At 46.2% G+C, this 121896-nt stretch overlaps 2 protein-coding genes across 4 annotated transcripts; both read right to left on the bottom strand.

The window, feature by feature from the left end:
- Positions 1 to 6799: 6799 nt before the first annotated feature.
- LOC147099710 (glycogen [starch] synthase, muscle-like) lies at positions 6800 to 75233 on the bottom strand. The gene is made up of 16 exons (XM_085969350.1): positions 75143 to 75233; positions 74561 to 74742; positions 59116 to 59307; positions 56728 to 56916; positions 52781 to 52925; positions 52053 to 52170; positions 50884 to 51004; positions 50102 to 50208; positions 32832 to 32891; positions 30233 to 30311; positions 22252 to 22365; positions 20870 to 20996; positions 13474 to 13569; positions 12919 to 13082; positions 12296 to 12376; positions 6800 to 7492 (listed from the first exon to the last, which is right to left on the bottom strand). Exons 1-16 carry the CDS (start codon positions 75231 to 75233, stop codon positions 6896 to 6898), a joined length of 2463 nt encoding a protein of 820 aa, XP_085825476.1. The 3' UTR covers positions 6800 to 6895.
- Positions 75234 to 80701: 5468 nt separating this feature from the next.
- On the bottom strand, positions 80702 to 84304 carry LOC147099709 (uroplakin-2-like). 3 transcript variants are annotated; one of them, XM_085969348.1, is made up of 5 exons: positions 84203 to 84304; positions 82275 to 82436; positions 81592 to 81745; positions 81238 to 81314; positions 80702 to 80936 (listed from the first exon to the last, which is right to left on the bottom strand). In XM_085969348.1, exons 1-5 carry the CDS (start codon positions 84276 to 84278, stop codon positions 80791 to 80793), a joined length of 615 nt encoding a protein of 204 aa, XP_085825474.1. In that variant the 5' UTR covers positions 84279 to 84304; the 3' UTR covers positions 80702 to 80790. The 3 variants fall into 3 exon arrangements, with proteins under 3 accessions (XP_085825474.1, XP_085825473.1, XP_085825475.1); XM_085969347.1 differs by having other exon boundaries at positions 80704 to 80936; positions 81592 to 81748; XM_085969349.1 differs by having other exon boundaries at positions 80704 to 80936; positions 81592 to 81748; positions 84138 to 84300.
- Between the last annotated feature and the right edge of the window lie 37592 nt (positions 84305 to 121896).

The following is a 121896-nucleotide window of genomic DNA, read 5'->3' as shown; positions in this document are numbered from 1 at the left end:
TTCTATGACACCGAATGGGAGAGTCTGGAAAGACAACAGAACCTACTGGCTCAAGCAGAGAGCGACCATAGAGCCATCGTGACCAATTACCGATCACATCTCCCTGATGATGTTCAGGGGTTAGAATATTTGCATGATCTAGAGATACAGCAGAAGGGCAAATCACGCTGCACTGAGGATTTTGTTCTGCAATTAGAGACGGAGCTAGTGCAGGCAAAGTTAAGAGAAGTTGAATCACAGGGTGCTCTTAAGGAGATGCAGAAACAAATCTTGGACATGGAAAAGAGAAACGCTTCTTTACCTGATGAGAATAATGTGGCCATGTTGCAAGAGGAGCTTATAGGGGCGAAACTGAAAGAAGCTAAGCAAAGGATGTTGGAACTTGAAACGCAGAACCAAATCAGCGGTAATCAGCTATGTCAAGCAGAGAAGGAGTGCAAGGGTCTACATGAGAAGGTGCAATATCTCTCAGCCCAAAATAAGGGACTACTCACTCAGTTAAATGAAAGTAAACGGGAAATGGCTGAGATGGACTGCAAGAATAAAGAAGAGTTGATGGCAGTGAGACTTCGAGAGGCAGATAGCATAGCAGCCTTGGCTGAACTCCAACAGGAAATTGCGAAAGAAACAAATGAAGAGGAATCTTCAGGAAGCCAGGATTTTATTCCAGTTCTTCTCTACGACTCCTTACAAGCAGAGTGCGAGAAGTTGAAAAAACAGTATGAACAGGCCCAGACTACAATTCTGGAGGGGGTTAACTCAGCAACCTCCAAAAAGCTAGTTTCGTTGGAAGTATATGAGCAACTAAAGGTTGAACATGAGCAAGAAGTCCAAAGGCTGCAGGAAATTCTTGAGGAGCTCAGGGCCAAGACAGACTCATCGGTAGAAGTTCCATACATAGATGAGGATGTAGAGGTGAAAGACATGGCAGAACTCATAAAAATATGGAAGGAAGCCCAAGACAAATATGAGGCGGCAATTACCGAGGTTGACCGACTTGAAGAACAGTTTCAACTGGGAATGGGCCCTGAACATGAGCTAGAGAGCATCGAGGCGCAACTTCTCCAAGCACTGGAAGCCAAAGTACAAGAGGAAGAGAAGATGAAAGCATTGGAGAAAATGATGGATGAAATGGAGGAGTACGCTGAATTACGTCCAGGGGAACAGGAGAATGGGGAAACAGCTACTTCAGTAGAAGGATTAAATAGCCTGATAACGAAATCCCTGAAGGAAGGGAAAGGATTGAACGCACAAATGAGGCCAGGAGGGAAGGAAAGGCAGACATCCGAGGAAGAGCAGGATGAATATGATTGCTTGAAGAAGGGTTTTGACCTGTTGAGTGACACCGAATGTTATGAGGATGTGGTCTGCCCAAATTGTGATGGGAACTCCCAAAGTGCTGAAATCCTGAGGAAGCACTTAAGGTCTAAGGAACATAGAGAGTTGGTGGCGCTACAGATGGCAGCCGGGAAAAGAGCTCGGAGAGTTTCAAAAAGGCAGAAAAGAAAAAGAAGCAGAAAATAATAACTGTTTAAAATATTATTACTTCTACTACCTCAGTCCGAACACTACGAAAGGTGCTAAATTTGTAAAAAAAAATCCAGGGACATTATCAAGACAGCCAGTGGGTTGTATAAGTCCGCACTGCTGGTTCAACAGGACGAAAGTACAAGCTGTTAAAAAAAAAGGCTATGGAGGATGCTGTCTGGAACGAATTAATACCAGAGACTGAATTTATGAACTGTTCCCACAGAGACTGAACCTGTAAACTGATTCCACTGAGAGTATGTTTGTAAACTGTTATATGACGTTGACTCCATCGAGAGTATATCTGCAAACTGTTTATATAAAGTTGAAGATTGTATGTTTAACGGGATTCTGTAAGTAATAAGCTAGGAAGGGAGGAGTGTTGTGTATGTAACCGTTTACCTTTAAGGGAACTATAGAATGTAACCGTTCGCCTTTAAGAGCACTACTTTAGGGTGGCAGTATCTATTGGCTCATGTATACTGTAATACCGATAGTGACCACACCAGTATATAAGGGTTGTGATACGTTAACTAGGGCAGAATCGCCCGAGCCTCTGAATAGTAAAGACGTGTTTTATTTTGTTAACAGTGGAGTCTGTGATTATTTATAATACAACCCACAGACTTAACAGAAAGGAGGTGGTGTGGCAGTATTGGTCAAAGAGAATGTTACAGTGCTGGAGAGAGAGGATGTCCTGGAGGGGTCAAGGACAGAATCTATTTGGTTAGAGTTAAGAAATAATATAGGTGCCATTGCACTACTAGGTGTATTCTACAGACCACCAACTAGTGGGAAGGATATGGAAGAGAACATTTGCAGAGAGGTGCAAGAACTATAGAGTAGTGATAATGGGGGACTTCAACTATCCTAATATAGACTGGGATAGTCATAGTGTAAAGGGCAGAGAGGGGGAAGAATCTGCTGGATCTGGTTCTGGGGAATGAGGTGGGTCAAGTGGAGCAAGTGTCAGCAGGGTAACATTTAGGGAATAGTAATCATAGTATCACAAGGTTTAGATTAGCTATGGAAAAGGACAAGGAGCAATCTAGAGTAAAAATAATTATTTGGAGGCAGGTCAATTTCAGTGGGTTGAGAATGGATCTGGCCCGGGTAAATTGGAATCAAAGATTGGCAGGCAAAACTGTAACCAACAATGGGCTGCCTTTAAAGAGGAGATGGTTTGGGTACAGTCGAGGTACATTCCCACAAAGGGGAAAGGTACGGCAACCAAATTCAGAGCTCCCTGGATGATGAAAGAGATAGAGAGTAAGATGAAGCAGAAAAAGAGCGTGTATGACAGATTGAGAATACAAGGTGAGAATCAGGCTGAATATAGAAAGTTCAGAGGGGAAGTGAAAAAGAAAATAAGAGGGGCAAAGAGAGAGTATGAGAAATGGGTAGTAAGAGGAGGGATGGGGCCAATTAGGGACCAAAAAGGAGACCTATGCATGGAAGCAGAGAGTGTGGCTGAGGTACTAAATGAATACTTTGCATCTGTCTTTACCAAGGAAGAAGATGCTGGCAGTCATAGTGAAAGAGAGGTAGTGGAGATACTGGATGGGATAAAAATTGATAAAGAGGAGGTACTAGAAAGGCTGGCTGTACTTAAAGTAGATAAGTCACCAGGAGTGGATGGGATGCATCCTAGGATGTTAAGAGAAGTGAAGGTGGAAATTGCAGAGGTACTGGCCATAATCTTCCAACCTTCCTTAGATACAGGAATGGTGCCAGAGGACTGGAGAATTGCAAATGCTAAACCCTTGTTCAAAAAAGGGTGCAAGAATAAACCCAGCAACTACAGGCCAGTCAGTTTAACCTCGGTAGTGGGGAAGCTTTTAGAAACAATAATCAGGGACAAAATTAACAATCACTTGGACAAGTATGGATTAATTAAGGAAAGCCAGCATGGATTTGTTAAAGGCAAATCATGTTTAACGAACTTGATTGAGTTCTTTGATGAGGTAACAGAGAGGGTTGATGTGGTGTACATGGACTTCCAAAAGGTGTTTGATAAAGTGCCACAAAATAGGCTTGCCAGAAAAGTTGAAGCCCATGGAATAAAAGGGACAGTGGCAGCATGGATACAAAATTGGCTAAGTGACAGGAAACAGAGAGTAGTGGTGAACGGTTGTTTTTCGGACTGGAGGAAGGTACACAGTGGTGTTCCCCAGGGGTCGGTACTAGGACCACTGCTTTTCTTGATATATATTAATGACTTGGACTTGGTGTACAGGGCACAATTTCAAAATTTGCATATGACACAAAACTTGGAAATATAGTGAACAGTGAGGAGGATAATGATGGACCTGGGGGTATACCTGCACAAATCATTGAAGGTGGCAGGGCAGGTTGAGAAAGCGGTTAAAAAGCATATGGGATCCTGGGCTTAATAAATAGAGGCTCTGGCTGCTATTTTCTCGATCAATGCGGCTTGGGAGCGGGTCAAGTGGCTTCCCGTACTGCCCCCAACTACATCTGGCCCGCAGACATGATTTTATGTCAATTGGCCTTGTTAAGCTCGTCCTGTGGGCTTGCTGGCCAATTAAGATGAAGCCAGTCAGATGATGATGCGTCATCTGCCGGTTTTCTTAAAGGGACCACGCAAAAAAAATGTTGACAGCTGATTTCTCAGTGTTTGACAGCATTGAGGTGCTGCAAACACTGACAATCACTGTACAAAGGTGAGCTCTTGCACCCAGGCTCTTCAGTGACTCCTTCTTAGGCTAGAACAGATGGCAGCTGCAGCTGAGGTACAGAAGCGATCTGTCACTAGTGAGAGAGGTTCCCCCAATGAGATGGGGCTAGACATAAAATTCCAAACTTATTACCTACAGAAAAGTCTAAATGCATTAAAAATGAATTTCCCAACATTTTCTTACCTCTGAAACTCACCAGTGCACCATTGGATCCTTCACACCACTTCTGCAGCTGTCAACAATGCAGCAACATTACAGCAGACTCACAACATGCCACACTTACCTGGCATGGTGTCCGGACGTCGGGAAGCCCAAAGTAGAAGTGTCAAAATTGAAAAAGAGCCTGTTAAATGCCTGTTAACAACCTTCAGCAGGCAATTAAGTGCCTATAATCCTCTTCCCACCGCTAGGTGTCGGGCCCATGCGCAAATCGGGGACCCGATACTTGGGAAGATTGATTGGAGGCGGGTTGACAGCAGGTTTCCTGCCTGCTGTCAATCTTTGCGATTTTGTCGGAGGTCCCACCTCCAAACCCACCCCCTGAACGCCGGCAAAATTCCGGCCATAGAGTACAAAAGCAAGGAAGTTATGATGAACCTTTATAAAACACTGGTTCGGTCTCAACTGGAATACTGTGTCCAATTCTGGGCACCGCACTTTAGGAAGGATGTGAAGGCCTTAGAGAGGGTGCAGAAAAGATTTACAAGAATTATTCCAGGTATGAGGGACTTCAGTTATGTAGACAGACTAGAGGAGCTGGGGTTATTCTCATTTGAGCAGAGAAGGTTGAGAGGCAATTTGATAAAGGTGTTCAAAATCATGAGGGGTCTGGACAGAGTAGATAGAGAGAAACTGTTCCCATTGGTGGAAGGGTCGAGAACCAGAGGACACAGATTTAAGGCGATTGGCAAAAGAACCAAAGGCGACAGAGGAAAAACTTTTTTACGCAACAAGTGGTTAAGATTTGGAATGCACTGCCTGAAAGGGTGGTGGAGACAGATTCAATCGTGGCTTTCAAAAGGGAATTGGCTAAGTACCTGAAGGAAAAAAATTTGCAGGGCTACAGGGAAAGGGCAAGGGAGTGGGACTCGCCCAAGTGCTCTTGCAGAGAGCCGGCACAGGCTCAATGGGCCGAATGACCTCCTTCTGTGCTGTAACCATTCTATGATTCCAAGTCTTTCTTGCTTTTAAAAAAAATCTTTGAACACTTTTGTTTTAGTTATAAAAACTGTTTGACAGTCAAGAATCATCCAATCAGATATTGAAGAGTCTATTCACTTTCCAATTGGCCGTGGGAAGGCGGAGCACCACAAGGATGGATGTGTTTGGCAACCAACCAGCAGTGTGGGGGCAGGGCGGTTGGAGGCAGGAGATCATATGATGAATCCTCCAGGAATATGTCCAACCCGAGTTGGCAACTCCAGTCCACAGATTGAGCCACCTCCGGGGTTGGTGTCTGCTCTGAATACATTGGGCTTCTACTGATCCATGGAGCATTTAATGCAGCACTGCCGTCACCTCATCACTCCCAAACAAATATCCACCGCTTCCTATTCCAACCAATTTCTTATCCATCCCAGGTTTTTCCTTGAACTAAAACCACTTTAAACTTAAGTAGCAGCCATTAATTCAGAACTTTGACGAAGGTTTATGGAGTCTGGTTAACCGCAATGCAAGACATTTTCCCTGCTGGGATCAGGATTGGATTAGTACGATTTTCCTCTCACTCACTAAGTATGAATATTTGAAAAGCCTCAAGTGCATTTTGGGATTCAACACTCAGGCTGCTGATACATGGCTGGATGGATAGACTACATTGCTCTGATTCAAGATGCAACAATCGTTCAAAACTAAACTAAACACAAAAAAATCAGGCCTATCTTATTTCCAATTTAAAATCAAAAGGGCAAAAATAAGAAAACCTGTGGTCAGAGACAGAGTTTTTACAGCAACACTGACCAAGCTCTGGGAGCTAATTCTGCAATGATCAAAACACCATCACAAAGGATATGATCTCAAGATTTCCATAAATTATTTAGTTGATTTTTGTTCAATTGAATTTTTTGTCTTCTGTATATTGTTTGTCACTGTAGTTTCTCTCTTGTATTTTACTATCTCATTAAATTATAACAGCAACAGGAACAGGGCAAAGGATAACTGCTGTTAAGTTTTTGAAATCATGCTCAGTTAAAGCCTCACAATGGATTTGTCACATTTAGGCCAGTGTACATTTACCCCTAAATCAACAGGATCAATGTAGAGCTCCCTCTACACCAACAGGCCCAAGGAGACCCCCACCCCCCAAATCAACAACGTCAACTTAAGAGTTCTCCTACATGACAAGGCAAATGTAGAACTCCAACACTAACAGGCCCAAATAGAGATCCCCTACATCAGTGGGCCAATGTCGAACTCCCCCAACACCAACAGGGTTAAGATATAGCTGCTGCTACATGAAGTGGCCAATATAGAGCGCGTCATACATTAATTGGGCCAATATAATGTTTCCTCTACATCAGCACGGTTAATATGCATCAACTGTCAAAGGACACATTGTTGCACCAGTGAGCAGGGCTGTTTATTGAACATTTCTATCCTTTCTCTCGCTCCCTGTTTGAGTTACCTTCTGATAGGTGAAAGGTTAAAGGAATCGAGTCCACTGCACTATCCTAATGAGTAGATTTCCTGGAATTTTCATTGTAATTGCTAGGCAAACTAGTATCACTGGGATTGGTAGGCTTGCTGGAACTGCTTGAGATGCTGGGATTGGTAGGCTTGCTGGCAGCGCTGGGATTACTAGGCTTGCTGGGACTACTCGAGATGCTGGGATTGGCAGGCTTGCTGGAATCACTGGGGTTACTAGACTTGCTGGGATTGGCAGGCTTGCTGGGACTGCTTGAGATGCTGGGATTGGTAGGATTGCTGGGATTGGTAGGCTTGCTGGGACTGCTTGAGATGCTGGGATTGGCAAGATTGTTGGCATCGCTGGGATTACTAGGCTTGCTGGGATTGGTAGGCATGCTGGGACTAGTCGGTGTGGTGTGATTACTGGTGCTGAAATTGTTAGATGCTAAAATGTCTTTAAAATTTTTGGTCTGTTCGAGGACCAGATCCATCATGGAACTCGGTTTGATATTCATACGATCTTTCTCAGCCTCCTCTTCCTCATTGTAACGATCATCATCAAGGATGCTTTGACGAGGGCTAGAGTGGACAGAGAGGGTTGGCGAAGATGGGAATGATGTGGGCCGTGGATAGTGGAAACTCTGAAACAATGAATAACAAAGATTATTGACCACACTGTCCAGCTTCTGCTCCAAAGGGATCAACAGGATCAACTTTAGAGAAGTTTCAACATCAGGACCCCTTTAAAACACAAAGAAAATTATTTAAATGTTTTTCACATTGAAAAGAAATGGAGGATCCTTTTAATATTCTGAACATTTCAACTATGTGTTAATTCAGCTCCATTGCTCAGTCACTTCTCCAAATTAATTCACTTAATCAGGTCATCGACACTCATTATTTAAAAAAAGGTTAAAAAATCAAACTGAACCTATTCAGATTGCTTCATAGTGTGGAGCTAGCTGATGTCAGCCAGGGCAGAAACAGGCAACAAATGGCCTCACCACCCAGAGATAGAGAGTGGGAAAAATACCAAGGTTCCTGATCCTAATCACTATTCAATGACCCCTGGATGTGCCGGTGCCTGTACAGAATGGGAATCGGCAGTAATTAACCTCACGGTTTAATAGTTTGCTGCCATTCACTGTTGAAGTCCTTTACCATGGCATCAGGAAGGCAACACACCATGTGGGACTCACATTGGCGGTTTCAGAAACACCAGCCTATCCCCCTGACTACTGAATCTCCTACGACCACTGCATTCCTACACTTCACTCTGCAGTCCTATGTCCCAAGGCGCTGCACTCCTTCGAGGTGTCGTCACCCTCATTCAATACTGGAAACTGGTTAGTGAGTGCCACACTCATAAGAACATAAGAAGCAGGAGTAGGCCATACAGCCCCTCGGGCCTGCTCCGCCATTCAATAGGATCATGGCTGATCCAAATCTAGACTCACGTCCACTTCCCTGCCCTCTCCCCGTAACCCCTAATTCCCTTATCTGCTAGGAAACTGTCTATCTCCATTTTAAATGTATTTAATGTTGCAGCTTCCACAGCTCCCTGAGGTAGCAAATTCCATAGATTTACTACCCTCTGAGTGAAGAAGTTTCTCCTCATCTCAGTTTTGAAAGGGCAGCCCCTTATTCTTAGATTATGCCCCCTAGTTCTAGTCTCACCCATCAGTGGAAACATCTTCACCGCATCCACCCGATCAAGCCCCCTCACAATCTTATATGTTTCGATAAGATCGCCTCTCATTCTTCTGAACTCCAATGAGTAAAGTCCCAACCTACTCAACCTTTCCTCATACGTCAACCCCCTCATCTCCGGAATCAACCGAGTGAACCTTCTCTGAACCGCCTCGAGAGCAAGTATATCTTTTCTTAAATATGGAAACCAAAACTGCACGCAGTATTCCAGGTGTGGCCTCACCAGTACCCTGTATAACTGCAGCAAGACTTCCCTGTTTTTATACTCCATCCCCCTTGCAATAAAAGCCAAGATTCCATTGGCCTTCCTGATCACCTGCTGCACCTGCATACTAACTTTTTGTGTTTCATGCACCAGGACCCCCAGATCCCTTTGTACTGTAGCACTTTGCAGTTTCTCTCCATTTAGATAATAACTTGCTCTTTGATTTTTTCTGCCAAAGTGCATAACCTCACACTTTCCAACATTATATTGCATCTGCCAAATCTCTGCCCACTCACTTAGCCTGTCTATGTCCTTTTGCAGGTTTTTTATGTCCTCCTCACTCACTGCTTTCCCTCCCATCTTTGTATCGTCGGCAAACTTGGATATGTTGCACTCGGTCCCTTCCTCCAAATCGTTAATATAGATTGTAAAGAGTTGGGGTCCCAGCACTGACCCCTGCGGAACACCACTAGTTACTGATTGCCAGCCCGAGAACGAACCATTTATCCCAACTCTTTGTTTTCTGTTAGATAGCCAATCTTCCACCCATGCCAGTATATTACCCCCAATCCCGTGATTTCTTATCTTGATCAGTAATCTTTTGTGTGGAACCTTGTCAAATGCCTTTTGGAAGTCCAAATACACTACATCCACTGGTTCCCCTTTATCCACCCTGTATGTTACATCCTCAAAGAATTCGAGCAAATTTGTCAAACATGACTTCCCCTTCATAAAACCATGCTGACTCTGTCCAATTAAATTATGTTTATCCAAATGCTCTGTTACTGTTTCCTTAATAATGGACTCCAACATTTTGCCAACCACAGATGTTAGGCTAACTGGTCTATAGTTTCCAGCTTTTTGTCTACTTCCCTTCTTAAATAAGGGTGTTACATTAGCAGTTTTCCAATCTGCCGGGACCTTTCCTGAGTCCAGGGAGTTCTGGAAAATAATCACCAATGCATCCACAATCCCTACCGCCACTTCTCTCAAGACCCTAGGATGTAGGCCATCAGGTCCGGGGGATTTATCCGCCTTAAGTCCCATTATTTTACTGAGTACCATCTCCTTAATGATTTTAATCGTGTTTAGCTCCTCCCCCCCCCCATTGCCCCCTGTTTGTCCAGTGTTGGGATATTTTTAGTGTCCTCTACTGTAAAGACTGATACAAAATATTTGTTCAGCGTCTTTGCCATCTCCATGTTCCCCACCACTAGTTTCCTGGTCCCATCCTCTAAGGGACCAATGTTCACTTTAGCCACCCTTTTACTTTTTATATAGCTGTAGAAACTCTTGCTATCTGTTTTTATATTTTTTGCTAGTTTACTTTTATAATCTATCTTCCCTTTCTTAATTAATCTTTTAGTTATTGTTTGCTGGCTTTTAAATGCTTCCCAATCTTCTATCCTCCCACTAGATTTGGCTACTTTATATGCCCTTGTTTTCCGTCGGATACTATCCTTTATTACTTTACTAAGCCATGATGGCTGTCTTTTCTTTTATTCCCCTTTTTCCTCAGTGGAATATATTTATCTTGAAAGATGTGAAATATCTCCTTGAATGTAGACCACTGCTCTTGTACCGTCTTACACTTTAATCTGTTTTCCCAGTCCACTTTAGTCAATTCTACTCTCATACCTTCATAGTCTCCTTTATTTAAGCTCAGTATGCTGGTTTGAGATCCAACTCTCTCATCCTCAAACTGAATTTGGAATTCAACCATATTATGGTCACTCATTCCAAGGGGATCCTTTACTAGGACATTTTTTATTAATCCTGTCTCATTACACAGGACCAGATCTAAGATTGCCTGCCCCCTGGTTGGTTCAGTTACATACTGCCCAAGGAACCCGTCCCTAATACACTCTATGAACTCTTCCTCAAGGCTGCCATGCCCAATTTGATTAGTCCAGTCAATATGAAAGTTAAAATCCCCCATGATTATAGCTGTTCCCTTATTACAAGCCCCAACTATTTCCTGATTTATACTCCGACCAACAGAGTTGCAACTGTTAGGAGGCCTATAGACTACGCCCACTAGTGACTTTTTCCCCTTATTATTCCTTATCTCCACCCAAACTATTTCACTATCCTGATCCTTTGACCCAATATCATTTCTGACTATTGCAGTGATTCCATCCTTGATTAACATAGCAACCCCACCTCCCATTCCTTCCTGTCTGTCCTTCCTAATTGTCAAATACCCTTGTATGTTTAGTTCCCAGTCATGATTCTCTTGCAGCCATGTTTCCGTAATGGCCACCAGATCATACCCATGTGCAGTTATTTGTACCGTCAACTCGTCAATTTTGTTACGAATGCTGCGTGCATTCAGATAAAGAACTTTCAAATATGTTTTCTGACAATTTATTCCTGCTTTTACCCCTTTTACTACTTTACCTTTATCATTATACATTCTGTCCCTTCCTGACACACTCTGGTTTTTAATTCCCCCACTGCTACCTTGCTCTATTGCCTTCTCCGCTGTCATTTTTATTTTTCGCTCTCTTAAAACCTCCCCCCCACTAATTAGTTTAAAGCCCTCTCTACAGCCCTAGTTATTCGATTCGCCAGGACTCTAGTCCCAGCACTGGCCAAGTGAAGTCCGTCCCAACGGAACAGCTCTCTCCTGTCCCAGTACTGATGCCAGTGTCCCAGGAAGCAAAACCCATTTCTCCCACACCACTCCTGGAGGATTCCTGCACTGGAGCACGAATTGCAGGCAACGGGTCTCAGTTGCCCCTCGATTCTATTTAGAATTGTCTTATGTTATTTATATATTTTACCTTAATACCCCTTTAACTCTTAAATAAACACAATGACCAAGAGTCTCCACTTTGGGCACAATTGGTGATCCAGGTGCAAATTGCACTCGTTTTGAGAAATGTTTTTTCTCTCTCAAGTTTCCACTGAAATTCATTTGCCAAAAGTAAAATCTGCCATGAACCAGTGCAATCGGGTAGCATTTTAGAACATAATTCTTTTTTTAAATTTGCATTAAAAATATATTTAAGTGGTAAACTGGTGCAGTTTTATTAATACAGCTAAAAATGAGTTTATGACAAAAAATAAGCATTTTTAATCGAGTGTCTAGTCTACCTGTGAGTAACCCGATTTTAAATAACTGAAAATGACTAAGAAACTATGCAGAACCATTTACTAGTTACATTGGTTACAGTAATCAGTATCTGATGGCCAGAAGCCGTGAGTTCCAGGGAATCTCAAGCAGTGAGTTTCAACCTGGGATTGTTTACAAGTAGGAGGCAAATCCTAAAATTGTGCCTTAAGATCAGACCCTGGTAACGATTTACAAATCGCAGCAGCTCCAATTCTAGTTTTGGGGCGGTTTTTATGTTGTCTGTGTAAGTGTTGTCTATCAGTGTGGAGGCACAAGCTGTAGTGGTGGCTTCTGTCCTTACGAACATTAGCACATTCAGTACAGGCACTGTCTGCCAGCTGTCGCTGTGAGGGGCAGACATTTCCCAGGAAATGTCCCTTCAATGTTTGTGCATTTTTATTCCATACTTACAGTGGAAGTTTTTGCTACATCAAGGTTGAAGCTACTGGGAAAGGCTTTGGCAAGGGCCAGGAGTCTGGCACGGGTGTAGTACTGAAAGAGAGAAAGGCGACAATTTAATCAACAATGTAACCTGTAGATTAAGACAGGGAGATAGGAGTTAATACAACGACCAACAGAGCCAAATAATGTCCCCAAAACACAGCTAGATGCACCCAAAAATGCAACCCTTCTCATCAATTTTTCTCAGTTAGGGTCCGAACACCCCACCACCCACACCAATCTATTATCCGTCAAAGTCTCCCATCCAGATCATTAATAAAGATGAACAGCAATGGATCTAACACTGATCCCTGTGGGACTCCTCTAGTGACTGGCCCCAATGCAGAACCACTACATTAATAACAACCTTCTGTCAATGACGATGCAACCAATTCCTTATCCAACCCAAAGTCAGCCCACTAATCCTGCAGGGTTAAGTAACCTCCTGTGTGGCACCTTGTTAAAGACATGAAGAATGGCCACTTAGTGAGATTCCATCGGGCACCTGTGAAACTGAACCCCAGTGAGAGTCTGCATCGTTGGGGAAGAGAGGAATTCTTTCTAAAAGCTCTACAATATTGTATGGTTCTTACCCGGCCAAGGTAACGCCAGTCCAGCAAACCAGAGAGTCGTTCCGTGCGATTTCTCTGAATTATCCGTTGCCGTCGCGACTGTTGACAGAAGCTGTAGAGGAACGAGGTTAACTGATTGCAGCATTCATCCAGGCTCTTAAAGCGGCGATCCAGAATATAGATCCCTGTCAGAATAGTGTCAGTATTTTTAGGTTCATATGCTTCCCTCAGAAAGGTGAGATCGGTTTAAGGGCGTTTCCGGGTATCAGGCTGAGCAGGTGCCTCTTGGATTCTATGAACAACATCACTGAACTAGTGCCTATTTACGACAATGCCAAGACTTAACCATCTAATGGAGTAGCATTTTTCTCTCGCTGTTGTTCCCAATTAGATTAGTTTGGTTGGACTAGCTGTCCAGACAGCAAGAATCAACACAACCGTGACAATCTAATTCGATGGGGTAATGAGAGCGAGAAGAAGAACTAGAAACATCAGACTAGGAGTGCAGGGTGGGCCTGAATACTGACAGGGACACACAGAGCTAAGGACATCATAGCATTGATTACAGAAGCTCACCGTATGCAGAAGGATCTGTGATGTGTTGCTCCATAAAGCAGCCAAAGCCGGAGAGATTGGTGGAAACGCTGGGAATTCCCATCACTGTGCATTCCGCTAGGAGAGAAAGGACTACTCAGAAACAGAAATAAAACCATATAAACATTAAAAATCTCCCTAAAAAACCCAACAACCAATGATTCTTGCACTGAAAGTAGAACATCACCAACTCACAGACTCTCTGCGACACTAGGGTTCCCGCTTACTAGGCACGAGAATGGCAGAAACACACTGCAACGTTGAGAGGCAGCGTGCAGTTCTGCACTTGCCGCGGTCACACATGGCACTCACACAACTGGCAGTAGCTGGGTGCCCAGTGGCAATGGTGAAGAGCTCAAAGAGAAGCTCATTGGCTCTTAACCATGGCACCAGAGAGACCAAGAATTTCCCCAAGTTCAATTCCCAGTCTGTGCTGATCTGAATATTAGGAGCTGTACAATTGACCTCAATGTTCATGGCTTAGGGTTCCAATTCCTGATCCCTAACCATGGAATACCTGCTGTGAGGTGCAAGTGTGGACAGCGGGTGAGGATAGGATAAAACTGATCACATCGCCGGCTAATACACAAACCTGGATTCTCTGATCAGGCACAAGCTGGATGAATATGTGGTGGAGCGCGACTCATGCCAACTGAAATCAGGAGTGTTGAACCGCTATAATCTCTGGGGTCAGCCTCTAAGATATTGTGCGTGAGCTCTAGGGATTAGAAACACGCCAATTGGGAGATTGCTGGCTGGGGCAGGAAATTGAGCATGGTTGTGGCATTTAAAAGGTCTGCAGCAGTTTAAAGGGCCAGGCAGCACCCAAACAAGTTATTTATCAAAATGTCCAAGCTCAAAAACAAATCTGCAAACCCCACTGCTTCTTACATTCAGCTGTTGAGGTTTTGCTTCACATGGCCAGGCAGGGCAAAGGACTGGGTCAGTCTGGAACAGTGCAACACAGACCCGAAGCAGAGCTGCTCAAAGGCAGTGGAAGGAGCTATCCTTGGGCAGTGTGTGCAACACCGCACACAAGGCCATGCAGTGCTAGGATAAGTTTAATAACCTTACCAGGTCAAGCAAGGCAAGAGAAGCCTGTTATACTTTGCAAGAATGTACTGTACTTACAATTTTCACCACTCACACTTTTTAAAAGTACTTGATGTGCTTTCCATCAGTAAGGTAGCACAGTGCCCTTTGCACCCCAGCCTTCACCTAGCAATGTTCATTCACTCAGCCTCACATGCGGTTATCATGGGTGGCATGCTAACGAATGTTAGGGTAACAAAGGGTGATTTGGCCCTTTTTGATATGAAGAGATCTGCAACAGGGTGTTGTCCCAAATCTCCACATCCTGAGGAGAGAGGTCACAGAGTCTGTCGGAGACAGGAAGATGGAGAAAACATAGAAGATAGGAGCAGGAGTAGGCCATTCGGCCCCTCGAGCCTGCTCCGCCATTTAATGAGATCATGGCTGATCATCCAAATTCAGTACCCTGTCCCTGTTTTCTCCCCATATCCCTTGATCCTTTTAGCCTTAAGAAATATATCTAATTCCTTCTTGAATATATTTAATGAATTGGCCTTAACTGCCTTTTGTGGTAGAGAATGCCACAGGTTCACCACTCTTTGGGTGAAGAAATTCCTCCTCATCTCTGTCCTAAATGGCTTACCCCTTATCTTTAGACTGTGACCCCTGGTTCTGGACTCCCTCGCCATCGGGAACATCCTTCCTGCATCTAGTCCTGTTAGAATTTTATAAGTTTCAATGAGATTCCCCTCTCATTCTTTTAAACGCCAGCGAATATAAGCCCAATCGACCCAATCTCTCCTCATACGTCATTCCTGCCATCCCAGGCATCAGTCTGGTGAATCTTCACTGCACTCCCTCCATGGCAAGAACATCCTTCCTCAGATAAGGCGACCAAAACTGCACACAATACTCAAGGTGCGGTCTCACCAAGGCCCTGTACAACTGCAGCAAAACATCCTTGTTCCTGTACTCAAATCCTCTCGCTATGAAGGCCAACATACCATTTGCCTTCTTAACCGCCTGCTGCACCAGCAACTGGTGCACAAGGACACCGAGGTCTCATTGCACTTCCCCTTCTCCCAATCTATTGCCATTTGGATAATAATCTGCCTTCCTGTTTTTGCCACCAAAGTGGATAACCTCGCATTTATCCACATTATACTGCATCTGCCATGCATCTGCCCAATCACCCAACCTGTCCAAATCATACTGGAGTTTCTCGGCATCCTCCTCACAGCACACACGCCCACCCAGCTTTGTGTCGTCTGCAAACTTGGAAATATTACATCTAGTTCCCTCGTCTAGATCATTAATATATATTGTGAATAGCTGGGGTCCTAGCACCGATCCCTGCGGTACCCCACTAGTCACTGCTCGCCACACGGAAAAGACCCGTTTATTCCAACTCTTTGCTTCCTGTCTGCCAACCAGTTCTCTATCCAAGTCAGTACCTTACCCCCAATCCCATGTGCTTTAACTTTACACGCTAATCTCTTCTGCAGGACCTTAACAAAAGCCTTCTGAAAGTCCAAATACACCACATCCACTGGTTCTCCCTTATCTATTCTACCAGTTACATCCTCAAAAATTTCCAGTAGATTAATCAAGCACGATTTACCTTTTGTAAATCCATGTTGACTTTGTCCGATCCTGTCACTGTTTTCCAAGTGCTCTGCTATTACATCTTTTATAATGGACTCTAGCATTTTCCCCACTACCGATGTCAGGTTTACCGGTCTATAATTCCCCATTTTCTCTCTACCACCTTTTTTGAATAGTGCGGTTACATTAGCTACCCTCCAATCCATGGGAACTGTTCCAGAGTCTATAGAATTTTGGAAGATGACCAGCAATGCATCTACTATTTCTAGGGCCACTTCCTTAAGTACCCTAGGATGTAGATTATCAGGCCCTGGGGATTTATCGACCATCAATCCCGTCAATTTCCCTAACACCATTTCCCCACAAATACTGATTTCATTCAATTCCTCCCTCTCATTAGACCTATGTTCCCCGACATCTCTGGGAGGTTATTTGTGTCCTCCTTTGTGAAGACAGAACCAAATGATGTATTTAATTGTGGAGAGAAATTTGAGTTGACGTTTCGGGCTTGAAGAAGGGTCAAACCCGAAACGTCAACTCAAATTTCTCTCCACGGATGTTGCCTGACTTGCTGAGTTTTTCCAGCATTTTCTGTTGTTATTTCGGATTTCCAACATCTGCAGTATTTTGCTATCGTACCGATGTATTTAATTGGTTAGCCATTTCTTTGTTCCCCATTATAAATTCCCCCGATTCTGACTGCAAGGCACCTATGCTTGACTTCACCAATCTTTTTCTCTTCACATATCTATAGAAGCTTTTACAGTCAGTTTTTATGTTCCCTGCAAGATTACTCTCATACTCTATTTTCCCCCTCTTAATTAATCCCTTTGTCCTCCTTTGCTGAATCCTAAACTGCTCCCAATCCTCAGGTTTGCTGCTTTTTCTGGCCAATTTATATGTCCTCTCCTTGGATCTTATGCTATCCCTAATTTCCCTTGTTAGCCACGGTTGAGTCACCTTTTTTGTTTTATTTTTATGCCAAGCAGGGATGAACAAATTCTGTAGTTCAGAATGTTTCAGCTGTGGGCTTGTGATGAAATTTTACTTCTCTCCCTATTGTATTCTGAACCCTATCACTGAAACTTGTTACAATACTGTCGTGACACTTCTACTCACAGTGAAATGTGAGCTGCACTCTTCACGGCTTAAACCTAGATTTTCTGCCATCTGTACATGGATTTAGTGGCATAACTAGGACAGGAAATGGGTGTGGGACATTCTGACTCGCTCTTTCCTGTGGCTGTTTGATTTTCTGCAGGCAATGCCAATCCACTTCTAGACTTAAAAATATAAATGAAGGTATAATGACGTCACATCAAGTATCACATTTTCTGTGATTACACATTCATTTGTGCCTGACACAAGGCCTGTCCATATAAAACAGGGACTTTCCTTTGGTGTGGTGCAATAGTTAAGAAAGAAGTGCCATCAAATCATCACAGTATAGTATTTAGCTGTCAAATGTGGGATTTGGGAATGAGTTTTATTTAAATGTCTTTTTTTTTAAATAAAGTTAATTCACACAGGTTTAAAAGGAACTCATAGTCTCATAGAATGATACAGCACAGAAGGAGGCCATTTGGCCCATCGTGCCTGTGCTGACTCTTTGAAAGGGCTCTCCAATTAGTCCCACTCCCCTGCTCTTTCCCCATAGCCCTGCAAATTTTCCCCTTCGAGTATTTATCCAATTCCCTTTTGAAAGTTACTATTGAATCTGCTTCCACCGCCCTTTCAGGCAGCGCATTCCAGATCACAACAACTTGCTGCGTAAAAAATCCTCTCCTCATGTCCTCTCTGCTTCTTTTTCCATTAATCTTAAATCTGTGTCCTCTGGTTACCGACCCTCCTGCCACTGGAAACAGTTTCTCCTTATTTACTTTATCAAAACCCTTCATGATTTTGAACAGCTCTATTAAATCTCCCTTGGGGTGGAGATCGCCTTTATAGAAGGTAAGTACTGTAGAAAATATAGGGACAGAGTGATCTCCTGGAAGAATTTCGATCGCCTAGATGGGTCAGAGAGGAATTTCCCAGATTTTTTTCTCCCAAATTGGCCATTGGGTCTTTATCTGGTTTTTCGCCTCTCCCGGGAGATCACATGGGTTCGGGTGGATGCAGAGTGATAGAAGATTTGAGGTTAGGATCAGATCAGCCATGATCTTATTGAATGGTGGAGCAGGCTCGAGGGGCCGATTGGCCTACTCCTGCTCCTATTTCTTATGTTCTTATGTTCTTAATCTTCTTTGCTCTAAGGAGAACAACACCAGCTTCTCCAGTCTCGCCACGTAACTCAACTGGCTGCAGTTGGACATTGATGCTAGACACTCGAGTTTGTGAAATGTCACAGCTAACGCGATACAATGAGGGTCTACTGTCTCACCCCAGGTCCATCAGTCAGATGGACCCAATTCATATGGAGAGCAGCAGATGTTTTTTTAAATCTACACTCCAAAGGGGGTGGCGGGGGGGGGGGGGGGGCGGGGGGGGGGGGGGGGAAGGAAAGCGACTGGTTATATTGATAAGCCTCCTGGCAAATGAGTGAGAGAGCCCTCCCCCTGCTGGAACACACAGAGATAAAGAACAAGGGAACACGCAGCACTCAGGTCTTCAACAATGCAGTAAGACACAGTCCTTGGGCTGGAGACAGATGCCAAGGTGGAAACATTGAGGTTTTGCAGCTACAAATTTCCTAGAACGAAAAGTAGGTAAAAACAAGTCAGTTGCTTCAGCAAGGGCATGTGATTTACTATCTTTCAAGGAGAGATCTGAGATTGAGTTAAGTAAACGGAATTTTCTTTGACTGTTACTCTGTATGATCAGTTGTTGTCTGTGAAATAAATAAAACTTAACAATTCTTATGTAACTTCATCCCACCAAGTGTTCAGTCCACCGCTGAAAAGATTGGAAGAGTGAGGCAAGGGCACGTGAAAGACAATATCCATTTTGGATCAGAAGAGGACCTATTCTTGCGTCTCTGGGTTATGCTATCAGATAGTTAGATATTGGGCATTTTGGACATGTTCTCGAACCCAAGACCCTCGCACCGCTGATGGGAGTGATCAAAACCAGCTCACCTTAAAGAATATGCAAAGCAAACCTAAAACTGGCAAAAGCTGATTTTTCAGCTGTATGACTTTAAAAAAATTATATTTTTGCCACATTGCTCCTGCTGCCTGGCTCACCTCTTTTTCAAGCTCTTACTAGCCCACACTTGGCCTAAGGCATTCCCCGAAGTGATACCTTGGACCTGCCTGCCAGGCCTGCATCATCGCACTGCCCGTGGTCACCACACAATCTCTTTGCCACCGGCTGCTTTGGGTCAGGTTGTAACATTTCTGAGCTGATTATCAGATGGAGCGGGCGGATGACTAATGCTTTGTTTTCTTGAGCAAGTCAGTTCATCGAGCTCTCTGTGGATGCTCAGCATCAGCAGGTCACAGCTGTGGTTGGCTTCTCCAAATTCCAAGAGGCCACATCAATCTGTGACTTACACTAACAGAACAGGTACCACTCCGTCAATGTGTAGCTGGTCTGTGACCACCAACACCTCATCGTGGATGTGAATGCTCAGTTCCTGGGAGCTGCCATGACTCTTTTATATTAAAACAGTCCAGGGTGTCGCCACTGCTGCATAATGACAACTCAGTGGCCAGCTCGATCGGGAGTCATTGAGGCTTGGCTGATGACACCTGTACAATTCCCCAAAATACAAACCTCGGCCTCATCAGCTGGAGGAAGACTTCCAATTTACTTTGTAAAATTAGCTCTCCACCTCTCCTGAAGGTGTCCTACATGAAATTCTGCCTTCGTTCTCTTTCCTTGTTCTGCCTGGCCCTTTAAGCAGCTGCAACCCTTCAACCCATGGACAGCCTGAGATTTCTCACCCTGTGCAAACTGATAATTGATGGCACTATTCCCATTGGATCCCTCTACCGTTGTTGCACTTGCACACAGACTCTTGATGGGATTTTGCACACAAGTTGCGGTCAGGAAGACATCCAAATAGCACAGCACCCTCTACAGGGCATCTGGGACCTGTGTGAACAGGGCAAGCAACTGTGCATCTCCTTAACCAACCAATCAGATTGAAGAGTCGTTAATGAGCAGCATAGAGTCTGAACCAGGAAGTGTCAGTTGGAATCTGAATTCAATATCAAATCAGATACAGAAAGCAAAATAAAGAGAAGGAAAGAAAGACTGGATTGAGAGAGAGAGAGACAATCTCCAACAATAATTAAAAGCTGAAAGAATGAGACTCCACACTTGTAAAAGTTAATTTTCAGTTCCAGAGAGGTTGTTTGGCAATAATTAAGACTTACCACACCATTAAAAGCATACTTAGACCTGAATGGTCTAACTTTCTGTGGTGAGTTTAATCCTACGCCATCAGTACAGGAACTTCACGCCTGGAGCCAGATGGCAAAATGCCGTTTTTGGGAAGATTTTGGAGGAGCAGCACATCCCGGACAGCAACTTCCGGATTTCCGCGTTTAACTGCATGTGCACTCGCTGGAAGTTGCTATCCGATTTGTGCAGAAATAACAGTGAGCGCTGATAGCCTGACCATTACTTTACTCAAAATCTGACCCATTATTTCTGTAAACGTGCTGGCTCCTGCAGTTGTAGCAGAGAGCAGCTCGCTCAGCAAGGTTTGTGCCACTCAGTCGTTCCTCAGCAACGTCTCCTCTGCCCAATTACAAGTCCAGTTAAAGTGCCAAGTGTGTTTCACTGCACTCACCTGGTGTATAACCCCATGGCTCATAGTACGAAGGAAACACCCCCAAGTGACAGCCACGTACAAACTCTTCGTAGTCGAGTGGAAGCAGTGGGCTGGTGGAAGACAGGAATTCTGGATGGAAGATCACCTTAACATGAGAAAAATGGTTATTTTTGCATCTTCCAGACTCAAAACAAATGCCTGTGCACATGTACGGAATATGGAGGAAATGGCTGGAGGGCCAGAGTACAACTGCGGAGTGGTGCACAACACATCAGAATGACCTATCCAGACAGGATCAGAGAAATGTTGGGATACTCTACAATGCAACAATGCCAGAAGCAAAGTGACAACTTAACAGAATGACGTTGAGCAGAATTCAGCCAGAATCTCAGGTGAAAGCATTAAAGGGTTGGATAGATATTAATGGTCTCTCACTGTCTGCTATGCAGCCTAACATCCCACACAAATTTTACAATTATATTGGAAAATGTTTCTGTCCAAGGGCTGACTGATCCTTCCCAATTTCAAGGCAAGTGTTGAGTTGCTGCTCATCATGGCCATAGGGAGTAAAAGGATATGTTGCCCATATCTTGCTACCTGGACCCTAGGGTTCTGGGAAGGAATGCATTAAGCTTCAAGTTTGATGGGGAAAATAAACATGATTTTTCACTGTACATTTTTATAAGATATATGTACACCAGAAATGACCAACATACAGAAAGGATCTAGTGCGCAGGCTCTGGGGGGGAAGAACCATGATGGGTGTAAGTGGCAAGATAAGGATGTGGGACAGGCAGCTTCTCCATCCTTATGTAAATATCACAATATTTTGCCAGAACATAACTAGAACTAAAAGCCTTCCAAAGGATGTTACATGGAATGTGTTTGAGACAGCCTGAACCCCATTTCTAGCAAATCCATGGATAAACTGGCAACTCTCCCTCAGTATGGTGCAAGCGGGAAGATTCACTGTGGTGCAGCTGAAGCTAATTCAGATTCAGGGGCAAAGCAGAAAGGATGCTGCAAGATACCTAACCTGAAGGCTTGCTGTATCTGACCTGGGATGCTTAATAAAGAAAGAACTTGCATTTCTCCAGTGCCTTTCACAACCGCAGGACGTTCCAAAGCGCTTCACAGCCAATGAAGTACTTGCGAAGAGTAGTCACTGTTGTAACGTAAGAACCGTTTAGAGAGTGTTTTACTCTTCTAACCCTCTGAGAACTTGGTACTGTCACTGGTATTCCAGAATGGGAAGGGTTCTACTCCCTAGCATTAGCATCCCTTACATTGATGGGAACAAAATTCACTCAAACATTTTGGACCAGATTGATCTTGAGGTATGAGCTGGGAATACAGGGTTGAAGAGCAGAACACATCCTGCACTCACTCCAGGTCCTCACCTTCACTCGGTCATTGGGATGGTTGAACAAGCCCATGCGTCGGATCATGTTCAGAATTGGATCTGTGGAGTCATCCAGCATGTTATGTGTGCAGACTGGAGGCAATGAGTGGCGCTGAAAGACAGGAAGAAGAAAATATAGAATTAAAGAACCGTTGAATTTTACTCCAGAGATTTGTACATTTTCATCTTCGTCAAATCTGCCAAACATAAAATACAAGACAGAAGCTTTACAGCAACAGGAGGAGGCCATTCAGCCCCTCAAGCCTGTTCTACCATTTAATTGCATAGGATATACAGCATAGAAACAGGCCATTCGGCCCAACCAGTCCATGCCGGCGTTTATGCTCCACTCGAGCCTCCTCCAGTCTTTCCTCATCTAAATCTATCAGCATAACCCTCTATTCCCTTCTCCCTCATACGCTTGTCTAACCGCCCCTTAAATGCAGCTGTACTATTCGATTCAACCACTCCCTGTGGTAGCGAGTTCCACTTCTCACCACTTTCTGGGTAAAGAAGTTTTTTCTGAATTCCCTATTGGATTTCTTGGTGACTATCTTATATTGATGGCCTCTAGTTATGCTCTTCCTCACAAGTGGAACCATTCTCTCTGTATCCCCTCTATCAAAACCTTTCATAATTTTAAAGACCTCTATTAGGTCACCCCTCAGCCTTCTTTTTTCAAGAGAAAAGAGACCCAGCCTGTTCATCTATTTGCCCATTCTGCAAGTTTATTAATGTCCTCCTGTAATTTGTTGCAGTCCTCCTCAGATGTTCTTCTATTTTCTCCTTTAGTCAGGATTCCATTATTTTTCCAACCACTGATGTTAAGATGACCGGTCTACAATTCCCTGAACATGTTCTATCTCCCTTCTTGAATATAGGTTTTACGTTAACTATCCACCAGTCTTCTGGATTAAATCATGGCTGATTTGTACCTCAACTCCACTTATCCGCCTTTGATCCATATCCTGGATGTTATTAGGTACAGAGTGACTGAGCATTTGGACAAATATGAGCTGATCAGAGAGCGACAGCATAGATTAGTAACGGATAAGTCATGTCTAACGAACCTAGGTGAATTTTTTGAGGCGGTAACTAATGTGTTAGATAAGGGAGTGTCTACAGATGTCATTTATATGGACTTCCAGAAGGCATTCAATAAGATTCCACACAAGAGATTGGAATTGTAGGCAATACATGGGTAGGGATTTGGTTAGGAGGTAGGTGACAGGGAGTAGGGATAATGGGTATGTTCTCCAATTGGCAGGATGTGACAAGTGGTGTCCCCCAGGATCTGTACTCAGGCCTCAGCTTTTCACCATGTTTACCAGTGACTTAGTTGAAGGACTAGAGAGCCATATATCCAAGTTTGCTGATGACACTAAGTTAGGTGGCAGGGTAAATAGTGTAGACAGGAGCAGAAATTTACAAAGGGACATTGATAGATTCAGTGAGTGGGCAAAACTGTGACAGATGGAGTTCAGTGTGGGAAAGTGTGCGGTCATCCACTTTGGACCCAAGAAAGATCGATCAGAGTATTTCCAGTGAGAAGCTGGGAACTATGGAGGAGCCAAGAGATTTAGGAGTTCAAGTACAGAAATCTCTAAAAGCTAGTGGAAATGTACAAAATATGATAAATAAAAAAGATAATGGAATGTTAGCGTTTATCGCAAGTGTGCAGGAATACAAAGGGGTAGAAGTTATGTTAGTTGTGCAGAGCTCTGGTTAGACCCCATCTGGGGTAACTGGGTTCAGTTCTGGGCACCGCTCCTCAGGAAGGATATATTGGCCTTGGGAGGGGGAGCAGCGCAGATTCACCAGAATGATACCGGGGCTATAAGGGTTAAATTATGAGGACAGGTTACATAGTATTACAGCACTGAAACAGGCCTTTCAGCTCAACTGGGCCATGCTCCACACAAGCTTCCTCCCACCCTTCTTCATCTACCCCCACCAGCAAATTCTTTTCTCTCTCATGTGTTTATCTAGCTTCCTCTTAAATACATCTATGCTATTGGCCTCAACTACTCCTTGAGGTAGCGAATTCCACATTCTGCCACTTGGAAAAATACAGGTTAATAAATGAAAGCTAGCATGGGTTTGTCATAGGCAAATCGTGATTGACAAACTTGATTGAGTTCTTTGATGAAGTAACCAAGGGGGTTGATGAGGGTAGTGTGGTTGATGTTGTGTATATGGACTTTCCAAAGGCGTTTGTTAAAGTAGCACATAATAGACATGTTAGCAAAATTGAACCCCATGAGACTAAAGGGCCAGTGGCTGTGTGGATTGGCTAAGGGCCAGAAAGCAGAGAGTGGTGAACAATTGAACCCCATGAGACTAAAGGGCCAGTGGCTGTGTGGATTGGCTAAGGGCCAGAAAGCAGAGAGTGGTGAACAATTGAACCCCATGAGACTAAAGGGCCAGTGGCTGTGTGGATTGGCTAAGGGCCAGAAAGCAGAGAGTGGTGAACAATTGAACCCCATGAGGCTAAAGGGCCAGTGGCTGTGTGGATTGGCTAAGGGCCAGAAAGCAGAGAGTGGTGAACAATTGAACCCCATGAGACTAAAGGGCCAGTGGCTGTGTGGATTGGCTAAGGGCCAGAAAGCAGAGAGTGGTGAACAATTGAACCCCATGAGGCTAAAGGGCCAGTGGCTGTGTGGATTGGCTAAGGGCCAGAAAGCAGAGAGTGGTGAACAATTGAACCCCATGAGACTAAAGGGCCAGTGGCTGTGTGGATTGGCTAAGGGCCAGAAAGCAGAGAGCGGTGAACAATTGTTTTTCAGATTGGAAGGGAGTGAGCAGTGGTGTTCCTCAGGGGTCGGGGTCGGGACCACTGCTATTTTTGATACGTAATAATGGCCTAGACTTATGTATAATTTCAAAGTTTGCAAATGACATGAAACTTGGAAATGTGAGGAGGACATAGACAGACTGGTGAAATGGGCAGACACATGACAGATGACATTTAACACAGAGAAGCGTTAAGTGATACATTGTGGTAGAAAGAATGAGGAGAGACAATATAAACTAAAGGGTACAATTTTAAAGGGGGTGCAGGAACAGAGACACCTGGGGGTGTACCTACACAAATCTTTGAAGGTGGCAGGACAAGTTAAGATGGCTGTTAAAAAGGCTTACAGGATCCTTGGCTTTATAAAAAGAGAGACATAAAGTACAAATGCCTGGAAGTTCATCTAAACTTTTATAAAACCCTAGTTAGGCCCCAGCTGGAGTATTGTGTCCAATTCTGGGCACCACACTTTAGGAAGGATGTCAAGGACATGGAGAGGGTGCAGAGTAGATTTACTAGAATGGTACCAGGGGATGAGGGACTTCAGTTATGTAGCGAGACTAGAGAAGCTGGTGTTGTTCTCTTTAGAGAAGAGAAAGTTCAGGGGAAATATGATCGAGGTGTTCAAAATCATGAAGGATTTTGATAGAGATCAGGCCATCTTAGACTGGGTATTATGTAATGAGAAAGGATTAATTAGCAATCTTGTTGTACGAGGCCCCTTGGGGAGGAGCAATCATAATGTGATAGAATTCTTCATTAAGATGGAGAGTGAAGTAGTTCACTCAGACACTAGGGTCCTGAATTTAAATACAGGAAACTACGATGGTATGAGGCACGAGTTGGCTAGGATGGATTGGGGAACGTTACTTAAAGGGTTGACGGTGGATAGGCAATGGCAAACATTTAAAGATCACATGGATGAACTACAGAATTTGTTCATCCCTGTTTGGCATAAAAATAAAACAAAAAAGGTGACTCAGCCATGGCTAACAAGGGAAATTAGGGATAGCATAAGATCAAAGGAGAGGACATATAATTTGGCCAGAAAAAGCAGCAAACCTGAGGATTGGGAGCAGTTTAGGATTCAGCAAAGGAGGACAAAGGGATTAATTAAGAGGGGGGAAATAGATTATGAGAGTAAGCTTGCAGGGAACATAAAAACTGACTGTAAAAGCTTCTATAGATATGTGAAGAGAAAAAGATTGGTGAAGTCAAGCATAGGTCCCTTGCAGTCAGAATCAGGGGAATTTATAATGGGGAACAAAGAAATGGCAATACATACTTTGGTTCGGTCTTCACAAAGGAAAACACAAATAACTTCCCAGAGATGTCGGGGAACATAGGGTCTAATGAAAGGGAGGAACTGAAAGAAATCAGTATTTGTAGGGAAATGATGTTAGGGAAATTGATGGCATTGATGGCCGATAAATCCCCAGGGCCTGATAATCTACATCCTAGGGTACTTAAGGAAGTGGCCCAAGAAATAGTAGATGCATTGCTGGTCATCTTCCAAAATTCTATAGACTCTAGAATAGTTCCCATTGATTGGAGGGTACCTAATGTAAACCCACTATTTAAAAAAGGTGGTAGAGAGAAAATGGGGAATTATAGACCAGTAAGCCTGACATCGGTTGTGGGGAAAATGCTAGAGTCCATTATAAAAGATGTAATAGCAGAGCACTTGGAAAACAGTGACAGGATCAGACAAAGTCAACATGGATTTACAAAAGGTAAATCGTGCTTGACTAATCTACTGGAATTTTTTGAGGATGTAACTGGTAAAATAGATAAAGGAGAACCAGTGGATGTGGTGTATTTGGACTTTCAGAAGGCTTTCGATAAGGTCCCGCATAAGAGATTGGCATGCAAAGTTCAAGCACATGGGATTGGGGGTAAGGTACTGACTTGGATAGAGAACTGGTTGGCAGACAGGAAGCAAAGAGTTGGAATAAACGGGTCATTTTCCGAGTGGCAGGCAGTGACTAGTGGGGTACCGCAGGGATCGGTGCTAGGACCCCAGCTATTCACAATATATATTAATGATCTAGACAAGGGAACTAGATGTAATATCTCCAAGTTTGCAGACGACACAAAGCTGGGTGGGCATGTGTACTGTGAGGAGGATGTAGAGAAACTCCAGTATGATTTGGACAGGTTGGGTGATTGGGCAGATGCAGTATAATGTGGATAAATGCGAGGTTATCCACTTCGGTGGCAAAAACAGGAAGACAGATTATTATCTGAACGGCAATAGATTGGGAGAAGGGGAAGTGCAACGAGACCTGGGTGTCCTTGTGCACCAGTCGAAGGTAAGGATGCAGATGGAGCAGGTGGTTAAGAAGGCAAATGGTATGTTGGCCTTCATAGCGAGAGGATTAGAGTACAGGAGCAAGGATGTCTTGCTGCAGTTGTACAGGGCCTTGGTGAGACCACACCTTGAGTATTGTATGCAGTTTTGGTCGCCTTATCTGAGGAAGGATGTTCTTGCCATGGAGAGAGTGCAGCGAAGATTCACCAGACTGATACCTGGGATGGTAGGAATGACGTATGAGGAGAGATTGGGTCGATTAGGCTTATACTCGCTGGAGTTTAGAAGAATGAGAGGGGATCTCATTGAAACTTATAAAATTCTAACAGGACTAGACAGACTAGATGCAGGAAGGATGTCTCCGATGGCAGGGGAGTCCAAAACCAGGGGTCACAGTCTAAAGATAAGGGGTAAGCCATTTAGGACAGAGATGAGGAGGAATTTCTTCACCCAGAGAGTGGTGAACCTGTGGAATTCTCTACCACAGAAGGCAGTTGAGGCCAATTAATCATCTATATATATATATAAAAGGATATGTCTGTCTGTCTGTCTCTCTGTCTGTCACTCTGGCCGGCTATACAATCAAAAGTTATAGAGCGTACCTACACATATGTTATATCAAAAGAAAGCTCATCATTAGGGGACTCTTGTAGGCGTATTTACTTTTTGCTCGGACAAAAATTGTGCCGACGGTATCCAAAAAACGTTCAAAATTCCTCTCATTATCCGCTCATTTGCATCGAGTGGGGGCGGGTTCATTGTGTGCGCGGGCGGGCCATCCTACAGTTGAGTGACATGATTGACCAATCCTACAGTTCAGTGACCTGACAGTTGACCAATCGGTGCGTGTGTAGGTGGGCCTTATCATTCTGAACCGAGGTGAGTCGCCGCCATCTTGATTCCAAACTTTTGATTTCTTTTTCCCCACTTTCTGCGTGTTTCTTTTCAAATCTACATTTCCAGCAAAAAAAAAGTTGCTTTTAAAACACAAATTGTTTTTTAAAAAAGTTAATTAATTTGTAAACCTTTTCTCTAACATCTAGAATTTTCCTACCTTTCACCGTTTTTCCAGGCCTGTAAGCCTGGGCCTCTGTTGCCCAGCCACGCCCGACCTCCCGTCGCGCTCAACAAGCGGCTCGCGATCGCCGCCATCTTTGTGAAGGCTGGAGGGGGCGGGCCTGAGCCGAGCGTCGCCACCATCTTAGTAAAGGCGGGTGGGGCAGGAGTCAGCGCGCACGACTTGAGTCCGGCCGGGCCTCACGCGGTAGGTTGCGCGGCGGCGTCTCTCTCTCTGCTCTTGAAGCCGGCTCGGGTGGGGGGCGGGGCTCGGGAGATCGGGGTTCGGCAGATCGGGGGCGGGGGGGGGCGGGGCTCGGGAGATCAGAGATCGGGCCTCGGGAGATCGGCGCTCGGGAGATCGGGCCTCGGGACATCGGGAGATTGGGGGCGGGGCTCGGGGGCGGGGCTCGGGGACTCCCCCCACCCCCCCTCTCCCCCTCCTTCCCCCCTCCTTCCCCCTTATCGCCGGCAAAGGGGAGAGGGTCTGCTGGCTCCCCCCTCCCTTTCTCCCCACCTCCTTCCCCCCCCTCTCCCTCTCCTCTCCCTCCCCACTCCCCCTCCCCTCCTTCTCCCTCCCCCCCTTCCTCCCCCCCTCCCCTCCTTCTCCCTCCCTCCCCTTCCTCCCCCCCTCCCTCCCCCCTCCCCTTCCTCCCCCCTTCTTCCCCCCATCCTCCTCCTCCCCCCACCCCCTCCCTCTCCCCCCCACCCCCTACCCCCCCTTTCCCCCTCACTTCCCCACTTCCCCCCTCCCTCCCCCCCACTTCCCTCCCCCCTTCCCTCCCTCCCCCCCTCCCTCCCCCCCACTTCCCCCCACCCTCCCCCTTCCCTCCCCCCTTCCCTCCCTCCCCCCTTCCCCCCTTTCCCCCCCTCCTTTTCCCCCTTCCCCCCAGTCGCGCTCTCTCTTCCCCCCAGTCGCGCTCTCTCTTCCCCCCAGTCGCGCTCTCTCTTCCCCCCAGTCGCACCCTCTCTTCCCCCCAGTCGCGCTCTCTGTCGCTCTCTTCCAACAACAACATGCCCTCAAAAATCCCTCGGCACCGCCGGGCACTTCAGCTAGTTAAATATATTCAAGAAGGAGTTGGATATATTTCTTAAGGCTAAGGGGATCAAGGGATATGGAGAGAAGGCAGGGACAGGGTACTGAATTTGGATGATCAGCTATGATCTCATTGAATGGCGGAACAGGCTCGAGGGGCCGAATGGCCTACTCCTGCTCCTATCCTCTATGTTTCTATGTAAGTAAATAAGGAGAAACTGTTTCCAATGACAGAAGGGTCGGTAGCCAGAGGACACAGATTTAAGGTAATTGACCAAAGAACCAGAGACAAGATGAGAATTGATTTCCCGCAGCGAGCTGTTATGATTGGGAATGTTCTGCCTGAAAAGCTGGTGGAAACAGATTCAATCATAATTTTCAAAAGGGAATTCGATTAATACTTGAAGGGGAAAAATTTGCAGGTCTATGGCCATAGAGCGGGGAAGTGGGACTAACTGGAGAGCTCTTTCAAAGAGCTGGTACAGGCACGATGGGCCGAATGGCCTCCTTCTGTGCTGCTTCATTCTATGACTCCATGATTCTAGTCCGCACATTGTGAGAGAGAATTAAGCCAACGTTTATGGGCATACAAAGCAAACACTTTACGTTTAATTTACAGCCACAGCGGGTGCATCACACGGGTCGTGAGGTCATCCCATTCCTCTGGCCGCTTTACAAAGCAGGTTTCATCCAATTGTTTGAGCTCCCCCACAGTGTCAATGGCAGGACGAGCCGTGCTTTCTCTCCCAGCCTTTGGATATCTTTTAATGGAGCTTTCTCACCTGAGTAGAATACAGGGCTCTCTTTATCATGGTGAAATCCTCCTGGTCAATCATTCTACTCACATCTGGTAACTGCCCACTGCACTCAAATAAAAACAAAGTATGGAATGAGAAGGCCATTCAGCCCATCAAGCCTGCTCCTTCCACAGACCATGTACAATCCACCTTAAGGGAATAATATATATACATATAGCTGATCTACATATTGTTGTATAACAAAAAATCAATACTCCCTGATTCATCAAAAGCAGTCAAGCAAAATTCAGGGTTAATTGTGCAGTTGGACATTCGACAATTCAACGCTGCCCTGCTGCTCGCCACAGGTTCCTGCAACCTGCAGCAGAGGATGTCTTCACCAAACGTTGATTATCTCTGTTCGCACATATCGCCCCAGCTCAAATCTTCTTCCCAACCAGATAGTTATGCAGCTTATTTGAGTTTTTTCTGAAGTCTCAATTTATTTCAATATTTGTGTTAGATAAGTGAACATGAGGCGGTAACAAGACACCATCGTGGGTTAGAACAACAACTTGCATTTAGATAGTGCCTTTAATGTAGAAAAAACCCCAAGGTGCTTCACAGACAGAAATGGACACCAAGCCTAAGAAGGAGATAGTGGGGAAGGTGACCAAAAGCTTGGTCCGAGCGGTGGGTTTTAAGGAGCGTCTTAAAGGAGAAAGGAGAGGTGGACAGGCGGTGATGTTTAAGGAAGGAATTCTAGAGCTTAGGGCCTATACGGCTTAAGGTGCGGTGAAGGGACGGAGGGATACATGAGGCCAGGATCAGAGGGATACAAACTTTTGCAGTGGCTGACAGGCTGGAGGAGGTTACAAAGATTAGAGGCATTGGGAATCTGGGAGCCAATGTAGGTCAGCGAGCACAGGTGTGAGCGAGACTTGGTACAGGACAGGATATGTGCAGCAGAGGTTTGGATGAGCCAAAGTTTTTGAAGGGTCTGTGTTGGGAGGCCGGCCACCAGCTTTAAGCCTTGGAGAACCACAGATTTGAATTCACATTCAAAGTGAGACTCTGTTACAGAACACGTGTTAATGAGGAGGAGGGGAGATAGAGAGGAAGAGAGAAAGAAATAGATTGAAAGAGAGACAGAGATAGATAGAGATAAAAGACAGGTAGGAACATAGGAACAGAAGTCGGCCATTCAACTCCTCGAGCCTGTTCCTCCATTCAATTAGATAATGGCTGATCTGGACCTAAACTCCATTTGCCCGCCTTAAATCCTTATCCCTCGATACCCTTACCCAGCAAAAATCTATAACTCTCAATCTTGAAAATTTCAATAGATCCTCCCCAGCCTCAACAGCTTTTTGGGGGAAGAGAGTTCCAGGTTTCCACTACCCTTTGTGTGGAGGGGACAGGGGAAAGAGACTTAAGAAGATGGTCGGTAGTGGAGAAAAGCCAGAGATTAACTTTGCTCTCCAGGATGACCCTGGAGTCGTTGGCAGTTTTGGCAGATGAGAATGACACCTGGAGGAGTTTGACGTGATCCAGTCAGATCTGCTGATGAATGGCTATGGCAGTTGTATGTTAGATATGCTCAAGTCTGTGCCCCTTGACATGAGAGAGCAGAGATCTAGGCCGTAACAGGGAAAACATCAGGATGGACAAGGAAGGTTTTGCTGGGAACAAGGGCATCAAAGTTGAACAAATCACAGCAATGAGAGAGCCAAAGGTGATGCAGTTGGGAGTTGGAAGCTGGAACTGCTGATGCCATTAAGATATGTGAACGCCTGACTAGCCGTTATATTGGATACTTTCTCACAAGCCCCCAATCACAGTGTGCACTGCATAAAGAAAGGCATGCCAGCATGATCAGGCAGCACATCCTGGCTGGCCAAACTTGCCAAGATGCCACCAATCATATCTACAGGCCCTGGCAATGACACTGGGGATCTGTCCATGGGGCCAGACCCTTGGAGAAGCCGTCTGTTACAAGGACACCTGCAGCTATTATGCAGGATAAGGTTGGGACAGCCACTGACCAACAGTTAATTGTGGCCTGAAGCCTGGCTCCACCTCCTGGTAGGCATAGCCAATGACTTCGGTTGGTGCTGTGGAGTGGCAGAGGTCTAATTTGCTCACAATTATCGCATGCAGCATCATTCCTATTTTAACAGCTATTAGATGGTATGGTTGCTCGGCTTCTCCATCACTTTCCAGAAGACTCCCTTAATGTTTAACTGTCACTCCTTACTCCCCTCACCCTTCAGCCTTGGCAAAGGTGACTTAATAATGTGTTGAGATGTTTTCTGAGCCTTTACAAAAATGTTCAGCATTTTCATGCGCCTATTCTGACAGTCCCCATTAATTGTCCACTTGCCTTCAAATTTCATTTACTGTATGTGCCAAACAGCATGCTCAATGGAAGCATCCAAATCTGCTCCTGGACCAAATGAGCTGATCGTAGAAAATTGGGTGCAAAGAGTTTGTGTAAAATCTGGATGGGTTTACACCTTGCACATAGCGGAAATCTGGGCCAAGTCTTTCTTATAATAGAGATGTTTTACTTCGTCTTAACTCAGCTCTAGCAGTCCCATCTAACACCAACCTCCTTTCATCACTCATGCACCACAGTACTTACACCAGCAAGGATTCGTACAGCTTTCTCCCAAACTTCTCCTTCACTCTGTTTGCAGTGTCCCTGGAGGTAAAGAAAAAGCAGGAAGAGATTGTCATCCAAATACACCAAAACCTCAGACAACATATAATGTACATTGTGCAATGTCGAGCATACAGAATGCTCTTCAGTAACATAGAAGAGTAAATTTTCATCTTTACAGCATAGCTCTATATGCCAGTAGTCCGCATCAGGAATTTAGGTTTATGCACCCTATGCACACCAAATGAAGGTGTGTTGACACCCGAGGTGTTGTGTCCACACCCACCAGTACCCCAGGACCTGGATTTATAGATGCCAGCTTGCTAGGAGACCTGACCTTTCCACCTCTGCTTCCAGAGTTTGGACTGCTATTCCAAGCTGACCTGTAGACAAACCTTACCACAGGGAGGGCTACACCTGTGGCTATGAAAGTTACCACAGAATTAAGCGGTTATGCTAACAATTCTTCCAAGCCATCGCATGGCACATCCGCTAAATCAGACAGTTAGCGATGTATAGATGCATTAAATGAGTTACAGATGCTTTGTTTGCAAGGAGACAACAGCTGGATGAAATAAAGAATAGATTTGCCTTCCAAAGCTAGGCTTTATTAACTTTAAAATCAGCAGCATATCTTTCCACATCCAGTCCCAACTAAGCTAGAAAAGGACTGAATTTAAGGTAGCCACAACACATCATGTGATCATCAACTACCAATGAGATTACAACACATATCCCAAGGCAGTTAACAAACAACGAATCACAATACTTTTACTAATCAAGGAATAATCACATTCACCCCTCCTTTTAAAATATACGCCAACCTAATAACTTTTACAATTTACAATTAATTATTTACAACTAAACTATGCACGAGAATAAAACTATTTACATAACACAATACTAAATGAACAACAAATAATAACATTACGCATAAGTATTAAGTATCTCTCAACTAAAACAATATAATATAATATTTCAACAATTTTTAAAACATTACTATCAATTTAAAAGTCCATTTTCAATCAGTCGACCGGATATCTTGTTCGTGTCGACCTTCTTAACCTTGGTGAAATTCCTTGCCCTCCCACGCCAGAAGGCACAGAAGTATCTTCAACAGGAAGGCTATCCATATCCCGATTCTCAACGGTTTCCGGATTAGAAATCCCATCAGAAGATGAACTAGGACGGTCATAAACATCTATCAAAGGCTGACTAATAGAAGTATGATTATCTGCAATCGGATTGGAAATATTCGTAGTATCTGTAACAGCATCCACATTATCCGAATCATGACCATTATTAATATTCTCAGAAGAGGGCTGGCCCCCACAAGGAGCCAAGTCTTTAATTGAAACAGTACTTTCTTTCCCATCTTGGAATCGAATATGAGCATATTGGGAATTTGCCTCCAACAGCTCCACCTCCTCCACCAAGGGGTCATATTTTGACAATCTAACATGACGTCGAAGCAACACAGGTCCCTGCATAGTAAGCCATGAAGGTACCGAATATCCTGTAGTAGATCTCCGCGGATAGTTAAAGAGCCTTTCATGGGGGGTCACATTAGTAGCCGTTGAAAGCAATGATCTAATGGAATGCAGGGCATCAGGCAGCACCATTTCCCACTGTGTATTCTTAAGGTTCCGGGATGTCAACGCCAACATAACTGCCTTCCAGATCACTCCATTGTATCGTTCACACTGTCCATTACCCTGGGGATTATACGGGGTAGTTCTACTAGTAGAAATTCCCCGACTCTGAAGGTATTCCTTCAACTGGGAAGACATAAAAGAACTTCCCTGATCCGAATGGATATACGCAGGCATCCCAAAGATGACAAAAAGTTGAGTCAAACATTTAATAACTGTAGCAGCTGATACATCTGCACAAGGAAAAGCAAAAGCGAACCTTGAAAACTCGTCCACAACAGTAAATATATATCGGTTTTGAGTAGTTGAAGGAAGAGGTCCCTTAAAATCAACACTCAAACGTTCAAAAGGAGAAGTAGCCTTTATAAGATGAGCTCGTTGAGGCTTAAAGAAATTCGGTTTACACCGAGCACAGATAGAACATGATGAAGTCATCCGCTTGATGTCTTCAACTGAAAAAGGCAAGTTCTTACTGCGTACAAAGTGTATCATCCTCGTAACCCCAGGATGACATAAGGCATTGTGAAGATTAATAAGCGTATCTCCGTGAATCACAGAACAATAAGCCCTCGACAGTGCATCAGCAGCAACATTATCCTTCCCCGGACGATAAACTATGTCAAAATGGTAACATGCCAACTCAATCCTCCATCTCATTATTTTATCATTTTTAATCTTTCCAAAATGTTTAACATCAAACATAAAGGACACAGATTTTTGATCAGTTACCAACGTGAAATATCGCCCCGATAAATAATGTCTCCATTTACACAATGCTTCTACTATTGCGTATGCCTCTTTTCCTATTGAGGAATGTCTTTTTTCACTATTATTCAAAGTACGTGAGAAAAAGGCCACAGGTCTTCCATTTTGGTTCAAAGTAGCCCCAATTGCAAAATCCGAAGCATCCGTCTCAATCACAAAGGGAACCTGCTCATCAATGGAATGCACAACTGCTCCTAAAATATCCTTTTTAAAATTCTCAAAACATGTCCTGGCCTCCCATGATAGAGGATATGTCGTAACCCGAATAAGAGGCCGGATCTTCTGTGAAAAATTTGCAATCCAATTAGAATAATAAGAAAACAGTCCAACAACTCGTTGCAAAGCCTTAGAATTAGTAGGACAAGGTAAATCGATCAATGGTCGCAGACGTTCTGGATCTGGTTTAATCTTATTTCCCGAAATAATATACCCCAATAGATTTACCTCAGTAGTCGAAAAGATACATTTCTCTTTGTTAAAAGTTAAACCAACTTTTTCCGCAGCTTGAAGGAATCTTTTTAAATTAGAATCATGCTCCACCCTTGATTTGCCACACACTGTGATGTCATCTAAGTATGAAAAGGTGTCAGAGAGGGAGTTATCACTTATAAAAGCATCCATTGCCCGTTGAAAACAAGCAACACCATTAGTAACACCAAATGGTATTCGGCAAAACTGATACAGCTTTCCACCAGCCTCAAAGGCCGTATATGGTTGATCCTTCTTAACAATAGGAATCTGATGATAAGCACTCTTTAAATCAATAGTGCTAAAAACTTTATACTGAGATACTTTATTGATAAGCTCATCAATCTTAGGCAAAGGGTACGCGTCTAATTGAGTATACCTATTAATAGTTTGGGAATAGTCTATCACCATTCGTTTCTTATGTCTCTCATTAGTCGTGACAACTACCTGTGCTCGCCAAGGCGAACAACTAGGTTCAATGATTCCTTCCAATAAGAGACGTTGAACTTCAGAATTAATAAATTCTCTATCCTGACTACTATATCTTCTTGACTTGGTAGCAATTGGCTTACAATCCGACATCAAATTGGAAAAAAGTGATAATGGAGGAATAGATAAAGAGGTTAATCCACAAATAGATAAAGGTGGCTTAGTCCCTCCAAATGAAAGACTAAGAGACTCGTGTAACTGAAGCACATCATGTCCAATCAAAATATCCGCACAGAGATTAGGCAAAACAGATAGGCGTATATCAGTATACGTATTACCTAGAAGAACCATTTTCACAAAGCAACAACCAGCTATTTGTGAAATAAGGGTCGTCTGAGCCATACACACCTGATACGTAACAGGCGAAATTTTCAAATGCTTCTCCTTCGCAAACTGAAGACTTATAAAACTCTCAGTACTGCCCGTATCTATAAGGGCCTTCACTTCCAACCCATTAACTTGAGCCGTAACTATAGCTTTGTTTAGGCCATGAGCAAATGCAGCAGAAATTGATGCAATAAACGCCCTATCTAAAGGCTGAATAGTCACAGAAGAGGTAGTGGAGGAAGACCCTCCCACACCAGGAGAAGGGAAGGTAATTGAACCTGATGATTTGCACACACGTGCATAATGACCTCTCTTGCCGCATTTACTACACACAGCCTCCCGAGCAGGACACTTCAGACGAGGGTGCCGGATATTCCCACAAAAATAACACTTCTGAATCCTAGAGGCAACGGCCGCCGAAGTAGAAACTGTTTCAAAATCTAGTAAATCACTCCCATTAAGTCCACATAATTCCTTTTCATCCGAAACTGCCGAAACCATAGTCGCAGGCCGATTAAAAAGAGCATAAGAATCCGAACTTCTCTGAACCACATCCAATGTAGAAGCTTGCTCAAAAGCACTTTTAAGATCCAGAGTCTTATTTTCTAACAACCGCTGACGAATTGATCTAGACAGTAATCCATTAATAAAAGCATCCCGTACTGATTCGTCCTTATATTCTTCAGCCGTCACAGCCTTATAATTACAGTCAACACTAAGGCACCGAAGTGCTTGTAAATAAGTATCCAAAGATTCTCCCACCTGCTGCCTACGGGCAGATAGAAGATGACGTGCAAATACCTCATTCTTTGGTTTAACAAAAATCTTTTCCAATGTAGAAATAGCCTCTTCATAAGTTTTACAGTGCAAAATATATTTATATACATCCGGGTCAATGTAGTTGATCAGCATATTCAGCTTATTTAGAGCCTCTTGATCCAACACGCCCAAAAAGTTTTTAAATGTACAATACCAATGTTTCCATTTATCATCCACTCCAGCAGAATTGGGGTCAGCCTTGAATCGTTCTGGTTGAAGATATTGCTCCATTCTAACATAAAGTTAATAAATTGAAATAAAGAATAGATTTGCCTTCCAAAGCTAGGCTTTATTAACTTTAAAATCAGCAGCATATCTTTCCACATCCAGTCCCAACTAAGCTAGAAAAGGACTGAATTTAAGGTAGCCACAACACATCATGTGATCATCAACTACCAATGAGATTACAACACATATCCCAAGGCAGTTAACAAACAACGAATCACAATACTTTTACTAATCAAGGAATAATCACCACACTGGACAAGACAGAGAACCTTCACTGATTTGCAGGGTATGGTAGGTGGCACCCATGTCATCATCAAGGCTCCTCATATAAAACTAATGCCCCTTAAACAGAGAGAACTTCCATTCAATTAATGTTTAAGTACTCCTGAAACCCTCATCCATGCCTTTGTTACCTCTGGACTTGACTATTCCAACACACTCCTGGCCAGCCTCCCACTTTCTACCTTCCGTAAAGTTGAAGTCATCCAAAACTCAGCTGCCCGTGTCCTAACTCGCATCAAGTCCTGTTCACCCCCCCACCCCTGTGCACGTTGACCTACATCGGCTCCCAGTTAAGCAATGCCTTGATTTTAACATTCTCAGCCTTGTTTTCAAATCCCTCCATCGCCTCTCCCCTCCCTATCTCTGTAATCTCCTCCAGCCCTACAACCCTCCGAAATATCTGCACTCCTCCAATTCTGGTCTCTTAAGCATCCCTGTTTTAATCACTCCACCACTGGCAGCCATGCCTTCAGCTGCCTGGGCCCTAAGCTCTGGAATTCCATTCCTAAACCTCTCTACTGCTCTCTCCTCCTTTAAGACGCTCCTTAAAACCTACCTCTTTGACCAAGCTTTTTGTCCTAATATCTCCTTATGTGGCTCGGTATCATGTTTTGTTTGATAATACTCCCGTGAAGTGCCTTTTGACGTTTTACCACATTAAAGGCACTATATAAATACAAGTTGTTGTTGTGTAGAACAGCAGAAACATCACAATGCTAGTAAACACCTGCTGTCCATGAAATACCGGTGACTACCCAAAGATATGCAGCAGTCTATGGTGCCAGATCATTTGAAGGCTCAAACAGACTGAACAGATGCCAGGTGAGCAGGGCTGTCCTCTTCAGCTACAGTCGATGGCTTCAGTAGGTAATCCTGAAACAGCAGAGGAATGCAAGCAAGATAAAACAGATGCCTCAGCTAGGATTATTTTAGAATGCACCACTGGGATGTTAATGCAAAGATTCCACTGTTTGGAGCACTCAGGCAGGTGTTCTTCAAAGCCCAGCAAAGGTGTCCAAATAATCATGGTCTGCCATGCAGCTCTGCAATACAGCATCCCGCAGGAGGAGGAGAAAGACTGGAGTAAGCAGAGTCACTCAATGATCACTGCTTCCATAATTCCCAGAGGCGGTCCCATAGCAAGTACTGCAGATAATTGAAACACCACACAGCGGATCCAGAAACAATATTCTAAACTTTTCCACCTACTTTACCTTAGTGTGGTCCTTCCCAAAGAAACTGTCCACAATAAGGAGAAATAAAGTGTTCAAAATGTATTCTACTTACAAATGGAGGTCCTTTCCCTTGGTGACACTATAATGAGCGCTTCTCAAAATTCCTAACCCAGTGCTATGTTTAAGTGCCCCAAGAGTGGGTGGAGCAAATGTGCTGCAGGCCTCAAGGGATGGAAGAGCCGCTGTAGCTCTGGTTCACGAGATGGTTGCATTACAGGTGGAGTCATATCTGGGATCACTGTAGCTGCCAATACTGATCTGCTAATCGGGATATCTTCAATCCTTTGAGGATCTGTGTTGGATTCACGTGTAGTCACCCCGAGAGGAAGTTGGCCTTATTTGTCCCTTTTCCTGCCATGCCCAGGTGCTGGGCACCCCTATAAAGACAAGTAGAGAGCTGTGTCAAAATAGACTGTCAGAAATCACTGAACAGTGTGAAGCCGACCATCAGGGCTCGTCAAGTGATCCCCAGCCCGTCAAACCAGGAGCTTCAAACTCCAACAAATTACAGTCCAAAGACTTCTTCCTGCATCACTGCCATGAGGTCAAAGGCCAAGTGCTGCATAATCTTTGACATCCCTTGCAGGGTAACCAACTCAGTCTCGAGGTTATATCCTTACTGAATTATTAATTCCAGTAATTATTAATCCTTTTACATGCACCATGCACCAGTGCCCCTGGACAGCACCTTGCTGTTCCTCTGCCACCATCTCCACTTGCTGCTTTTCACTCGTGAGGGGGATTCATCCTGTCCCCCATCCTCACACTCACTATCTAATCTCTGGGGTGCCGACACAACCAGCTATGGTGCTCAGTTCTTTGCTGCTACTGCCTATGGAAGAGAAAAGGAAATGAGGTAGCAGCGGTTCCAGTATGGAATGTCTTCTATCGTGTACCAGCCAAATGCCTTTGTGTTACTGACTGAGTAAAGGTAACAAGGAGATAAAAAAGGATGTTTTTAGGGCAGCGAGACCAACCACCCCATCCCAACACCTTCCTCAGGCTTCAGGCCAAAAATGCCTGAAGAAATTCCCTCAAAGGAGGAAATAAAAACAGAAAATGCTGGAAAAACTCAACAGGTCAGGCAGCATCTGTGGAGAGAGAAACTGAGTTAACGTTTCAGGTCGATGATCTTTTGGACATTGGCCGGGCCTTAGCAGTTTAGATCTGCTCACAATGTTGTGAGTTTCCTTCAAACAAGATACTCAAAGGTTAGAAACTGGACAGTACTCGGACAGTAAACCCGGTGGCATTATCTGTCGTCCTGGGACTCTGGGGGTCCTTCCAATGTAGCATTTTGGTTCTGGGGGGCAGTTTGCAGCACACATTTTCACTTTAATATTTCAGGGTGAAAGCCACTTCTCCACAATTAAAGAGTAGCTTTGCAAGCTGCCACCCTGAGGTGCTTCAGCTCATAGTTCATTTGGCTCATAAAAATTATATCTTACTAGCAAGCATATTGCCCGAGGGGTTGCACGTACTGTTTCTGATACCACTAAACTTCTCCATTTACTCTCAGGTCCTATGGACCGTGGAAATCCTGTTCACTCCAAGCACCTCTGTCAAGAGGGTGGTTTCCTATTCCAAAGACTGGCACTCTCCTTTGATGCACCAGCACTTCCAAATCTTCTGCATTCAAAGGGGAAGGGATTCCCCAAATTCCCAATTAGACATTTTTGGATAGATGCACCTCTGCCCACTTCTCCTGTTCTGCTTGAAGAATTGTGAACAGCTACATTTGCCACAGCAACTGCCCTCATCTCGAACGAAGAACTGATTTCAGCAAATCAAATTACTGGCTAATGGGCAATCTCTTTGTGCCCATTGCATATGTACAGGAAGCCTATGAAAATTAGGAGAAAAGGCCATTCCTTCTCAATAATGGCACATGCTCAGCCATGGCATGGCCAGGTATGGCCCCAAATTTGCACAAAATCAGGGCTAGAGCGAATGTCAGTGATACAGAGTGTGGAGTAGCAACATAACATGTACAACATCACACCACAAAGAGCGAGAGAAAGAGAGAGAGAGACAGTGTACATCACACCACAGAAAGGGAGTGTACATCACACCAGAGAAAGAGAGAATGAGTACATCACATCAGAGAAAGAGAATGTGTACATCACACCAGAGAAAGAGGGAGAGCGTGTACATCACACCAGAGAAAGAGAGAATGAGTACATCACATCAGAGAAAGAGAATGTGTACATCACACCAGAGAAAGAGGGAGAGTGTGTACATCACACCAGAGAAAGAGTGTACATCACACCAGAGAAAGAGAGTGTACATCACACCAGAGAGAGAGAGAGAGAGAGAGAGAGAGAGTGTGTACATCACACCAGAGAGAGTGTACATCACACCAGAGAGAGTGTACATCACACCAGAGAGAGAGTGTGTACATCACACCAGAGAGAGTGTGTACATCACACCAGAGAGAGAGAGTGTACATCACACCAGAGAAAGAGAGAGTGTGTACATCACACCAATGTAAGAAGTCACACGACACCAGGTTATAGTCCAACAGCTTTATTTGAAATCACAAGCTTTCGGAGCGCTGCTCCTTCTTCAGGTGAAGTGGAGAAATGCATAAAGACACAGCTTATATAGTCAGAGAATCATGTCAGATGTTTACAGGTAACCTTTCCAACTGCCATTTATCACACCTCGGCAGAGAGATAATCACAGCAGTCAAAGGTGTGAATGGTGTCCAAACAGGTCAGTCAGGGAAACATTACATCAAAGAACAATGAGGTGGGGTCACAAGGGGTCAAATATTGCAGATGCTGGGGTCTGTATGAAAAACAAAAAAACAGACAAAAAACATTTTTTTGGCTGGAAATCACAGCAGGTCCGGCCGCATCTGTGTAGAGAGAACAAGCCAATGTCGACTCAAGTCTGGATGACCCTGCATCAGGTGGGGTTACATGTAGCGTGACATGAACCCAAGATCTCGGTTGAGGCCGTCCTCATGGGTGCGGAACTTGGCTATCAGTTTCTGCTCTACGATTTTGCGTTGTCGTGTGTCTCGAAGGCCACCTTGGAGAATGCTTACCCGAAGATCGGAGGCTGAATGTCCTTGACTGCTGAAGTGTTCCCCGACTGGGAGGGAACACTCCTGCCTGGTGATTGTTGCGCGGTGTCCATTCATCCGTTGTCGCAGTGTCTGCATGGTCTCGCCGATGTACCATGCTCCGGGGCATCCTTTCCTGCAACGTATGAGGTAGACAACGTTGGCCGAGTCACATGAGTATGTACCATGTACCTGGTGGGTAGTGTCCTCACGTGTGATGATGGTATCTGTGTTGATGATCTGGCATGTCTTGCAGAGGTTGCTGTGGCAGGGTTGTGTGGTGTCGTGGTCGCTGTTCTCCTGAAAGCTGGGTAATTTGCTGCGAACGATGGTCTGTTTGAGGTTAGGCGGCTGTTTGAAAGCGAGTAGTGGAGGCGTGGGGATGGCCTTAGCGAGGTGTCCGTCATCATCGATGACATGTTGAAGGCTGCGAAGAACATGGCGTAGTTTCTCCGCTCCGGGGAAGTACTGGACGACGAAGGGTACTCTGTTGGTTGTGTCCCGTGTTTGCCTTCTGAGGAGGTCTATGCGATTTTTCGCTGTGGCCCGTCGGAACTGTCGATCGACGAGTCGAGCGTCATATCCCATTCTTACAAGGGCGTCTTTCAGTGTCTGTAGGTGTCCATCGCGTTCCTCCTCGTCTGAGCAGATCCTGTGTATTCGCAGGGCTTGTCCATAGGGGATGGCTTCTTTAACGTGGTTAGGGTGGAAGCTGGAGAAGTGAAGCATCGTGAGGTTGTCCGTGGGCTTGCGGTAGAGTGAAGTGCTGAGGTGTCCGTCTTTGATGGAGATTCGTGTGTCCAGGAATGAGACTGATTCTGAGGAGTAGTCCATGGTGAGTTTGATGGTGGGATGGAACTTGTTGATGTTATCGTGTAGTCTTTTCAGTGATTCTTCGCCGTGATTCACACCAGAGAAAGAGAGTGTGTGTACATCACACCAGAGAGAGAGAGAGAGTGTGTACATCACACCAGAGAAAGAGAGTGTACATCACACCAGAGAGAGAGAGAGAGAGTGTGTACATCACACCAGAGAGAGAGGAAGGGAGTGTGTACATCACACCAGTGAAAGAGAGAGTGTGTACGTCACACCAGAGAAAGGAGAGAGAGAGTGTGTACATCACACCAGAGAAAGAGAGAGTGTGTACGTCACACCAGAGAAAGGAGAGAGAGAGTGTGTACATCACACCAGAGAAAGAGAGAGTGTGTACGTCACACCAGAGAAAGGAGAGAGTGTGTACATCACACCAGAGAGAGAGCGAGTGTACATCACACCAGAGAAAGAGAGAGAGTGTGTACATCACACCAGAGAGAGAGCGTGTACATCACACCAGAGGAAGAGAGAGCGTGTACATCACACCAGAGGAAGAGAGAGTGTACACCACATCAGAGTGAGAGAGTGTGTACATCACACCAAAGAGAGAGAGAGAGAGAGAGAGAGAGTGTGTACATCACACCAGAGAAAGAGAGATTATACATCACACCAGAGAGAAAGAGAGTGTGTCCATTACACCAGAGAGAGAGAGAGAACGTGTATATTGTAGGAATGGTCAAATTCCTATCTAGAGATTGAGTTTGATGCAGGCAATCAATCAAAAAGGTTTTTAATGTCAAACTAACGAGTTTAAACAGATTGATGGAAGAGAACTATGAATACAGGTCTTAACAGGTCAGAGGCTCCACGAGGACTGCCTGGGCAGTCCCGTGGATGGCGTCATGACGTCATCACGTTTTTCCCACGTTTGGGTTATCACGTGATTAGCGGCATGACGTCATCGTGTTTGCCCGCGCTCTTAAAGGGACCGCGCACTGTACATGCAAACAGTATATACAATGGTACAGATTTAGTCTGTAGCTAACACATCGTTAAAGGGAATTATGTACAGTTGTTCAGAGTCCCTCAGTGGCTCTGCCACATGCGCCCCCCCCAGAATTGTCTTTAACGGAAAAAGTCAAACAGTGAGGGGGAACGACTCCTGTATTCCCGAAGCGGAAGCTGTTGGACGGCGGGCGGTCTGGCGGGTGGTTGCACTTGTTCTGGCGTGACGATGGTGGGCGGCCGACCTCGTCTCGGTGGCTGTGCGGTCTCGACGGTACGGTCAAAGTCCAGGTGTGCTGGCTTCAAATGGTCGACCGAAATGTGGTCCGGTTTACCACCGACATCCACCTTGAAGGTTTTGTCTCCTGCCTCTAACACGCGGAAAGGACCAGTGTATGGGGCCTTGAGCGGATCCCGGTGAGCATCGTAGCGGATGAACACGTAGTCGGCTTGTTTCAGCTCCACTGGAACGTGAGAGCTCTGAAACCCGTGATGCGATGTGGGAACCGGCGCGAAACATCTGGCTGCTTCCTGGTGACTGATAAGCTGGCGTGAGGCGGACCATGACTCCGTTGGTGTTGGCAGGAAATCCCCTGGCACTCACAGCGGCTGACCATAAACGAGCTCTGCCGCGGAAGAGTGAAGATCTTCCTTGGGGGCCGTGCGAAGGCCCAACATGACCCATGGCAGCTTGTCTTCCCATCCAGCATCTTGGAGGCTGGCCTCAGTGCGGCCTTAAGCCGTTCGCTTGTGGGTGGTAGGCTGTGGTGCGGTGTAACTTGACACCGAGTCGTTGAGCCACCGCATTCCAGAGTTCAGAGGAAAACTGCGGTCCCCGGTCCGAAGAGATGTCAGCAGGCACTCCAAAACGGGTGACCCATGAAGAGATGAACACCCTGGCCACGTCCGCCGAAGTAGTAGATGACAGGGAACCGCCTCCGGCCATCTGGTGGTGCGATCTACTATGGTCAGGATGTGCGTGAAACCATGGGAAGGTGGAAGTGGTCCTACCAGGTCCACATTAACGTGGTCAAACCGTCGCTCAGGAACTGCAAAGGTGGCCAATGGAGCCTTGACGTGGCGCTGTACCTTGGCCTTTTGGCAGACCACGCAGGTGTTGGCCCAGTCGCGGACATCTTTATGCATGCCCCACCAAACAAACTTAGATGACATTAGCTTCTGAGAAGCCTTCATTCCTGGGTGCGACAACCCATGTATGGCATCAAACACCTTGCGGCGCCAGGCGAATGGCACAATAGGGCGAGGGTCCCGAACGGAGACGTCGCACAGCAACGTGGTACCAGCCAAATGGAACCTGACGTCGGCCAACTGGAGGCTAGTGGTGTTGGTGCGGTAAGCCTGCACTTCTGGGTCTGAGACTTGGTCTGCTGCCATGAGGGCGTAGTCGACGCCCAGCTGGACCGCATGCATGGTTGCGCGGGAGAGGCAATCTGCTACCAGGTTGTCTTTACCGGCCACGTGCTGAACATCTGTGGTAAATTCGGAGATGTATGTCAGCTGACATTGTTGTCGAGATGACCACGGTTCGGCGGTCTTGGCCATGGCAAAAGTCAGTGGCTTATGGTCGACGAAAGCGGTGAAAGGACGTCCTTCCAACAAGAACCAGAAATGGCGGATGGCCAGAAAAAGGGCTAGTAACTCCCTGTCGAAAGTACTGTACGCCCGCTCGTTACGCCGCAGTTGACGGCTGAAGAATGCCAACAGCTGCCATGTCCCGTTCACCCACTGCTCCTGAACAGCGCCGATTGCGTAATCTGACACGTCGGTGGTGAGGGCGATGGTGGCTCCTGGTAGCGGGTGCGCTAGCATGGTCGCATTGGCTAAGGCGCTCTTGGTGTCGGTGAATGCCTGGTCCATGTCAACCGTCCAGCATACCGGATCCTTGCCAGACTTGCCCTTGAGGGCCTCGTACAGGGGCTGCATGAGCAGTGCTGCCTTAGGCACGAAACGGTGGTAAAAGTTTACCATGCCGAGGAACTCCTGCAGGGCCTTTATGTTCTGCGGGCGTAGAAAGGATGTCACCGCCTCTACCTTCGCTTGCAAAGGAACTGCTCCCTCTGAGGTAATGCGATGTCCCAGGAAATCAATTTGGTGCAGACCAAACTGACACTTGGCTGGGTTGATAATCAGGCCGTGTTGGCTGAGGCGTCAAAAGAGGGTGTGGAGGTGAGAGAGGTGTTCCTCCTTATTAGGACTGGCAATGAGGATGTCGTCTAAGTAGACGAAAAGGAACTTGAGGTCCCGCAGCACGGAGTCCATGGGGCGCTGGAAAGCCTGGGCGGCGTTCTTCAACCCAAACGGCATCCTTAAAAATTCGAAGAGACCGAAAGGGGTGATGACTGCGGTCTTCTGGACGTCTTGCGGGTGCACCGGGACCTGGTGGTAGCCTCGGACAAGGTCAACCTTGGAAAAAACGGTGTTTCCTGCCAAATGGGCAGAGAAATCCTGGATGTGGGGGATCGGGTATCGATCAGGAGTGGTGGCGTCATTTAGGCGCCGATAGTCGCCGCAGGGCCGCCATCCGCCGCCAGGTTTCGGTACGATGTGAAGAAGCGAAGACCAGGGACTATTCGACCTGCAAATAATCCCTAAGCGTTCCATTGTTGCGAACTCCGCCTTCGCGACCGCTAGCTTGCCAGGTTCGAGGCGCCAGGCCCGCGCGTGGACCGGGGGGCCGGTGGTGGTGATGTGGTGTTCCACACCATGTTTCGTGGCCGTGGAGGAGAACATGAGCCTGGTCAGGTCTGGAAATTCGCCTAGCAGGCGAGCGAACTCATTCGGAGTCGGGAAAGCGCAGGAGACGGTGCGCGACATGGTGTTACTAGGGTGGCAAGGGATAGAGTGAAACGTGGCCGCGTTGATCAGCCGCCGGTTCCTTACATCGACCAGGAGGCCATTGGCGCACAGGAAATCTGCACCGAGAATGGCTTGCGAAACCTTGGCCGTAACGAATTCCCAGAAAAACCGCTGGCCGCTGAAGCACACCTGGACCCGCCGTCTGCTGAAGGTCCGAACAGCTCCGCCATTAGCCGCTTCGAGGGGGAGGCAGTGCCTCCCAGCCTGTACATCAAGAGCTGACGCGGGTAGAATGCTGCACTGCACTCCGGTGTTGCACAGGAACCGACGACCGGAGAGGGTATCTGTGATGAAGAGCAGCTTGCCTGCATTGCCGATTGCCATTGCGGCCGCGGGGCACCCGTTAGACCCGTTCTTCATTGGAAGGAGTTATTGTTTTTTTTTTGTTTGTTTTTTTTGAGAGAAGCTGCAGGGAGGGCAGCAACATCTCACCTTCGCGCCAAACCGCGCGTGGTAGAAGCACAGTCCCGCTGGCTGAGGAGCTGGGGCGGCGTCTGTGGGGGATGGGCGCCTCGTGGCAGCGCAGTACTGTTGCGTAACTGCGAATATTTTGTCTGCCTCGGCAGCGAGCGCTGCGCAGCCTTCGACCTCGGATTGCGCCAAGGCCGCTTGCACTTGCTCCAGTAATTGGCTGAGGAATAATTCTCTGAAGAGAAAGCATTCCGGTTCGGAGCCAAGGAGTGTGAGCATTTGGCTCATCAGCTTGGAAGGTTTGGAGTCCCCGATCCCGGGCATAGCGAGCAGCCGACGGGCGCACTCTGATTTCGTGAGCCCGAAAACCTGTATCAACCGCACCTTGAGGGTCTCATACTTGCGGTCCGTTGGGGAATTCTCGAGCAAACTGACGATCCGCGAGGCGGTAGTGCCATCGAGTGCGGAGACCACATATAAGTATCGGGTCTGATCCTCAACGATGCCTCTCAGGGCGAACTGGGTTCAACTTGGATGAACCACGAGGTCGCTTGTTGCTCCCAGAACTGCGGCAGCTTCAACGAAACGGCGTTTGCCTCCATGCTGTGTTCCTTTTGCGAAATCCGTTCACAAAAGTCGGGGTCACCAATGTAGGAATGGTCAAATTCCTATCTAGAGATTGAGTTCGACGCAGGCAATCAATCAAAAAGGTTTTTAATGTCAAACTAACGAGTTTAAACAGATTGATGCAAGAGAACTATGAATACAGGTCTTAGCAGGTCGGAGGCTCCACGAGGACTGCCTGGGCGGTCCCGTGGATGGCGTCATGATGTCATCACGTTTTTCCCGCGTTTGGGTTATCACGTGATTAGCGGCATGACGTCATCGCGTTTGCCCGCGCTCTTAAAGGGACCGCGCACTGTACATGCAAACAGTATATACAATGGTACAGATTTAGTCTGTAGCTAACACATCGTTAAAGGGAATTATGTACAGTTGTTCAGAGTCCCACAGTGGCTCTGCCACAATATCACACCAGAGAAAGAGAGAGTGTGTACATCACACCAGAGAGAAAGAGTGTGTCCATTACACCAGAGAGAGAGAGAGAGAGAGAGTGTGTACATCACACCAGAGAAAGAAAGAGAGAGAGTGTACATCACACCAGAGAAAGAGGGTATACATCACACCACTGGAAGAGAGAGAGAGAGAGAGAGTGCACATTACACCACTGGAGAGAGAGAGTGTACATCATAACAGAATAGGAAATACAGATGTGGGATTAAAACAGGTTTATGCAGCAGCTATTTGATATGGATTGTGTTGTTCCCCCAGCATCATATTATCTCACCTTCACATGACCTCCTTCAGCTCAAAGACCCCTGATGTCACCAACACTGTTACAGTAAATGACACATCAGCCGGAGGAGATCTGACTGAAACAGTCATCAACCATCTCTGTTACCTCAACTTGATCAAGTTTTTTTGATGAGTTAACAGAGCAGGTTGATGAGAACAATGCAGTTGGCGCAGTGTACATGGATTTCCAAAAGGCATTCAACAAAGTGTCACATAATAGGCTCATGAAGTTGAAGCCCATGGAATAAAAGGGACAGTAGCAGCCTGGATACGGAATTAGCGAAGTGACAGGAAAGAGAGTAGTAGTGAACGGATGTTTTTCGGACTGGAGGAAGGTACACAGTGGTGTTCCCCAGGGGTCGGTTCTAGGACCACTGCTTTTCTTGATATATATTAATGACTTGGACTTGGTGTACAGGGCACAATTTCAAAATTTGCAGATGACGCAAAACTTGGAAGCATAGTGAACAGTAAGGAGGATAGTGATAGACTTCAGGAAGACATAAACAGGCTACTGAAATGGGTGGACACGTGGCAGATGAAATTTAATGCAGAAAAGTATGAAGTGATACATTATGGTAGAAAGAATGAGAGGACATATAAACTAAATGGTACAATCCTAAAGGGGGTGCACGAACAGAGAGATTTGGGGGTATATGTGCACAAATCGTTGAAGGTGGCAGGGCAGGTTGAGAAAGCAATTAAAAAGGCTTACGGGATCCTGGGCTTCATAAATAGAGGTATAGAGTACAAAAGTGTGGAAATTATGATGAACTTGTATGAAATACTGGTTCGGCCCCAGCTGGAGTATTGTGTCTAATTCTGGGCACCACACTAGGAAGGGTGTGAAGGCCTTAGAGGAGGTGCAGAAAAGATTTATGAGAATGATTCCAGGAATGAGGGACTTCAGTTACATGGATAGACTGGAGAAGCTGGAGTTGTTCTCCTTGGAGAAGCTGGAGTTGTTCTCCTTGAAGCAGAGAAGGTTGAGAGGAGATTTGATAGAGGTGTTCAAAATCATGAGGGGTCTGGACAGAGTAGATGGAGAGAAACTGTTCCCATTGGCAGAGGGGTCGAGAACCAGAGGACACAGATTTAAGGTGATTGGCAAAAGAACCAAAGGCGACGTTCTTACGTAGCAAGTGGTTAGGATCTGGAATGCACTGCCTGAAAGGGCGGTGGAAGCAGACTCAATCTTATCTTTCAAAAGGGAGTTGGATAAGTATCTGAAAGAAAAACATTTGCCGGGCTACGGGGAAAGGACGGGGACTGGGACTAGCGGAAGTGCTGTTGCAGAGAGGCGGCACGGGCTCAACGGGCCGAATGGCCTCCTTCCATACTGTAACCATTCTATGACTGTAAGCTGCCTCCTGCGGCTCTTAACTCACAAAGCAGGTGTCCATTTATCTGCCGTATCTACATTTTACTCTAGTTCTTACCGATGCAGCCACTCACCACAGCTGTTTACGAACTGCTTGCCCTTTCAACGTCTCCACATTGAAGTTATTGGTTCGTGCAGGCATGATGAAAAACGCAATAACCGTCACACCGCTTTGATGAGCCTGCAACAAAAAACGATGTTTTAAAATGAGTCATTCTTCATAAAACAAGAGAGTAAGAGGCAGTTAGGACAGATCTCGCGCGCGTACAACTCAACAACCTCACACTTACTAGGAGAACAGGTACATCTGTAACAAGATGCACTTAGAGGCACGGTCTGACAAGATTGGTTTATCTGGGCTCCCCATTAATGGGAACTATTAGCAGCCTGAATGGAGCTTGCAATTTCTCATCCCACCTGATGTCATGATTCTCACTGGTGATCATCCCAAAGGCACCAAGCACAGCAGCACCTCACCGAGTGTGCTCACACAGAGTGTGCTCAGAGCTTCAGCCTCACTGTTCCATTGCTCAGCACCAACTCAAGAAACAAGTTTAGATTTTCCTGCTCTGTGCAGTTCAGTATCTCACTGAATAATTTCACTGAGCTATCAGGACAGCTTCTGTTGCCTTTGAACCATAGCCTTTCCCGAGTCATCTTATCATTAACTGGTAAAGTCCCTTAAAGCAAAACTTCCTAAAATCACACAATTAATTGCAGGACAGAATGAACAACAAACCATAACTGCTGACAGAGTCTGTCCTCCAATCAGCAGCTGACAGAGTCTCTCCTCCAATCACCTGCAGGGTAACACATTCAGAATCTAAGGTTAAAATACAGGAACAAATTGTTTTACCCGGAGGAGGTAGTTGAGACGCGCTAATGCCTCCAGGAATACATCTGCACCTTTGTTGGTGAACTCGTAGCGCCCAGCAATGAAGAAATACAGAGTCTTATCCAGGTCAAAATCCAAATGACTAGAAAGAATCAAGATACAAAGATTTTAAATTTAATACCCAATCTTTTTAGAATTAGTTTTATTAGCATCTAATCCAAACCAGGAAACCATTTCCTCTTCATCCCGTTGAGTCCCTCCATTTGAGCCTTTCAGTGATGGTCTTCCACCTCCCATTGTTGTGGGCAGCCTGTCCAAAGGGTTTGAATCCATTCACCATCTCCTCCTAGTTACAGTTGGTCAGTGTGTTCCAAATACAGATTAGGTAGTCCTTCATTAGAATGGAAAAACTGAAAAACGAACAGGCATTTTAATAGAATAAGAAAACAGGAAGGCAGAAATAAAAGCTGAGATGACCTGTGACCCAAGACTGATGGACGATTTTCATATCAGAGAATGCAAAGGCAGGCAAAGCCAAGGAAGGGGTTAAAAGATGGATTGAGGGTGTGTAGATCAGGGAGCCCCAGTGGGGAGTCCACACCCTTGGTGATGCCCTGTTTTAGTTCCCTTTCTGGGCCAGTTCTCTGTCCTATTTTTCTAGCTACTCCCATTTTAGTTCCCGGTCCAATTTACAGACATTGAAATCCATCTTCCATACAATGTTGGCCAACCCAGTACTGAGAGGATATTGGAGCCATGGGAAAAGGTGGTTCACTGGTTTGATACCAGGAATGAGGGTGTAGTTATGAAGAATTAGGGCGGTATATGCTGCTGCAGAGAAGTGTAGAAGGATGTAATAGAAGTTTTCTAAATTATTTCCCTTGGTAACACAGGGCATAAACTTAGATCAATACTCAAAACATAGTGGGGATGGCGAGGTTAGAATTTTTCACATAATTAGTTATTAGAATATGGAATACATTACCACAATAGCAATTAAAGTTGAATCATTTCAGAGGGTTAGATAAATACATAGAGAAAAGTATTGAAAGATAAGGAGTGAGAGCAGGAAAATGAGATTAGAGGGTCGCCATGTAGAGGGAGCACTGCCACGAACAGGCAGTGTCACTTTGTCTCCAGGTCTCAAGATAATAGAAGATCAGTCTGACTAAAGAAGCTCCTTGTCTTACCCATAGAAATGGCCTCTGATAAATTCCTGAATCCGCATCTTGCTCCTTGAGTGTAAATTCTGGAACTCATGCATTGTGGAGAATTTCTTCAAATTCAGTCCATTTGGAGTCACTACATCTGTGGAAAGAAAATGGAACTGCATATAGAGAGGAGAGGAACTCGGAGGAATAATTAACTGTGAGAGGAACTGTTACCTTAGCAATCCCATGGTGGACTTTCACAATTCAAAGTCGTAGCTCTGTGCCTGAATTTACAGCTTAGACTCCACGGCTTATTGGGCACTGGAGTCGACCTGCGCATTGGGGCCAACCCATGCGCAACCCGCGCACCAGAGACAACGTTCTCCTCAGAGCCAACCAATGCACCGGGTTTCTTACATAATACACAGGTCTGACAGGTAAGACTGGAGCCAAGTGAAGACAGTCTAATGGAACTGGACAATGGGGGAAAGGCATTGGAGGAGGATGATGTGGTCATCAGTGTCAAAGGCTACAACGAGGTTGAGGAAGACGAGGAGGGATAATGCACCACAGTCACAGAGAATATGGTTTGTGGCTTTGGTTAGGGTTGTCTCGAAGCTGTAGGACAGGAGTATGATTAGAGGGATTCACAAATGATGATTACAGGGCCCCTGTATTAAATGGCAATAACACAGCCTGTAACTGAGGTAATTTAAGGATACATCAGATGTTCCCTAATTAATTAGCAATAACTTAGTTTGACTCACCAGGTTTGGATTTGAGTAGATATTCTGCCTCCACGGCTGTGATTTGTGACACTGTGGTAAAGACGTGAGTACAATGAACAGCAGCACGCTCCATGCAGTATCGATGGTAGATCTGCCTCTCTCCCGCCTCGCGATCTACATCAAACTGAAACAGAGACCATCAGTATCGCCATCACATGGGTCCCAGCACTGTCCAAACGCCCGATAACTGGGCACTAGCGACTTCCTTGAAGTGTAGACATGGCTTCCATGGCCCTGAATTTTCTCAAGGGTTCCAATGGACTCCTGCTGCAACTCTGCTGGGAGTTGAGAGTTGTTTCCTTCAGTGTTTACAGGAGAGAGTGAAGGAAATCTTCCAAGGCTTGCGAACAAGGAAGTAGAAAGGCAACCAACAGATCCATTGAGAATCAGATCTTAGAGTTTAGGGCCCTAAAAATTGGTAAAGCTCCAAAACCATATGGCACGCACCCTCGATCGCTGAATGAGTAGGGGAGAAACGAACCATTTTTAGAAATTTATTAGAGACAAAGGGGAGGCAGATGTTGCACATCTGTTCAAAAAGGGGAAAGGGATAAAATCAGGCAACTACAGGCAGGAACATCACTAAACTGTAATTACAGGCAAGATAAATAAATACCTATAAGGAAATTGTAGGGTTAGGGTTATTATCTGATATACCTGACATAGATCTATGAAGGGTAAGTCATGTAGGACTAACATGATAGAATACTTAGAGAGAATAATAGAATGCATAGATGTGGTAGAAGTAGTTTATATGGATTTCCAGAAGGCATTTGATAAAGTGCTCATTAGAAATTGGTTGAGAAGATTAGAATTCATGGCATAAAAGAGAGTGTGGTGGAAGAGACAGCAAGTGGCTGCAATTAATGGATTCCTCTTAAACTGGCAGCTAGCAGAATTTTACAGGGATTGGTGAATGACCACTTTTGCTTTTTTATATATAAATAAAAATTGTATTTAGAGATAAAGGCTGGATATCAAAGCTCGATAATGATACCAAATTGGAAGTAGCAAATTGCCAGGAAAAATACAGGAGATGACTAGAGAATATAAATAGGCTGCGAGAACAGGCAGATAGGTGGAAGATACAATCTCCTTTCTCGAGCCACTGATTCCATCCCTCTCCCTGGCCTCTGCCTGAGGCTGAACCAGACTGTTCGCAATCTTGGCACCCTGAGCTGAGCTTCCAACCCGATATCCTCTCCATCACCAAGACTGCCTACTTCCATCTCCATAACATTGCCTGTCTCTGCCCCTGGCTCAGCTCATCTACTGTTGAAACCCTCATCCATGCCTTTGTTACCTCTAGACTCGACTACTCCAGTACTCTCCTGGCCAGCCTCCCACCTTGTTCCCTCCATAAACTTGAGGTCATCCAAAACTCTGCCTGTATCCTAACTCGCACCGAGTCCCGTTCACCCATCACCCCTGTGCTCGCTGACCTACACTGGCTCCTGGTCTGGCAACGCCTCAATTTTAAAATTCTCATTCTTGCTTTTAACTCCCTCCATGGCCTCGCCCCTCCCTATCTCTGTAACCTCCACCAGCCCTACAACCCTGCAAGATCTCTGCGCTCCTCCAATTCTGACCACTTGCGCATCCCCAATTTTCATCGCTCTACCACTGGCAGCCATGCCTTCAGCTGCCTAGGCCAGAAGCTCTGGAATTCCCTCTCTAAACCTCTCCGCCTCTATCTTTCTCTCCTCCTTTAAGGTGCCCTTAAAACCTACCTCTTTGACCAAGCTTTTGGTCACCAGTCCTAATATCTCCTTATGTGGTTCGTTGTCAAATGTTGTTTGATAATCGTTCCTGTGAAGCGCTGCGGGATGGTTTACTACATTAAAGGAAGCTATATAAATGCAAGTTATTGTTGATACAGTTTCATATAAGAAAATATGAGGCAATTTTGGGAAGAAGAATAAAGAATGAAAATATACTTAAACGGTAAATTGTCACGGTAGTGGGTGAAACGGTAAATTGTCACAGTAGTGGATGAAACGGTAAATTGTCACTGTAGTGGATGAAACGGTAAATTGTCACGGCAGTGGGTGAAACGGTAAATTGTCACTGTAGTGGGTGAAACGGTAAATTGTCACGGCAGTGGGTGAAACGGTAAATTGTCACGGCAGTGGGTGAAACGGTAAATTGTCACGGCAGTGGGTGAAACGGTAAATTGTCACGGCAGTGGGTGAAACGGTAAATTGTCACGGCAGTGGGTGAAACGGTAAATTGTCACGGCAGTGGGTGAAACGGTAAATTGTCACTGTAGTGGATGAAACGGTAAATTGTCATGGTAGTGGGTGAAACGGTAAATTGTCACGGCAGTGGGTGAAACGGTAAATTGTCACGGCAGTGGGTGAAACGGTAAATTGTCACGGTAGTGGGTGAAACGGTAAATTGTCACGGTAGTGGATGAAACGGTAAATTGTCACGGTAGTGGGTGAAACGGTAAATTGTCACGGTAGTGGGTGAAACGGTAAATTGTCACTGTAGTGGGTGAAACGGTAAATTGTCACTGTAGTGGGTGAAACGGTAAATTGCCACGGCAGTGGATGAAACGGTAAATTGTCACGGTAGTGGGTGAAATGGTAAATTGCCACGGCAGTGGGTGAAACGGTAAATTGTCACGGTAGTGGATGAAACGGTAAATTGTCACGGTAGTGGGTGAAACGGTAAATTGTCACGGCAGTGGATGAAACGGTAAATTGTCACGGCAGTGGGTGAAACGGTAAATTGTCACGGCAGTGGGTGAAACGGTAAATTGTCACGGTAGTGGGTGAAACGGTAAATTGTCACTGTAGTGGGTGAAACGGTAAATTGTCACGGTAGTGGGTGAAACGGTAAATTGTCACTGTAGTGGGTGAAACGGTAAATTGTCACGGTAGTGGGTGAAACGGTAAATTGTCACGGCAGTGGGTGAAACGGTAAATTGTCACGGTAGTGGGTGAAACGGTAAATTGTCACGGTAGTGGATGAAACGGTAAATTGTCACGGTAGTGGGTGAAACGGTAAATTGTCACTGTAGTGGGTGAAACGGTAAATTGTCACGGCAGTGGGTGAAACGGTAAATTGTCACGGCAGTGGGTGAAACGGTAAATTGTCACGGTAGTGGGTGAGGAAAGGGCCCAAGTCACAGTTGGGGCCACAGGTTAAAAAAAAAGCCATTACGGCGGCAAATGAGATTTGGGATTTATATTGAGAGGGAGTGGAACAAAAAGCAAAGTCATAATGACTATACAAAACAAAGCATTGTGGACTGCTTACTTTTGAAGGAATGTAATAGTTGAACAAAGTTCAACATAGATTTACAGAGAGAAGAGGAACGTGATAATGTTGTATACTCACAATGAGTAGATTGAGGGGGCTTTGATAGAGGTATTCGAACAGATATACATAGTATTTAGTGAAATGAAAGGCAAGAGACCGTGATTGCAATAGAACAGCAGGGCCCTGAATCTCGTGCTGTATCTTCTGCAGGAGATTGTGGAGCTCCCAGAACAAGTGTAAATTGCCATTTATGTCCTTTCTCCTAGGATTGGCTATCTCCCTTGGGAGAATGCCTGAGAAATCCCAGGTGCAGATATAAAGAGGGAGAGTCGGAGAAACTTTTACAATGTAAAATGTTATTGTAATGTGCAATGCTTTGCCACAAGTGGTGATTGATTGATTACAGAAGGGTACTCAATTATTACAAAAAATATAAAAGGGCATTGAACCAAGCGAGAAAATGGGACTGTAAAATCAGCCCTTGAGAGACGCCTACGGTCAGTGCAGGCAACAAGCACCAAGTGACTCATCCTGTGCTACAACTTCTATACTCCTATATTTAGAACCATTTAAACCAAAGAGGCATTGCATACTTAAGAGTATTTGGGAAAGTTTGGAGATATCCTTAACTAAATGAACTGGGATGGATGTTTACGCACGTGTGCAAGGTTGTTGTAGAAGTCGACGTTTCCAGCACAGAGATAGCGTCCCAATAATGTGGCGTGCGTCGTAAAGATTGTGGCTACAGGAATCTTGCGAATTCTGCACATAATCAAACCAACACCAGACAACCATTCGTGGAAGTGAGTGATAATAAATGGGCAGTTCCCCTCACATTGAGCAACAAACTAAACAGGAAAGAAACCTGATTAGACATGGACAGAAAACGTAACTCTCTAAATATTCAATCTTATCAAGTCTTGTACATCATGTGTGCGTCTCAGTGTCAGCAACTAGCAGGTAAAAGGGAATAATTCACTCCGGTCTGGTATTGTGTGGCTCATGCATGTTTCAGTATTATTTCCAACACATGCACAATACAGACTGGGTAAATAGAATCAAGCACAGGAGTCTATTTCAGCTCACGGTGAGCTCAGTGGCTGAACGAGCAACTCCAGTCCCATTTCCTGCTCTTTCCCTGAACCCTTTCATATTTTTCTGCAACTGCTCATCCAGTTCTCTGAAATCTAGAGATTGGTGTGCAATGTAGACATGTATTCCTGATCCTATTAGCCCATTACATAAACATTTCTTCTAACCTCCCTGTTGTTTGAGTTTTATGCTAGATATTCGACCTGGGTTCAGAATCACCAGGAACTCCCATAAGCAGATCCTGTGGACCCTATTTACCTGTCCAATATCCAGGTAAACAATCGCAAGCAGCCTTGCCAATGTTCACCAGCTTACTGGAATGTACCATAAGAACAGAAGGTGGCATTCAGCCCCTCAAGTCTGTCCCGCCATTCAATTAGATCATGGCTGATTTGTATCTTAACTCCATTTACCCACATTGGTTCCATATCCCTCATTACCACATGTACCTCACGTTGCATGAGCAGACTATCAGACGTAGGCTCCAAATCAAACAATTTATTTACAGTAACTGATCAGTAATAATAATAATAATAATAATCAACTTTATTGTCATTGTTAGTGCACAAGTGCAGTACAACGAAATATAGGCTTGCGGCTCCCGAGAGTGTACATTTAGATTAAGACATTTAAACATTCAACATTCATTTGGCTTGTAATACATTAACATAAACATAATAAAGTGCATTGGCAGATGTGCAGGCTTTAGAGTTTATTTGTGGAGTTCAGTAGGATGACAGTCCTGGGAAAGAAGCTGTTCCTAAATCTGGTCGTTCGGGTGCTCAGTGCAAAGCAGTGTATTTACATTAATGTACACTCTGCTTATCCATAGAATCATACAGCTCAGAAGGAAGTCATTTGACCCATGTGCCTGTGTCGGCTCTTTGAAAGAGCTCTCCAATTAGTCCCACTCCCCTGTTCTTTCCCTGCAAATTTTTTCCCTTCAAGTATCTAATTCCCTTTTGAAAGTTACTATTGAAACTGCTTCCATCGCCCTTTCAGGCAGCGCATTCCAGATCACAACAACTCACTGTAAAAAAAATGTTTCCTCATCTCGCCTCTGGTTCTTTTGCCAATCACCTTAAATCTGTGTCCTCTAGTTACCGACCCTTCTGCCACTGGAAACAGTTTCTCCTTATATACTCTATCAAAATCATTCATAATTTTGAACACCTCGATCAAACCTCCCCTTTTACCTTTTCTGTTCTAAGGAGAACAACCCCAGCTTCTCCAGTCTCTCCACATAACTGAAGTCCTTCACACTGGTACCATTCTGGTAAATCTCCTCCCATCATTATACATCAAAAGAAGGATCTATGAGCTATCTTTCATGGTAACTAGATCCCTGAAGACATTTGCACATTTCTTACGTGGTGCAATCAAACCACAGATTGAAACTAACCTGTTGCCTGTAGACTCTACACTGATTGGTTGGACTTCGGCAACAACAACTTGTATTTATATAGCACCTTTAACATGGTAGGCAACTGTAAATAAACCTCCAATCAGAGGCTTTGGCCACACAGCTGTCAATCAAAGGACTACAGCCAATCATTGACCCTGTTCATTTTCCAGAGGTCTGATACAGCTTTCAATCAAAACCAGCCCCACCCCCACCAGACAGGCTTGGTGCTTTGATCAGTGCTATATCCCCTGTTTAAGGTATTTTGAAGATATTATGTAGATTAGAAATAGTAGCGATACCAGCACCAATTCCTGGGCAGCCCACTCAGTACACATTCCCAAACCAACTTCATTCCTCGAACCATTGCCTCTTCTCTTTCAGCCACTTCCTTATTTAGCTCCAACTTTTACCTGGGGGCCTCACTCACTGCCTTCACCTTTCATATGGAATTTTATCAAAAGTCTTTTGGAATTAAAGCACATTACACCAAGTATGCAAAGATGATGTGAAATCCCAGAACTATGTGTGATCCCACATGGATTTCACTGACCTCTCCTAGGAACCAGGTGATGAGAAAACCAAACAGAACAGCATCATTCGCCTCTCGGTCATACCAGGGGATCCCGATGGAGCAGCACTCCCACAATTCCGCTTTCCAACGGTCCAAGCTCCAAGCTGTAGCTCTAACATCGAATAGGATAACACAAGGATTCCCCTCAATCAACCAGCGCCCAAAGTATACCTGCACACAAAGACAAATTGTAAAACAGGTTTAATTATTGTGGTGCAGCCTGAAGTTTCAGTGCATCTCTGTCCCTGTTTGATCTTGTACCCTCTAGGGAAAGAAGTTTCAGTTGTGGCTCAGTGCCAGCACTTGCTTCTGAGTGAGAAGGTTGTAAATTCAAATCCCAGCCCAGGTTTTTAACACGTAATCCCAGTTGACACTCCTAGTGCAGTACTGAGGGAGCGCCGCACTGTCAGAGGGGCAGTACTGAGGGAGCGCCGCACTGTCGGAGGGGCAGTACTGAGGGAGCGCCGCACTGTCGGAGGGGCAGTACTGAGGGAGCGTCGCACTGTCGGAGTGGCAGTACTGAGGGAGCACCGCACTGTAAAGGAATAGCCATATTTCAAAAAGATACACCATCCTATGAACGGAATTTTTGACTTTATTAAAACATGAAAACTGGGTTTAAAAATCTACCAACCTCAAAGACACAGGCTGTAAACAGAATACAGGCTTCTGAGATAAAATGAAGTGTTTGCTAGTGCTGTTGGGGAGGGTTTAAACTAAAATGGCAGGGGGTTGGGAACCTGTGCAGGGAGACAGAGGAAAGGGAAGCAAGGATAGAAACAAAAGACAGGAAGGAGAAAAGCAAAAGTGGAAGGCAGAGAAATCAAGGGTGTAAATTAAACAGGGCTACAGTAAATAATAATTCTAAAAGGACTTAAGAGTGTTAAAAAAATAAGCCTGAAGGCTTTGTGTCTTAATGTGAGGAGTATTCGTAATAAGGTGGATGAATTAGCTGTGCAGATAGATGTAAACGGATATGATGTAATTGGAATTATGGAGACATGGCTCCAGGGTGACCAAGACTGGGAATTCAAGATCCAGGGGTATTCAATATTCAGGAAGGACAGGCAAAAAGGAAAAGGAGGTGGGGTAGCATTGCTGGTTAAAGAGGAGATTAACACAATAATAAGGAAGGATATTAGCTCTGATGATGTGGAATCTGTATGGGTAGAGCTGAGAAATACCATGGGGCAGAAAACATTAGTGGGTGTTGTATACAGACCCCCAAACAGTAATGCTGAGGTTGGGGATGGCATTAAACGGGAAATTAGAGACGCGTGCAATAAGGTCACAGCAGTTATCATGGGTGACTTTAATCTACATATAGATTGGGCTAATAAAATTAGTAACAATACTGTGGAGCAGGAATTCCGAGAGTGTATACGGGATGGTTTCCTGGACCAATATGTCGAGGAACCAACTGGAGATCAGGCCATCTTAGACTGGGTATTATGTAATGAGAAAGGATTAATTAGCAATCTTGTGTTGTGCGAGGCCCCTTGGGGCGGAGCGATCATAATATGATAGACTTCTTCATTAAGATGGAGAGTGAAGTAGTTGACTCAGAGACTAGGATCCTGAATTTAAATAAAGGAAACTACAATAGTCTGAGGTACGAGTTAGCTAGGATGGATTAGGGAATGTTACTTTAAGGGTTGATGGTGGATAGGCAATGGCAAACTTTGAAAAAATCGCATGGATGAACTACAGCATTTGTTCATCCCTGTTTGGCATAAAAATAAAACAAAAAAGGTGACTCAACCGTGGCTAACAAGGGAAATTAGGGATAGCATAAGATCCAAGGTGAGGACATATAAATTGGCCAGAAAAAGCAGCAAACCTGAGGACTGGGAGCAGTTTAGGACTCAGCAAAGGAGGACAAAGGGATTAATTAAGAGGGAGAAAATAGAATATGAGAGTAAGCTTGCAGGGAACATAAAAACTGACTGTAAAAGCTTCTATAGATATGTGAAGAGAAAAAGATTGGTGAAGTCAAGCGTAGGTCCCTTGCAGTCAGAATCAGGGGAATTTATAATGGGGAACAAAGAAATGGCAGACCAATTAAATACATACTTTGGTTCTGTCTTCACAAAGGAGGACACAAATAACCTTCCAGAGATGTTGGGGAACATAGGGTCTAATGAGAGGGAGGAATTGAATGAAATCAGTATTTGGAGGGAAATGGTGTTAGGAAAATTGACGGCACTGAAGGCCGATAAATCCCCAGGGCCTGATAATCTACATCCTAGGGTACTTAAGGAAGTGGCCCTAGAAATAGTAGATGCATTGCTGGTCATCTTCCAAAATTCTATAGACTCTGGAATAGTTCCCATGGATTGGAGGGTAGCTAATGTAACCCCACTATTTTAAAAAGGTGGTAGAGAGAAAACGGGGAATTATAGACCGGTAAGCCTGACATCGGTAGTGGGGAAAATGCTAGAGTCCATTATAAAAGATGTAATAGCAGAGCACTTGGAAGGTTTTCAATAAGGTCCCGCATAAGAGATTGGCATGCAAAGTTAAAGCACATGGGATTGGGGGTAAGGTACTGACTTGGATAGAGAACTGGTTGGCAGACAGGAAGCAAAGAGTAGGAATAAACGGGTCTTTTTCCGAGTGGCAGGCAGTGACTAATGGGGTACCGCAGGGATCGGTGCTCGGACCCCAGCTATTCACAATATATATTAATGATCTAGACGAGGGAACTAGATGTAATATCTCCAAGTTTGCAGACGACACAAAGCTGGGTGGGCGTGTGTGCTGTGAGGAGGATGCAGAGAAACTCCAGTATGATTTGGACAGGTTGGGTGATTGGGCAGATGCAGTATAATGTGGATAAATGCGAGGTTATCCACTTTGGTGCCAAAAACAGGAAGACAGATTATCTGAACAACAATAGATTGGGAGAAGGGGAAGTGCAACGAGACCTGGGTGTCCTTGTGCACCAGTCGCTGAAGGTAAGCATGCAGGTGCAGCAGGCGGTTAAGAAGGCAAATGGTATGTTGGCCTTCATAGCGAGAGGATTCGAGTACAGGAGCAAGGATGTCTTGCTGCAGTTGTACAGGGCCTTGGTGAGACCACACCTTGAGTATTTTGTGCAGTTTTGGTCGCCTTATCTGAGGAAGGCTGTTTTTGCCATGGAGGGAGTGCAGCGAAGATTCATCAGACTGTTACCTGGGATGGCGGGAATGACGTATGAAGAGAGATTGGGTTGATTAGGCTTATATTCGCTGGAGTTTCGAAGAATGAGAGGGGATCTCATTGAAACTTATAAAATTCTAACAGGACTTGACAGACTAGATGCAGGAAGGATGTTCCCGATGGCGGGGGAGTCTGGAACCAGGGGTCACAGTCTAAGGATAGGGGGTAAGCCATTTAGGACTGAGATGAGGAGGAATTTCTTCACCTAGAGAGTGGTGAACCTGTGGAATTCTCTACCACAGAAGGCAGTTGAGGCCAACTTATTAAATATATTCAAGAAGAAGTTAGATATATTTCTTAAGGCTAAAGGGATATGGGGTGAAAGCAGGGACAGGGTACTGAATGTGGATGATCAGCCATGATCTCATTAAATGGCAGAACAGGCTCAAGGGGCTGAATGGCCTACGCCTGCTCCTATCTTCTATGTTTCTAGTTTCTATGTTTGACACAAAGTTATAAACACCATACAAGCTTTTGAAATGGGAATCGGTTGTTAATGCTAAGACAATAGCCCTGTTGAAACACCAGGTTGGAGGTTCCTCTATGTCTGAACATTGGAAGAAACACAATAGCAATGCCCAAGTTAAGTGTTATAAACTAACACTTCAGAAAGCATCACATAAATTTAAAAAAACATGTGCCTTTGAAAAAATGACATCAAGTAAAAGAAATACCTACCATAAAATAGTTCTATGTTAAACTTAGTACAGTACAAGCAGACACAACATCTGTGATATAACCATTGATGTAGCTAAGAAATGCATAGAACACCCTGGTTGAAGTGTTTTTGATTTACATATTGTAAAAGGTACAAACAGAAGACTTTGTAAATATGACATCAATAGATGCACCAAGCAATCACATTGTGTTTCTGTTGAAAATGAAACAGTTAGGAGTCACGACGTCTGCTTATAACCAGTTAATCTGATATTAAGGATTTAATTAAAGACCTTCGTAAGAATGGCATCAAAGAGATAAATCTGTTATAACCATTTTTGATGATAAGTTTTTGAACACCTATACAGCAGACAGGATTCTGAAAGTTAACAGCTGAACTGACAGTAAGATTAGAAAGAAGTCAACCGAAAGAATGACTGGAGATAATTAGCTTACATCAGTAGAAAACTTCAAAAGGATTTACCACTGCAAAAAGGATATAAAATATGTGATGTAAGAAAAAGGAGTCTCACACATCAAGTAACTTTAAAGTAAGCTTTAAGCAACTTATAAACACACTATACACAAGAGAGGTCTTCACCATGCCTCTGGTAAAAGCCTCTTACAATACTGAATAGTTCAGTATTTATACCAGTCCAACAGGAAGTGACATATGACAGGAAGTGATGTATGTACCAAGTTCATAGTTCACAGGAAGTGATGACATAACTTCCCGGAAGTTATTATTATCACATTCTTCCCTCCTGCAGGATTAGAAGGCTGTGGTCTTCCTTTTGTTCCGCAGCCGCCGAACGAGGAAGAGTCGCACCCGTTTGGGTTCCCGTCGTAGAGGGTCGCTGGTCCGCTTACATGCGGTTGGCCATTGGTCAGAGTCTGTGTGGCCTGGATTACCCTGTGCAGGGTCGGGGAGATCATGGCTTCGTGTACGAGCCCCAATAGGTTCAAAGTCGGTCTGCCTCTGTTCAGAGGGAGGTGCAGAGCTGGTCTGTGGCGGATCAGTACTTTCGTGCGCGGTACTGGGAGGGTCGCAACTTTGAGTACGGGGTTCTACCAGCACCAAGCTAGTTGGTGTCTGATCAGGATCCTGGAGAGGGGTACCCGATAGGTCCCAAGAGTTTCCTGGTGAAATGCCATCACCCGATGTCTCACTAGGTCCTGGTGGGTAGGGAGCCAGATCCCGTAATGATACGGTAGATTCTCGGCCGTCGGAATATCGTATGTTTGCATAGGTGGGGTTGGCATCAGTTAGTTCGACCTCGTCTACGAGAGGGTCATTTTTAGACGTCCGAACGTATCTTCGGAGTAATACGGGTCCAGGAGTAGTTAGCCATGACGGGAGTGATGTCCCATGAGATGAGCGACGCTGGAATCCAAAGAACCGCTCATGAGGTGCAGTATTTGTGGCTGTAGAAAGCAGGGACCGTATAGAGTGCAATGCATCCGGAAGCACTGCTTCCCATTGCTGGTCTGGTAGGCCCCGAGATCTTAAAGCGAGACGTACGGAATTCCAGATGATACCGTTATACCTCTCTACCTGCCCATTTCCGATGGGATGGTATGGTGTTGTTTTGCTTGTAGCAATTCCCCGTTCTGAGAGGTAGTCCTTGAGTTCCCTTGACATAAAGGATGGACCCCGATCCGAGTGAATGTAAGCCGGCATGCCACAGAGAGAAAATACCTGCTCAAGACAGCAGATTACTGTGGACGCCAGCATATTGGAGCAGGGGAAGGCAAACGGAAAACGTGAATATTCATCAATCATGGTGAGCAAATATGTGTTCCGAGTTGAAGAGGGCACTGGGCCCTTAAAATCGATGCTAAGTCGTTGCATCGGTTGGGTTGCATGTATGAGTATACCATCTGAGGGGCGGAAGAACTGAGGTTTTAATTCCGCACAAAGCCGGCATTCTGAGCATATTTTCTTTACATCTCCAGTAGAAAAAGGGAGATTCCGTGATCGTATGAAATGTAGCATGCGCGTAACGCCAGGATGACACAATCCATTGTGGACATCCATGAGAGTAGAGGACGACATAGTGGAGCAGAATGCCCGTGTGAGGGTGTCCGGGGCCACATTCTCCTTGCCAGGCCGATAGTGAATGGTATAACCAAAAGAGGCCAGTTCCATCCTCCAAAGTTGTATTTTTTTATTCTTAATTTTGGTTCGTTTTCGATTATCGAGCATGAAGGCGACTGATCGTTGGTCCGTGATTAATGTAAAGTGCTGGTGAGCTAGAAAATGGTTCCACTTCCGTACTGCCTCTATGATGGCTGTGGCTTCCTTCTCAACCGGAGGATAATGTAGCTCGGCACCTTGTAAGGTCCTGGACATAAATGCTACAGGACGACCTTCCTGATTCAGAGTAGCCGAGATCGCCACCTCCGAGGCATCACATTCGACTATGAAAGGGAGATTCTCATCGATGGAGTGAAGAGCCGCTTTCTCCAACTGTTTTTTGAGAAGGTTAAAGGCTGCAACAGCCGCTGTTCCCAATGGAAATGATCTAGCATGCAGCAAGGGTTGGATTTTGTCCGAAAAATGAGGAATCCATTTAGCGTAGTATGCAAACAGACCGAGAGCCCGACGTAAAGAAGCCGGATTCTTAGGTGACGGGAGCTCTTGGAGCGGGCGAAGTCTTTCTGGGTCTGGCTTAATGATACCATTGCCTACGCAGTAGCCAGGGATGTTGATGGTCGGTTGCGACTCAACAGATTTGGATTCATTCAAGGTTAAGTTACGGCGATGGAGGGCATCCCGAAATTTTTGGAGGTTGGCGTCGTGTTCCTGTTGATCGTGACCTGCAATAGTAATGTTATCAAGATAGGGAAAAGTGTCCCTTAGATTTTCCTGTTTAACCAGGCCATCCATTGCCCGTTGGAAGACAGCCACTCCATTAGTAACCCCGAATGGGAGGCGACGAAATTGGTACAGCCGTCCATTAGCCTCAAAGGCCGTGTACTGCTTATCTGAGACCTTCAAGGGTACCTGATGATAGGCACTTTTTAAGTCGTAAGTGGAGAACATTGTGTATTCGGCCAGTTTATTAACCATATCATCAATGCGTGGCAATGGGTAGGCGTCCAAGTTGGTATATTGATTGATGGTTTGCGAATAATCAATGCATAGTCGTTGTTTGTGAGGTTTTAGAGTGTTCTTGACAATGACGACTTGAGCCCGCCAGGGCGATGAACATGGTTCGATGATATCCTCTGCTAGAAGTCGAGAGATGTCAGCCTCAATAAAAGATTGGTCTCCCTGATTAAAGCGCCGCGATTTCGTTATTATTGGTTTGCATCGAGGCGGAATACTGGCAAATAATGAGGGTTCATCCAGTGAAGCTGCTGATAATGCACAAAATGGTAATTTAGACGGTATATTAGAAATAGTAAGACCAGGTTTGGATCCGCCGAACTCAATAGTGAGTTTCTTATGCTGTTTCTGGAAATCCAGCCCTAAGAGGAGATCACTACATAAGTCCTTGAGTACCGAAAGTCGGGTGGAGGGATACATGCGACCATTAAGTGTCATATCAACAATACAAAAGCCGGAGATTCTGGTATTAAGTGATGACTGAGCCATCGCAATTGCCTGGTCCGATGGGAAGACATGTAGTTTCAACTTTGCAACAATCTGTTCTTTAATGAAACTATCAGTACTTCCTGAGCCAATTAAGGCATCTAAGGTATGCCCTTTAATTGAAACTTTTGTAGCTGCATGAGACAGGTTCTGTGGGCAAGCAGCTGTAATTGGTGTCGTTGCACAGAGAGTGGCTAAAACTCTCGGTGTGCTTCTTCGGGAGAGAGCTCGAGAGGAAGCTTGATAGGTCCTAGCTGGAGCATCTTGATAGACCCTAATTGGGGCAGTTCGGTAGGCCTTAGCTGGATTGGCCCTCGTAGAGGCCCTTGATAGGCAAACTTTAGCAAAGTGTCCTTTTTTTTTGCAATAACTGCAGATTGCATTGCGAGCAGGGCAGGTTTTCCTAGGGTGAAAAGCATCTCCACAAAAGAAGCATTCCTTCCTAGATTGCCAAGATGCTGCTAAAGTGGGGTCATCCTCCTCTTCTTCATCAGAATTATCAGAATTAGATTCCCCCATGATAGGGTTCACCGGAGACCGCTTGAATTGTCTGGTTGCAGTTACAGCAGCAGATCGAGATCTGGGCAGCTGATAGAGGTCTGCATTTCTCTTTGCCAAATCCAGAGAACAAGCTAGGTCAAAAGCTTTTTGTAGCTCAAGTGTTTTACTTTCTAGTAGACGCTGGCGTATAAATGGAGAGGCAATCCCGCAGATGAAAGCATCACGAATCATTTCTTCGCGGTACAGCTCAGCTGAGGCTGCCTGAAAGTTACAATCTATGCTGAGCCTGCGAAGTTCTTGAAGGAGTTCGTTAATCGATTCCCCTGGCCCTTGTCGGGCTGTGGCCAGTAGATGTCTAGCATAGACCTCATTTGGAGTCTTGGCATACAGTTTCTTAAGTGCCCGAATCACCTCATCGTAATTATCCCATTCATCAACATATTCAAACACTTTTGGGGTCACATAGTTGATAAGTATCCTCAGTCTAGTAGGAGCATCTGCTTTACATTCATCCAGAAAATTCTCAAAAGTACGGTACCAATGCTTCCATACCCTGCCAGCTGCTGGTGTGTTCGGGTCCAAGTCCAGACGAATAGGTCTAAGGATTCTCTCCATGATGGGTGGTTCCCTGGATCCTTAACTCCGAGTTTGTCCGAAGGTCGAGTATTTGTGAGTGTAAATACTAAGTTGCTTAAATTGATGTAAGAAAAAGGAGTCTCACACATCAAGTAACTTTAAAGTAAGCTTTAAGCAACTTATAAACACACTATATACAAGAGAGGTCTTCACCATGCCTCTGGTAGAAGCCTCTTACAATACTGAATAGTTCAGTATTTATACCAGTCCAACAGGAAGTGACATATGACAGGAAGTGATGTATGTACCAAGTTCATAGTTCATAGTTCACAGTTCACAGGAAGTGATGACATAACTTCCCGGAAGTTATTATTATCACAATATGTAACTTTCAGATAGAAAGTCAGAAGTCGCTGGAAGGGGCAAGCGATTCTCAACTTCAGAGGCAAGCTCTGTAAGTTTTTAACTCTGAGTCTCGGGGATCAAAAAGGTGCTTTTATTTGATTTTGGTGGATATCCTGGATTAAAAATAAGTAGAAATGTAAATATGTAACGATGTTAAGATTTGAGAATAAGGATCTCTGAGAATAAGAAATGTAAGCTATTTGTATTTTGAACTGTTAAAGTTGCGACTGACTCACCAGCTGTTAACTACATGTCGGTTCTTTAATAAATCTATATATTTTTAGAATTGTCACTGAGTATTTCCGTATCAAACTCGCGAACTCAATCTCTGTACACACTTTGGTGAGGAGTTGCAGAGTTCTGGGGGAGTATTCCGGACCCTCGTAATATCCGAAAGGTTACAGTCTAGTTAAACTTATTAAAAGTGCTATCTGGAAGACGGTAACATCTTCAAGTTGTTCCTTTCCTTTAGAGAGAGATAGCCTGGACCTTTAGACCCAATTAAGCGTCTTATAGAATTCGGCTATCTCTAACTTTAGTTGAAGGTGAACGTCTGGGGAATACGCCTGATCCGGGGTAGCCCGAAAAGGGCTAGGACTAGTAATTATCCCTTCAGCACTGTCGGAGGGTCAGTACTGAGGGAGCACCGCACTGTCGGAGGGTCAGTACTGAGGGAGCGCCGCACCGTCAGAGGGGCAGCACTAAGGGAGAGCTGCACTGTCGGAGGGGCAGTACTGAGGGAGTGCTGCACTGTGGATGAGACGATAAACTGAGGCTCCATCTGCCCTCTCAGATGGATGTAAAAGATCCCATGGAACTTTTTCAAAGAGCAAGGAGTTCTCCAGGTATCCCTTAACCAACACCACCAAAACAGATTACCTGGTCATTTACCTCATTACTGTATGTCAGACCTTGCTGTGCGCAAATTGGCTGCTGCATTTGTTGAGATAACAACAGTGACTGCACTTCAAAAATAATTTATTGGCAGTGAAGCACTTTGGGACATTCTAAGGATGTGAAATGCGTGATTATAAATGCAAGTTCTTCCTGGGGAAATAATGAAATAAACCAAAAATAAATGAATGCATTGATGAAGTCAACCCAGGCCCTTCTACTGCCCTGGTACCTCTTGCAACCCTCAGGGCCTTCAATCGCCAGGTTGGATTTAAACTCCATCTTATAGTTGGTTACAGAGTGGGATTGGTTCTGGACAAATATGACCCGCCTAGACTCCATGAACACCGCTGTGATGTCAGATTTCTTGTCTGCCGTTAAGTTGTAGATGAACAGAATGTGCTCCAACTTAAAACTGATTCAAAACTCTGGTATCTTTACGATAGCAATCGACCTGAAAGGTTAACTCTGTTTCTCTCTCCACGGATGCTGCCCTGGCCTGCTGAGTTTTTCCAGCATTTTCTGGTGTTATTTCTGGTATCTTTACCCCTGACTTGATCCTCATCCCTGGCTACCCTCCGGCTGAACCAGACTGCGTGGAACCTTGGTTTACTATTTGATCCTGGACTAAGTTTCAGTCCCCGTATCCTATCCATCACCAAGACAGCCAACCTTTACCCCAGCAACATCTCCCAACATTGCTCTTACCTCAGCCCCCACTGCTGCTGAAATCAGGAACCACGTTTTAGTTACCTTTGGGCTTGATTTGTGAAACACCCTAAAACTGCACACAGAACATAACTGTAGTCTGGCCAATGTTTTGTACAGATTTAGCATAACTTCCTTACTCTTGTACTCTACGCCCCTATTTATAAAATCCAAAATGCTGTTGGCCATTTAATGGCTTTATATACCAAGACTCACAGGTAGATAAATACATTAAAAAGTACTGGAACATAAGAAATATAAATATAAGGGCTGGTGTAAAAGTTGGATAGTGGAGGAGAGACAATGCAGGATGGTGTGGTCAATCATGTTAAAGGTTTCAGAGAGGTTAAGGAGGTCAAGGAGGGATAAACATAAGAACATAAGAAATAGGAGCAGGAGTAGGCCAATCGGCCCCTCGAGCCTGCTCCACCATTCAATAAGATCATGGCTGATCTGATCCTAACCTCAAATCTACTATCACTCTACATCCCTCCCGAACCCATGTGATCTCCTGGGAGAGGCGAAAAACCAGATAAAAAACCCAATGGCCAATTTGGGAGAAAAAAATCTGGGAAATTCCTCTCCGACCCATCTAGGCAATCAAAACTCGTCCAGGAGATCACTGTCCCTATATTTTCTACATTACTTACCTTCTGTAAAAGGTGATCTCCACCCCAGCCAGGAACAGGAATAGAACCATCTCCTGAAATCTAACACATAATTAGAACACAAGTAGTAGGAGCAGAACCAGGCTACACGGCCCCTGGGCCCGCTCCGTTACCCACAGGGCCATGACCGTTCCGAACATAGACTCATGTCCAATTTCCTGCCCGCTCCCCATAACCCCTAATTCCCTTTACTTCTAAGAAACTGTCTATTTCTGTTTTAAATTTATTTAATGATGAAGCTTCCACAGCTTTCTGGGGCAGCAAATTCCACAGACCTACTATTCTCTGAGTGAAGAAGTTTCTCATCTCAGTTTTGAAAGAGCAGCCCCTTATTCTAAGATTATGCCCCCTAGTTCTAGTTTCACCCATCATTGGGAACATCCTCACCACATCCACCTGATCAAACCCCTTCACAATCTTATATGTTTCAATAAGATCGCCTCTCATTCTTCTGAACTCCAATGAGTAGAGTCCCAATCTACTCAACCTCTCCTCATATGTCCACCCCCTCATCCCCGGGATTAACCGAGTGAACCTTCTTTGTACTGACTCGAGAGCAAGTATGTCTTTTCTTAAGTATGGACACCAAAACTGTATGCAGTATTCCAGGTGCGGTCTCACCAATACCTTGTACAACTGCAACAATACCTCCCTGTTTTTATATTCTATCCCCCTAGCAATAAAAGCCAACATTCCATTGGCCTTCTTGATCACTTGCTGCACCTGCATACTAACTTTTTGAGTTTCGTGCACCAGGACCCCCAGATCCCTTTGTACTACAGTACTTTCCAGTTTCTTGCCATTAAGATAATAACTTGCTCTATGATTTTTCCTGCCAAAGTGCATGACCTCACACTTTCCAGTATTGTATTCCATCTGCCAAATCTCTGCCCACTTACTTAGCCTGTCTATGTCCCTTTGCAGGTTTTTTATGTCCTCCTCACTCACTACTTTCCTTCCCATCTTTGTATCATCTGCAAACTTTGATATGTTACACTCGGTCCCCTCCTCCAAATCATTAATATAGATTGTAAAGAAAGAGTTGGGGACCCAGCACTGACCCCTGCGGAACAGCACTAGTTACTGATTGCCAGTCTGAGAACGAACCATTTATCCCAACTCTCTGCTTTCTGTTAGATAGCCAATCCTCCACCCATGCCAGAATATTACCCCCAATCCCATGATTTTTTATCTTGAGCAATAATCTTTTGTGTGGCACCTTGTCAAATGCCTTTTGGAAGTCTAAATACACTACGTCCACTGGTTCCCCTTTATCCACCCTGTATGTTACTTCCTCAAAGAACTCAAGCAAATTTGTCAAACATGACGTCCCCTTCATAAAACCATGCTGACTTTGTCCTATTAAATTATGTTTATCCAAATGTCCCGTTACTGTCTCCTTAATAGTGGACTCTAAAATGTTACCAACCACAGATGTTAGGCTAACAGGTCTATAGTTTCCAGCCTTCTGCCTACTACCCTTTTTAAATAAGGGTGTTACATTAGCAGTTTTCCAATCTGCCGGGACCTTTGCTGAGTCCAGGGAGTTTTGGAAAATTATTACCAATGCATCCACAATCCCTACCGCCACTTCCCTCAAGACCCTAGGATGTAAGCTATCAGGTCCAGGGGATTTATCCGCCTTGAGTCCCATTATTTTACCAAGTACCACTTCCTCAGTGATTTTAATCTTATTTAGCTCCTCCCCCCCAGAGCCCCCTGTTTGTCCAGTGTTGGGATATTCTTAGTGTCCTCTACCGTAAAGACTGATACAAAATAATTGTTCAGCGTTTTTACCATCTCCATGTTTCCCACCATTAATTTCCCGGTCTCATCCTCTAAGGGACCAACATTTACTTTAGCCACCCTTTTTCTTTTTATATAACTATAGAAACTTTTGCTATCTGTTTTTATATTTTTTGCTAATTTACTTTCATAATCTATCTTCCCTTTCTTAATCAATCTTTTAGTTATTTTTTGCTGTCTTTTAAAGACTTCCCAATCTTCTATCCTCCCACTAGATTTGGCTACCTTATATGCCCTTGTTTTTAGTCGGATACTATCCTTAATTACTTTACTTAGCCACGGATGGCTATCTTTTCTTTTACACCCTTTTTTCCTCAGTGGAATATATATTTTTTGGAAGTTGTAAAATAACTCCTTAAATGTACACCACTGATCATGTACCGTCTTACCCTTTAATCTATTTTCCCAGTCCACTCTAATCAATTCTGCTCTCATACCTTCATAGTCTCCTTTATTCAAGCTCAGCACGCTTGTTTGAGATCGGACCTGCTCACCCTCTAATTGAATATGGAATTCAATCATGTTATGGTCACTCATTCCAAGGGGATCCTTTACTAGGACATTTTTAATTAATCCTGTCTCATTACACAGGACCAAATCTAAGGTTGCTTGCCCCCTGGTCGGTTCAGTTACACACAGTTACAGAGAATGTCATTTGTAACTTTACTGATAAAAACTGAACTCAAAGTAGAAAAGGCCCCGGGCTGCATCCCAGAATAATGAGGGAAAAGTGGAAACTCTGACTATAATCTGTCATACGTCCTTGGAAATGGAAGCTGTACCAGAGAACTGAAGGTTTGACAATGTCTCACTCTGTTCAAAAAGGGTAAGAGGGATAAAGTAGGTAACTATAGATTAGCCAGTCTAACAGAGGCCAGTTTAATAGGGCCGGCCTAACAGGTGTCAGTTTAATAGGGCCGGCCTAATAGGGTCAGTTTAACAGGGGCCAGTCTAATAGGGGCCAGTTTAACATCTAGTTTTGAGTTGCCTGCCTGCCCGTTATAGAAACAATGGAAATGAAAATCATGCGGTTTCTATAACGGGCAGTTTGTCTGCAATGTCTGTTTCATCTGGCTGGCAAGTTAAAAATCTACCCCATAATATTGGCTAAATTAACACTAGCTTAAAAAGACTTGGCTAATTAATGACAACTAGTACAGATCTGTATAAGGCAAATCATGTCTGACAAATTTAATAGAGTTCTTTGTGGAAATAATGGAGTTTTGATTAAGGAAATGCAGCAGGTTTTGTATTGATGGATTTTCAAAGGGTATTTGATAAGCTGGTCATTGATAAAATTAGGGAGCTGGGTGATAAAAGGTACATGGTATTAATTGATTTGATGCAGCCTGGACGGGAAGGTGGTTAAAGGACAGAAACAGAGAGTAGGAGGTTTATGGAAGCAATGGTGTCCCCCCATGAGTCAGTGTCAGGACCATTGATCTTTCTGTATATATGTTGGATATGGAGGCACAATATCAATATTTATGGAGTAAGGTTAACTAAAAAGTGACTATGTGGCTTCAGGAGGAAATGGACAGGTTAATATGTTAGGCAGATAGGTGGCAGATGAAATTTAATGCAGAAAAATTAGTGAATATATTAAATGGTAAAACTTTAAAATGAGTAGAGGGACAAGGGTTCTGATACACAAATATTTAAAAGTGAAATTGATAAAGCTATTAAAAAATCTATATGGGATCCTATGTTTTACAAATAGGGGAATAGAGCACAAAAGCAAATCCTTAGTTGAACTGCAGTTACAATAATGTGTCCTGTTCTGGACGCCTTTAGCAAGGATGTCATGGCCACAGAGAGGGTAGAAGAGATTCACCAATATGATACCAGGATGGTTTTTTTTATTCGTTCATGGGATGTGGGCGTCACTGGCAAGGCCAGCATTTATTGCCCATTCCTAATTGCCCTTGAGAAGGTGGTGGTGAGCTGCCTCCTTGAACTGAGGGCAGTTAAGAGTCAACCACATTGCTTTGGGTCTGGAGTCACATACCAGGCAACAACAGTAGATTTCCTTCCCTAAAGGACATTAGTGAACCATATGGGTTTTTACAACTATCCAATAGTTTCATGGTTACCATTACTAGCTTTTTATTCCAGATTTATTTAATTAACTGAATTTAAATTCCCCAGCTGCCCTGGTGGGATTTGAACTCACGTCTCCAGATCATTAGTCCAGGCTTCTGGATTACTAGCCCAGTAACACATAACCACTGTGCTCCTGTACCCTGAGGCAAGTTATGAGGAACTAGAGAAACTGGAGTCATTTCTATTGATTTTGTTTTGCTGTCAGTATTGATTGGAAATGCAAATGAAAGTTGTGAATCTCCGCACCTGATGTGACTAAACCCAATAGGCGTTCTAGTTTCACACTTCTCCCACTGTGGTATCTTACCTTACAGCCTTTAGAGTTCATCAAATTGATGGTCCGCTTGATAGCAGGGTTCATAGGTTCAACCAGCTCCACCTGTGTCCTGACATTATGTTCAAAATATGGGCCCATCATCACGTAGTTCTCGCCCCATTCATCAGTTGTGATCTTCGCCTTGGTTTGAATCACAGTGTAGATGCCTCCAACTAAAGAGACAGACCCAGGAACAATTAGACTATCTCCGAGACAGACCCAGGAACAGTTAGACTATCTCCGAGACAGACCCCCTAGGAACAGTTAGACTATCTCCGAGACAGACCCAGGAACAGTTAGACTATCTCCGAGACAGACCCAGGAACAGTTAGACTATCTCCGAGACAGACCCAGGAACAGTTAGACTATCTCCGAGACAGACCCAGGAACAGTTAGACTATCTCCGAGTCAGACCCAGGAACAGTTAGACTATCTCCGAGTCAGACCCAGGAACAGTTAGACTATCTCCGAGACAGACCCAGGAACAGTTAGACTATCTCCGAGACAGACCCAGGAACAGTTAGACTATCTCCGAGACAGACCCAGGTGAGACTTGCCTGGGTGACTCCTTACCTTTGTTTGCCACTTCCCAGGCCACCTCGACCAGAATCACATTTTCATGGGGCAGTGCCTCGAGGTCCTCCAGCTGACTGAATGAGGACATCTTCGAGCCACTGGGAACAGTAATCAAAATGCATCAGAACAACAATAGGAAGGAAGTGGAAGCGGCGCTAAGCAGAAGCCCTAGGACCAAGGGCTGACCTTGCACGGTGCAATCCCAAGTCCTGGGCAAGGTTACACTGTAACCCGGGTGTGATGCCAAGTCCTGGGCAATGTTACTCTGTAACCCGGGTGTGATGCCAAGTCCTGGGCAATGTTACTCTGCAGCCCCAGAGCGATGCCAAGTCCTGGGCAATGTTACTCTGTAACCCGGGCGTGATACCAAGTCCTGGGCAATGTTACTCTGCAGCCCCAGAGCGATGCCAAGTCCTGGGCAATGTTACTCTGTAACCCGGGCGTGATACCAAGTCCTGGGCAATGTTACTCTGTAACCCGGGTGTGATGCCAAGTCCTGGGCAATGTTACTCTGTAACCCGGGTGTGATGCCAAGTCCTGGGCAATGTTACTCTGCAGCCCCAGAGCGATGCCAAGTCCTGGGCAATGTTACTCTGCAGCCCCAGAGCGATGCCAAGTCCTGGGCAATGTTACTCTGTAGCCCGGGGGGTGGGGTGGGGTGGGGGCGGCAACACTTTAACACAGGGACTGGCGATGATGTGACTGACAATCGGGAACTCATCATTGTGACTGACAGAGCCTGCGACCAATCACTGGCCAGAGTGCGAATGCCTAACCAATCAGATCCACGCGAGGGGCGGGACCCACAATGTGAGTGGCTGATACTCATGTCAATCAGATGCCCTCATAAAACCCAGCGGGAGGCGCTCATCTCTTAAAGGCTCAGTTTCAGTTGTGCAATGATATTTTTAAAAAATAATCTTGGCAGACGTTGATTGAGTTGCTGCTGGAATAATAAACTGTGCGGGAGAGTTTCCAGTTTCTGGCAAACCCCCAATAGATAGAAACAAGATAAACTTCAAAACTGAAATTCTTCCGGGCCAAGGAAACGGGCAATTGGACATTTCCCTCAGTTACCTTCCTCCAATAATCCAGGTATTTGAAACCCAAGCTTGGCCTGACCTGATATAAAATATATCTCTACTGATCTCTTTTACCCTTGTTGCTGTCGCCTGCTGGAGATGCTGTCAGCTGTGTGGACATCAGGACTCGGCTCGTCTGTGACTCCCTCCACAGTTGAATATCCTGCCGATATTGGTTGCAGAATGATCACTTAGGTGAGACGCGAGAGGACTCCTGGCGCCAGGGGAGTGTGGCGGAGCAAGAACCAGCGTTTCAGGAGGAAAAAAAAAGTGAAACCAATGGAATTTTCTACCCTCAAACTAAAGGTCCTGTCAGTCCTTCCCCGTCCCGTCCCATCCATCTCGCACCGTCCAACACTGTGCTGGCGCAACAAGCCAGCAGAGCAGTCAGAATTGGACAAATCCTACCTGAAAAGAAAAAAAAAGACTTCCATTCCTACAGCGCCTTTCACGACCACCCCTCGTCCAAAAGCGCTTTACAGCAAATGCAGTACTTTTGAAGTGTAGCCACTGTTATAATGCAGCCAATTTGCCCACAGCAAGTTCCCATCAACTGAAATGTGATAATGACCAGATATTCTGTTTTAGTGATGTTGGTTGAGGGATAAATATTGGCCCCAGGACACCGGGGAGAACTGCCCCCTGCTCTTCTTCGAAATAGTGCCATGGGATCTTTTACGTCCACTTGCGAGAACAGACAGGGCCTCACTTTAGCGCCTCATCCGAAAGACAGCACCTCCGACACTGCAGCACTTCCTCAGTACTGCACTGGAGTGTCAGCCTAGATTTTTGTGCTCGAGTCCTTGGGTATTTGAATCCACAACCTTCTTACTCAGAGGCGAGTGTGCTACCCCCCGAGCCACGGCTGACACTGGGAGAACTTCCATCACTCGCTACTCTGTGAGCAGCTCCCGGCCACCCGAAAATCGGCCAAATACACAGAAGTCCTTCTCCAGCTCTTACACCAGCGCGCCGTACCTTACGCTGCAGGAGGTGGAGGCTAAACTGGAGCCCATTACTGGCCTTGCAATTTTTAGAGGATTCAGCTAATTTCTTGCTGCCTCCTCCACCCCCAGCACAGCCTGTGTCGACCCTTTTGAAAGAGTTCTCCAATTAGACCCACTCCCCTGCCCTTTCCCCATAGCCTTGTATATTTCTACTTTTCAACTATTTATCCACCCTTTCAGGCAGTGCATTCCAGGTCGTAACTCACTGTGTAAAAAAATTCTCATCTCCCCTCTGGTTCTTTTGCCAATTACCTTAAATCTGTGTCCTCTGGTTCCTGACCCTCCTGCCACTGGAAGCAGTTTCTCCTTGTACTCTATCAAATCCCTTCAATATTGAACACCTCCATTAAATCTCCCCTTAACCATCTCTGCTTTAAAGAGTTCTTAAAATCTCTCCACATAACTGAAGTCCCTCATCCCTGGTACCATTGTAGTAAATCTCCTCTGCACCCTCTCTAAGGCCTTGACATTCTTCCTAAAGTGCGGTGCCCAGAATTGAACACAATACTGCATTTGAGGCCCAACCAGTAATTTATAAAGGTTTAGCAGAACTTTCTGGCATTTGTACTCCATGCCTCTATTAATTAAGCCAAGGATCCCATCTGCCATTTTAACAGCCTTCTCAACTGTCCTGCCACCTTCAAAGACTTGTGTACAAACACCCCAATGTCTTTGTTCCTGCACCCCTTTTAAAATTGTATCATTTAGTTTATATTGCCTACCAAAATGAATCACTTCACACTTCTCTGCATTAAATTTCATCTGCCATGTGGCTGCCTGTTTTTACTAGTCTATGTCCTTCTGAAGTCTGTTTGTTTACTACAAGCTTTGTATCATCTGCAAACTTTGAAATTATGCCCTGTATACCCAAGTCCAGGTCATTAATATATATCAAAAAGAGCAGTGGTCCTAATACCAACCCCCAGGGAACATCACTGTATACTTCCCTCCAGTCTGAGAAACACCTGTTCACCACTACTCGCTGTCTCGTCGCAAATTTTGGATCCACACTGGCACTGCCCCTTTAATCCCATGGGCTTTAATTTTGCAAACAAGAATCACCTACCCATTAAACAATGAATTCAGGACAGATGTTAACAGGAAGGAGAATTGATAGCACCCAAAGTCAAAATTACCCCCATAGTCTGGGGCTCACCCAGCACCTATGCCCAAAGAGTGCACCCCATCCCCAATCGCTCACCCCTCACTCACACAAATATATAATTTTCATTACAACTTTGAAAATTCAATTTTAAAGAAAGTATTTTAGCTTCTGTAAGCATTAACTGCCACAGGGGGGCAGCAGAGATGCTCATTATTACAAACCCTGTTCCCAACAGAAGCGCTAACCATATAAACACAGCCACTTATCTACCAGTGATTAACTGACAAGTGTTAATGCACTAGAGCAGCTACTGGAGTTTTCCAACTGCTTGTGATCAATTGAATCAATGTAGGATTTATTTCACTATTTAAAAACTATAGTCAGCTAAATATGCTGTACTTGAGACACCCAATATGGCTTCATAAAAAGGTCATGTCTTACAAATCTAATTGCATTTTTTTGAAGAAGTTACAAAGTTGGTGGATGAGGGAAGTCCCGTAGACATTGTCTACTTAGTCTTTCAAAAAGCTTTTGATAAGGTACCGCACAAGGAGCTTCTCCAAGAGTGAAGCCTCAGGTATTAGTGGTAATATATTGAGCTGGATTGAGAACTGGCTGGCAGCATGTAGGCAAAAAGTAGTTATAGATGGATTTGGATCAGTTTGGAGACCAGTCACCAGTGGAGTCAGGACCATTGCTCTTTACTATTTTTATTAATGATCTGGATGTAGGCGATACCAAGATCTGTGCAAGTGTTAGGACTGTAGGTGATGCTCGTCTGCTTCAGGCAGATCTTAGTGTTGGGAGAGTGAGCTCATGACAGGCAAATGATTTAGAACTTAGATAAGTGCAATGTTATGCATGTGGGCAGGGCAAATGCCCAACATTCATACACCCTTCAGGAAAGGCATTAAGGATGGTGGCAATAGAGAGATTTGGGCATTCTGGTGCATACATCCTTAAAAAGGTACATGAGCAATGCTGTGTAGTGATAGCTAGAACAAGTAGAGCGTATTCATAGAACAATTGAGTACAAGTCGAGGCATAGTGTTTTGTCCTTGTACAAGACTTTAGTCAGGCAGCACTTGGAATACTGTGTCCAGTTTTGGTTTACTCATATGCTGGGTGAGAGGCTTTGGAAAGGGTGCAGAGGGTGGCCACTAGACTAATTCCCCAGTCTAAAGCATCTTCATCATCAAGAAGAGCTACACTTTAGAGAAGCATAGACTTAGAGGATAATGAAGGGAATAGATTGTGTTCCAATTAAATAGGATTAGGGAGGACCAGGGCTCACCAGGGCTCAGAAATTTAAGTTGTATAAAGCTAGATCTAGGTTGGATGTCAGGTGGTGTTCCTTTTCTCCCAGAGAATAGTGAAACCGTGGAACAGGCTGCCATCTCATGTGGAGAGGGACGTGCTGAATTCCTTCAAGCTGGGGTGGAGGAGATCACCTCTTACGGTAGGTACGGCAGGGAATTCAGGACCAGAGAGTGATTACCTAGATGGGTCAGAGAGGAATTTCCCACATTTCTCCTTCCACCACCCCAAATTGGCCTAGGTTTTCTGGTGGAGTGGAGTGTATGTGGTGCGAGCCACATAATTGCCATACCTTGTGGGGGACAGGCTCAATGACCAGAGGGTCTTTACCTGTCCATCATTGTTTGTAGATTCTGATCACAATAGGGAGAAGGGTTCAAAGATGTACTGATGCTGGGCTCTTCCAGTCCTTTGAGCTTTTTGCACAAAGTTGCTGTCCTTCTCTTCTCCCCACCCCAACTGGAGGTTGACAGCATGAGAGGCAGCTCACCAATTCCAATCAACAGCAACGTCACACCATGATCAATACAAATGATTTTAAAACAGGTTTGACAAATACAAAGAAATGTTCAAAATGATTAACATGGCACCAGCCCAAAGCACATGGTAGTTTGTGACAAGCCTTGGCAGCTATTTACCACCCAAATGAATCATATTTTGTCAATAGGACTAAAAATGGTGGCAACCGTCAGTTATACAACAAAACCCAGATTAAGTGCTGGAAAATGGGATTAGAATAGACAGGGCTTGATGGCCAGCACTGACACGATGGGCCAAAGGGACTCTGTGCTGTATAACTAACTGACTCCACTTTCTACTGATATGGTTATTGTTCATATGGGCTTGGGAGCAATGAGGGATCAAAGAACAATGGTGGATAGGGTTTCGATCACAACACTGATAGCTAATTGGATGCTTTGTTCTAATGCCATCAGTACAAATGGAAGGGCACAAATTGAAGCTACAACAGAGATTGGCAGTTTGGCTCAGTATCTGCTCCATGAGTGACTTGACAGGAGAAAACCACAAACTTCCAATAGCCATTTGTTACAATCCAACAGATTTTATTCTAGAAGTTGAATGAAATCAGATTCATATACAATATCACTACTAAGCAAGTCCATTACAATCAGTTTATTTCCAACTGATTGTCACCGTGGCAGTGAATCCAACGAGCAAGAGGAAAAGTGCCACTATCAGGAGCACAGTGATCACAATCATATTCCCAGATCGCATCCCAGCATCCCAAACCTGGATAGAGAGATAGGTCGGAGGGTCATCTGTAGAGAGAAATAAGGTTAAGCTGGTACTCCAGTTCATGGCATTCGGTTGGAGGATGGTGTGGAGGCGGGGTGCTGAACCCCAGATTTGTGCAAGAGTTTCCTTCAAGAGCCTCTTGCAAATAAAGTTAAACTAATTTAAGAAACCCAAATCAGATTTCAGACTTTGCAGGTTAGGCAAGTGTCCCTTTAATATCCCCCAACTTAGTGACTTCATCTAAAACTGGAGACTGGCCCCAGGGAATATTGCCACCTCTAGCCTAGAATGCATTACAAGTGGAACCACCAACTTTCACCTCACCTCTTGTTGCAATGGAGCCAGACCATCGTGTCATCACTAGGGATTTCCCAGAGGAGTCTGAAAGGGTGTAGCGAATCCTGAAAAGACAATGGAGGAGACTAAAAGACCAGCTTTATTGGCAAGACCTAGATGTTACTGCCTTCCATATTGTATCTGATTTATGTCCTTTACTAAAATCAACCTAGGAATAACTAACCAAAAATAACCAGGCATTGCAAAATTAGTTGTTCAAAAAAAATCAATTCCCTACTATGTCAGCAAGAAGCCAACTGATCAGCTCGATTAGTGGGGAAAACGTGCAGCAGCGCAGAATGCAAACAATGCATCTTTTCTTCCTTGGCTGGAGACACCTACCTGAAGCTCTGTCCTGGCAACACGTGTTCAACACAGCTGCCATTCTTGCAAGCAATGCTGGGTCCCATTTGATAGGCATGTTCTGCTGATCCAGGGGAGAAGTAGGTGCAGGGGGGAACAGAGTACTTCTGGGTCAAAACAAAAGTGCTATTGTCTGCTAGAGAAAGCAGAATCAGTTAGTTAAAGCTGAGATTTCATTAACATGTCACCTCAGTGGTGAGAGCTTTGATATTGGGCATTTAGAGGCAGCCACCTTAACAGGTCAACCCAGGAGCAAGTTAGTGTTAACTCTCAGCTAGTCAAGGGTCCAGTCACATTTATATGGCACCAAACCTTAGGCTCACCCAAATATGAAAAAGCAGCTTTGGCCCCTTTGATGCTAATCTGTGCCATCTCCTCTACAGCATTCTCAATCCTATAATTCAGCTTGTGAGGGAACACACCATGAATACATTCTTCACTGAACCCACTTCATTAAACAAACTCCCACCTTTTCCATTTCTGCTCATTGCTAAGCAATGTAGAAGTAAAACAACATGTTCAGAACTAGAAAATTAAACAGAGCCTTAGGGACAATGAGACAGTAGTCTATAGCATGAGAATCTGTGTAGTTGAGGTCCATCATTACCAATGGAGGGCAGGTTTGGAATATGAAATGCTTCAGGCGCGTAAAGCAACCTCACCTTCTCTCAAAATCTCAACTATAATGGATGTTGAGGATCTGTCAATGGTCATCTGGCCAGCTCTCTGTGCAGCCCACATCTCAAACAGACAATGGGCAGGACGCAGCCAGACCAGTGTAGCAAGTCGTGACAAATCACCATTGTAGGGCACAATACTGTAATCTGTTAAAAAAAAAAAGTACAACAGCTTAAATCAAAGCAGAGATGCCATTGAGGGTCAGTGCTAACTAGAGCTGGTACAGCAAACCACCCCACTTTAGCCACAGATTACATCACTGCCAAACAAGCACCCAGACTTTGAAATGTGTGAGGCAAATGAAGTGGACAAGGTAGAGAGAGACACAGCAGAGACACTAAAGGACAAAAAGATTATAGTACTTTTCACAATTTCAGACATACCAAAACAACACTAGTCACTGCTAATGTAGGGAAATGCAGCCAATTTACACATACCAGGGTCCCACAAACAGCAGAGATAAGTGACAATATAATCAGTTTTGATGTTAGTTGAATAATAACCATTAACCTGGACATTGTGCACCCACCCTTGCTCTTCAGATAGTGCCATTGGATCTTTTACTTCCACCCAAGGGACCAGGAAGAGCCTCAGTTCAGGCTTGGGCTGACAAGTGACAAGTTACATTCACACTACACAAGTGCCAGGCAATGACCATCTCCAGCAAACGAGAGTCTAACCACCACCCCTCGACATTTAACAGTATTACCATCGCCAAATCCCAACATCCTGGGTTCACCATTGACCAGAAACTTAATTGGACCAGCCACAAATAGTGGTCACAAGAACAGGTCAGAGGCTGGGTATTCTGCAGCAAGTCTCCCACCTCCTGACTCACCATCTATAAAAGGCACAAGTCAGGAGTGGGATGGAATACTCGCCACTTGTCTGGATGAGTGCAGCTCCAAGCTAGACACCATCCAGGATAAAGCAGCCCTCTTGATTAGCACTCCATCCACCACCTTAAACATTCACTCCCTCCACCACCGGCACACCGTGGCTACATTGTGCACCATCTACAAGATGCACTGCAGAAACTCGCCAAGGTTTCTTCGACAGCACCTCCCAAACCCACGACCCTTACCACCTAGCAGGACAAGGGCAGCAGGCACATGGGAACACCACCACCTGCAAGTTACACCATCCTGACTTGAAAATAGATAGTTGTTCCTTCATCGTCGCTGGGTCAGAATCCTGGAACTCCCTCCCTAACAGCACTGTGGGAGTACCTTCACCACACAGACTGCAGTGGTTCAAGAAGGTGGCTCACCACCACCTTCTCAAGGTCAATTAGGGATAGGCAATAAATGCTGGCCTTGCCAGCGACACCCACATCCCAGGAATAAATAAAAAAGTTAACATCTAATCCAAACAGCAGCCCCTCCGACAGCACAACACGGAGGAGTCAGCCTAGATTATGTGCTCAAGTCTGAGTGGGACCTGAACCCATGACCTCTGACCAGAGGAAGGACTGCTCCCATGGATCAAGGCATGGTAGAGCCACTCCAAACAACCTTTTATTTCAGATTTCTAGTCTTCCCAGAAGTTCTGTTTAGGTCAGTTAACATCACTATTCTTGGGTTACACACAACTTCCGGCAGTACAAAGCAACTACCAAAAATAGCTCCCAGCAGCAGCAGACAGGTAGGCAGTTATTGTTAAACAGTTTAAAGAGTGTCAAAGATATTGTGCAACTTGCTCCTTAAAACCTTATTGCACAGGATTGCTCTGTGCAACAACCTCCAGGCCAAGTCCCCACTGCCTCTTTAATGCAAAATTCAGTTCCAAGGCAGAGTTATGACTAAGGAAGCAGTAAAACAATTAGAATTTAAATGTTGATTAATCACCTGTAAACAGATTCAAACTACAACTCAGTTCAAGTCCTTGTACCCCAGTATTGAATGCTTCTTACCTACAACAAGCTGTGAATTACAGCAACAGAGAATCAGCATTAACTCAACCAGCCTCCCTACAGGTCCTATCATCATTACTGACTCTAAGGAAAAAAAACAGGCACAGGAGTGGTTTTAGACCCTCCTCAATTTATTCAGATCCAGTCTGAGATTAACCAGCCTCACCTGTCAAGACTGAACGAGCAGCAAACAGTTCATGGGTTGAATCAGGACTGTGTCCATCTTTTTTTTAAATCAAAAATTACGTTTAATCAATTAACAGTTCACACAAGCATCAAGCAATAGATAATGTGAAGACCAAGGATCTCAGCATTTAAGGTGGGAGGGCGATCAGCTCTTGTGGTACTTGAGGTTCTTCTTCTGTTTTGATGACTTCTTCCAGGCGAAGCTTCTTCTGCCATCATCAACTTGTATTGGAGCAATGGGTAGCCTGAGAGTCTGCGGACCCGGGCCCCGACCGGAGCTTCTTGCTCTTTTGGCTGAACAAATGGACTGTAAAGAAACTTAAAAACTTAACAAATTAATTTTTAAAACTTATCAAATTAAATTAAAATTACATTGGCCGGGTGATCCTCTTTTATAGAAAACCAAGTTACCTGTAAATTAACTAGAACTTAAAATAAAACTTATCAAATCAGATTAAAATTACATTGTCCGGGGTGACGATGCACTCCAGTCCCCGCAGCGCCCACCGGTCGCGAAGGCCTCGAGCGTGCCGGTGGACACCGCATGCTCCATCTCCAGGGCCACCTGGGCGCGAACATAGCCGCGGAAGAGAGGCAGGCAATCGGGCCGAGCGACCCCCTCAACCGCCCGTTGCCTGGACCTGTTTATGGCCATCTTCGCCAGGCCCAGGAGCAGTCCTACGAGGAGGTCCTCTGCCCTGCCCGCTCCCCTCCGCACCTGGTGACCAAAGATCAGGAGCGTGGGACTGAAGTGCAGCCAAAAATCGAGGAGCAGCCCCTTCAAATATTGAAAGAGGGACTGCAACCTCTCACATTCAGTGTAGATGTGAAAAATGGACTCCTCCAGGCCGCAAAAATAGCAAGCGGCCTGGGAGTCCGTGAACCTGTTTAAAATCTTATTGCATGGGACTGCTCCGTGCAACACCCTCCAGGCCAAGTCCCCAGTAGATAAAGGGAGGACTCCCGCATAGAGAGCCCTCCATTGGGGACCTCCGCCGGACGGCAAGATAGCATGCCAAGACGTGTCCGGATGGCAGACGAAGATGGCAAAGTGGAGAGTGTGCAGGAGCAGCCCGTACAGGAAACTCCTCCGCGCAGAACTAAAGGGCACGGAGGGCATTTCTCCGAGACGGCTCAAGTTGTGAGGCGCCGGTTCCCGAGAGGAATTCTGTCCGAACGGGGGTCAGTTCGGACGGGATCGTCCCACGTGCTTGAGCCTCCTCAATACACCTATTGGAATGAGGGCCCAGTGCCACTTTCAGTGCCTCGATGGCTTTGGCCGCGAGCCGGACATTGGCCCAGGGCAGGCGCTGCGCCAGCTCCTCCGGCACCATCCAGCCCGCTCCTCCGCCATCTAGCAGGTCCCCGACTCTAGTCACCTTGCCAGGCACAGCCCTGCCCTCTGCCAGCCACCCAAACCCGCGGTCGTGGAGGTGCGGATTCCTGAGCAGCGGCTCCCGAAGGACAGCCGCCACTCCTAACGGGGGAGAGCTCCGCCTGGAAGCGACGTCGTTCCAAACTCATAGCAGTTCCTGGTAGAAGACAGGCAGCTCCCGCAGGCAGGCACGCATACCGCCCACATTCACAAACAGGAGCTGCGTGTCGTAGTTGAGGTCGTGCAGCTGGCGGAAGAAATACGTTGCCAGCGCACACCATCTAGGAGGATTCTCGACGTACAGGTGTCTCTGCAGCGTCCGAAGACGGAAAGTTGCCGCCCGGGTGCGAAGGCACACCAGCGCCTGACCGCCCTCCCTAAGCGGGAGACTCAGAACCGCAGCAGAGACCTTCTTTTGTCCCAGAAGAAGTCGATGAGCTTCTTCTGCATCTTGGCGACAAACGCAAGGGGAGGGATCAAAGTGACCAACCTGTACCACAACATGGTGGCTACCAGCTGGTTTATGACCAGCACTCGACCCCTGTAGGACAACAGTCGGAGCAGTCCTGTCCAGCGTCCTAGGCGAGCGGTGACTTTGGCCTCCAGCTCTTGCCAGTCCACCAGCCAGGCATCCTCGGCGGGGCTGAGGTAGACTCCCAAGTAGAGGAGGTGCGTGGTGCTCCAGGCAAAGGGCCTGAACTCCTCTGGCAGGGAGTCCACCCACCACTGGCCAACCGGGAGTTCAGAACATTTCTCCCAGTTGATCCTGGCGGAGAATGCGTCCGAGTAAATCTGCTGGCATTCCCGCACCCTCCGCAAGTTGACGGGATCCATGACCATGAGGAGAATGTCATCGGCGTAAGCCGAGAGGACCACCTCCACGCCCGGCCCTTGCAGAGCCAGTCCCGTCAACCTCTTCCGCAAGAGGCGCAGGAAAGGCTCCACGCAGACGGCGTATAACTGACCGGACATGGGGCTTCCCTGACGTACCCCCTCCCAAAGCGAAGGGGCACCGTCAAAGACCCGTTAACTTTTATCAGACACTCCGCGGCGGCGTACAGAAGTCGGATCCGGGCGACGAGATGCATCCCGAACCCCAATGCGCGCAGAGTCCCGAAGAGACACTCGTGATCCACCCTGTCTGTAGTGTCCGTGTGTTGATAAAGACACTGAAGACAGGAATTGGTTCATAGGTATTTACTAAGCAAAGTCTGGGGGGGGTTCTAACCGATATACACAATATACAGGCTTATATAGCCCGAGTGGCAATTACCAGCATTACAGCACACCTGGGGCTCTTAAAGGCACATACACTACAATTCCTCCCCTTTTAGCTAACCAGTACATCATATTTTAAGTAATTATTAATTACATGTTATAAGCAAAATAATATACATTGCTGTAGTTAATTAATTATAAGTCAGTCTCTCAGGAGGCTTCCTGACTCGGTCCGGATAACACCTCGGGGGTGTAGTAGTTTCTGGTGGTGTAGTAGGTTCTTCTGGCAAGGCTGATTCGGCTTGAATGCCAGTGTCGGGTTCATCGGGTTCCAGTATCACCGGATCGGAGGTAGATATGGGTATCTCTACTTCATCGTTAGATGTATAGAGTTGTGGTGTAGGTTGTCCCTTTTCGGATGACTCTATGATTTGGTCAGCATGGCGCCTTATTATGCTTTCTCCGATGTCCACGGTATACATCAGTGGTCCTAGTCGTGTGCAGATAGTTCCAGGCTGCCATTTCTCGGTACGGTAGTCCCGGGCCAAAACTTGTTGACCTATCTGGAAGGTTCTAGTTGGCCTTTCATTCATGCCTTGAAACTGCTGGTTCTCCACGTCCCTTCTGATGTTGGGCTTGACCAAATCCAGCCGGCATCTTAGGTTTCTATTGAAGAACATCATGGCGGGAGTTTGGTTGGTAACCATATGTGTTGCATTCCTGTATGCGAATAAGAAGTTATCCACCTTGTGCTGAAGTTTTATGTCTTCATTACCCATGGCCCTTATGGCCTTCTTGAAGGTCTGGACAAACCTTTCAGCCAATCCATTGGTGGCGGGATGGTACGGGGCGGACGTGTAGTGCTTAACCCCATTGTTTTTTAAGAACTCTCTGAATTCTTCGGACACAAATTGTGGTCCATTATCAGAACATATCTGTTCCGGCAGCCCATTCCTGGCAAATATGGTCCTTAATACTGTGATGGTTTTTTCCGTGGTGGTGGAGGACATCTTTATTACCTCCGGCCACTTGGAGTGTGCATCAACTGCGATTAAGAACATTGAGTCCATAAATGGACCAGCAAAGTCGATGTGCACCCTTTGCCAGGGAGATGAGGGCCACTCCCATGGATGTAGAGGGGCTTGTGGTGGAGCGTTTTGGACCTTCTGGCATCCTAGGCAGCTCTTGGTCATTTCTTCGATGTCTCCATCGATACCTGGCCACCATACAAACGCCCTAGCTAGGTTCTTCATTTTCACTCCACCCAGATGCCCCTCGTGAAGCTCCTTTAGCACTTTATCCTGGAGTTTGGGTGGAATCACCACTCTGGATCCACACATCAAGGTTCCTCGGCACACTGACAGCTGTTCTCTTCTTTGCGAGAATGCTGGCAACAGTGGTTCGCCATGTGCTGGCCATCCCTTCACTGTTAAATCGTAGACCCGTGAGAGAGTCGGGTCATTTCTCGTCTCCCTTTCAATGGCAGAATTTGTTACTGGTAGACATTCCACTATGGTAGAGTGGAACATCTCTACTGGGTCTACTGTAGGTGCCTCTTCTACCGTTGGCAACGGTAGGCGCGATAAACTGTCAGCATTCCCATGCTGTTTTGATCCTTTGTATTCTATGTTGTATTGGTGTGCCCCTAGAAAAAGGGACCACCTCTGTAGCCTATGCGCTGTCATAATGGGAACACCATTTTTAGGGTTGAATATGGAGATGAGGGGTTGATTGTCAGTCAACAAAGTAAATTTTTGTCCGTGTAGGTAATGGTTGAATTTCTTCACTCCCCATACCAGGCTGAGTGCTTCCCTGTCGATTTTGAGCATAGTTACGCTCAGCTGAGTTTAATGAGCGTGACGCAAAAGCTATCGGCCGTTCTGAGCCATCAGGGAATTTATGGGATAATACTGCTCCTATGCCGTAAGGGGATGCATCGCACGCCAGTCTGATTGGCAGTGATGGGTTGTAATGAGCCATAACTTCTTCGGATGTGATTAAGTCTTTGCATTTATGGAAGGCACGTTTACAGTCTTCGTTCCATTTCCAAATCACTCCTGTTTGTAGAAGTTCATTAAGAGGGTGTAGAAGAGTTGATAAGTTCGGTAAAAATTTATGATAGTAATTTATTAATCCGAGGAACGACCTTAATTGTGAAACATTTTCAGGTGCTGGGGCTTTTATGACCGCTTCAATTTTTTCAGGTGACTTATGCAACCCTTCCTTATTAATTATGTGGCCACAATATGATATCTAATTTTGGAAAAATTCGCACATGGGGCGATTCGCTCGTAGGCCCCGTTCTTTCAGCCTAGTGAGCACCTGCTCCAAATTGGCAAGGTGCTCATTGTCGTTTTCTCCTGTTACAAGGATGTCGTCTAGGTAGCATTGAGTCCCCGGAATCCCTTGCAGGACTTGCTCCATAGCTCTTTGCCAGATAGCTGGAGCTGATGCTACTCCAAAAACCAGTCGATTGTACTGGTACAGGCCTTTGTGTGTGTTTATCGTGAGATACTTTTTAGAGGCCTCCTCAACCTCCATCTGTAGATATGCCTGTGCCAAGTCAATTTTGGTGAAACGTTTCCCTCCGGATAGTGAGGCGAAAATATCTTCTATCCTCGGAAGAGGATACTGTACTGTGTGAAGGACTGGGTTTACAGTCACATTGAAGTCTCCACAGATGCGAATTTTTCTCTGTTCTTCAGATTTATCTTTATTCAATGCTTTTTTCATGACTGGAACAATGGGTGTTGCCCACTCGCTCCAATCTATTTTGGATAATACGCCTGCTTTTTCCAAATTCTCCAGCTCTGCCTTGACTGCTGGACGTATTGCGTATGGCACCGGTCTTGCCTTAAAAAATTTGGGAATTGCTGCATCTTCCACTTTTATTGAGGCGGTGATGCCTTTCAAGGTTCCTAGTTTCTCTTGAAACACTTCTTTGGCGTTGGCCAAGATGTCTTTTAATCGTTCAGGTATGATGTCATCATTGTTTTTTTCTTACTGGTCACCGTCAGTGCCTGAATGGAGTGCCAGTCTAAACGTATCTTTCTGATCCATTCACGTCCCAACAACGGTGGACCACCATCTTGTAGAATGTATAAATACAACTTTTGTATTTCTTTGTCGTTGTATACAACAGGCACCCTTATTTTTCCTTTGGGGTATACTTTCTGCCCCGTATATGTTTTTAAGATAATGGATGTGTCTTTTAGAGGTACATGCGAAAATAGCCTCTCGTAATCCCGTCGATTTATTACAGTTGGAGCTGATCCTGTATCTAGCTCCATTTTAACTGGGGACCCTGCTATCGTGAGGGTAACCCAAATGGTTTGGTAATCATCTTTGGCAAGTACATTATGTAATTTGAGACAGCTTAGTCTCTTGTTTTCGAAGTCGCTATCGCTCTTCTGGTCTTCGGAACTACTGTTCGTCATCATTTGTACCTTCCTGTACTTTTCTTTATTGTTTTTTTTTTTCTGTCTGTGGATTTATTTTGTCCAGATCGGCATACCCATGCAATGTGTCCAATTTTTCCGCATTGCCTGCATGCTTTGTCCTTGAACCAGCAGTCCCTCTGGTTATGGGTGGATCTGCCGCAGCGATAACATCTTTCAAAACCCTGTGTCATTTCATGGGTGCCGAAGTCCTGTGTCTTTTGTTGTATCTCTGCAGCTCCTCTTGCTGCTGCTTCGTATGATACAGCCATACTGAAAGCTTTGTCCAATGTTAAATCTTTTTCAGAAAGCAGCCTTTTTTGTGTTCCTTCACTTAAGAGACCGCAAACGAATTTGTCTCGAAAATAATCTGATAGTCCTGCCCCGAATTGGCAGTGCTTTGATAGCTTTCTTAATTCGGTTAGGTAATCAGCATTACTTTCATTCTTGTGTTGATTTCTCTTGAAGAACTTGAATCGTTCCGCTATCAGCAGCGGTGTTGGGTTTAAGTGCTCCTGCAGGGTATCAACAATTTCTTTTAAATTCTTGTCCTTTGGTTTGGCTGGAGTGATTAAATTTTGTAACAGCCCGTATGCCTTTGCGCCCATTGAGTTCAGAAGTACTGAAGCTTTTTTTTCATCTTCTATTCCATTTGCAGTGCAATATACCTCTAATCTTTCCACGTATGTGGTCCAATCCTCTATTTCGCTATCAAAAGCATCAATATTGCCAGACTTAGGCATTTCAGAAAAGATATGGCGCTTCCCGCACTTTTTTTTCTTTTCTGCAGCAAAGATATGGCGCTTCCCGCGCTTTCCCGCCGCTGCTGCCGATGACAACGCTGTTTACTGCGGTTTCCGTTCTTTTTTTTCTTTTTTATTTACTGTTGGAGACTCGTTCCCACTGGAGTTTCTCTCCAGGTCTGAACGCTGACCTGCTTGCCGCGCCGGCCGTCTCCCGAGTGCTCCCTCCCAGTCCGTTATTGCTTGCCTCCGATTTCGCTGCCTGTCTCAGCTGTAGAGCCAGCCGCTGGAGCCCCAGCCTGACGCCCAGGAAGGATTAGCGCAGTACCTGTCACCAGCTTGGCCAGCTGGTGAAACCACAGCTTCTCTCACTTCCTTGAGTCTTCTGGACGCCCGAGGAATCGATGTCCTTGAGGTGCTGCCGAATTGCAGGTAAGTCTGTTTCCACTTCGTCGCCACTGTAGTGTCCGTGTGTTGATAAAGACACTGAAGACAGGAGTTGGTTCATAGGTATTTACTAAGCAAAGTCTGGGGGGGGTTCTAACGGATATACACAATATACAGGCTTATATTATATGGCAATTACCGGCATTACAGCACACCTGGGGCTCTTAAAGGCACATACACTACACTGTTGAATGCCTTCTCCTGATCCAGGGAAAGGAAGGCGACCGACAGACCAGCCCTCTGGGATTGATGGACCAAGTCCCGGACCAGATGGATGTTGTCGTGGATGGTCTGGCCCGGGACCGTGTAGGACTGGCCGGGGTGGATCAAGTGGGCCAGCACAGTGCCAAGGCGGGCGGACATGGCCCTTGCAAAAATTTTGTAGTCCATGCTGAGGAGGGAGACTGGCTGCCAGTTCTTAAGAAGGCGGAGATCGCCATTCTTAGGCAGCAGGACAATGACCGCCCTGCGCCAAGAGAGGAGCATCTCCCCGATCACCAGACTTTCCCCCAGGACCCGCGCATAGTCGCCCCCCCCCAAGACGTCCCAGAACACCCTGTGGAACTCCACAGTCAGCCCGTCCAGCCCCAGGGACTTTCCCCTCGAGAGCTGGCCGAGGGCGCAAGTCAGCTCTGCCAAGCTTAGAGAAGCGTCCAATTTTTCAGTGCCCTCCAGGCCGACCTTCAGCAGGTCCTCCCGCAAAACTCTGCACGCATCCTCGCTGGACGAATCCGGAGAGAACAGAGTCCCATAATAGGCCCGGGTCTCCGCGCTGATTTCCTCCAGATCCGAGACCAGAGATCCGGCAGCCCGAAGAGCTGCTTACAGACCCCTTGTCTTTTTTCCAGTGAGTAGAAGAAGGGGGAGCCGTGGTCCAGGTCCCAGAGGAACTGGATCCGCGACCTCACGTACGCGCCTCGGGACCCAACGAGCTGCAGGTCCTTCAGCGCGCCCTTCTTCTCTTCGTACACTTTCCACAGGGTTGGGTCTTCAACGACTTGACTGAGACGGGACTCCAGGTCGAGCACCTCCCTCTCCAACCGCCCGACCTGGGCCTCCCGCCTCTTGGTCGACCCCCTCGCGTACTCCTGACAGAAGAGACGGACGTGAGCCTTGCCCACGTCCCACCATAGCCTCAAGGGGGGGAAGCCCCCCCGCTTCCTTCTCCAGTCAGCCCAGAACCGACAAAACAAATCCCGGAACCGCTCGTCCTCCAGCAGCAGCTTGTTAAAATGCCAGTACGCGGACCCCCCTCCCACGCACGCGCAACAGAGCAAGCTCCGCCCACACCAGGTGGTGGTCCGTGCACGGCACCGGCCGCATGGAAGCCGCTGGAACGCAGGAGACATACACCTGGGAAATGTAAAGGCGGTCGATTCTGGACCTTCCTCCTCCAGACCTCACCCAAGTGAAGGCGCTGGAGTCGGGATGGAGATTCCGCCAGATGTCCAGCAAGTCGAAGGACCCAACCAGATCCCTCAACTTCTCCATCGCCGCCGGACTGCATGGGGCACTGGAGCGGTCCCTCGCCTCGAGGGTGCAATTAAAATTCCATCCCCCCCCCCAAGAATGACGTACTCGCTGACGTTCACGGAGTCCAGAAGAGCGGACACTTCTTCAAAGAAGCGCGCTCGTGGCGCACCGGTCTGGGGGAGCGTACACGTTCACTAGATGGAGTGGCACGCCCCCCAGGCGAACAGTGACCTGCAGCAAGCAGCCTGGCACATGCTCCTTCCATCTTTTCAGTGTACTCTTTTTGTTGGGTGATTAACCAATTAGTCTGTACTCTTTTAAAGTGGGGGTGATTAAACAAACTGACTGTAACTAATAAAACTTTAAAGGAACCTTAACAAATTAAATTAAAATTTAGTTGGCCGGGGTGACGATGAACTCCAGTCCCCGCGGCGCCCACCGGTCACGGAAGGCCTTGAGCGTACCAGCGGACACCGCGTGCTCCATCTCCAAGGCCACCCGGGCGTGAACATGGCCGCGGAAGGGAGGCAGGCAGTCGAGCCAAACAACCCCTTCGACCGCCCGCTGCCTGGACCTGTTAATGGCCTTTTTGGCCAGGCCCAGGAGCAGTCCTACGAGGAGGTCCTCCGATCTGTCCGCTCCCCTCCATACTGGGTGACCAAAGATCAGGAGCGTGGGACTGAAGTGCAACCAAAAATCGAGGAGCGGCCCCTTCAAATAATGGAAGAGGGGCTGCAACCTCTCACACTCGGTATAAACATGGAACACGGACTCCGCCAGGCCGCAGAAAAGGCAGGCGGCCTGGGAGTCCATGAACCGACATAAAACTTAATTGCACAGGACTGCTCCGTGCAACACCCTCCAGGCCAAGTCCCCACTAGATAAAGGGAGGACTCCCGCGTAGAGAGCCCTCCACTGGGGACTCCCGCCTCCGCTGAGACCAATGGTGCAACGCTGGACCTGCCCAATGCCAACAAACAAAAACACACTCAGCCCCCTTATTAAGAAGAGGGCTTTCCTCAAAAAAAAAGTCCATCCAAAATAAAAATGTTTGTGAGTTAAATAAAAATGCTGATGCTCGATAAAACAGGCCAAATCCTGCAGTGCTCAGTGGTCAAGTGCAGCAGGTAATCCGCGCTCATGCCAGGCCTCAGAACAGCGACAAACAGTTAGAGCAAGCTTCCCGCATCCTCGACCAGTGGATGATGGCATTAATCAGACCCACCAGAGGGTTCACCATCAGCTGCACCTCTGTGCGACACGTAGCTGTATGTGAAGTACGTGGGACTGGAATGCAGCAACAACTGAGGAGCAGTGGTCTCATCCACTGCCTGTACACTGCCTGTAATCACTGATACACTGCCTGTAATCACTGATCCACTGCCTGTAATCACTGATCCACTGCCTGTAATCACTGATCCACTGCCTGTAATCACTGATCCACTGCCTGTAATCACTGATCCACTGCCTGTACACTGCCTGTAACCACTGATCCACTGCCTGTAATCACTGATACACTGCCTGTAATCACTGATCCACTGCCTGTACACTGCCTGTAATCACTGATCCACTGCCTGTAATCACTGATCCACTGCCTGTAATCACTGATCCACTGCCTGTAATCACTGATCCACTGCCTGTAATCACTGACCCACTGCCTGTAATCACTGATCCACTGCCTGTAATCACTGATCCACGGCCTGTAATCACTGATCCACTGCCTGTACACTGCCTGTAATCACTGATACACTGCCTGTAATCACTGATCCACTGCCTGTAATCACTGATACACTGCCTGTAATCACTGACCCACCGCCTGTAATCACTGATCCACTGCCTGTAATCACTGATACACTGCCTGTAATCACTGATCCACTGCCTGTAATCACTGATCCACTGCCTGTAATCACTGATCCACTGCCTGTAATCACTGATACACTGCCTGTAATCACTGATCCACTGCCTGTACACTGCCTGTAATCACTGATCCACTGCCTGTAATCACTGATCCACTGCCTGTACACTGCCTGTAATCACTGATCCACTGCCTGTAATCACTGATCCACTGCCTGTAATCACTGATCCACTGCCTGTAATCACTGATACACTGCCTGTAATCACTGATCCACTGCCTGTACACTGCCTGTAATCACTGATCCACTGCCTGTAATCACTGATCCACTGCCTGTAATCACTGATCCACTGCCTGTACACTGCCTGTAATCACTGATCCACTGCCTGTACACGGCCTGTAATCACTGATCCACTGCCTGTAATCACTGATCCACTGCCTGTAATCACTGATACACTGCCTGTAATCACTGATCCACTGCCTGTACACTGCCTGTAATCACTGATACACTGCCTGTAATCACTGATACACTGCCTGTAATCACTGATCCACTGCCTGTAATCACTGATCCACTGCCTGTACACTGCCTGTAATCACTGATACACTGCCTGTAATCACTGATCCACTGCCTGTAATCACTGATCCACTGCCTGTAATCACTGATCCACTGCCTGTAATCACTGATCCACTGCCTGTAATCACTGATCCACTGCCTGTAATCACTGATCCACTGCCTGTACACTGCCTGTAATCACTGATCCACTGCCTGTAATCACTGATCAACTGCCTGTAATCACTGATCCACTGCCTGTAATCCCTGATACACTGCCTGTAATCATTGATACACTGCCTGTAATCACTGATACACTGCCTGTAATCACTGATCCACTGCCTGTAATCACTGATACACTGCCTGTAATCACTGATACACTGCCTGTAATCACTGATACACTGCCTGTAATCACTGATCCACTGCCTGTAATCACTGATACACTGCCTGTAATCACTGATACACTGCCTGTAATCACTGATCCACTGCCTGCAATCACTGATACACTGCCTGTAATCACTGATACACTGCCTGTAATCACTGATCCACTGCCTGTACGCTGCCTGTAATCACTGATACACTGCCTGTAATCACTGATACACTGCCTGTAATCACTAATACACTGCCTGTAATCACTGATACACTGCCTGTAATCACTGATCCACTGCCTGTAATCACTGATACACTGCCTGTAATCACTGATACACTGCCTGTACACTGCCTGTAATCACTGATACACTGCCTGTAATCACTGATCCACTGCCTGTAATCACTGATCCACGGCCTGTAATCACTGATACACTGCCTGTAATCACTGATCCACTGCCTGTAATCACTGATCCACTGCCTGTAATCACTGATCCACTGCCTGTAATCACTGATACACTGCCTGTAATCACTGATCCACTGCCTGTACACTGCCTGTAATCACTGATACACTGCCTGTAATCACTGATCCACTGCCTGTAATCACTGATCCACTGCCTGTAATCACTGATCCACTGCCTGTAATCACTGATCCACTGCCTGTAATCACTGATACACTGCCCGTAATCACTGATCCACTGTCTGTAAACTGCCTGTAATCACTGATCCACTGCCTGTAATCACTGATCCACTGCCTGTAATCACTGATCCACTGCCTGTAATCACTGATACACTGCCTGTAATCACTGATACACTGCCTGTAATCATTGATACACTGCCTGTAATCACTGATACACTGCCTGTAATCACTGATACACTGCCTGTAATCACTGATCCACTGCCTGTAATCACTGATACACTGCCTGTAATCACTGATACACTGCCTGTAATCACTGATACACTGCCTGCAATCACTGATACACTGCCTGTAATCACTGATACACTGCCTGTAATCACTGATCCACTGCCTGTAATCACTGATACACTGCCTGTAATCACTGATACACTGCCTGTAATCATTGATACACTGCCTGTAATCACTGTTACACTGCCTGTAATCACTGATCCACTGCCTGTAATCACTGATACACTGCCTGTAATCACTGATACACTGCCTATAATCACTGATCCACTGCCTGTACACTGCCTGTAATCACTGATACACTGCCTGTAATCACTGATCCACTGCCTGTAATCACTGATCCACTGCCTGTAATCACTGATACACTGCCTGTAATCACTGATCCACTGCCTGTACACTGCCTGTAATCACTGATACACTGCCTGTAATCACTGATCCACTGCCTGTAATCACTGATCCACTGCCTGTAATCACTGATCCACTGCCTGTAATCACTGATCCACTGCCTGTAATCACTGATCCACTGCCTGTACACTGCCTGTAATCACTGATACACTGCCTGTAATCACTGATCCACTGCCTGTAATCACTGATCCACTGCCTGTAATCACTGATACACTGTCTGTAATCATTGATACACTGCCTGTAATCACTGATACACTGCCTGTAATCACTGATCCACTGCCTGTAATCACTGATACACTGCCTGTAATCACTGATACACTGCCTGTAATCACTGATCCACTGCCTGCAATCACTGATACACTTCCTGTAATCACTGATACACTGCCTGTAATCACTGATCCACTGCCTGTAATCACTGATCCACTGCCTGTGATCACTGATACACTGCCTGTAATCATTGATACACTGCCTGTAATCACTGATACACTGCCTGTAATCACTGATACACTGCCTGTAATCACTGATACACTGCCTGTAATCACTGATCCACTGCCTGTAATCACTGATCCGCTGCCTGTAATCACTGATACACTGCCTGTAATCACTGATACACTGCCTGTAATCATTGATACACTGCCTGTAATCACTGATCCACTGCCTGTAATCACTGATCCACTGCCTGTAATCACTGATACACTGCCTGTAATCACTGATCCACTGCCTGTACACTGCCTGTAATCACTGATACACTGCCTGTAATCTCTGATACACTGCCTGTAATCACTGATACACTGCCTGTAATCTCTGATACACTGCCTGTAATTACTGATCCACTGCCTGTAATCACTGCTACACTGCCTGTAATCACTGATACACTGCCTGTAATCACTGATCCACTGCCTGTACACTGCCTGTAATCACTGATACACTGCCTGTAATCACTGATCCACTGCCTGTAATCACTGATCCACTGCCTGTAATCACTGATCCACTGCCTGTAACCACTGATACACTGCCTGTAATCATTGATACACTGCCTGTAATCACTGATACACTGCCTGTAATCACTGATCCACTGCCAGTAATCACTGATACACTGCCTGTAATCACTGATACACTGCCTATAATCACTGATACACTGCCTGTAATCACTGATCCACTGCCTGTAATCACTGATACACTGCCTGTAATCACTGATACACTGCCTGTAATCACTGATACACTGCCTGTAATCACTGATACACTGCCTGTAATCACTGATACACTGCCTGTAATCACTGATCCACTGCCTGTAATCACTGATCCACTGCCTGTAATCACTGATACACTGCCTGTAATCACTGATACACTGCCTGTACACTGCCTGTAATCACTGATACACTGCCTGTAATCACTGATCCACTGCCTGTAATCACTGATCCACGGCCTGTAATCACTGATACACTGCCTGTAATCACTGATCTACTGCCTGTAATCACTGATCCACTGCCTGTAATCACTGATCCACTGCCTGTAATCACTGATCCACTGCCTGTACACTGCCTGTAATCACTGATACACTGCCTGTAATCACTGATCCACTGCCTGTAATCACTGATCCACTGCCTGTAATCACTGATCCACTGCCTGTAATCACTGATACACTGCCTGTAATCACTGATCCACTGCCTGTACACTGCCTGTAATCACTGATCCACTGCCTGTAATCACTGATCCACTGCCTGTAATCACTGATCCACTGCCTGTAATCACTGATACACTGCCTGTAATCACTGATACACTGCCTGTAATCATTGATACACTGCCTGTAATCACTGATACACTGCCTGTAATCACTGATACACTGCCTGTAATCACTGATCCACTGCCTGTAATCACTGATACACTGCCTGTAATCACTGATCCACTGCCTGCAATCACTGATACACTGCCTGTAATCACTGATACACTGCCTGTAATCACTGATCCACTGCCTGTAATCACTGATACACTGCCTGTAATCACTGATACACTGCCTGTAATCATTGATACACTGCCTGTAATCACTGATACACTGCCTGTAATCACTGATCCACTGCCTGTAATCACTGATCCACTGCCTGTAATCACTGATACACTGCCTGTAATCACTGATCCACTGCCTGTACACTGCCTGTAATCACTGATACACTGCCTGTAATCACTGATCCACTGCCTGTAATCACTGATCCACTGCCTGTAATCACTGATACACTGCCTGTAATCACTGATCCACTGCCTGTACACTGCCTGTAATCACTGATCCACTGCCTGTAATCACTGATCCACTGCCTGTAATCACTGATCCACTGCCTGTAATCACTGATCCACTGCCTGTAATCACTGATCCACTGCCTGTAATCACTGATCCACTGCCTGTACACTGCCTGTAATCACTGATACACTGCCTGTAATCACTGATCCACTGCCTGTAATCACTGATCCACTGCCTGTAATCACTGATCCACTGCCTGTAATCACTGATACACTGCCTGTAATCATTGATACACTGCCTGTAATCACTGATACATAGATACATAGATACATAGAAGATAGGAGCAGGAGTAGGCCATTCGGCCCTTCGTGCCTGCTCCGCCATTCGATGAGATCATGGCTGATCCTTTAATTCAGTATCCCGTCCCCGCCTTCTCTCCGTAACCCTTAACCCCTTTTGCCCGTAGAAATATATCTAATTCCCTCTTAAATATATTTAATGAGCTGGCGTACACTGCCCTCTGTGGCAATGAGTTCCACAGGTTCACCACTCTCTGAGTGAAGAAATTCCCCCTCATCTCTGTCCTAAATGGTTTAGCCCTTATCCTTAAATTATGTCCTCTAGTTCTGTTCTCACCCGCCAAGGGAAACATTCCTTCTGCATCCAGTCTGTCTAGACCTGTCAGAATTTTATACACTTCTATGAGGTCCCCTCTCAATCTTCTAAACTCCAGTGTGTACATCCCTAAACTACATAGTCTCTCCTCATAGGTCATTCCCGCCATTCCTGGTATCAGCCTGGTGAATCGCCGCTGCACCCCCTCCATGGCAAGAACATCCTTCCTCAGATGAGGCGACCAAAACTGTACACAGTACTCGAGGTGTGGTCTCACCAGTGCCCTGTACAGCTGCAGCAAGGTATCCCTGTTCCTGTATTCTAACCCTTTTGCTATGAAGGCCAGCATACCGTTTGCCTTCTTGACCGCCTGTTGCACCTGCATGCTCGCCTTCAGTGACTGGTGTACAAGAACACTGCCTGTAATCACTGATCCACTGCCTGTGATCACTGATACACTGCCTGTGATCACTGATACACTGCCTGTAATCACTGATCCACTGCCTGTAATCACTGATACACTGCCTGTAATCACTGATACACTGCCTGTAATCACTGATACACTGCCTGTAATCACTGATCCACTGCCTGTAATCACTGATACACTGCCTGTAATCATTGATACACTGCCTGTAATCACTGATCCACTGCCTGTAATCACTGATCCACTGCCTGTAATCACTGATACACTGCCTGTAATCACTGATCCACTGCCTGTACACTGCCTGTAATCACTGATACACTGCCTGTAATCTCTAATACACTGCCTGTAATCACTGATACACTGCCTGTAATCTCTGATACACTGCCTGTAATTACTGATCCACTGCCTGTAATCACTGCTACACTGCCTGTAATCACTGATACACTGCCTGTAATCACTGATCCACTGCCTGTAATCACTGATACACTGCCTGTAATCACTGATACACTGCCTGTAATCACTGATACACTGCCTGTAATCACTGATCCACTGCCTGTAATCACTGATACACTGCCTGTAATCACTGATCCACTGCCTGTAATCACTGATACACTGCCTGTAATCACTGATCCAGTGCCTGTAATCACTGATCCACTGCCTGTAATCACTGATACACTGCCTGTAATCACTGATCCACTGCCTGTACACTGCCTGTAATCACTGATCCACTGCCTGTAATCACTGATCCACTGCCTGTAATCACTGATCCACTGCCTGTAATCACTGATACACTGCCTGTAATCACTGATACACTGCCTGTAATCATTGATACACTGCCTATAATCACTGATACACTGCCTGTAATCACTGATACACTGCCTGTAATCACTGATCCACTGCCTGTAATCACTGATCCACTGCCTGTAATCACTGATACACTGCCTGTAATCACTGATACACTGCCTGTAATCACTGATCCACTGCCTGCAATCACTGATACACTGCCTGTAATCACTGATACACTGCCTGTTATCACTGATCCACTGCCTGTAATCACTGATACACTGCCTGTAATCACTGATACACTGCCTGTAATCATTGATACACTGCCTGTAATCACTGATACACTGCCTGTATTCACTGATCCACTGCCTGTAATCACTGATACACTGCCTGTAATCACTGATACACTGCCTGTAATCACTGATCCACTGCCTGTACACTGCCTGTAATCACTGATACACTGCCTGTAATCACTGATCCACTGCCTGTAATCACTGATCCACTGCCTGTAATCACTGATACTCTGCCTGTAATCACTGATCCACTGCCTGTACACTGCCTGTAATCACTGATACACTGCCTGTAATCACTGATCCACTGCCTGTAATCACTGATCCACTGCCTGTAATCACTGATCCACTGCCTGTAATCACTGATCCACTGCCTGTAATCACTGATCCACTGCCTGTACACTGCCTGTAATCACTGATCCACTGCCTGTAATCACTGATCCACTGCCTGTAATCACTGATCCACTGCCTGTAATCACTGATCCACTGCCTGTAATCACTGATCCACTGCCTGTAATCACTGATACACTGCCTGTAATCACTGATTCACTTCCTGTAATCACTGATACACTGCCTGTAATCACTGATACACTGCCTGTAATCACTGATCCACTGCCTGTAATCACTGATACACTGCCTGTAATCACTGATACACTGCCTGTAATCACTGATCCACTGCCTGCAATCACTGATACACTGCCTGTAATCACTGATACACTGCCTGTAATCACTGATCCACTGCCTGTAATCACTGATCCACTGCCTGTAATCACTGATACACTGCCTGTAATCACTGATACACTGCCTGTAATCACTGATACACTGCCTGTAATCACTGATCCACTGCCTGTAATCACTGATACACTGCCTGTAATCACTGATACACTGCCTGTAATCACTGATCCACTGCCTGTAATCACTGATACACTGCCTGTAATCACTGATACAGTGCCTGTAATCACTGATCCACTGCCTGCAATCACTGATCCACTGCCTGTAATCACTGATCCACTGCCTGTAATCACTGATCCGCTGCCTGCAATCACTGATCCACTGCCTGTAATCATTGATACACTGCCTGTAATCACTGATACACTGCCTGTAATCACTGATACACTGCCTGTAATCACTGATCCACTGCCTGTAATCACTGATCCACTGCCTGTAATCACTGATACACTGCCTGTAATCACTGATACACTGCCTGTAATCACTGATACACTGCCTGTAATCATTCATACACTGCCTGTAATCACTGATCCACTGCCTGTAATCACTGATCCACTGCCTGTAATCACTGATACACTGCCTGTAATCACTGATCCACTGCCTGTACACTGCCTGTAATCACTGATACACTGCCTGTAATCACTGATCCACTGCCAGTAATCACTGATACACTGCCTGTAATCACTGATACACTGCCTGTAATCACTGATCCACTGCCTGTAATCACTGATACACTGCCTGTAATCACTGATACACTGCCTGTAATCACTGATCCACTGCCAGTAATCACTGATACACTGCCTGTAATCACTGATACACTGCCTGTAATCACTGATCCACTGCCTGTAATCACTGATACACTGCCTGTAATCACTGATACACTGCCTGTAATCACTGATCCACTGCCTGTAATCACTGATCCACTGCCTGTAATCACTGATCCACTGCCTGTAATCACTGATCCACTGCCTGTAATCACTGATACACTGCCTGTAATCACTGATCCACTGCCTGTAATCACTGATACACTGCCTGTAATCACTGATCCACTGCCTGTAATCACTGATACACTGCCTGTAATCACTGATCCACTGCCTGCAATCACTGATCCACTGCCTGTACACTGCCTGTACTGGTACACCCAATTTGCACATTGCAGATTGGAGAGAGTTACCTCTTACGGTCTTGAATGGTTGGAACCATCTCTTAGAGCTTCACTGATCAGTCTGCTTTCCTGCTGCTCATAGGAGTATCCAGCAATTGTGATATGACGGGAAGGGGTGTATTCGGGATGGTTTCTTAGAACAATACATTGTGGAACCAACCAGGGAACAGGCTATTTTAGATCTGGTAATGTGTAATGAGACAGGATAAATTAATGATCTCATAGTAAAGGATCTTCTAGGGAAGAGTAATCATAACATGATAGAATTTCACATTCAATTTGAAGGTGAGAAACTTGGGTCTGAAACTAGTGTCTTAAACTTAAATAAAGGCAATTAAAAAGGTATGAACATAGAAACATAGAAGATAGGAGCAGGAGTAGGCCATTTGGCCCCTCGAGCCTGTTCCGCCATTTAATGAGATCATGGCTGATCATCCAAACTCAGTACCCTGTCCCTGCTTTCTCCCCATATCCCTTGATCCCTTTAGCCTTAAGAAATATATCTAACTCCTTCTTGAATAGATTTAATGAATTGGCCTCAACTGCCTTCTGCCATCTGCATGCTTACCTTTAGTGACTGGTGCACAAGGACACCCAGGTCTCATTGCACTTCCCCTTCTCCCAATCTATTGCCATTCAGATAATAACCTGCCTTCCTGTTTTTGCCACCAAAGCGGATCATTAGTCCGGGCCTGTGGATTACTCGTGCAGTAACATAACCACTATGCTACAGTACCCAATATCCTGCAAAGAGATATAGATAGGTTAAGTGAGTGGGCAAAAATTTGGCAGATGGAGTATAATGTGGGAAAATGTGGGGTTATCCACTTTGGTAGGAAGAATAGAGAAGCAAAATATTATTTAAATGGAGAGAGATTACAGAATGCTGTGGTACATAGGGATCTGGGTGTCCTCGCACATGAAACACAAAAAGTTAGCATGGAGGTACAGCAAATAATTAGGAAGGCAAATGAAATGTTGGCCTTTATTTCAAGGGGGATGGAGTATAAAAGTAGGGAAGTCTTGCTACAACTGTACAGGCTGTTGGTGAGAGCACACCTGGAGTACTGCATACAGTTTTGGTCTCCTTATTTAAGGAGGGATATACTTGCATTGGAGACAGTTCAGAGAAGGTTCACTAGGTTCATTCCTGAGATGAAGGGGTTGTCTTATGAGGAAAGGTTGAGCAGGTTGGGCCTATACTCATTGGAGTTTAGAAGAAGATTATGAGAGCGCTTGACAGGGTAGATCCTGAGAGGATGTTTCCCCTCATGGGAGAATCTAGAACTAGGGGGCAGTTTCAGGATAAGGGGTCGCCCATTTAAAACTGGAATGAGGAGGAATTTCTTCTCTCAGAGGGTCGTGAATCATTGGAATTCTCTTCCCAGAGAGCTGTGGAGGCTGGGAACAGTACCCATGGATTGGCGGGTAGCTAGTGTTACCCCACTATTCAAAAAAGGTGGTAGAGAGAAAACGGGGAATTATAGACCGATAAGCCTGACATCGGTAGTGGGGAAAATGCTAGTGTCCATTATAAAAGATGTAATAGCGGAGCACTTGGAAAACAGTGACAGGATCGAACAAAGTCAACATGGATTTACAAAAGGTAAATTGTGCTTGACTAATCTACTGGAATTTTTTGAAGATGTAACTGGTAAAATAGATAAGGGAGAACCAGTGGATGTGGTGTATTTGGTCTTTCAGAAGGCTTTCGATAGGGTCCCGCATAAGAGATTAGCGTGTAAAGTTAAGGCACATGGGATTGGGGGCAAGGTATTGACTTGGATAGAGAACTAGTTGGCAGACAGAAAGCAAAGAGTTGGAAAAAACGGGTCTTTTTCCGAATGGCAGGCAGTGACTAGTGAGGTACCGCAGGGATCGGTCCTAGGACCCCAGCTATTCACAATATATATTAATGATCTAGACGAGGGAACTAGATGTAATATCTCCAAGTTTGCAGATGACACAAAGCTGGGTGGACGTGTGTGCTGTGAGGAGGATGCCGAGAAACTCCAGTATGATTTGGACAGGTTGGGTGATTGAGCAGAAGCATGGCAGATGCAAAATAATGTGGATAAATGCGAGGTTATCCACTTTGGTGTCAAAAACAGGAAGGCAGATTATTATCTGAATGGAAATAGATTGGGAGAAGGGGAAGTGCAACGAGACCTGGGTGTCCTTGTGCACCAGTCGCTGAAGGTAAGCATGCAGGTGCAGCAGACGGTTAAGAAGGCAAATGGTATGTTGGCCTTCGTAGCAAGAGGGTTCGAGTACAGGAACAAGGATGTTTTGCTGCAGTTGTACAGGGCCTTGGTGAGACAATATCTTGAGTATTGTGTGCAGTTTTGGTCGCCTTATCTGAGGAAGGATGTTCTTGCCATGGAAGGAGTGCAGCGAAGATTCACCAGGCTGATACCTGGGATGGCAGGAATGACGTATGAGGAGAGATTGGGTCGATTGGGCTTATACTCGCTGGAGTTAGAAGAATGAGAGGGGCTCTCATTGAAACTTATAAAATTCTAACAGGACTAGACAGACTAGATGCAGGAAGGATGTTCCCGATGGCCGGGGAATCCAGAACCAGGGGTCACAGTCTAAGGATAAGGGGTAAGCCATTTAGGACAGAGATGAGGAGGAATTTCTTCACCCAGAGAGTGGTGAACCTGTGGAATTCTTTACCACAGAAGGCAGTAGAGGCCAATTCATTAAATATATTCAAGAAGGAGTTGGATATATTTCTTAAGGCTAAAGGGATCAAGGGATATGGGGAGAAGGCAGGGACAGGGTGCTGAATTTGGATGATCAGCCATGATCTCATTAATTGGCAGAGCAGGCTCGAGGGGCCGAATGGCCTACTCCTGCTCCTATCTTCTATGTTTCTATGAGTCAGTGAATATATTTAAGGTGGAGATAGACAGATTTTTGAACTACAGAGGAGTCAAGGGTTATAGGGAACAGGCAGGAAAGTGGAGTTGAGGCCAAGATCAGATTAGCCATGACCTTATTGAATGGTGGAGCAGGCTTGAGGGGTCGAATGGCCGACTCCTGGCTCCTATTTCTTATGTTCTTCTCTCACAATTGATCTGGTTATTGAGAATGGAATCCTCCCTGTTAATGTAGGTGATGGGATTGATGAAGGAAGCGCGTATGGCTGCAATCTGATCACTCATTGCACTTTGGCTCTCAGTAAGATTGCAGAGCCCATCACACTGCTCTTGGTAAACCATGGGAAGGAGATGAATTCGCTTGTATGAGCAGGGTGGTGACCTTGGCAGGACTGCAAGTGATGGCCAGGTTGCACCATCTGGCATCATTAATTGTCCTGGATCATGTGGAGGTAGGAGCACATATGTTGTGGGTGGTGGTGTCAGTGGGTGCCCTGTAAGCCCCTGTGATGTCGAGTCAGCTTCCTCTTCCTCCAACTAGCCCAGATTGAGAGATCTTGCCAATGAAATCCTGCCTGCCTCTCGAGTGGGTGAGGGGGCAGGAATGGAAGGTACCATCATACGGAAGCGACAAATGTTGAAGCAGTTGTTAGTAGTGAAGAAAATTGAAAAACCGTTGTTAAATAAGGATTTTTCAATGACTTTCCATTGACTCTGTGATTCCGAGCTGCCTCTTGATATGAACATTAGTCACGTCCAGACAAAATAAGGCAGTAACGATGGAAAACCATCATCACCCATTGAGTGAGGCCGAGTCCTGTCTACCACATTGCACAGGGCTGCTGGCATTGAGGGAAAGTCAGGCTGAGTTGAGGAAAGGATTGAGCTAGGCTGTGAACAGTTAAATAGCCTGCCAATGCGATTGTTACCCAGTTTATCCTTCTTGACCAAGCAGCTACTGTCGAGTCCCAGGACATAATAGTTAGGGAAGATTGAAAAATTATGGCCAGAGCCTCTGTTATCTCCTCTCGGACCTCCTCCAACAGCCTGGGGGCTGCCCTCAGAGACTGATTCGCCTCCAGTTCTGCGATTTTATCAGAAGCATTTCCTTGTCTCCAGTTATCTCTAACAATTGTTCCATATTCTCCTCTCGTTCACCTGCAGTCTCACTCCCACCATCATTTGTAAAAACTCATGCAAAATATTTATTTAAAATCTCCCCATACCTTGTTTCTATCTGCTCTTTAACTAATCTTTTACTTTTTAGACCCTTATAAAAGTCCTTACTGAAAAATATTGGGGAGAAAGAAATGTTATTTTAAAAATATCCTCCGCAGAATATTCCCTCATTATAAAAAGTAAAATGAAGAATGAAATGCGAAAGATGTAGAGTAGCTCTGTGTTCAGTCTCGTGTCGCTGTGTGATGTAACTCGCTGTTAGCAAGCTTTCACGACTCTCTCACTAAATAGAGAAACTGTTCAGACCCCCCATTAATAATATGGTTGTTGAACAATTCTGAGACACTGTGCTACAGGTGAGGGAGGTGGGTCTGTATCAGAATTCAGTCTGAGAGTGGTGACAGGAGGATTAATGGAACCGTCAGCCTCAGTCAGCTCAATCCTAGCTGGCATCTAACCCGTGAGACATCGCCTCGCTCCATCAACCATCGAACGTCAGGATCTCGCTTCCCGTCATTCAGCCACCTTCACTCCAACAGTCTCACTTTCTCTTCTCTTCCCCTTTGGCGTCGTTTGGACAAGAAGTTGAGCTAAAGCGGAAGATACAATTCAGCTCCAACCACCGAGAGAATACCGTAAGGTCCAACTCGCTTATGTTTTTATATTTTTTTAAGAAAAGAAATGTATTTGTATTGTAGGATTTGTCGTCACAATCCCTGCCAGCGACAGTTAACCAGCGACAGTTAACCAACAACAGTTAACCAGTGGCAGTTAACCAGCAGCAGTTAACCAGCAGCAGTTAATTAGTGGCAGTTACCCAGCGACAGTTAACCAGCAGCAGTTAATTAGTGGCAGTTACCCAGCGACAGCTAATTAGGAGCAGTTAACCAGTGGCAGTTACCCAGCGACAGTTAACCCGCAGCAGTTAACCAGCGGCAGTTAACGAGTGACAGTTAATCAGCGGCAGTTAACTATCAGCAGTTAATCAGCGGCAGTTAACCAGCGACAGTTAATTAGCGGCAGTTAACCAGTGACAGTTAATTAGCGGCAGTTAACCAGTGACAGTTAACAAGCAGCAGTTAATTAGCAGCAGTTAACCAGCGGCAGTTAACCAGCAACAGTTAATTAGCGACAGTTAACCAGCGGCAGTTAACCAGCGGCAGTTAACCAGCAGCAGTTAATTAGGGACAGTTAACCATCAACAGTTAATCAGCGGCAGTTAACCAGCGACAGTTAATTAGCGGCAGTTAACCAGCGACAGTTAACAAGCGGCAGTTAATTAGCAGCAGTTAACCAGCGGCAGATAACCAGCAGCAGTTAATTAGCGACAGTTAACCAGTGACAGTTAACCAGCAGCAGTTAATTAGTGACAGTTAACTAGCAACAGTTAATTAGCGACAGTTAACCAGCAGCTGTTAATTAGCGACAGTTAACTAGTGACAGTTAACCAGCAACAGTTAACCAGTGACAGTTAACCAGCAGCAGTTAATTAGTGACAGTTAACCAGCAACAGTTAATTAGTGACAATTAACCAGTGGCAGTTAATTAGCAACAGTTAACCAGCGACAGTTAACCAGCGGCAGCTAACCAGCAACAGTTAATTAGCGACAGTTAACCAGCGGCAGTTAATTAAGGATAGTTAACCAGCCACAGTTAAGTAGCAGCAGATAACCAGCGACAGTTAACCAGCAGCAGTTAACCATCTACAGTTAATCAGTGGCAGTTAACCAGCGACAGTTAACCATCCAACAATTAACCAGCGGCAGGTAACCAGCGACAGTTAATTAGTGGCAGTTAACCAGCGACAGTTAACAAGCGGCAGTTAATTAGCAGCAGTTAACTGGCACCAGTTAACCAGCAACAGTTAATTAGTGACAGTTAACCAGCGACAGTTAACAAGCGGCAGTTAATTAGCAGCAGTTAACTGGCGTCAGTTAACCAGCAACAGTTAATTAGTGACAGTTAACCAACAGCAGTTAATTAGCAACAGTTAACCAGCGACAGTTAACTAGCAACCATTAATTAGCGACAGTTAACCAGCAGCAGTTAATTAGCGACAGTTAACTAGTGACAGTTAACCAGCGACCGTTAACCAGCAGCAGTTAATTAGCAACAGTTAACCAGCAACAGTTAACCAGCTACCGTTAATTAGTGACAGTTAACCAGTGGCAGTTAATTAACGACAGTTAACCAGCAGCAGGTAACCGGCAACAGTTAACCAGCGGCATCTAACCAGCAACAGTTAATTAGCGACAGTTAACCAGCGGCAGTTAATTAGCAACAGTTAACCAGCAACAGTTAACCGGCTGCAGTTAATTAGCGGCAGTTAACCAGTGACAGTTAACCAGCAGCAGTTAACCAGCTACAGTTAATCAGTGGCATTTAACCAGCAACAGTTAACCAGTGACAATTAACCTGCGGCAGTTAACCAGCGATAGTTAATTAGCGGCATTTAACCAGCGACAGTTAACAAGCGGCAGTTAATTCGCGGCAGTTAACTGATGTCAGTTAACCAGCAACAGTTAATTAGCGCCAGTTAACCAGCAGCAGTTTATTTAATCAGCGGCAGTTAATTAGCGGCAGTTAACCAACGACACTTCCAAAAACCACAGGGAACCTTGGATGTCAGGGGATATACGAGAATGGATTAGGAAAAAAAGGAGGGCTTTTGGTAGATACAAAAGGCTAAAGACGGAGGAAGCCCTAGAGGAGTACAAAAAGTGCAGGGGGATACTTAAAAAAGAAATTAGGAGATCAAGGAGGGGCCATGAAATAACACTGGCGAGCAAAATAAAGGAAAATCCGAAGATGTTTTATAAGTATATTAAGGGTAAGAGGATAACTAGGGGAAAAATAGGGCCCATTAGGGACAAAAGTGGCAATCTGTGTGTGGAGCCGGAAGATGTAGGAGGGGTTCTAAATGAATTTTTTGCATCTGTTTTCACTATGGAGAAGGACGATGTAGACATAGAAATAGGGCGGGGGGACTGTGATATGCTCGAACATATTAACATCGAGAGGGAGGAGGTATTGGCGGTTTTAGCTGGCCTAAAAATGGATAAATCCCCAGGCCCGGATGAAATGTATCCCAGGCTGCTGTGTGAGGCAAAGGAGGAGATTGCGGGGGCTCTAACACATATATTCAGGACCTCTCTGGCCACAGGGGATGTGCCAGAGGACTGGAGAACCGCTAATGTAGTACCATTATTCAAGAAGGGAAGTAGGGAAAAACCGGGGAACTACAGGCCAGTGAGCCTAACATCAGTGGTAGGAAAATTATTGGAAAAAATCCTGAGGGACAAAATTTGTCTCCACTTGGAGAGGCAAGGATTAATCAGGGATAGTCAACATGGCTTTGTCAAGGGAAGATCATGTCTGACTAATTTGATTGAATTTTTTGAGGGGGTGACTAGGTGTGTGGATGAGGGTAACGCAGTGGATGCGGTATACATGGATTTCAGTAAGGCCTTCGATAAAGTCCCGCACAGGAGACTGGTCAAGAAGGTAAGAGCCCATGGAATCCAGGGTGCCTTGGCACATTGGATACAAAACTGGCTTAGTGGCAGAAGGCAGAGGGTGATGGTCGAAGGTTGTTTTTGTGACTGGAAGCCTGTGGCCAGTGGGGTACCACAGGGATCGGTGCTGGGTCCCTTGCTGTTTGTGGTCTACATTAATGACTTGGATATGAATGTAAAGGGTATGATCAGTAAGTTCGCGGATGATACAAAAATTGGTAGGGTGGTAAATAGCGAGGAGGGTAGCCTCAGTCTGCAGGACGATATAGATGGGTTGGTCAGATGGGCGGAACAGTGGCAAATGGAATTTAACCCGGAAAAGTGCGAGGTGATGCACTTTGGGGGGACTAACAAGGCAAAGGAATACACAATGAATGGAAAGACCCTAGGCAAGACGGAGGGTCAGAGGGATCTGGGTGTGCAAGTACACAGATCCCTGAAGGCGGCGGAACAGGTGGATAAGGTGGTAAAAAAGGCATATGGGATACTTGCCTTCATTAGCCGAGGCATTGAATATAAGAGCAAGGAGGTTATGATGGAGCTGTATAAAACACTGGTTAGGCCACAGCTGGAATACTGTGTGCAGTTCTGGTCGCCACACTACAGGAAGGATGTGATCGCGTTAGAGAGGGTGCAGAGGAGGTTCACCAGGATGTTACCAGGGCTGGAGCGCTTCAGCTATGAAGAGAGACTGGGCAGATTGGGTTTGTTTTCCTTGGAGCTGAGGAGGCTGAGGGGGGACATGATTGAGGTGTACAAAATTATGAGGGGCATAGATAGGATGGATGCTGAGGAGCTTTTTCCCTTAGTAGAGGGGTCAATAACTAGGGGGCATAGATTCAAGGTAAAGGGCGGGAGGTTTAGAGGGGATTTGAGAAAGAACTTTTTCACCCAGAGGGTGGTTGGAGTCTGGAACTCACTGCCTGAAAGGGTTGTGGAGGCAGAAACCCTCACAACATTTAAGAAGCATTTGGATGTGCACTTGAAATGCCATAGCATACAAGGCTATGGGCCAAATGCTGGAATATGGGATTAGATTAGACAGGGCTTGATGGCCGGCGCGGACACGATGGGCCAAAGGGCCTCTATCCGTGCTGTATTACTCTATGACTCTATGACTCTATGACAGTTCATTCACGGCAGTTATTCAGCGACAGTTAGCCAGTGGCAGTTAACTAGCAGCAGTTAACCAACGACAGTCAATTAGCGGCAGTTAACCAGCGGCAGCTAATTAGCGGCAGTTAACCAATGACAGTTAACCAGCAGCAGTTAACCAACAACTGTCAATTAGCGGTTGTTAACCAGCGGCAGTTAATTAGCGACAGTTAACCCAGTGACAGTTAATCAGTGACAGTTAACCAGCGGCGGTTAATTAGCAGCAATTAACCAGCAGCAGTTAATTAGCAACAGTTAACCAGCAGCAGTTAGTTATCAGCAATTAACCAGCGGCAGTTAACCAGCAGCAGTTAATTAGCAGCAATTAACCAGCGGCAGTTAACCAGCGACAGTTAACCAGCGGCATTGAACCAGCGGCAGTTGACCAGCGACAGTTAATTAGCGACAGTTAACCAGCGGCAGTTACCCAGCAACAGTTAATTAGCGGCAGTTAAATAGCGGCAGTTAACCAGTGGCAGTTAACCAGCGACAGTTAATTAGCAGCAACTAACCAGCGGCAGTTAACCAGCGACAGTTAATTAGTGACAGTTACCCAGCAACAGTTAATTAGCAGCAGTTAACCAGTGACAGTTAATTAGCAGCAGTTAACCAGCGACAGTTAATTAGCGGCTCAGGACCCAGCTGTAGTGCTACAGGCTCCCGGTTGGTGACAGCAGCTCCAGGAATCTCACTGCTCCATTCCACAGGGCAGTTCCAGAGTTCCGCTCATGGTCCTGTCTCTTCCACATCATTGCAGACTTTGGGGGAGAAATTCAGTTGGTAGCGCCTCCAATTAGCGCCTAAAGAGGCCGAGAAGTGGGGCGTTAGCCAATTTTCAGCTGGGCGCAGTGAACCCAGCACCTCGCCCCATATTGAGCATACATTTAGCGCCGGCGCTAAATCTTAGCGCCCGCTCATGGGCACAGGCAGATCATGACGTCATTTGAGTGTGCAACGCCTTTTGGGCGCCCCGGGCCGGAAATTCAGTGGCGCCCCCCTCCATAGCACCTGGAGCTAATAAGGACAGCTTACCTGGAGCCTTCCCCAGTCGCTCTCGGGCTGGAGGGGCGTTATTTAAAGGGCACTGGTGTGGTTTAAAAGCGGCAGCCTTTTTGGCTCACAACTTCTTCGAGAGCTACAGAGAGTTGCTGGGCTGCACACTGCGAGCCATTTCACCACTGAGCCAGCGCTGGCAGAGGAACTTCAGCCTTCTGACCATCACCTTGCTGTTGGTGAGCATTTCCAATGGCAAAACTTTCTTTGCGCACTTATTATGGGGGCTGCATTGATGGGGAACGTCCTGCTGCTGAATCATCTGGAAAGGGCACAGAGACGCAGGGAGAGAGGGGCAGGCATGGCCAGATGGAGGAGGACCAACAGACGTCGCCACACCAGACCTTACGCTGCCAGGGTTTTCCGACAGCAGTTTTCCTACATGAACATGTCGGAGGAGCAGTGTATCAGAAGGCTGTGCTTTAGAAAGGAGGTGGTGACTGAGCTGTGCCACCTGCTTCAGCCAGATCTGCAGCCTCAGATAAGGTGCAGGACATCTCTGTCGGTGGCTGTGAGGATGACTGTTGCCCTAAACTTCTACGCAAGTGGCTCCTTTCAGGCCGCAACTGGGGACATAGCCAACATCTCGCAGTTTGCGGTACATTGCTGCATCCGTCAAGTGACTGATGCCCTGTTTAAAAGGAGGTGGCAGTACATCTCCTTCCCAATGACCCTGGACAAGCAGCGGGAGCGCGCAGAGGGCTTCGCTGCAATAGCGGACTTCCCCATGGTGCAGGGTACCATTGACTGCACGCACGTGGCTTTGCGGGTGCCTGTAGAGAATCCGGAGGAGTTCCGCAACCGCAAGGGGTTCTGTGGTGTATGTAACCTGTTCCACCTTAAGAGAACTACCTTAAGAGATGTACTACTTTCTCTTGGCTGCTGTATACTGTAATACCGGTGGTGACCACACCGGTATATAAACGTTGTGTAGGGATTTGCTGGGCAGTTCAGCCCTGACCTCCGACTAGTAAAGACCTGTTAAAGTTATTCTCGTGGTCTGTGTCCAGTGATTTATAATAAGCATAACTGGGACACACAGACTTAACAGTGGCGACGAGTCCGATCTTACCCTGCGGCAGTTTTACATCCAAGGCAGCTTCGTCCTCAGAACGGGCGTCGAGAAGAGGCATCCGCCCTCATCATCCTGCTGAGCACCATCGCACGGGAGGCATCGAGAACCCGGGTTAAAAAGAAAAATTCTGACCACGAAGCCCTCCGTCAGCGACAGGCAGTGATCATCCCTTCTACCACGGTGGTGGGTAAGCCGATCAGCGACATGAGCAGAAAGTCGGCCGCGTTGACTGTGGAGTGGGGGAGGGAAAACGGAGAAAAAAGGGCGGAGAACTCGACCACGGCCGGTGAAAAGGGCCGGGCTGCAATCGAGGCCGAGAGGCGCAGCGACTGGGGCAGCTTAAGGCACGAGAGCCGCGGAGAACTCAAACGCAGCCGGTGTAAAGGACCGGGCTGCATGCGGGGCTGAGAGGCGCAACAGCAGGGGAAGCGTGAATGCCCACGGGAACCGCGGGGGAGTAAAAGCAGCGTCGGGGAATTGAAAACCGCTGGGGAGGCGAGAACGGCAGCAGCACGGCAATCGCCATTGCAGCCAGCGGGGGAAGAAGGCAAACGCGGGAATCCGCCATTGTAGTTGGCGGGGGAAGAAGACGAGCGCGGGAAAGACCGCCAAGCGCGGGAAGCCGCCATTTTAGTAGGCGGGGGAAGAAGACAAGCATGGGAAGCCGCCATTTTGAGAAAAAGAAAAATTTAAAAACTTGCAAGGATGCCTAAACATGGGAACATTAATACCTTTGATAGCGATATCGAAGATTGGACCACGTATGTAGAACGCATGGAAGTTTATTGTAAAGCAAATAAGGTACCAGATGATGAGAAAGCACTAACCTTATTAAGCTCAATGGGTGCGAAGACATACGGGCTATTGAAGCACCTTCTATCACCAGGTAAACCGACGGATCAGACTTTCGCGAATATTGTTAGTGTCCTGAAAAATCATTTAAACCCCACGCCGCTGATGATAGCGGAACGATTTAAATTTTACAGAAGAACGCAGCTGAAAGACGAAAGCAACGCTGAATTTTTAATTGAACTGCGTAAGCTATCAAAGTACTGTCAGTTTGGAACAGGACTAGCAGATGCGCTGAGAGATAAATTTGTGTGTGGATTGTTAAAAGAAGGAACACAAAAGCGACTGCTTGAGGAGAATGATCTTACGCTTGATAAAGCTGTCACTATTGCAGCATCGCATGAAGCCGCAGCGAGAGGCACTGCGGAAATGCAGCTACGGTCAGCAGAACTCAGCACCAATCAAATGGTCTTGGGTACAGTAAAATGTTATCGTTGTGGAAAGACAACGCACGATCAGAACCAGTGCTGGTTCAAAAATCAGGAATGCAGAAAATGTGGCAGGCTTGGTCACATAGCTAAAGTATGCTGGTCAGGAAAGAAGACCAGCAACAAAAAGTCACCGCAGGAAAAGTACAGAAAGGTACACAAGGTGACAGAGAACAGTTCGAACGAACAGAAGTCAAATTCAGACTCCAGCAGTAATGAACTGGGTAGTCTAAGAGTACACAATGTTGGTAATGAAGCAGACCTCCAAACAATCTGGGTCACACTTCAGATAGCAGGAGTCCAAGTGAAGATGGAATTGGACACTGGATCGGCATTGACAGTCATGAATAAGCAAGATTACAAAAGGTTATTCCCACATATTCCCCTACGGGATATGGAGATTGTATTGAAAACATACACGGGGCAAAGAGTATACCCCATAGGGAAGATAGAGGTAAAGGTGGTCCACAAGGGCAAAGAAAGCCGAGGAATGGACTTATATGTGCTACCTGAGGGAGGTCCACCACTACTGGGACGGGAGTGGATTAGGAAAATAAATATGGACTGGCATTCCTTAAAAGCACTAACGGTAGATTCCGGTAAAAAAGATGTCAAACCTAAACGATTGTCCAGAATATTGGACGATGCTAAAGAGGTGTTCCAACAGGGACTGGGAACACTGAGAGGAATTACGGCAAACATCAAGGTTGAAGAACATGCAAACCCGAAATTTTTCAAAGCCAGACCGGTACCTTATGCGATACGACCTGCTGTGGAAGCTGAGCTGGAAGGGCTAGAACGTTCAGGAGTACTGTCTAAGGTAGACTGGAGTGAGTGGGCCACGCCCATTGTTCCCGTCATGAAGCGTTCATCAAGCAACAAGTCAGGGGAACCGGGGAAGGTTCGCATCTGTGGAGATTTCAAGATCACTGTTAATCCGGTGCTTCACACGGTGCAGTATCCGCTTCCGCGGATTGAGGATATCTTCGTTTCGTTGTCTGGCGGGAAACACTTCACCAAGATAGACCTGGCGCAGGCGTACTTACAGATGGAAGTTGATGAAGCGTCACACCAGTATCTCACGATCAACACGCATAGAGGCTTGTACCGGTATAATAGACTGGTTTTTGGAGTGGCATCGGCTCCAGCAATTTGGCAGAGGGCCATGGAGCAGGTATTACAGGGAATTCCAGGCACACAATGTTACCTGGACGATATTCTGATTACAGGAGATGATGACGAGGAACACCTTGCAAATTTGGAACTGGTGCTCACCAGATTGAAAGAATATGGACTTCGAGTTAATCGCCAGAAATGTGAGTTCTTTCAGAAGCAGATCTCGTACTGTGGTCATGTCATTGACCAGGAGGGGCTTCATAAGTCTCCTGACAAGATCAAAGCTGTTGTGAAGGCTCCCGCTCCGGATAATGTATCCCAGTTGAGGTCGTTCCTAGGGTTGATTAACTATTACCATAAGTTTCTGCCAAATTTATCCACGGTGCTGCACCCGCTGAACGCTCTTTTGCAGAAGGGAGTACCATGGAAGTGGAGCGAGGACTGTAAGAGGGCCTTTCGCAAAAGCAAGGCATTGATCACCTCAGAGGAAGTGTTGGCTCACTTCAACCCAACGCTGCCTATTCGTTTGGCTTGTGATGCTTCTCCATATGGTATTGGGGCAGTACTCTCACACAAGTTGCCAAATGGCCTGGAGAGGCCAGTTGCATTCGCATCCAGATCATTGACCTCCGCTGAGCGCAACTATGCTCAGATAGATAGGGAGGCTCTCAGCCTTGTGTGGGGAGTAAAGAAGTTTAATCATTACCTGCAGGGCCAAAAGTTTACGCTTCTGACAGACCACCAGCCGTTGGTATCCATTTTTAACCCTAAGAAGGGTGTTTCGGTGATGACAGCACAGAGACTCCAGAGATGGTCCCTTTTCCTAGGGGCACATCAATATCAGATCGAATTCAAAGGTACAAAGCAGCATGGTAATGCTGATGGGCTGTCGCGCCTGCCACTACCTACAGAGGAGGAGGCACCGACGGTTGACCCTGTTGAGTTATTTCACTCGACCATCATCGAATGTTTACCAGTCACCAATGCAAGTATTGAAAGAGAAACCAGGAACGACCCGACACTGTCCCGGGTCTACGAAGTGACAGTGAAGGGATGGCCAGCACATGGTGATCCACTGTTACCGGCATTCTCAGCAAGACGAGAACAGCTGTCCGTCTGTCAAGGAACATTGATGTATGGAACAAGGGTGATTATTCCTCCTAAGTTAAGAGAGAGAGTTCTAAAGGAACTGCATGAAGGTCATCTGGGGGGAGTCAAGATGAAAAGCCTTGCTAGGGCTTATGTGTGGTGGCCGGGTATCGACCAACAGATAGAGGATCTGACGAAAAGCTGCTCAGGGTGCCAAAAAGTGCAAAATGCACCTCCGATTGCACCGCTGCATCCATGGGAATGGCCTTCAACCCCATGGCAACGTGTACATATTGACTTTGCTGGTCCATTCATGGACTCCATGGGCTAGATTTTCAGTATAGGCAGTTTTGGGGCGCTAACCTTAGCGCCCGCCCGAAGTTAGCGCCCGCCCCAAAGTAGCGCCCCGTTGCCGGGAATTCAGTGGCTTCGCCCTAAGAGGTTGGTGGAGCGCTAAAAGAGGCGTTCCACTACTCTCTTTAGGCGCTAAGCCGGCGGTCCAGAGGGATAGCGCCCAGGCGGGGCGCAGCACGGGTGCGGTCATTTTTGCACTGACAGCAGACCCCGTGGTGCCGACCAGCTCTTAAAGGGGGAAGGGACGAATTGGTCTGCTGCCACGCCCTGCACACTGCAGCCTTGCAAAGAGGCCTCAACACTACTGCTCAGCCCCAGGGAGTCATGGCAACGCCAGAGAAGGCCCGTCAGCATGCCCTGCGCTTCTCAGAGGGTGATCTGGACATAATGGTCACAGCTCTGGAGGTGAGGCGCAAGATCTTGTTTCCAGAGAGTGGGAGGAATCCAACCCACCACGACTACACCAAAGCCTGGAAGCAGATCGCCCAGAGGGTGACGTTCACCGGCGAGGCCCCCAGGACCCACACACAATGCCGTAAGAAATACAACGATCTGACCAGGATTGTGAGGGTGAGTAGCCTTTCCAGTCTCCTCCTCATTCTTGCATGTACACCTGACATGATGGGCAAAGGGACCTGAAAGTCCTTTTGGCCAGCCCTCAGCCAGCAGCATTGGGACAGTCATGAGCATCAAATGGCCATTCGGCACTCTACACTTTGGCCAAGCTATTCCACCATGGGAGGCAGTGGACAGTACATCAGGGCTTCACTCTGTCCAAGCTATTCCACCATGGGAGGCAGTGCACACTACATCAGGGCTTCACTCTGTTCAAGCTAGTCCACCATGGGAGGCAGTGCACACTACATCAGGGCTTCACTCTGTCCAAGCTATTCCACCATGGGAGGCAGTGCACACTACATCAGGGCTTCACTGCGCACTTACAGCCCGTCCTTTCTCTTGCAGGCTAAAGTAGCGTTTAATCGCCAGGCCCGTGCCAGGGGTGGCCGCGCCAAGCTGCAGAAGCTCACTCGGCTGGAGGAGCGCGTGTGTGTGCTCATGGGAGCCCGTGTGATTGTCCCCACAGCGTGCGGTGTATCCGACCCTCCACTGCCCGGCAATGGTAAGGACCTCGCCTTTTGGCCCTCTCGCGTCGCACTGGCCCATCCGAGCTACCTCCTTTGCCACTGTCCCACCAATGCGCTGAATCCCACCAGTCCTAACTCCCTCGCTGACGCCGTCTCCTCACTCTGAAGCTACTCTTGTGCATTCCTGCTTTCAGCTGGTGACGACCAGGACCCTGAGGCTGCCAGTGACAGCACCTCCAACCAGGAGGAGGAGGAGGAGCAAGCCGGACCTTCGGGGGAACAGTCACGTCCCGCAGGAGAGGAGGAAATGCTCGACACCTCCTCACTGGACGAGTGCCTGGAGGAACTGTCGCAGGGCAATGCAGCTTCTGGGACCAGTGGCGTCCAGCCACCCAGCAGCCGTGCGCGTGGCCCGCGGCCTTCCCCCCAAAGGGGGGAAGGATCAGAGGGGAGTGCTGCTGCTCGGCACACTCGCCGTCACCAACGCGGCAAGGGTCCCCTAGTTCGGCCCCCTCCTCCCCAGCGGGAGAGTCGCGACTCCAGTCCGGACACCTTCACTTCGGAGGAGGTGCGGAAGCTCGATCAGATGGCCGACGACTCGGACCGGCGCCACACGGAGCTCATGAGCGTGGTGGGGCGCATGCCTGAGGCCATCGAGTCGCTGGCGACCAGTGTGCGCGAGTTCGGGGCAGCAACTGCCGCGACTGGCCGCATGCTAACTGATGCCGTCAAGACCCTGGCGGATGTGATGCGCGCGCACACCAGGACCACAGGGCCACTCACTGCTGCCACACGCGCTGTCTCAGGCAGGCATCGCCAGGGCAGGCGCCGCGCTGGACCATCCCAGCAAGCCGGCCGTCGGCTGATTGCTGCGGATCCTGCAGTGCGGGCCCGGCCGAGTGCCACCGCGCCACAGCACCAGCCAGCGCATCCCAGACGCCAGCTGGCCCACATTGCGCCATCCGTCGCCGCCATTCCCCCTCTGGGGCGTCAAGGGCAAGCGGCTGCAGCTGATGGTGGCCAGGCTCAGGTGCGCCACTCAGGAGACGGCCCCTCGAGGCCCAAACGCCGTGTAGGCCGCCCCCCAGCGGCATCTGGCGGAAGGGCATCTGAGCCTCAGGCGCCTTCCCCCAGCCTCGCAGCAGCCACTGGGCAGAGCTTGCGAAGGAGCAGCAGGCAGGGCAGGGGAGGCAAAATGCTGGCCAAGGTCTCGCCCTCGCGGGCCACTCAGTAGAGGGTGTGGCCAGCTTTCCTTTAATATGGCGGTGGCCATCTTTATTTTGCCCATGGTTGTGCTTTTGGAGGGCTTTTTTTTTGCGTTAGGCCGACGTTGAGGCCCGGTTTCAATAAAGGTGGAGTGGCTCCTCCCCAGTTTGTGGGAGTGAGTCGTTTGTTGGGCTTTTTGTGGGGCCCGTTTATTGTTTTTGGGGATTCATGTGGGAAGGGCTTTTCGTTTTTGTTTAATAAAAAATTATCTTTATTCATGCAGTCTCCATGGTTGTTCTTCTTAGTGTTTGTTGGCTTCGCCGGCTGAGGGCTTGCGGAGCGGCTGCATTCATCTTCCCTCATGGCCCCTGGCCATTCCCTGACAGGGGGCTTAGAAGTACCGTGTAATAAGGTGGCGTCGTGCGGCCCTTGGCCCTGGTCGCTCCCTCCTGGGAACGTACTCCTGCTCCTCCTCCTCCTCCTCCTCCTCCTCCTCATGCTCCTCCTGCTCCTCCTCCTGAGGTGCTGGTCCAACGTCAGGTGGCAGTGCCTGAGTCCTGCGGATAGCCAGGTTGTGTAGCATGCAGCAAACCACCACAAATTGGGAGACCCGGTCCGGCGAATACTGGAGAGCTCCTCCGGAGCGATCAAGGCAGCGGAACCGCTGCTTGAGGACCCCAATAGTTAGCTCGATGATGTTGCGGGTGGTTTGATGGCTCTCGTTGTAGGCCTCTTCAGCAGCGGTCCTGGGCGCGCGGAGCGGGGTCATGAGCCAGGTGCACAAAGGATAGCCTTTGTCCCCGAGTAGCCATCCTCTTGGGGGAGGCTGTGCCTGGAACATGTCATGCACAGTACTCTGCCGCAGGATAAAGGCATCGTGGCTGCTGCCTGGGAAGCTGGCATTGACTGCCATGATGCGCTGCTTGTGGTCACAGACCAGCTTCACATTCAGAGAATGGTAGCCCTTCCTGTTGCGATACTGCTCGCCATGCTCCAGAGGGGCCCGCAAAGCCACATGCGTACAGTCAATGGCGCCCTGCACCAAGGGGAATTCCCCGAGTCTGGAAAATCCCAATGCGCGCTGATGCTGGCTCTCCAGGGCCATGGGGAAGGAGATGAATTGGCTTCTCCTTCTGAACAGTGCTTCGGTCACCTGGCGGATGCAGCGATGCGCGCCGTACTGGGAGATGTTTGCTATGTCCCCAGCAGCGTATTGGAAGGAGCCGGAGGCATAGAAGTTCAATGCCACCGTCACCTTCACTTCCACCGACAGAGACGTCCTGCACCTGAGCTTTGGCCGCAGATCTCGGCGAAGCAGGTGGCAGATCTCTGCAATCACCCCCTTTCGGAATCGGAGCCTTTTAACACATCGCGCGGCACTCATGTTTAGGTAGGAGCGCTGCTGGCGGTATAGCCTGACTGGGTAAGGCCTACGTGGCCGACGCCTGTAGCCCCCTCTGCCTCTAGCCAGGGCTGCCCCTCTCACAATGCG

Source organism: Somniosus microcephalus, chromosome 28 (genome assembly GCF_052327205.1).
Source record: "Somniosus microcephalus isolate GS21.2 chromosome 28, FLI_Smic_1.0, whole genome shotgun sequence".
Lineage (NCBI taxonomy): Eukaryota > Metazoa > Chordata > Chondrichthyes > Squaliformes > Somniosidae > Somniosus > Somniosus microcephalus.
The sequence above is the reverse complement of the archived record's forward strand: the minus strand, read 5'-3'. Positions and strand labels throughout refer to the sequence as shown.

What these genes read in the sequence shown, in the direction of transcription:
- LOC147099710 (XM_085969350.1), bottom strand. Translation starts at nt 75,233, where the DNA reads ATGTCCTCATTCAGTCAGCTGGAGGACCTCGAGGCACTGCCCCATGAA. An exon ending in CTGTACGAATCCTTGCTGGT is followed by an intron (nt 30,312 to 32,831) that starts GTAAGTACTGTG and finishes ATTTGAGTGCAG; the next exon opens with TGGGCAGTTACCAGATGTGA. An exon ending in ACTGGCGTTACCTTGGCCGG is followed by an intron (nt 12,377 to 12,918) that starts GTAAGAACCATA and finishes TCTCTCTTTCAG; the next exon opens with TACTACACCCGTGCCAGACT.
- LOC147099709 (XM_085969347.1), bottom strand. Translation starts at nt 84,278, where the DNA reads ATGATGATAGGACCTGTAGGGAGGCTGGTTGAGTTAATGCTGATTCTC. An exon ending in AGTTGAGATTTTGAGAGAAG is followed by an intron (nt 81,749 to 82,274) that starts GTGAGGTTGCTT and finishes TGCTTTCTCTAG; the next exon opens with CAGACAATAGCACTTTTGTT. An exon ending in TGGCTCCATTGCAACAAGAG is followed by an intron (nt 80,937 to 81,237) that starts GTGAGGTGAAAG and finishes TTCTCTCTACAG; the next exon opens with ATGACCCTCCGACCTATCTC.